At 32.7% G+C, this 144179-nt stretch overlaps 6 protein-coding genes across 6 annotated transcripts in view; 2 read left to right on the top strand and 4 right to left on the bottom strand.

The window, feature by feature from the left end:
• Rme-8 (receptor mediated endocytosis 8) overlaps positions 1-17366 on the bottom strand; it is a 40737-nt gene extending 23371 nt beyond the window's left edge. Inside the window, 18 exon segments of the mRNA XM_088233620.1 lie at positions 188-473; positions 1868-2018; positions 2021-2069; positions 3167-3451; positions 5048-5207; positions 5855-6063; positions 7033-7227; positions 8411-8590; positions 9085-9330; positions 10414-10569; positions 12678-12885; positions 13393-13568; positions 13701-13800; positions 14568-14714; positions 15166-15420; positions 15605-15948; positions 16598-16947; positions 17230-17366. Of these exon segments, the coding sequence (XP_088089746.1) occupies positions 188-473; positions 1868-2018; positions 2021-2069; positions 3167-3451; positions 5048-5207; positions 5855-6063; positions 7033-7227; positions 8411-8590; positions 9085-9330; positions 10414-10569; positions 12678-12885; positions 13393-13568; positions 13701-13800; positions 14568-14714; positions 15166-15420; positions 15605-15948; positions 16598-16936 (3486 nt within the window). The 5' untranslated portion in view covers positions 16937-16947; positions 17230-17366.
• A 1007-nt stretch (positions 17367-18373) lies between these two features.
• Positions 18374-28346, top strand: SerRS (Seryl-tRNA synthetase). The gene is made up of 7 exons (XM_088233614.1): positions 18374-18836; positions 21836-22052; positions 24051-24211; positions 25222-25406; positions 27035-27382; positions 27663-27789; positions 27871-28346. The coding sequence occupies exons 1-7, from the start codon at positions 18516-18518 to the stop codon at positions 28018-28020; spliced, it is 1509 nt and encodes a 502-aa protein (XP_088089740.1). The 5' UTR covers positions 18374-18515; the 3' UTR covers positions 28021-28346.
• Positions 28347-28618: 272 nt separating this feature from the next.
• Positions 28619-30388, bottom strand: TSG101 (tumor susceptibility gene 101). The gene has a single exon (XM_088233616.1). The coding sequence runs from the start codon at positions 30129-30131 to the stop codon at positions 28920-28922; it is 1212 nt and encodes a 403-aa protein (XP_088089742.1). The 5' UTR covers positions 30132-30388; the 3' UTR covers positions 28619-28919.
• Positions 30389-30620: 232 nt separating this feature from the next.
• Positions 30621-43354, top strand: DMAP1 (DNA methyltransferase 1 associated protein 1). Its single transcript, XM_088233617.1, has 8 exons — positions 30621-31067; positions 32790-32953; positions 34406-34624; positions 35423-35557; positions 37108-37410; positions 39243-39384; positions 42515-42669; positions 43184-43354. The coding sequence occupies exons 1-8, from the start codon at positions 30863-30865 to the stop codon at positions 43289-43291; spliced, it is 1431 nt and encodes a 476-aa protein (XP_088089743.1). The 5' UTR covers positions 30621-30862; the 3' UTR covers positions 43292-43354.
• A 12902-nt stretch (positions 43355-56256) lies between these two features.
• On the bottom strand, positions 56257-107395 carry LOC148276886 (ionotropic receptor 84a-like). The gene is made up of 9 exons (XM_088233619.1): positions 107389-107395; positions 105250-105439; positions 99167-99339; positions 86152-86381; positions 81294-81399; positions 77892-78070; positions 76638-76745; positions 69834-70000; positions 56257-56455 (listed from the first exon to the last, which is right to left on the bottom strand). The coding sequence occupies exons 1-9, from the start codon at positions 107393-107395 to the stop codon at positions 56257-56259; spliced, it is 1359 nt and encodes a 452-aa protein (XP_088089745.1).
• A 34765-nt stretch (positions 107396-142160) lies between these two features.
• LOC148276885 (uncharacterized) overlaps positions 142161-144179 on the bottom strand; it is an 18892-nt gene continuing 16873 nt past the window's right edge. Inside the window, exon 2 of the mRNA XM_088233618.1 lies at positions 142161-143640. Within this exon, the coding sequence (XP_088089744.1) occupies positions 143209-143640 (432 nt within the window). The 3' untranslated portion in view covers positions 142161-143208. The remainder of the gene's footprint in view (positions 143641-144179) is intronic.

Raw genomic sequence — 144179 nt, 5'->3', positions numbered from 1 at the left:
AGTGTGTCGAAGTAAAAGCAGACTATGTTGAGAAATAAATGGTTTTTGAAAAAAAAAATTTTTTTTTTCCTACTTAGGTAGCTTCATTTTCAATCCGCCTTCGTACATTGCTTTATTGATCTCTTGAATATTTCAAAAATGTTACGTAACAGATATGACTGGAGCAACGATATATTTAAAAACTTACATCTTCTGCTCTGAATGCTTGCTTCATGTGAGTCAGTTGGAGGAACCTTGAGATAGGCAGTAAATTACTACCAGTGTACATCAGTATAAAGAAGAACACTCCAGTCATGTAGAGCTTGGATATCTCGGGGTTGTCCTGCATCACCTCACACAGCAGGGTGGCCACCTTCTCCACCAGCACAGGATCAAAGGTGAGAAGAACTTGGACCACATGAGCGAGGCAGTAGGTATCTGTTAGCAGCCTCTTTATCTTGGGCAATGGACGCACAATGGCGTTGTCTTCATCTCTAAAAAAGGGAAAAAACATATACAGTAAAACACATTTTTACAATTTCAATTTTAAGAAAACAAAGCCTTTTTTGATACATTAAATGAATTTAGATTATTTTTTTTATGTAAAACTTGGGTGATGAAAAAAAACATTCATAATCATCATCATTCCCTTTCCGCATCTAATGGTGCATAGGGCACTGCATTGTTACACCAATCGCAGTGTATCTTGATCATTTTTGTTACGTGAAGGTAAGATGATCAGTATTGCGGCCTCCGTGGTGTAGTGGTCAAGACGCTTGACTCACGCACGGAAGGTTCCGGGTTCGATTCCCGGTGAGAACACAAAAATTAAAATGTGATTTTTCTCAAGTCCGGGTGATCTGTGATGTAATTCAACACTGTAATTAGGCCTCCTGGCCTGTTGTGGTGCAAAAAAAAATGTAATGTCTTACGTTTCAGATACCAGTCCAGAGATTATGAAATATTCTAGTGTAAAAAACACCTTTTAATTAAATATTTCATATCAACCATGTCGGGAATCGAACCCGAGACCTCTCGCATGGTAGGCAAACGCGCTGACCATTACACCGAAAAAAACATTACATACATAAAAACATTAACCTTTCCGGGCCTAAGGGGGGTATTCAGAGTCCCCAGGTAACATATTTTTTCAATAACATTTTTGCTAATCATCATATTGATTTCATTTCTGCATAATTCTACTCTATAATGTTGATGTATCAAAATGATTAAAATATTTTTCTGACAAATTCTTTGAATAATAATTGACATTCGTCTTTGCTTTCCCCGTGCAAACAGCAAACACTACCATTCATCGCTCTACAGTTTAATAATGTTTGATATGTTTGTCAGATTGCAGGTGTCCTTTTTGCTATTTGGTCACTTTTTTTAAAAACAGTTTTATACATCATTTGATGTTTAATCATCAGTGTGCCCATTATATGAAACAAAGTGTCGTCGCATTGAAAAAAAACAAATCCCTTAATTAACAACTCTCTAGGGAGTAGAGAAGATTCAATATACCACCCCAGAACTTGCAAATTTTTTTCACGTTCAGGCTCGGAAAGGTTAATTGGCGGAGAATATTTGTATGAGAATGTATGGTGAAAAATGAGATATGAAGATTTTTCAGCACGTTGGTTTTATATTTTTGTACAATTTTTATAGTGAAGTTGTAGTATAATGGGATTCGCATGTTAGTGTAATCAGTGTGCTGATAAAGAGACAGGTACATCTTGAAACTAGTAGACAAAAGAGGTCAGCAAGTGGTCATATGCAAATATTAACTAACATTTAGAGTGTATTTCTGCTTGGTGTTCATATAACTTATCACTGATTGCTTTATTAACATGTAATTTTAAGTCAAAATATATTAATTGTAACAAACCTGCTGGGGAAATATTCGCAACACTTGATCAATATATTAAGTATAAGGGTTGCCAATTCGGACTCATTGAACACGGGTGCTCCCTTTGCCAGAAGGCTCCACTTTAGTTGCGGTATTGCTTGAAGCATTCTCCACCCGTCCATTCCACTGCCCAACATTTTGTCCGCCCATTTATAGTCTGTGCCTTGTATAAATCTTTGATCTGAAAATAAAATAATTATAAAACAAAATATACAATGTATTAAACATTTTTTTAAGACATGTCTCCATATTTATTTCACTACAACTGATAAAAGACATTTGTTAGATGCATATGAAGTTTGTTATGAATCGGAGGTTTTAAAAATTATAGTTAGGATAAGTAATAAATTTTAAATCAGCTTGTACGTATTTTATAACATTCTTTGATTCTTTCTTCTTCTCATTAGCCAATTTTTTCCACTGTTGGATATAGGCCTCTTTCAAATTATTCCATGTTCTTCTGTCCTGGGGTGCTATTCTGAACCACTCTCGTGGCACGAGAAAACAGTTATTTACATACAAAATACACGAGATAATAAGTCCACGAGAGCGTTTGGAAAACCAGCCCTGGACACACTGTTTCCATCCTTGTTCCACGATGTTGTCAGTCCATCTTCTCTGTGGTTTCCCTTCTTTCCTTTTATTGATTCCACCAATCATATTTATAAGGTAGATTGAATTGATTTTATACTCTCTACTATGTACTATTTGATGTAGTTTACTGATTAAAAAAAGGATTGAAAAAACAAATAATTACAAACAATTTCAATTCACTGTTTATAAGTTGGAAGGCGTGTATTGCTTTTATAATAAATTCTTAAAATGTTACATTTGAGAGCAGTGTATTCAGTTTGCGTGTACCTTGATAACAATATTTATTTTTAAATTTATTTCAACAGAGAGGGAAAACATTTTTGAGAAGGGAATATGGAAGTCTAGGCATTTACAGGGCTTATGACCTGTCATTGGCTGGTTTAAGTGGCCACTTAACACAATGTAACATTCACCATTCTGTACATGTTTTAACATCCACATTTCCTCAACTCTTCACAAAAGTAAACAGATGGAAATATTTCCTAGCCAACAAAGGCGCCTAGGAAAATATTTTTTATATCCAATTTCCCGTAGCACTGAACTTCTTCAGTGTGAAGTGACATAATTTTCAGTTTTTTTTATTTGATGCAAAAGATAATATTTTACCATCAAATAAATCATGTGAATTTATAAATATATTTTATCTTAATACCTTCAATTTGCTAATTAATTTTGAGTACTTACATCTTGAAAAGAAACCGGGCCTATCCTCTCCACCTGACTCTGAGGCTTCTCAACATTGTAATACCACTCCTTGTCTACGCTGGAGTGGCCCGAGTTCGGGGCGGCTTCCAGCACATTGGTCTGTGTGGGGACGGTGGCACGGGAGGTGTGCAGGTGAGCCAGGGTCATCAAGTCCACGAGGATACGGATCCCGTTCCACTCCAGCACGTCGCGCACATTGCGCCGATGCTGGATCAACTTGTGGAGAAAGATGACTAGGCGGTCTCGCTCCATCCGATCCACAGACTGCAGAAAAATAATTGAAAATTATTATCCAATACTTTACATCGATGAGTATTGTTATTGTCACGCTGTCAAAAATTCCTTCTTTTGTGGCACATGATATCACATGTGTCTACATAGAATACAAGACTTGATATATACGGTTTCTGCGAATAATACGGATCTATTTTTTGTACATATCGGCAGTTTACAGCTATCTGCTTTCTATTCATTAACTTCTAACTTATATTTACAGTATGCATTACGTGATAGGTTAAATAGCCCGTAAAGTAATGCAGACTACAATTGCCAAGTAAATAAATAAATAAGTCTCTAATTTTTTTCAATAAAGAAGTGTTATTTTTCTGTAACAGGCCTTAATTATATGATTATTTTTAAAATTATGGGAAATAAATTATAAAAAAGTATGTATAAACATACGTTCAATTTTTTTCTCAAATACTAGTATTTCAAAACATGTCGTCTTTCGCTTAATGTAACACAGCATTACAGATTCGTTTCCAGAGGGATTTTTTTGCCCTGCCTTTTAAGAGTTAAAATGTTTTTTTTTTTTTTTTATTTAAATCTTAAAGTAGGGCACACATATCATACATATTGTTATGTGTGTTCTAATAATAACATTGAAAATATATTTAATTTATAAATTGATTATCACATATGTCTTGACCATTATTTTAAATTTTGATATGTTTTTTTCTTCATAAATATTTTTTTCCATTTCGTAATACTTTTTAATTGCTTTAAATAAAATACAATTATTTCTCTCTGAGTTCAGATGGACAAAAAATACAGTTCTCCGTGTGGAGTAGAACCAGAACACTGGTCAAGTGTTTTTGACTCGTTGGCTACTCTCAGGTAAAAATCACAAATAAGGAAACTGAGTGGAAGTTCTCCTCATGTAGTTATTTTTTAATATAATGCACATTATACCACAGAAGCCGTCAATTTTAAATATTGAATGTGAGTTTTTCAATTTTTTTTTTTTATAGGTAGGATTTTGGATTGTTGACGGTTGAAGCTCCTACCCCAGTTAGAGATAAACAGAAGAGACTAGGTTGTTGTTTGAATGCGTATTTATTACATGGTAAATAAGATAAAGCACTTGGTTGTGTAGCGCAAACGTAGTGGCGATGATGGGTGGAAGAGATTGCACTTGAACTACATGCGGGAACTGAGTGACTGCTTAGAGCTGAGTCTTCTGACTGACTGAGCTGACTGATGCTGAACTGAACTGGGAGTTGACTGCGCCCTGTGGTCTCTTTATAGGCCACGTTCCTTTGTTGTTCATTTTTCCATAGTAGGGATGATGTTACTGTACTGCAGGACGATGCTTTCATTTTTCTGTGCAATACTGTTAGAGTTGCATAAATTTTTATATTGGATTCTATAGAAAACGATGACTTGCTTTATCGGTCGTCGCTCTATTTCAGGTGAAATATGTTAACATGTGTGTGTGTGTGTCATCGATTATGGACTTTAAACACCACATATATATTATAGATTAAACTACAGAAGCCGTCCATGATTTGCAATTTTTAATATTTAATTCGAGTTTTTTAAACATTAACAAAATAAAAAGCAAATTTAAATAGTACTTACCCTTTCTAGCATTTGCACAATGTATTTGGTATCACTGAATGGTCCAATATCTTCATAATACCTCCCATATACAATAGACATTGCCTGCAGACACATGCATTTCATTTCAATCTTTGGTGATAGTAAAAATCTATGATAAAGGTCATTGAAAAATTCATATCTAGAAAAAAACAAATGAATGAGATAATTTAATTAATTTTTAAATCTCGTCTATTTTAGTGTCCATTAGATTATTTTATATTAGATTGTTATTATTTTATATTTTTTTAAAGGAATAACCCGCTAAAATTATATTTTAGAGACTTGTCAGCAGGTGAGAAAGAGGCGAGATGAAGGTTTTGAAAATACATCCCAACAATTTAGAAGAATTGAGAAGTAATTTTTCTTCGATTTCTTTTCTTGCAACTGGTAGGAATTGAACATGCGACGCCAGTTTCACAGTTAGCGGTCTAACCAACTGCGCCACAGCGCCTGTCAAGCTAAGTAATAAAGTTGATTAGTATGTACGTTCTTTAATATGTAATCTGTTAACTATAAATTTTTGGTAAAATGACCAATATACTTTTTTAAAAAAACATAAAATTGATCAATCTGTTCAAAATTCATTTGAAAATTAGAATAATTGACTGTAATACTACCAACCTTAAAAAAACAAAACCATTCTGACCAAGATGGAACTGATAATTTTTTTTTTTTTTAATATTCTTTAAAAGCATTTAAGATAAGAATACTTTTTCAACTTTTAAAAATTATCAAAAATTATTTTTCACGATAAGGTCAGTTGAAATATGAATTAGTTTTACTAACGATTTTCTGATAAGTGAATCAGGTGAATCTTCAGTTTCTAAAAGCAGTCTTAAGTAGTAATCTCCAATTTGAACTTCATCTTGTAAACAGCGATAATTTAGTTCCAGTTCTGTGTGATTCCACGCAACTAGAGCTGTACCACCAAGTTCCCGGTCACTGTTAAATGATCTCAGTTCACCTTCTAAAGTGGCTCTCAATTCTTCCCGAGTCTAAAAGAAAATGAAAAAATAAATATGAAAATAATCTACATTTTGTATTGTACGAATACACATTCGAATTGCATTTAGTTTCGGATGTGGAATCCTTATTTCATTAAGTACCTTGTTGGAAAGAGTGCAACGACGATGCACAAAGCTATCACAAAGCCTTAAATAACTTAAGTATGCGCAGGGACTCTAAACTCTCAGTCTCACAACGCTGGAAAGACGAGAAAAGGGTGACATTAAGAGACATATAAAATAGTCAACAGTCCCTTCAGCTGCATGTAATTGGATACCGTGTTCAAACTGAAACAGTATACTCAACTTAGAGGCCATAGTCTCAGGCTGGAGAAAACCAGCAACCTAAACCCACGGAAGCATTTCCTGAGCAACATAATTGTTAATAGAATAAGCTGCCACAAGAGCGTAGATATATTTTTTTGGGTGGGTGAAAATCCACCAACAAATAACTTTAACTTAAAATAGATTTAAGCATATCAGCCTTGAGCTGCTCCCTTAAAACCAAATAATAAAGTTCGTTATTTAAAATGAAAAACTACCAAAAATTACAGTTTTATTACGATTATAAAAGTGTTTCTTGCAGAACATGAGAAAATACTTAGTGAAAGACTCCTTAATGACATTCATTGACCAGTAAATACATGCATTTTATTTTTTCAGTATTATTAATTAAGGAGGGATTCTTCCAAATTATTTCACGTGCCAGGAAATTCCTGAAAACAATACTATTTTTATATGTTTCAGACCAGTTGACTTTCATATCCTCTTCTCAAAGGAGTTGTCCATCCGTGTGGTCAGTTAAAATTTTATGTTTTCATTACCAATGCATCCAAATTGATTTACAAGTGTTTGTATGTTTGTTTTGAGCATTTATGCAGTCCCAATGTAACACAGAAACTGGAAATTTTCAGAAGGAATAGTCGTAAGATGTATAATTTGATTAATTAATATATAAACCTTATGGTTCCATATTAAATTAGGTAAAGCGTGGTCCTTCGTGAATTGGTAGAAAAATAATGGCCAATTGGCATCAGCCTTAATCTTCTCTCTTCTCTTCCTCAGTACTATTGGTCTCTCCTGCTGTTTCTGCTTTCGCTCAATAACTATCCCCGTATGGGCCCCCCAATGCTGCAAAGCCAATTGGGTGTAGTGCTGAAAGTTTTGATAAATTATTAGAATTTTTAATTGGTTATTTTGTTTTACATTATTTAATATTTTGTATTAACACCCTAAACAAAACTCGTACATAGGCATTCATTTACAAACTAGTATTTGCATACAAAAAAAGGAAAAAATAAAAGTAAATATATCAACTAGGGATGAAACAAATAATGGTTTGGCCGGATACCAGATATTTGGCAAGCCCCTAAGCCGGATTTCGGTGCTTCAACCTCTGATCTATGAGTTCGCGACAATAGCCACGGGACCACAAACCGACCTAAATTATCTCATTATTGTTTTATTTCATCATTATCATCATTCCATGTCTACTCCCTAGCATATGGTGTCCACAAAGAGCCTCTATGTATGTCTATCGGCTGCCAGCTTCTGTGTGTCCTCCCAAGTCAGGTTTGCGTCCCGTAGTTCTGATATAATCAGCAGAGGACGGCCGGGACGGCGAGAACCTGATGCCTTGTAAATAAGGCAGACGTGGTTAAAGCTCTCAGGAGGCATCCGCAGTATATAACTTAGCCAACCGTATCGCCTCCGCTTGATGAAGGTTGTCACTGAAATTTGCTGCGTCCGTTCTCTTATTATTCAATTCCTGACAAAGTCAAACCACCCCATACCCAGAGTTCTTCTGAGATACATATTCTCAAAACTCAGTATTTTGCTGTTTTGGGCCCTAGCGAGGTGCCACGATTCGTATCCGAACAGGAGAATAAGTGTTATGCAGGCGTTATATAGGGGGCATTTGGTTTTTACTGAGTAAATATCCAATCTCCAGACAGCCTTCATACTGTTGAGCAGCCGCACTCTCAGTTCTTTTGAAAGTTGCCATTTTCTGTGACATATACTCCCAGGTAGTTGAAACTCACGACCTTTTCGATGATTTGGTTTGACAGAGTCAGGGAATTTGAGCAGCAAGGCACAAAGTGTTACACATTACATATTTAGAAACACCAAAACAAAATGAAGGGGGCAAATAATCCCACACTATAAGCATGTGCGTGCTGTACCTATTTATAATAAATAATTCAAATGAACAAATGTAAATAAAAACAATTAACCACAAAACTAATTACACACATAATAATAATTAACTCGTTGTTATGATACTTTATATTAATAAATATTTTCTATTACATTTTTCCACAGGATTTTGTATTCTTACCTCCCAATGTTTCTCCACAACTCTGATTTGCCTCTCAATGGCTTGCCATTGGGGTCCCTTTTTATTTTTGCTGGCGTCCTGCGCTAACTTTAGATTATCTCTCTCGTACATTCCTTCTTCGTCTAGGGCAGATTGAGGAACTTTATCAGGTGAGTCTAGGAAGCTAAGAAGACCGGAAGGCTGAAACAATTTATTTAAAAAAACATTGAAATTTCCACTAAAAACAAAACGCGTTATCTTGTGCACATTTTGTCTAAGAATTCTTCCTCCAGAAAAACGCTTAAAGAATTTCCCAACTAGTTGTATGTACATTGTGTAACTATGTTAAGAAAATAATTTTTGGCTGAAACCACTCTTAAAGTTAAAGTTTTTTATGGATTGAGAAAGTCCTTTTTTACTTAAAAATACGTATTTTTAAAATTTACAAATGACCTAGAAATTAAACCAAATCCAAAGCCAACTCATTTATAAGTATATTGTTGAGTGTCCTCGACACGGGTAACCCCAGTAAGGTCACATTATTTTATTATTAATCTTTGTTTGTTTTGTATTATGGAAAAAAAATCATAAAAAAATATATACAGGCCACACCACAGCAAATATCAAAATTCGAAAGGCCGCGAAAATCTAAAAAGATTGATTAGAGTTCATTTTATAAGACCTCATGTTCTTACCAGAATTCTTCTTAACAGTCCCATGGCAGGGGGGTGCCCTGTGGCCCATAGCCCAACGAGATGGCGAGACAGGTGTCTCTGTTGGGGTCTGGAAGAGCCCCCAAACAGGGCCAGTAGAAGGTGGCGTGGCAAGGCTGCTTCTGCCAGTGCTAGAGACTGCATTCGAGCCCCCAGATCAGCGCTGCCCTCCTCTATTAGGGCGCGCATCACCAAACCACCCCCTTTTACAATCGCCATTGATGGGTGCTGAAATTTTGAGTTAAAAACTGAATACTATGAAGTTTTTTGATAGATGTCCTTAAAATACATTGAGAAGAATTTCAATTACAAAATTGTTTATTTTAAAGAGGATAAAAAAAGATTTACTATATTTTACAAGTAAAGTTTTACTTTTTTATAATTTATTGTGTTTTTATTTAACACTTATGAATTTTACTAATCCTATCAAGGAACTTTGCAAAACTTAGTACCTTGTAACAAAATCAAGGGAAAGATCAGTAAGGTTGGCATTACATTATGTAGCTGAAATAAACATTGTACTGCTCAAGGACGTATAATTAAATAGACACGAAAAAAATGGCATTTCAATTCGTATGTAATTTCCTTCCGTGCAGAGGAAATTATTCTCTAACAGACTTTCATCATGATCAGATGTGACACTGCAGAGAAATATACCGTTGTGTGTAGTTAAAAAACGCTTTAATGACGCTGAAACTGTAAAAAGCAGAACAGATATATCGTTTTATTCGTAAATACAATTTAATTTATGGAATAGGTAGATAATTAGTTATATTTTAAATTACATTTTCCAAAAATTTGACAGCTGCCTACTAGTGTTTTTTCTATGGTAACAAGTCACGAAGAAAAAAATATGTGCTAAGGAAATATGTATACCTCTTTCTTACATGCATGTGTATCGTAATTAGCATTCTCTTTTTTCAAATTGTTGAGGGCAACGTAATATTTGCTATATCTTAGCTAGTATACGAATAACACGACTATTTTATTTTTTAAAAGAAATCTTTGCGTTCTTATGATTTACCCAAATATTTCATTTTGAGGGCCATTATCAACAAGTTGTCAATAACTCACTATTAGAAAATGGAATCAAGTTGGGGTAGAGTGGGATTCGAACAACGGACCTTTGGTCCGTGAGTCCGAGACACTAGCCACGGGACCACAACCCGTTATTAAAAAAATATTTATTATATCTCGTGGTATAGCTACATGTACAACACTCCTATATATGTAACAAAAGCTTTATTAAAAAATCTGTAGCCATATACCTAGGATAATATTACATTAAATTTGTTTTCAAAATATTTTTACCTCGAATAATCTAAATACTGATCGTCCTCTTGATGCCACAAGTTCTAAAAGTTGATCAAAATGTTTACTATCTGTGGTTTCACTATAAGGCACACACAGGGAGAAGGTTAGGAAATCCAACATGGCTGCTACAACAAGAGCTCCACTGCCCTGATTCTAAAAAAAAAGAAATTTCATTTTATTAAATACACTCATAGGTAAGAAAAGCACATCTGATGCAATTGCAGCAGTAAACGGATGAACTGAAAAACAAGTGGATTTAATTAATAATGCTTTTTCTGTTTTCTTGGACTTAAAAAAGCATTCGATACGATATCATGTAGTACATTATTCAAGAAACTTAAAAATATAGGAATTAAGGACCAAGAATCCGATGAATAGTAAGCTGTATGAGTGAAAGAAGGCAGTTTGTAAAAATAAATAGTACAATTGGTGATCCTCCCTCTATAACCTATGGAGTCCCTCAAGGAAGCGTCATGGGACCTATCCTATTTATCACATACATTAATGACCTATGCAATATGGAAAAAGGCTACCACTTGACATGTTTCGCAGACGATACTGTACTTGCACAAAACACATGGGCAGAAGTATTCAAAAAGACCGAAAGTTCATTAAATTGAGTTAAAAAATGGTCAGACAGAAACTCTTTGACATTTAATACTGACAAAACAAAATGTATAACTTTAAGTATTACAAAACAAGGACAACCTGTCAAAGAATTTAAGATGAAGCTGCACATAGAAGAATGCAATGATCCAGTATGTGCGTGCCCAATAATAGAAAGGACAAACTCCATCAAATATCCGGGAATTACCAATGATCCATTCTTCAGATGGAAAAAACACATCGATATGACCGCAAACCGAATAAAAAAACTTCTGCACTTATTCCACAATTTGAGAAAAGTACTAAATACACAAAACTTGAGGACAGTCTACTTTTTTACAAAGTATAATAGAGTATGGGATCATAATTTCAGACCAGCATTTAATGCCACACCTTATCCCCTAAAAGTAGCTCAAAAAAGAATCCTTAAGACAATGTTAAAGATACCAATAGTCACCAATTCGGTAGATGTGTTCCATACGGCTTTTATGGATGTTCTCCAAATGGATGGTATCAAGAATGAGAACATTTTTCTTCAGTCGGCGTGCATTACCGCCAAACTACAATTTTGAAAAAAATAATTTTCATACATGGGGATTTTCAACTCTTATCGGATGTTCCCTGATCATACAATACGCATGATAACAATAGTAGGCGAGCTTTCTGAAGAAAAACAGTATCGCAGATAGGAGTAAATAATGTGTTCAGGTTGATTTTAAAAACAGTTTTTACTGTCTCCTGGAATAAGAAAAAAGGCCCGACCGACAATATGGTAAATTTTCACGACGACATATCAAAATACTCCAAATACAAGCAGGAAGTAAAATATATATTATTAGATAAAATTACAATTTACCTGGAGACTATAGTCACTCTATAATCCAGGCTACCTACACTTAATTGAGATTTGTGACAATATATTTTTATTTAAAATCAATTACTTATTGCTTATTGTATATCTATGTAAAAAGTCTATTCTTAAAGTATTCACTGTGTAAAAAAAAACAAAATTAAACTAAAATTGTAAAATGTCGTGCTAGGCACGGGTTTTCCGAGTGAGGAATAGATTGTTAATTCAATTTTATAAAAATAATTTATTTATTTTTTAAATTAGCGTTAATATTAGCGTTCTTATGATTTACCCAAATATTTCATTTTGAGAGCCATTTTAAACGAGTTGTAAATAACTCACTATTAGAAAATGGAATTAAAGTTGGGGTAGAGTGGGATTCGAACTACAGACCTTTGAGCCGTCAGTCCGAGACACTAGCCACTGGACCACAACCTGATCCGACCCGATGTGTTCTTGTGAAGTATTAAACAATACAATATAATAAGTAATTATGTATTTATAAGTTAATCTTCGGGTCGTCTATCTATACAGGAACTCACATTTGGTTGTAGTAAATCGAAACATGTGATAAAAATGTTGTTTTATGAAAGTAAATTTTAAAATTAGTTATTTAAGTAAATTAACTGAAGTTCGCCAAATGCAATTGACTAAAACAAAGTTTTGTTTTTATTTGGCAGCAACACATAATAATTGACATAGCAAACATGAGAAGGCGGAATTTTCTATTTTTTTTGTTTTAATGTTTTAGGGATTGTTAAACAAATAAGTGATTATTTATTTGAATGAATAATAATGAACTTACAACATGTTGCGTCCACATATCCAGCAGTCCTTCCAGAAAGTTCTTGGATGAGAGAAGAGAGGATTTATTTAGCTGCTCTTGTCTGAGGTCATAATCCGCGTGCATGGGTTGAAGCAGAGCGCAGAGAGCATCGAGAGCTGCGTGAGCAACCCCCGGATCACCTTTGCGTAATGATGCCACTACAGCAGAGCCTAGTGATTCTCGAAATCTAAAAAAACATAAGTTTTGTAAAACATATTGATGAAAATTTCTTTTGAGTTAGTTATGTATTTCGTTTTTCTGTGTCTGGGCGGATGAAGAATACGGTTTAAACAGTCATAAAGTGATAGGGATGAAAAAAGGGTTAATTAAGGGGAAATACTGCCAGCAGGTAGATTAAGAGTCTAGAGCAGCGGTCGGCAATAAGTTTGGTGGCGGGCCGTATGAATATGTAAATTTTTTTTGGGGGCCACATGAACGTCGTCTTCACTCGTACTCTTCCAACCAAACATGACTGACTAAAGAATTGCTGGGGTGAAATAATACAATTTGAAATGACATTTAAATGCAAAACATGCTGACATCAACACTCATTTCCCTGAATATTCTAATTTACAAAAAAATCAAGTTAATCCTCGACTGACGGACGGGTTGCATGTACTACTGTGGTCTGTTCGGAAATTGAACAGGAGAAAGAAAAAAGAGAGCACCGCTGATCTAGAGAATAAAAGCTTACCCAATCATTGTTGTGAATGCAGCAAATCCAACTTTACTGGCTCCGAGTCTCCTCAGAGCATGGAATTGAGCTTCTAAATCTGCTGCCGAATTGGTGTCCTTTGCACTATCTGGACCCTGCACCAAACTCTGGAGAGCCTGAGCAATCAGTTTTTCTTTGTTCTCAGAAAATAACCGCTACAAATTAAAATCACATATCTAATTTTTTTTACACACAACTTGGGCATAAATATACACATTCTGCTGATGCAGTTCACTATGCATCTGAGTAACTAGAGTAAGGAAGATGAAATATTGAATTTTACTTACATCTTGATTGACAGAATAAAGCAGTCCAGAATATGCAACATTCGCGTTGAATCTTTCGATGACATCCTGACGAAAATGTCCAGTTGCACTAATCAAAAACCTAAAATTAAATTAAAACAATATATCAAATTATAGTATCAGAATACATAAAAATAATGTGAAGTTTTAAAGTAATAACACCAAACATAACATAAAATAAATATATATGTTTAAATATATATAATATATATCCCACCAACAAGCTACAAAAAGAGGCTTGGTGGGATTTTAGTTTTAGTAAAAATATAACAAGTGAAATTTTTTTTAAATTGTAAAAATGTATAATTATGCTATTAAATAAATAAAAATAAAAAAAAATAATAAATATATAAAGCAAAAATTAATCGGTATTGTAACACTTTTAAATATTATACTTACAAAGACTAACCAACTGCAACAGGGATAGAGAACATTTTAGAGAAGGGAATGAGGTAGTCTAGGCATACAAAGACAACAAAATAAATCTTTGATCAAAAAAAAAAAAAATTATGGGAAGATTGAGAAATGTTATAGATTTTTATAAAGTGTAGTGTTTTTATCTATAAAACAATAATATGCGCATTTATAAATTACTGTTCTTCTATTATTTTCAAAATAATAGAACGGTAATAAAAATTTAATATATTTTTTTAAATTCCAATCCTTTAATTTTGAGTAAAAAAGTTCTCTCTGCATCCAAAATGTGACTATATAACCCAATACTGTGGAGAAGTAGTGTTATTGAATGAGAAATTACTCTTCGTTTAACAAAAATTTTAAGAAACATCTTTTAAAAATTACTACATATTATTATAATTTATAAATAAAGTAATTGTATATTTATCTTGCCTTAAATGATTTGATTCAGTTTCTTCATCAACTGGTACATGCAAAGGACCAAGTCTTTTCCCTCTGGGAGTTGGTTGCATTTTTACATGAACATCTCTATTTCCTGAAGATCTTACACCGTCCAATAAACTAGCTAGGAGTGCATCTCTAAAACAAAATACGGAATCAGGCAAATTGCATAATTCAAACACATTTTTGCAACCAGACCCAACTGTGTTTGTTCAATAAACATGTTGTCATTAGAATTTTTATACCATATAAGTAAATAAAGTAACTTTACCAAATTGTATACATATAATGCAGAGAGAAACATAGAAAGCAAAATTTATGTCAAACATGAAAAAAATCATTTTTGAGTTTTAATAAGCATTCTACCAGCTCGAATGTAAAGAAAAATATTATATAAATTATTTCATAAGTGTGCAAATTTATTTATTTCGATGCAGGCTTGACGTGTGATTAATATTTTAATAATCTTAGAATAAAGCCCAGAGACCCTATGGGCAATATTTCAAATGTTTTATTTTTATGTGAATAAGGTTGATGGGTTTTTTTATACCTTAGTACTTGACATACTCAAATTTGTGAATCATTTTACCTTTCTGCGGCTAAGTAGCATCGCATCTGTCCATTCATATACTCGATAAAGAACAACTGTGGATTTGATGGGTCTCTAACCAGAGCCCAGATATCAACTAGAGGTCTCAAGCAGCAGACTGAATAGGTTTGAGGGTCCCTTTCCAAAATACATGTGTCGGAGAGACATAATGTCCTTCTCGGTGGTTCGATGTGGCGCAGAGAATTCACTTTGTGTACAACAAACTCACTGACAGATGTTTGATGGAGATCACCACTGAAACATACATACAAAAAACATTCAAGTATTTTTGTGAAAATTCTTGGAGGAAGTTCTTTGTCATTTTGTTTTATTTGGAAAATCATCATTAGGTAATAGCTGCTTGCCAAAAAGAAAACAAAAGTAAAGTATGTTGTGTTTAAAGAACTGACGCAATATAGTTCTAAAATTGTATAGTTACCAATATTTCCCAAATCTTTGATTCTGGAAATCTTCTAGAGTAATGGCAGCTGTTAACACTTTGATAGATATTCCGAGAGTATTTGAAGCAGCTTCGACAATCTTGTTTCTAATCTCAATGTGATTGGATGCAGCAAACAAATGCAATCGGCTAAATCCACCACACGCAATGACAAATCCACCGGGGTAGTCCTGGACTACAATAATACCCTCGATTTCGTTGTAACAATAGCTGGCGAGAGGGGTGTTGGTCACAGGATCTAATTGGTCCAGTGAACAAGGAGTTATTTCTAGTACGACGGGAAGGCGAGTGTCACTCCAGTGATGTTTGTAAGCTTCGTAGCGCTAAAATCAAAAATACACTATCAAAACAATCAATTAAGTACAATAATCTGTCGTTTTCACTAATTGGACTCTTGCTGGTTTTTAGGGTGGTGAATGGCTGCAAGAGTAATTCTGTGTTTGGTTTCAAACAGTGAATGATTAGTGGATTTTATATTGAATCCACACTCACTTTGAATACGTGTTTTCATGGCACATTATCTAATTGGAATATTGCAAATAAATTTTAAAAACTAATGTTGTTTTTCAATGAGAAAAAAGAGAAATGACACAATCTAATATTTCTATTGAAAAAATGATAAAAAAAAATATTTTCAAGGTTTAATTTTATTCTGTAAAAAGTAATGTATCACTGTCGGTACAGGAGTCTGCAAAACATGTCATTCATTTTATGACTTTCTTTGTTCTTAGGTACTGGCATTGTTTTGTGTCGGTTAAGTGATTGACAAACATAACATTTTACCATAAAAACAAGCAAAGTAAATCAATAATAAGTAGAAATATCTAGCAAAAATAGAAGATTACATAGAAGATTGAATTTAAAATGTAAACGCTAGAAAACAATTAGCATCTAACAATGACTAACAGATTGAGGAAATGAAATAAGACATTTATTAAGAGCTTTAAGGTATTTTACACATTTGTTACTCACATAAGCTTCTTTCGGTTTCTCAGCAAACATGTGGCGGTACTTAAATGCTTCAGTCAACACTATGTTCTTATGTTCCGATGAGAACTTCATTGTGTCTATCTTGCGATCCTTTCTCATCGTTAGTGAAAACTCGTTGGAGGTGGATGCATTATGCTTGCCAGAGGACGTGAGGGTAATGATATCCGAATATGTCCATCTGTTGGTCACCTCCAACTTATCCGGGTTGTAAGTTGTGATCCCCTGCGTCCCGATGGAGAATATCCTCTTGTACTTTCCCTTCCATGAGTGCTTTGTAACCAGAAAACACGCGATATCATGGTTATCTTTAATGGGAATCATTTTAACATGGCCTAAAACCAAATGTAATTGTACAATTTAGTAAAACAACCGGCACAAAGTGATGACGTGTTTCATTTGAAATTATTAATACCACACTTTAATCTAGTATCATGTTCTAATTCTGATTCTACATTTACTCTCGGGTGGAATCAAATATCACTGATATCATTGTTGCGGGGCACTATCTAATAAACAAATACAAATATTTTGTTTTCAAAGGGTAGTACGGCACAACGAGAGTATTGCATAGCAATTTAATATCGAAAACAAAAAAATTAATCAAATTGTTATACCGTTTAGTTGTGATCCGTAAGATGAAAGTTAAACAAAAAATTAAACGCACACCCGAAAATGTCATTCGCTTACCGCAAAATCCAAATCAGCAGTTTGACATTTGACAACAGCGAAAGCTGATCGGAATTTTCAATTTATTTATTGGTAGCACTGTCGTACAATGACCAACAACAAGCAGCTATAAATTTTGATTTTTATTTTGCCGGAAAGAATTTTTATCTTCCCACACACCAATACAAACACGAACTGGAGGGAAGTTTGAATAAAGTATTAGATTTTTATTAAAAAAATAAGTATTTGTCTTTACATATTTCATGTCTTTACATGTTAGATGAACATAAAATACCATAAAACGTTAAAATTAATAAAATGTTTTGACTATTGTGGTTAATGCGTGTAGACAATAAAAAAATCACTTTGAATCTTAAATTATAATTGCTGTAGTAAGTACTAATTGTGAAATTGATTATTTAGCACTGATGAATTAAAAGAACTCATCTATTATAACAATAATACCATGAAATTATTAATAAAAATATTACTAATAAGTAAAAAATCAGATCAAATATGTTGTATGAAAATTTGTTATTAAAAAAAACATATATATGCATCTATATAACTTAATAAAATATTTCAATTTTTGGGGCATTTTTTTTTAGTATATTATTTAGAATCCCCGTGTTGGAAAATTAGAAGTAAGTCGTGGTAGAACGGAGTTAGATCCTCGGACTTCCTGATTTTGAGTCCACGATACTAGTTGTGGGACCACAACCCGCCTCAAAGTAACAAGTAGTATTTTTTATTTTTTATGATCAGTTTGGAAAGAATTAGGAAAATCATATATTTGTGGTTCAGGAACAATTTTAATAAATAAACCAAAGAACCGGGTTGTGGTCCCATGGCTAGTGTTGTGTACTCACGGATTAGTGGTCCAAGGTTCAAATCTCTTTCTACCACAACTTGATTTAAATTTTCAGTTATTTACAATTCGTTGAAAATTGTTCCAAATTTTTTTGGGAAAATCATAAAAACGAAATAAAATGAAACAAAAATGTAAGTATAAAAAAAAAACACCGCCATCTAAAAACACAAATACACAGCGATATAAAAATAATTAATTTATGTCTCTAGTGTCTCTTCTCTATGGTATTAGGTTACAGTCACTTGCGTCATTTTCTGCCGAATTTGCACTGACGTTTCGCTAGCCACGTTTTGTGCAGTTTGTGTCAGTGCAATATTGTGTAGTGTGAAAGTAAAAGCACATCATTACTGAAATAAAGCCATCATGGTTTTGGACCTAGACCTTTTCCGAGAAGATAAGGGTGCTAATGCCGATAAAGTCAGGGAGAATCAAAAGAAACGTTTTAAAGATATCGCTTTAGTAAATTCCGTCATCGAACAAGACGTTTTGTGGAGACAGCTGAGACATAATGCCGATAACTGGAATAAATTCAAAAATGCATGTAGCAAGGAGATTGGAGACAAAATGAAGAAGAAGGAACCGCTAGGAGATGAAGCTGAGGCGGTTCCAGAAAAAATAGCAAAAGACTTGGAGAACGTTACATCCGAAGATTTGAAAGCTTTGACCATCAATCAAATTAAAAAGGTGACCCCATTAAGCACACATCTCAAAATATTATAGCTAATGTCAATCGGGGCTGAAGCCAAGCGTAAGTAGGATAAGAAAGATTTTGTGCCCGCCCTAGCCTCTCGCTAGAACTTTTTCCACATCAAAATACTATATCCAAATATTATTATTATGAACGTTTGTCATAATTAGAGATAGTGAATAATTTAGTGGATTTATTGATTGAATTATTAACAAAGACATAATAGATAAACTTAATAAATAACCAGTAAATTCACCATTTGTTAGCCTTAGAATAGACTATTGTCTAGTTGGGCGACAAATTGTGAATTGTAAATGTAAAAACAAATCTATATATATGTATATTATGTAAAAATGCAATGCCATTTTATTAATATTTTTTTTTTACAAACGACTGTTCTTGTTTCTCTTTTCTTCAATATTTAAATATGTATATATGTACGCTAATCTTAATAAATAAATAAAATAATAAAACAAATATTACATAAAGTCGGTTGCGCAATTTATTCAATTTTTGGCTTATAGTGAACTAGCAATTTTAGGTATTTATCACCGAATATCACAAAAATGCTTAATTTGCGATTTTTTTGGAATATAAATTGGTCACAGACAAATTGAACTTGCAGAATGCTCTAAATACATAGAAGTTAATGCTACGTATTTATCTCCAGAAATCCCATTAAAATATTGGTTGAAAATGTGGTTCTTCACTTTTTTCATGTTTCTGGACTGGCACCTGAAGCGTCAGGCTGATCGCCTCACCTGCATTTAGTGTACCCATGCAGCAGCCAATGCATCATTAGTGTGGATGGTGATAATAATGCTATTTTCCAATACATACGTATTTGTGTATAAAATGTAAAAAAAAATCAGCCTGCCTTGACATTTTTTGAGCCTGCCCTGATTATAAAGTCTGACTACGGTCCCGATGTCAATAATTATTTTTTAAATATTTCTATTAATTGCATTTAATGTTTTATTCCAAATAATATTTCTTTTATAGTGTTAGGTAAACAGTATAACCTCTATAATGCGAACAATTGCAAACCAGCCTTTTCATTTTAGCGAATTTTCGTATTATTGGAATACTTATTTAAGAAATTAAACAAACTTTGCATAGTGTATGTCAATAAGGTTTTTGAATTTAATAGTGATATACACATGTTATAAAGGATATTAGGTTTATTACATGTGTTAATAATGACCAAAATTCCTTCATGTCATTCACTATTTATAAATTACTATAAATAGATTTTCTCAATGATATATATGATGTACCAATGCAGTATCCTATGCACCATTAGGAGTAGAAACGGAATGATAATGCTAATGATGTTGATGATAATGATGATGATAAATGATGCTATCTTCTTCACTAACATTTTTCCAAGGGAGTCTCTTGCGATATGAAATTTTCACCACCTGAATAAAATTTTGATCCATGGACTGCATGAGTAGAGTATTGTTTGAAGGATGAAACATCACTCAAATTCGTCCATCATCACTTAGTAAATTGTAACAGTCAGCGATATCTGACTGTTATTATTTTAAATTATGGATACTTAATTATTCAGAGTTAATCCCTTACTAACCGAACTTTTTGCATAGTTATTTAATGCATTATATCTGTAAATGTTGTGTGGTTTTGGTAGCATTATTCTGAGTGACAGATTCTTCTTTATTACATTAGGATTGCCTCGAACAGCAAAAAATAAATTGTGAGGCCCAAAGGGGCGATATTTCAAGATGACCGAGATACTTAACCATTAAGGCCTGAAAAGCCGATCAATTGAGACCCGTAGGGCCGATAAAATGAGGCCAATTACATGATGCCCGAAGGGCTGAACTTCATATTATTATTAAATCAACCGGTATAAAAAGAAGTAAGAAAATTTGTTTACTCCTGTTGTAAAGAAGGTGAAATAATTTAGCCAAAGGAATCTTACCCACTTAAATAAAAGTTTCAGCTCTTTATACTTTACAAAAGAAAATAGATAGAAGAGTTGAAGGAATGTGGATGCTTAAACATAGGCAGAGTTAATGCAAAACAGTGTGCAAAGTTATCTCTTAAACCAGGCAACATTAAGTTATAAACCCTTTAAATGCATAGACTTTCTTATTCCCTTCAAAATATCTTCCATCTCTATTGTAATATTGTCGGCCTCATGTTGTAGTGGTCAGCGCATTCGCCTACCATGGAAGAGGTCCCGGGTTCGATTCTGACATTAAATGACATAAATATTTATTTAAAAATGTGTTTTTACACTAGAATATTTCATATCTCCTGGACTGGTACCTGAAGGGTAAGACTGATCATCTTACAGTTCCCTATGCACCGTTAGGTGTGGAAAGGGAATGATGATGATTGATATATTTGTCAGTCTATTTTCACAGAGGCAAAATGTAGAAAAGATGGAATATCCCTAACAGATGTTCACACAGATATTAAAAGTCAGCATCTTCCATCATAGTTCATGGGCTTTGCAACAATGATAAATAACAATACATTTAAGTAATTACTTAGAATCAATAATCGATTTTCCCTTTTCCAAGACTACAAATTAAGATTCTTCTGAAGTAACATAGCTTTGAACATGACATGCAAAGCTACAGGCGACCAAATTTTATTAAAGAAGAAGATTAACTTTAAACCATCAACTATGGTCCAATCGGAAGTGAAATATTCTAAAAATAAGAAAGTTATTATATTTATCCATATAAGTTTATCCTATGAGAAAAAAGTGTCTGCCAACATATTGGAATATACACTGTGTTTAAATGTACATTGTGTTTGAATGTTTAATAAGCCTATGTTGATATGTTAGTTACTGGTGGTAAAGTAAATATACAAATTTCATTTATGTTATTAGGCACTCTCGAATATTATATTTCAAATCGTTCGATCACGCACACGTAAGCAAAGGTTTATCAAAGATTTTAATGGACTATAAGTATGTACTTCAATATTTTTCAATGTATTTTTTTTTATTCTTTAGGTTCGTGGCCTAGTTGATGCTGCCATTATACAAAATGACCAGAATTTACTAGTGGCAGAAAAAACAAGAAACGAAGCACTTCGTGAAGTCGGCAACCACCTTCATGAAAGTGTTCCTGTTTCCGATAATGAAGATGAAAATAAGGTTGAGCGGACCTTTGGAGATTGTAGTATCAAGAACAAATACTCCCACGTAGATCTCATTCATATGATTGACGGTAAATTTATTTATTAACAATATGACCGAGAAAGATATTGAAAGGAGGGTGAGTGCCGGAAACGGAGTGAACGGTGCACTTAAATTAAATGTTTGTCGCAAGAGGCAGAATTAGCAGTTCACAATGGATTCCTGGTGCCGACCCTGATATTCTGGAGAAGCTGCGCTGCATGTTTTCTCACTTCATCCTCCCATCTCAGCCTGGGTCTTTCCATTAATTTCTCTCCATCTGGGTATCCGCTCATTAATCTTTTAGGGACCCGTGAAGCAGGCATTTGCTGTACATGTCCGGCCTATCTTAATCTAAGCAGCTTCATATGTGCCGAGATGCTCGGGGCCTGGTATATGCTGTACAGTTTATCATTGTACCGAATGCGCCACTGATTATCATCTCGCACTGGTCTGCAGATTTTTATTTTCTTATAAAAGTGCCCAGCATCTCAGCCATCTTCACTGTCAGTGTTAACGCCTCACACCCATATGCCAATACAGTTCGTATAATTGTTTTGTAAATGGTAATTTTGGTTTTTCTGTAGACATTACATGCTTTGAACACTGGCAGCAAAGAAAAGTATGTTTTGTTGGCTGCTGTGAATCTTTTTCTGATTTCTGCTGGATTCGCATTGTTCTCTGTTATACTGGAGCCCAAGTAGGTGAATTGCTCGACCACTTTAAAGGAGTAATTGTCTTTATATTGGACACTGCCTCTTCTTCTGTGCGGTGGGTTTTAGCTCTGTGTCATCATTTTTGTTTTCTCAACATTGATTTGCAGTCCCATATCTCGTGCAGCTGTTTCTCGTGACTGATCATCTTACCTTTATATAATGTATGATTGACATTGGCTGCATTTGTTTTTCCATACCAATGCTGCCTTTATGATTTAGCTATTGAGAACAAATAGTGACCGTGAAAAAATTCTCACTCATAATAATTTTTTGTCTATCAAACATAAAGCAATATGTAGTTTGATAAAAACATCTGAATAAATATTAAGTGAATTACATAAATAAGGTATACTGCTAAACAGTGTAAAGTAAATATTAGTTGACATTCAATTTTTAATAGATGAATAATGAACTGTGAAACTGTAACTTATTTATTATTTGAATTAATTTTTCACTCCAGTAATATTCCCTGTAATGGCAAAAGGGAATGGCCTTAAATAAAAAAAGTTGGAAATATTTTTGTCTGTATACTATGTGGCCTTTTATAAATTAAATTAAAAATCATGATGACATTGTAACAGTTGTTCTTTTAAAAAACAGTTGCATTGCCCCATGCCTAATGAATTAACACAATTTGGTAAAATATACCTGCACCTTTAAAATGAAAATCATAAAATTCACAGCTAAACTGTTATAAAATCAAAATTAGATTTAATCATTTTAGGCCCATTGGAAGACATTTTATTTATTTTTTTCATAATATTTTATAATTTTTAATTAAAATACACAGAGGGAAATTTTTTTTGAGAAAGGATGTGCAAGTCAGGGCATTTACAGACCACTTTACTCACTGTAACATTCATTTGAACATCCACATTTCCTCAACTTTTCCGTCTGTTGACTTTTGTGATGTAAAAGAGCTGAACCCTACTCAAAATATTTTAAAAAATACAATGTTTACTGCGTATTTTGTGAATAATAATAATTTGTATATTATATATGTTGTGATTTTCGGTTTTTCTGAGGACAGCAGTGCCCGTATTTTAACGACCGTAGTGAACAGTGATGCGGTGGACAGCCGTCATAACGGTGACTAAAGAGTGGTTTCCTAGGAAAACGGTGTTGATAACACCGTTTTCCTAGGAAACCACTCTCTAGTCACCGTTATGAAGGCTGTCCACCGCATCATCGTTCACTACGGCCATTAAGATACGAGCGCTGCTGGAACCCTAGCTTACTTTTTATACCAAAATAGTAAAAAATAAAATTAAACTTTTTATCAATTCTTTACCGTTTTAGTTTTTTTCTTTAAACAAAATGTTTTATTTTTTTAGGCATGGATGGAGAAAGAGGAGCTGTAGTCTCAGGTGGTCGTGGATATTACCTAAAAGGTGCTGCAGTGTTCTTGGAACATGCTCTTATACAATTATCACTTCACACCTTACTCGAGAAGGGCTACACACCATTATACACGCCATTCTTTATGCGTAAAGAGGTAAGATTGTATCAGATTTATCAATAGGTGTATGTTTTGGAAGAATTCTGGCATGAAATAGGCACACTTTTAATTTTAAATCATAAAATAAATTTGACCTACCCCTCATTCCCTTTCTGAGAAACTGTAGCCTAGATTCGAAACACTGAACACATGTTAGCAAATGTACTTTAGGTAGCTACTTGTAATTTGGTGTCACCTTTGGGAAAATTTAAAACAATGAATGGTTGTATTCTGGAGCCGGTCGGCATGTCAGATTTATTTTAGTTATTTTACACAAAGTAAATTAGTTTAAATTATATAACATGTAAAATCACAAAGTTAGTGGTTCAATGATTAATTTTACCTTAATTATTCTTGAGAATACATGTGGGCAAACCCCGGCTCTTGGGAACATTTTGATCCGGCCCGCAGAAATATGGAGTTTTTAAGTTAAGTTTTTTTTTTCAATAGAATCAATCCAAAATGCGCTAGTATGTAAAAATAATTAACAAGAGCTTAGACAACTCTAACCGGAACATGAAAATGATTTCAATCCAGAGTGCATAAGGATGAGAAGTGTTAAATCTGTTTTTAGAGGAAATTAATGAATGCACTCTGAATGTTGAAATAATTTCAATCCAGAGCTTGTGTAATTGTAAATAGGATTTTACTGGACTAAGACTATTATCAAGAAAATTATTTAAATCCATAGTGCATTGTATGTCTTTTTAATTATGGTTTAATTACTGTGAGTTCTTCTGTATACGGTGGCTACTAGAGACTATACATATTTTGTATGTGTGGATGGTTATTTTGATATTCCGGCCTGCAACTCGGAGGAAAATTAGCAATCTGGCCCAGACTAGAAAGAGATTGCCTATGCCTGCTTTAGAAAATATTTCCACTATTGAATATTTTTTCTTTCTGAATTCTTCTTGATATAATATTAACTTATCTCCTAGAATATCAACTAAATTTGAGAAGAAAACTTATTCTGATTACTAATTTAAATTGTATGTATGCTTTAGATCATGCAAGAAGTGGCGCAGCTTTCTCAATTTGACGAGGAACTTTACAAGGTTGTAGGAAAGGGGGCAGATAAAGCGGAAGATGGAGCTCCAACAGATGAGAAATATCTAATAGCCACGTCAGAACAGCCAATAGCGGCGTACCACCGTGATGAGTGGCTTCCGGAAGCATCTCTGCCCATTAAGTAACTCATTTACTTTGTTAAAAAATTGCATGATTATATATCCTATGACAAAATAAACTTTTAGTTATAGAGTAAGTTTAAACGACACAACATTTGTTAAACCTACTTTTACTGTCCATCAAAAAAATAAATCACGATAAAATTATTAAAAGGGCCAAAAAATGGATAGTGGAGGTGGGTTTTTTTTTTTTTTAGAAAAAAAGAAATATTTGCGATCTTATGATTTAATAAAATATTTAATTTTGAGGGCCATTTTCAACGAGTTGTAAATAACTCACTATTAGAAAATGGGAATCAAGTTGGGGTAGAGTAGGATTTGAACCACGGACCTTTGGTCCCTGTGTCCGAGACACTAGCCGCAGGACCACACAGGGTTGTGTCATTTGGCCAAACCAATTTTGAATTATTAGAATTATTTTAGTAAATGTAGTTTTAATTTTTTTTAAATACATTTTATGATAATATAAATTGAAAATATAATTTTTATCTTCAGGATGCATCTGTCGCCGTTCAGGTAAAAGTCACTAACCCTACAAAAGTCCATTTTGAGTTGAATATGTCATTCAAAGCGTAAAATTATGTTCTTAAGACGAAAAAGTTACCAAGGTTACTTAGAAAAAAGTTACATAAATCGAAATTATTTGTTAGTGAAAAGCAGTGATGTGACTTTCAATAAAATCTTAACAAACATAAATCACTATTGAAGTTGAAAATTATTTATTCATTTTGAATAAAGTCATAAATAACTTGTGTTGGAAAAATGGAAATCGAGTTGTGGTAGAGTAGGATTTGAATCTCAATACCACCACGGAACTACAACCTGGTTCAAAAAATAGTAAAACAAAAATATATAAAACATATTTTTATCTACAAAATTTAATAATTATTTGTAATACATATTTTTTTCCTGTCACTAACTATTTTGGGTTGTATTGTTCAGATTATAAACAAGCAAAAGCCACTAAACCAAATTTTGGGCAACTTGCCACATTAAAAACCTACTAGATATATGAAAATTTATCTGAAAGAAAAAGTTACTAATGGAATTTATAAAATGAGATAATGAGATAAATAAAACTTCCAAAACAAAAAAAATCAAATTTTTCCTAGTTCCACAAACTTTCGAATTGCGATTTCTCAAAATGGTGTTTTTTGGGTTAATGACTTTTGTATGAACCGTGATGATATTATATCAATGTTCAATATTACTGTTTAGATGTTTTGTACATATTATACACATTTTTTTGTAAAGTTTCTTTCTGTACTCGTGAGAAAAATATATTGCAAAGTATAAAACAACTCAGCGCTAGTTACACCAGTGAGGACACTTTTTTGTTTCATATTTAACATCTTCGCGATTATGCCGTCTATAGCTGTCAAAATAGTGTCTCTCATTTAGGAAATGAGTCTACAGCCGTCAGTCCAAAAGACATTGGTAGTGATTACATTATGGTAGGAGGAGATATTGTGTAGATACGTTTTGATTCCTGGTGAACACACAAAAAAAAAAATATCTCCAGGCTGGGTGTTTTCAGATGTGATTCACCACTATTTTTGGGCCTCCTGGCCTGTTGTGGTGCAAAAAACAAACATTACAATTGTAATCTTTGAAATGAACTTATTTTTAGGTACGCTGGTATATCAACTTGCTTCAGACAGGAGGTTGGATCTCACGGTCGTGACACTCGCGGAATATTCAGAGTACATCAGTTTGAAAAGGTGGAACAGTTCTGTCTAACCTCTCCCCACGACAACAAGTCTTGGGAAATGATGGATGAGATGATTAACAATGCAGAGAGCTTCTGCAAGTCTCTTGGGATCCCCTACAGGATCGTGAATATTGTCTCCGGAGCCCTGAATCATGCCGCCTCTAAGAAATTAGATCTTGAAGCTTGGTTTCCAGGATCTGGTGCATTTAGAGAACTGGTTTCTTGTAGCAATTGCTTGGACTATCAAGCTAGGAGGTTGTTAGTCAGGTATGATTATAATTATGCTTTCTTACACGATAAATAATATCTTTTTACTAGCCATCTTTTAACCGGATTTAAGTGTAGGAATAAAAGAAAGCCATAACCATAATATTTGTGTATACTCAAACACTGAGGCTATTTTAAATTAGTAAAAATAGTATATGAGTTCTGATAAAGAGGATTGTACTTTGGGCCTCCTAATCTGCAATATAAAAATAGTTACTTATAATATGTACGTTGCAATGAGATAATCAATGTGTGCATAATTTAATTGTTTTTTTTTTAGGTATGGACAAACGAAAAAAATGAATGCAACTACTGAATTTGTTCACATGCTTAATGCAACCATGTGTGCTACTACTAGAGTAATTTGCGCTATACTTGAAGTTAATCAGACTGAGGAAGGTATTAAGGTAAATCAATGAACCATTCATAATTGACAAATATTTTTTTATGTAATTTAGTGTATTAATTAAAAAAAAATTTTTTTTTAGGTACCTGAATCATTGAAACAGTGGATGCCTGAAAGGTTTAAAGAAATGATTCCTTTTGTGAAACCAGCTCCCATCGAGCAAGAAGCCACTTCCAAGAAAACTAAGAAGCAAAAAGAAGGAATGCAGAAGAAAGAATCAGGAGATGCATAACATATTTTGATGCACATACGGTTGCTCAATTATTACTGGCTTCATATTCACTCGCAGATTCTCAATCTGATTATAACTCGCTAATCACAGTCCACTTTCTGCTGCAAACTGTTATACTTCATGTATTTTTTATTCATAAAACTTTTATTTATTCATTAATTTACAAGCATTACATAAGACAGCATTTTGTACAAAGCATTTAAATATACTCAGAATATAGCACATATTGTAACATTTCCATTAATGATTTTTATATATTTTTAGTATAAAATAAAATAATATTCATGTTCTCATGCTTAATTTAAAATAAAAACAAATATTAAAAATATTTTTTAAATATTCCTCTACCCCTACGGTTTACTTTTGCTTACCTGTAAAAAATGTACCTAAATCTTTCATACTTTTCTCGCTCGAATGTTATTCATATTTTAATATAGTTATTGTTTTTTTTCAAGAATTGATCAGTTATTTTCCCCTACTTAATCATTGGCACTTTTTATATTAATCTAATTGGCAAATCACAAACATATTTATTTTAGCATCAACTTCATTACGCTCAAAAAAGATTTACAATCAATAAAATAAAAAATAGTTTATAATATTTAAATATCTTTATTGTACTAATAATTTGTAGTATGAAATTATATTACATGGTATAATATAACAAATACAATACCTTTTCGTAAAGTGTTGTAAATAGGGTTTGCAGAGGTAGAAATCACAAGCCTCAGATTTCTAGAAAACATCATTTAGCAGGCATATCACTTGAAGGTCAAAAATTGATAATAATTATGTCTCCTTACAAATAATATCCACATTCAATAACAATAAAAAAAAATAGATCTAAGGATATTTTAAAACTTAAAACATAGAGTAAATATTTGTGATACAACAGAGACTTAGTAGGCAAGGCCAGCTTTCTGCCTACATTTCTGCATCAAGGCGCGAAGGGTGAACTGCTTTCTGGATAGCGCTCGAACTTGCTTCAAGAAGGAATCCAGATCGATAACTCCAGTTCTCAAAGCCTCTCCCATGTAGTAAATGGCATCTTCAGTTGTAGCCTCTTCGGCAAATGCAGTAAGCAGTTGGTTATAGAGAGGAGCGGTGGTCATCACGGCTTCATCTGGGTCTACGCCATCTTGATCCGACAACTTCTCTATACTTCTCTCTAACTCCTGTTCCTTTTCTTCTAATATGGTCACATTTTGACTCAGTTCCTTCTCCTCTCTTTGCAATCGGTTAAGGATATCATCCAGTTTTAGTTTGCCGTCTGTGAGCTCTTGCTGCGTCCTTCGAAGAGTTTCCAACTCGGCTTGGTTTTGAGAGAAATGTTCTCGCAAGCGACGCTTCAGTTTATCTTCCACGGCCGACCGGAGTGAAGCTTGGATGTGTTCTTCAGTTATGGTGCCCCCGGACGAGTTGTCCACTGTAGGCATGGCCGGTGGGTACCCGCCGTACTGCGGGTTGCCGGGCTGAGCGGGCGGGTAAGGGTACGAGTTAAAGGAGTTGTACCCGCCGTAGGGAGGATAAGGCAAGTTGTTCACCGAAGGGTACGGAGTAGAGGATGAGCCCGGATATGGCATGGATGGGTACGGTGTATAAAGTGAAGGCATTTGTCCTGCCGGTTGCGGTATGAAGGAAGCTGTGGGATACGGCGGCTGTTTAGGACCGGCATCCCGGGGCTTTGTGTACACTGGAGGAGTTTCGCTGAATGTCGTACACATTATTTTGATAAGTTTTAGCAGGTTAGAATTCCCAGATTTCCATTCATGCAGGTATGGTAAGTAGATTTTTCCGCTGTAATCTACGCACTTGGAGACTTTGATAGACATATCCGAAGTCGGTTTTACGAAACAAAGAGGTGCGTTTTCTGGATGAGTATCCATTAGCCATATGCAAACGGGTATATTATAAGAGCTTCCTTTGTATAAAACTGGCACCGTTCCTTCCAAATTAACAAGCTCGCGACAACTTCCATCATTGAATATAAACGTTTCAAACTTGACAGCTAGACTTTTGTGTTGTTGAAGTACATTCAACATTTCTCTTTTAGTAATATCCGGACGTTTATATTTCGTCATATATTGTTTCAATTTCGTTTCGTCAGACATTTTAGTTCTTTTAACAGTTTTCGACTACAATATTTCCAATTTTATTGAACAGCCACTGATATTGTCATTTGTTTCGGGAAAAACAATACTAGATAGAATCTGTAAACTAAGTCGCTTTGCGCGTAGAGCCCGTCAAACTTTACCGAAAATACAAAACTGAAGATCAAAATTACGTCAAAATCTAATCAAAATGACCAATACCGTTTACCAATCAACTATCTATATAATCTGTGTTACCAATGACAATGTTCAACTTCATTTCTTTCTTCTTTTATTACTCATTAGAATTATTTGGGCATTTCCATTACTGGCAATAATTGTCTAAGTTGTTCGTAAGAAAAAAAAAATTAAATCACCTTTATATTTTTGAGGCATCCTGCAAATGACATTATCCTTTTTACAAATGCTAAAACCATCGACTAAGAACTATAGAGTATAATATGACTTTTGTGTTTAATGTTTGGTTCTTCAATGCTAAAATTTAAGAATGACAACACTGTCTGACGCTGTCACTCGCGGGAGGTAATGTCATCGCCGCTTTTTAATTTTGTAATTATTATTGCCTGACATAATATTGTTTTCACGAAATTATTAAACGTGTATTTAAAAAAAGCCGCTAAGGCACAATGTAAATGCATTGGACTAAAAAGTTTTTATCTTAATTTTGCATAACCTGGAGGTTAGGAGCAAGTTTTCAATTACATTTGTACTACACATTATTTTGAACCAGGATGGCCGATGTTCGAGATATTTTAGATCTCGAGAGACCGGTTACACCCGAATTGACCAGAGAATCGATATTAAACGCAGAAAAACTCAAAAAACGATATGTGTCATCCAAAGCTGCCAAAAGACCGGAAGGAATGCACAGAGAAGTCTTTGCTTTGCTATACAATGACAATTTTGATGCACCGCCTCTTCTGCCTACGGATACAGGTATGTTTTGAATTAAAAATAAATATAATTAGAACCTTGCAATGCGCCTTATCACACAGCGATTTCAGTTAACCGTTTTCGGCCATACTAAAATTAAAAGTAATATTATTTTTTGTTAGCATCCCTACTGATTTTCACCGCACACACTCGATAGTTATAATAATAATAATTATGGATAACTTATATAGCGCCGTTTTTGTAATATAATACCTCAAGGGAGCTTTACAAAGTTTGCGTTTCTACCATCATCTCCCAGGGAACAGCCAAATGTGAACCAATTGTTTTTACAGTTATTTACTAGGAAAAAGACAATAGATCCTGTTTACTGCATACCAAAATAAAATAGGGACGAGTTTGAGTTTGGGTATCGTCTATTGTCTTGTTAACCTTAATAATAAGTTAAGGAATGCTATCTTTGTTTACTTTTTTATATTTTACTTTTTGTGCTGTTACATGTTCACTTAATTGCCATACTTACTAGTTCTTTGCTCAATGTATTATTATTGCGTTTCTTAAAATTATTTTTTATTATTAACATTTTAAAATCATTCTTATGTTGTTGAAATTCCATTTGTCGATGCGTTTTGAAGCTGCAAGACTTTGTGATGTTAGCTATCATATTATTTTTATCATATTATGTAACTGTTATCAACTATCAAATATCTAAATTTAGAAAATGGGGTCTAGAATTTCAACCGTCCATGCGCTCAGTAGCTGCAAGACTTGTTGTTATCTAAATTCTAATTTTATAAATTTGCTTTTTATTTCGTTTTTTAAAATATCACTTAAACTCTAAACTTCATTGTCAAATAAAAAATTTAAAATAAAAATGTAAATAGGGGCTAGATTTCTTATTGTCCATGCGCTCTGTAGCTGCAAGACGTTCTGTTATCTAGCTCATATATATCATAATTGGAGACCAGGAACTAGAATCCCAACTGTCCATGCGCTCTGTAGCTGCAAGACGTGTTGGGATATTTATTTATTGTACAGCGCCCTTGAGGTGATTTTCATAAAAATGGCGCTATATAAATTATCCAAACATTATTATTATTACTATTATTATACAAAGATATAAATTTGATTTTAACTTTTTAATTTAAGAAAAATAATGTACTTTTTCATATTACTTTTTCACCACATGCTAAGAATTTATTCAAATGATTTAGAGAACAAGTGGGTTTTAAGTTTCTTCCGAAACATCACTTCACTCTCACAGTTTCGGACTTCTGCTGGGAGAGCATTCCATGCCGTAGGGCCTGCGACCGCAAATGCATGTTCGCCGAATTTAGTGCGCTGTTTGCATTAGAGGTTTAGTGTTAGAGGTATAATAACTTTTCCTTTCGACGTAGATGTAGCTGATCTAAGCGTAAGACGTCTGTCAGCTAGTTCATCTGGAATGCAGAGTTCCCTTAGATATTCTGGAGCAGAGTTGTGCAGTGACTTATACATAAGCCAACAGAGTTTGTATTCCACCCTCTGTGGAAAACGTAGCCAGTGCATTTCCCGAAGTTGTGGAGTGATATGACTGAACTTGGAGATTCCAAAAATAAGTCTCGCTGCGGCATTCAATACAGACTGTAGGCGAGTCATTTTACATGCAATAAACCGAAACGCCAATCTAAATCATTGAAAAGTCATCAAGATGTTGTCAACTCTAATCCCCCCCTTCAAGAAAATCCAGTCCTGAATATTTTTTGAAACTTGATTTTAATGTTTTAGGAAAGGGCTATAAACAGGCAAAAGCAAAGCTGGGGATGAGGAAGGCCCGGAGGTGGGTGTGGACCCCGTTTACTAATCCTGCTCGCACAGATGGAGCTGTTTTTCATCACTGGAAAAGAATATCCGATGAAGCGAGGGAATATCCCTTTGCTCAGTTCAACAAGGTATCTATTTAATAATTCATAAAACACACTTGGAATTGTCTAGCCTCAACAAATGAGGAGTTGGATATATTGAATCGAGACAGTCATTCAAAACAAATAACCCATTTATGTAGAACATGAGTTGATAATGCAAAAAAATATTAATTTCATTGAAGTATTGGCGATTTGAATAAGTTTTGTCGGCCTCGTGGTGTAATGGCCAGAGCGTTTGCCTACCATGCAAGAGGTTTCGGGTTCGATTCTTGACATGGTTGATATGAAATATTTATTTTAAAAGGTGTTTTCACACTAGAATATTTCATAGTCCCTGCACTGGCACCTAAAGCGTAAGACTGATCATCTTACCTTCATATAGTAAAAATGATCAAGATACTCTGCGATTGGTGTACCAATTCAGTGCCCCATATTTGGGAATGATGATGATGATGAATAAGTTCTCACTGTTTTTCATAAAAAATTAATGCTTTATTTTTAAAAAAATATCAAAGAATATGTCATTGAAAGCATTGTCCGTTGCTAGCGACAACTTTCTCACATCTTTCAGTGTAAGAATATCATCTCGAAAGAACGACTCATCTTTTAGAGTTATCCACGAATCAGGCCATTTTTTGGCATCTTCGTAAGAATGGAAGTGCTGGTCAGCCAGGCCACGAGTCATCGATCAGAACAAGTGGTAATCAGAAGGATGTAGAATGTCCGGTGAATACGGCAGGTGAAATAGGACTTCCCATTAGAGCGTTTCCAGGCATGTTTTGACTGGCCTTGCAACATGTGGCCAAGCTAGTCATGCTGCAAAATTAATTTGTCGTATTTCTCTTGTATTGTGGCCGTTTTTCCTTCAACGCTCGTTTCATATGCATTGATCGTAGTCTATCGCTATCACGGGAGACCGTTTTGTTGGGTTTGAGGAGTTCCGTTAGTCATTGACCAGAAGAAAATGTAAACTAAACAGGATTATCTTTACAAATCCTAAAATATGTACAGTCGTTTTTTGATACTATTAACTGCGATTTAAATAGTATGTTAAAGGGTGTACTGACATTGATGTTAATTTAAATTAAAATCGAGTGCAGATTCACAAATTATGTAAATACTAATAAAGTGATATGAAATGTTAATAATGTTTTTTATGTCCAAATGCTTGCAGACTGTTACACAGTGTGTAAAGTGGCCACTTAAACCAGCCAATGACAGGTCATAAGCCCTGTAAATGCCTAGACTTCCATATTCCCTTCTCAAAAATGTTTTCCCTCTCTGTTGAAATAAAAATTGAAATGTTAATATTCGCCTCACACATTGATGGCAGCGATGTAAATTATCATGTCTTAAAAGTGAGTTTTTCAGGATAACTAGTTAAAGACATTGAAAGTGTTAAATTTACGCATATTTAATCAGCTCTAAAGAGTAACGATTTCTGACATCATGTATGAAATAATATATATTTTATTTTAGCAAGTATCTATTCCGAGTTATTCGGAGGCCGAGTATTCTTCGCATCTTCGCAGCGAAGAATGGTCCAAGGCAGAGACAGATCACATGATGGAGTTGTGTCGGAGATTTGACCTTCGTTTCCTAGTCATTGCAGACCGCTGGGACAGAGCCGCCTTTAGAGATCGCTCTGTTGAAGATCTTAAAGAGAGATATTATCACATTTGTGGAGTTCTAAGCAAGGTGAGAATTTAAGCCAAAATATTTACTTTCTAATAGATTGAATTTTTCTGCTGTTTTTTTTATTATCTCAACTTTTAATTTAGAATGTTTCACAAGTGACCAATTTTTCCTTGACCTAAATCATTACACCCCTGTTTCCACTTTTTAGAATTTTTAACTTACCATTGAAAAAGTTTGTTTAGGGTCCTGGTTCTAATTCACAGACAACTTATTTCTTATATTATTTATTGTTTCAGCATTTACTTTGTGGAAAATTTAAAAAAAACTCATTTCTTCATTCGTCCCAGATACAGCTAAAAAGTATTTATAAATCATTGCAGTCATACTGATTCAACTCTCATGGAATTTCATCTTGATAAAATCTCCCAAGGATATTACTTTCTCGACTTCTGTGCGTATTCATAATTTTACATTCACTTGTTGAGGTCTATCACAGCCTCACAATGGACAAAAGTTGCTCCTATAAAATGAAGACACAAGTGGATAAAGGTGTTATGTGACCTAAACAATGAGCAGATATATCCGGGGTTAAAGTTTTGAACACCGTGTGCTGTGTATTTTTTTTCTTTGCATATTTATCTAAACATATGATGGTGAAAACATCTGTAAGGTCAAAGACTTACTTGCAAAAATTGGAAATTAAACAGCAATTGAAGGTCCCATAGCACCTTCATCCATATTTATAAGTTATAATTTGATAACATAACACCTTAATCCAGTGTCAAAGTAAAAGAGCGGTACATAAAACATGTTAACATCCACGTAAAAAAATACAATTATATTATTCTTTTAATTCAGGTGAAAGGAAATAGCTGGTATGGACATGGCTTGGGTGGAACAAGTGGGGAAAGAAGACCCTTCACATTTGATGCTGAGCATGAGAAGAGAAGAAAGGAGCAACTCCGAAGATTGTTTGACCGCACTCATGAGCAGGTAGAATCTTTTTTACTATTATCTTTTGAGGTAGTTATTATTATTAATTTTTTTGTCCTATCTTTGATTTTATTTAGTTGTATTTTATTCTAACTGTACCTGTATATAATTTAAAAAAATATATTTACTGTAGTAAATTGGACTCCATAAGTCCTTAAATAAATAGATTTAAATATTCTGACAAGACATTTCGCATTGCTGATATGTATTTATAAATTAATTAACAAATGCATTAGCAAAATTATTAAAATTTTGATTCAAATATCTACATATTACAACAGAGATGAATAATATTTAAGAGAAGGTAATATAGAAGTCTAGGCATCTACAGGGCTTATGACCTGTCAATGGCTGGTTTAAGTGGCCACTTTACACACTGTGTAACATTTACCTATCTGCCTATATTTAAACATCTATATTCCTTCAATTCTTTTATCTGTTGATGTTTGTGAAGTTAAAGAGTTGAAACCTTTATTTATGCGGGTGAGATTCATCTAATTGAATTATTTATTTAACCTACATACTAGGCAACGCCTGAAAATATTATTTTTTCAATTTCTATACTTCTTCATGGACCAGGTAATTTATCAACAATATTTTGCCAACAAGTGGCCACTTAAACCAGCCATTGACAGGTCATAAGCCCTGTAGATGCCTAGACTTCTATATTACCTTCTCTTAAATATTCTTCATCTCTGTTGTAATATGTTAATATAAACAGCTCCCCAGGGAGTTGAATCCAGTTCTTGTCTACAAAAATTTGGACAAACTCAAAATATTGTTTATTAAAATATCAATAACATTTCTTGGTTTAGTTTTATTACTTTGTTTATTGACCAACGAGCGCTTTCACCTCAGTAGGCATCTTCAAGACTGGTAATTTTAAACATTTTGAACTTAATTACTATTTATTTTTCAAAGTTTTAAGAGATTTAGGAGTGTTTTAGAGATTTTGCAGTTTGCAAAACAGTTCATTTTTATGATAGGAATGTTTGCTATTAGACTAACGTAAGGATTAAACAATATTCACTAGTTTAAAGGGGAGGGGAGAGCACATGGTGAATACAACAATGTGGGGTCTGTATTTCCTCGATTATAAGACTCATGTTTTTTTCTTCCTATTTAGGTGTGTAATGAATGTATTTGTATCTTACAATCGCTGTAAAATTCTGTCTAGTAAAATTGTAAACAAAAATTGTCCCTAATTATCGTTTAGAATGTCAGCAATAAGACTACATTATGATGCTTCAGTGAAAAGAAAAGTTATCGCTAATGGAAAGAAGCACAGAAAAACCCGATTCGGAATATGAAGACATTTCAGAATGATGGTATAATATGCGCATTTTAAAATACTTTTTATTATGACTGTTTGACATTGTCTATTTATCGTATATATTTTTTAAAAGCTGTTTTTTTAGTCTCGAAAAATAAGGGTGTGTATTACAAATGGTGGCGTCTTATAATCGAGTAAATACGGTGACACATAGAACATTAATAAAATAACAATTGTACTTTTGCTCAAAGTTTATTTGTAACCAATTTCTTTTCAGATCGAAGAAGAGCAATCGCTTGTGAATGAACTGAAAAAGATCGAAGCTCGCAAGAAGGAGAGAGAAAGGAAGACTCAAGACCTCCAGAAGCTCATCTCTCAGGCTGACCACGGGGGCAGTACTGGGGGGGCTCTAGGAACCTCGGGTGGCGCAGGAGGTGGAGCGGGCGGGGCCGAGGGGGGAGTGCCGGGGACCGGGGGCTCCAGCCAGGGAGGGAGCTCCATACCGAGAAGGCACGACAGAAAGGTGCATAAGAAAAAGGTGCCACCTCATTCGAGACCCATTAAGGCTATCGATGCAATTGTGAGTTTTTTCAAATCATTTTTAATCCTCGTGACTATGATGTTTCATGAGTACATAAAATACAAGACTTAAAAAATAATGAAGTCATATTTCTTTATAACAGGTCTAAATTATATTATTATTTTTATACATTATAGGAAATAGATTTTCAGCAGTATGTTTACATGTTAAGTTTTTGTTTTTAAATATCTGCATTTAAAAACATGTCATCTTTTGATTAATGTAACAACATTACACCACCATCTCCGAAGGGAATTTTTGGCACAGTCTTTTAAGAATTAATAATATTTTTGATAAAACTTTTCACCCTCTTGGTTTGGTCCGCCATTTAACTAAGTATACCTTTAATATATTACAACAGAGATGAAGAACATTTAAGAGAAGGTAATATAGAAGTCTAGGCATCTACAGGGCTTATGACCTGTCAATGGCTGGTTTAAGTGGCCACTTTACACACTGTGTAACATTCACCATTCTGCCTATATTTGAACATCTATATTCCTTCAATTCTTTCATCTGTTGATGTTTGTGAAGTTAAAGAGCTGAAATTTTTATTTGTGCGGGTGAGATTCATCTAATTGAATTATTTCACCTACATACTAGACAACGCCTGAAAATGTTATTTTTTCAATTTCTATACTTCTTCATGGACCAGGTAATTTATCAACAATATTTTGAGTTTTTTCCAAATTTTTGTAGACAAGGACTGGATTCAAATCCCTGGGGAGCTGTTTATATTAACATATTACAACAGAGATGAAGATCATTTAAGAGAAGGTTATTTAGAAGTCTAGGCATCTACAGGGCTTATGACCTGTCAATGGCTGGTTTAAGTGGCCACTTTACACACTTGGACAAACTCAAAATATTGTTGATAAATTACCTGGTCCATGAAGAAGTATAGAAATTGAAAAAATAATATTTTCAGGCGTCGCCTAGTATGTAGGTGAAATAATTCATTTAGATGAATCTAACCCGCATAAATAAAGGTTTCAGCTCTTTAACTTCACAAACATCAACAGATGAAAGAATCGAAGGAATATAGATGTTCAAATATAGGCAGAATGGTGAATGTTACACAGTGTGTAAAGGGGCCACTTAAACCAGCCATTGACAGGTCATAAGCCCTGTAGATGCCTGGACTTCTAAATAACCTTCTCTTAAATGTTCTTCATCTCTGTTGTAATATGTTAATATAAACAGCTCCCCGGGGAGTTGAATCCAGTCGTTGTCTACAAAAATTTGGACAAACTCAAAATATTGTTGAAGTATACCTTTGTTATTATTTTTGTATATATGATATTGTATATGATGGTTAATAAAAATTTATTACTATTTTTATTAATACAATGTAACTCACTAAATGATAACTTAGGAGACAATACAATCTTCATAAATCAGTCATTTTGTTTGAAAGTTTACTGATTTTGTTGTTACTGAAAGTTTAGTGTTTTATCCAAACAAATGTAAACTACTGTACTACTGACCATCTACTGAGTTATGCTCAAATACATGTTCATTACACATTAATGTTTTGTAACTTTTAATTAAATGGATTTGTATCAAACATGTGTAGCTTCCACACTTCTGTAAATTTTGAATTTATTCTGAACACATATAGTCATTCATATAGATATTTAAATAAGATTAGGACCAATCAAGTTTTTATAAATAAAATTGAAAAAAGGTAAAACATTAAAAGCTACAAACATTTGGAAATCGAAAAAAAAAAAATTCTAATGTAACCATTTTTTTTGTTCATATGCTTGTTAAACCTTAGATTTTTATAATGATTTTATGGGCTTAGTTCTGACAATAAGTATTTTTTTTAGAGTGTGGAAGGGGCTGGAATAAGATTCCCCGAAGCTCGAGGATCTGGAGTCTGGTTGCGTTCACAGCGTATGAAACTTCCTCCCGGAGTTGGCCAGAAGAAGGCCAAAGCCATTGATCAGGCTCTCCAAAATCTCAATATCGGTATGTGATTTATTCACTTTATTTATTTATTTGCATTTTAGCGTCCCGAGTGAAATGTGGAGCTACACATTCTGTGGACGGCTAGATGCATAAATGTCTCCACCCCTCAGAAACTATCAATAACCAAAAGACTCCACGATATGCAGGAAAAAATATTTCAACTTCTTTCATACATGTTGCAGTAAACCCCTCTATAACATTGAGATAGGTACCACGTTATCAGGGGGAACGTTATAGGGGGGACTTAACTCGCGCGGGGTGATGTAATCTCACTGGAACTTGCGGGCAGGGTAGTTCAATGTGACAGTCTAACATTTTTTTGTTTGTAAATAAGTATTATCTAGATCGAGAGATAATGCGTATGACATCTACCGTGTGAACATTGGACCTGGTCCGGAATAGCTCGCTCTTCAAATAAAGTGATGGGGTCGAAATATTTACAATGGCACACACTGTTAAAAATTATAGAGCAAATTTTTACATGTTGTGTTTTAATTTTTTTAAATGTGTGCGTCGATTTGCTTGATCATAATTTATTCCAAGTAGAACATTTTTACTCACTGTATCATGTGAATATCCCTGGGACAGAGCAGCGATGTGCCGATGAGTCATCAATGTTAGTTTCGCTGAACGTGTCTATCAAGGTCAAGGGACACGGACCTATTACGTTATACGGGGACCACCGTTATAGGAAAAAACTGTCGCAAACGTTAAAGGAAAAAACCATATACGAGTGTATGTTATAGGGGGGTTTACTGTACAATAAGAACGAGGAGACTCTATGAACCGGTAGTAGCAGACAGTTTTGGGTTAGCGAGAGCAAAAGGATGGCCCCTTTTTAAACGGACCGATTAGATAAGAGGATTCTTATTAATGCTCTTAACTTGGCCCAGAAGGCGCATCATACACCTAGTGCCAGACATTGTCGCTTCTCCTTCATGCTGCGGTGGATATCCTAATCAATCCTCTGAAGAAATCCTGTGGTCTTTTCTCTTTCCCTCTCTCTATAAATACCGAATTGAGCTTTTCGCAACAATCCAAGGCCCTTTTATAGGTCCTGTCGGATATACAGACCTGCAGTGCTATTGCGAACCACTCCCGCAGCCATAGACAACACTTTTATTTTATAAAAGCTTTTTCTATGGTCGCGAGAGCGTTTGGAATATCACCCCTGGTGGTGGCCTTCCAAAATGAATTTCAAGACTTTTAAAAAGTTTTGTAACCATTTTGGTAAATTGATTGTGTCTAATCAATTTAATCCCAGTCAGTGAAAAATTCAATTTTCCTCTTTTCCCTGATCCATTGAAGTACATATTATGTACTTCCAGATTACCTTATTTCAGCACAAAGATGCCAAGGCTACCAGACTACAGAGAGCTTCAGGCAGCTTTTCTCATTTGGCAATGAGCAATTTTGTTTTGTGTGTGGGCATCTTTAAGGAGATTTAAGTCCTCAGATGCGGTGTGCGGTATGTGGTGGGCAAGCATGACATGATATACAGCATTGAGCGAGACGATGAAGAATGTGGAAGATGTATGCACATCTCAGCGCCTAAATGAAATAAAATGTGCTCACTTTAAATTTTATTTTATTAGAAGATTGTAGAAAAATAAATTACCTTATTTTTTTATTTTATATTTTAAATTCAGGAGTTCACAAAAATCGATGTTATGAACTCCTGAATCTTACTAACTTCAAAATACCAAATCTATTCACTAGAAGTACATAGTTGTTTGCAACTACATACGTAGGTACTAACTATGCACGAAACTCTCCAATTCTGCGTTTACATTCCTAAGCCAACAGATTTACTAGTGATATAGATATTTTTAACACAATAATTATTTATTTTAAAAGGTTCTTAAATGCACTGTTTAAAACTAATTATTAAAGTCGTAATAAAACTTTCTTTTTCATGCAATTTTTTTTCTGTTTTTGATGTGTATTATAATTATTATTATCTTATCTCTTTCTGAAATGAATTTATTATATATTTTTGTGTACCATATATTATATTACTGTCTTTGTTAATGCTATTTTTTTTATACGTATAAATGTTTTTTTTTGTTTTAATTCTTTACAAGTTATTTACAATTTGCTTTTTAATTCTAACACTTTTCTTAAATCCATATTTTTTTTCTTTTTTATTATGCAAAGTTTCACTTTTTATTTTGCATTGAAGTATGATTTTTTTATTCTTCTTTATTTACATTTAAGTCAAGATTAAAATGTCACTATAAAAATATTTAAATTGTTCCTTTATCCTTCTTCTTTCCTTCCCATCCCCTCTCCTCTCTTCATTGTATAGTGTTAATTTTTAATTTTTTAATTAATCTTTGTTTTTAGTTTTTGTATAAAATTGTAAGATTTAATATGTCCATGTATTTATAATTTTCTCAAACTGAACGGTTTGGGTAGGTATGAAGAAATTGCCTTAAGGCAATATGCCCGCCCTTATATGTATATATATTGTATGTGTATATAAAGTGTCAAATAAATAAATAAATATTTATTTACTGACTGAATGCTGTTGAAATGCGATCCCTCAGGCGAATGTGCGGAAAAACAATGTATGATAGGTGCCCTAATGTCGAAATTAGAGCAGAATGCAAGGCTGAGTTAAGCATTATCGACAAAATTAAGAAAGGTCTTTTGCGATGGTTCGGTCATGTGGAACGAATGAATGATGAAAGAACGGCTAAAAAGATTTATGATGCGAATGTGTCTGGTTGTAGAAGTCGAGGAAGGCCGAGAAAGACATGGCATGATCAAGTACAACAAATTCTTGAAAGTGGTCATGTGAAAAGTCGGAATAATCGACGTGCGTGCATGAGAAGATGTATGAATGTGAAGGAAGCAAAGGAAGTGTGCCAGGACAGAGTGGTGTGGCGTTCTATCCTCTCTGCCTACCCCTCCGGAGAAATGGCGTGATGGTTAGTTAGTTAATATTTTTTTATTGTTTCTACATGTATACAAAAAAGCGTTGTTTATTTTTTGAATTATTACTTACTATGTTCGTACTTACCTGTATAATTTTTGTAAATGCCTCTTGGGCGTATTGTAAAATTAAATAAATAAATCAAAATTATGTGAGAATGGAATGCTACACACGAATGTATTTTTTTTATAGAAACAAATCCACCTCCAACTGGGGAAATTTGTCAGCACTTCAATGAGCTACGGTCAGAGTTGTCTCTGGCTCTGGAACTCCGAGCTGCTCTTGCCTCCTGTGAATTCGATTTGCAAGCACTTCGCCATCAGTATGAGGCTCTTAGCCCAGGCAAGGTTAGTAGAAAAAAATTCAATCAAATGTTTTATGTACCGCATTTTGTACAAGGTAATGAATATTATTTCAGGAGGAACAAACAAATTACATTAATGCTATAAAAAAAATATATAAAACAACTTTATTTTTACCACTTATTTTTATATTTTTTCTACCGACCGGTTTCTCAAGCTTTTTTATCAAGGTTTATTAGTTAAGTATATCTTGATAAAGAAGCTTGTGTAGCTTTGAATATACATGAATTTTTTTTATGAATAAAAAAATAAACTTTGATTGGCTCTTCTGTAAAGCTGCTACATGCATGTATGTTTGTTTTTAAATACATTAATGTATTTAAAAATATCTCATCTTTTGTTTAATGTCACCCAACAATACACCATCGTAACTAGAGGGATTTTTTTAGCAGAGTCTTTTAAAAGTTAACAAAACAAAGGAAGGAAGGAAGTTAACATATAAATTACTTTGCTTGGTATTTAAAAAAATAATTTCATAACGATTATCTTATAATTTCAGACTTTAACCATTCCTGCCTCCATTTCTTCGAGCATTGAATCTGAAACTAAACCAAATGCAGAAATAATAGATGTCGTTGGTTCTCCAGGAACACCAGCCATAAATTAATTTAAAACATTTCAAAACTAATGTATTTTACTATCATCTAAATAAATAGTATGATCTTACTTCTAATGAATAGTTTTTATTTTGAAAAAAAATGGTAGAGATTAATAAAAAATATTTTGCCATTTCAATAAGGAACTTCAGCCCTACGAGAAATTGGATACAATAATTTTTTTCTTGTGCACGGTAAAAATTGGAGCATTAAATTGTACTGAAAAGTTTCCTGAAAATGTACGAGAAAAATAGTAAAAAACATTTTAATAAAAACAAATAATTTTTAATGACGTCACTGGTTCATGTGAGTGAACCTATAATATGAGAGTTATGGAAGTGTTCCAGTTTGCTTGCCGTGGATGGGTCAGTGGGAAGAACTGATCGAGAATAACCGGAAAAGAACCTCTGACGTCACACGCGGAGTTATTTCAGAAATATAAAACTTGAAAAGCGTAGTAGCGCTGATAATACGGTATGAAAAATTGTAAAAAAAATTTTTTGGGTTATTTTAGTAGTCTATTAGCAAATAAAAAAAAAAATTGTATTACAACCTTATTTTACCTTTTGGTAAAAATTTAAAATTAATAAATGTTGTATGTAACTACTTACCGACTTTTCTATATCCACCGGTTTCGAGACGTACCCGTCTCTTTGTCAGGACACCAATTAAACCAACATGCAAAACCCATTATACGCCTTCGTCATAGTTGTACAAAAATATAAAACCAACACGACATGCATTTTTATAACCAACCCCTACATGCACTAATTAGGTTATGAAAATATTTTATGTTGTGGGAGAAATTTTGTAAAAAAAGGGAGGGGCGTGAATTTAATAGGTACAGTGTAATCAATACAGCAATAAATATGTATAAGAGAAAGCACGAAGATAGAACTCATAACAAGGAAGACAGAGACGCTTTTCTGCGGCCGGTGTTTGTGTGGAGTTTCAGTCAATTATTGACAGTGATCTCGGACGCACGCATGTAAGATTATCGGTGTATTTATGATTTAAAATTTATTTTGCTATAACAGCTAAATTGCCAGGGTAGGCACTCCAAGTGTTATCAACTTCACGCTGCTGCAACAACCAAACGGCTAATGACAGTGCGCTCATGTTTTGACGCGTGTCCGTCTGTTATATTGTTAATAATTCTACCGAAGCATATCGTTTTACGTCACAGTTAAAAAAAGTTATCGATATGGAATTCAAACTCAACAGTGTTATTGCTCTCTATTTTGCTGGAAAATCGCAACCAGCCATTATTAATGAGTTCGATTGAAGCCGTAGGGCTAAAATACAAAAAGCGCAACATTTAACGCCTGCACAAAACGCAGTTCGCCTTGCTGGGCTAGAGCAGAGGTGTTAAAACACTTGCCGTTGGTGGCGAGCTAGAAAATTTGGTCTTTTCCGATGAATTTTTTCTTACGGTTCAGTAATATGTAAACAAACAAAAAGATCGTTATGGCTACAGTGCAAATTAAAGGACAAATTAAAAGACAATTTAGACCAGCGAATTGCTCTGCGAAAGCAAGCGCCTGCAACAGTGATGGTTTGGGCCGCGGTTACGCACAGGACGCTAACCACTCGTTTTCATTGAACAGGGCGTAAAGGTAAGTCAGCAAATCTACTATGAAAATATTTAAAATTATGCGTTGTTACCTTAGGCACGTAAAATATTCGGTAGAAACCATTGGACGTTTCGACAAGACTCGGCGCCATCCCATGAAGCCCGTGAAACCCAACGTTTTTTACAAGAAAAAGTTCCCAGATTCATTTCATTACAACAGTGGCCTCCTATTCCCCGGACTTAAACCCAATGCAATTTTCCATATGGTCCATTCTAGAGGCCAAAGTATCAACTAAAAAGTATGAGACGGTCGACGCCTTAAATACTTATTGCTTTTCGCTGAGAATAGTACAAAATGCCATCAGTCTACATTCGTGCAGCGTGTGGAGCCTTCTTGGACAGACTTGATGCTTTTATCTGCGCCGAAGGTGGCTACATCGAACAATAACATTTTTAAAAAAATGTGTTACGATATACTGAAGTTTTTAAATAAAAAAAACAAAATTTATAAAACTACAGAATTTTTAATCGGTAACACTTCAAGTGCCGACCCCTGTATATGTTTATTTTTATAAATGATGGAAAATGAATTATTAAACAGTATGTCTAAATGTTTTTTTTTCATGTCTAAATTTCTGAACTTTAGAATATTCCGTCCTTTGCTTGTGGTAACACGATGTTACATCACCGCGCGCAAAGAAATTATTTTGAGAGTTTAAAAACCTCTAAACCAGTAGGGCCTACAAAGGCTCGCGCCTTCGCAACTTCGAACAGCAACAAACAACAAAATGTTCCGCAGAAATTCCGCAACACGGAAAATATAATTGGGTGTCAGCCGATGCTGATGGTCAGATTTTATCATGGTTTTCGACTATAATCACGTCTTGCGGTCTTAAAATATTGTCATGAAAAATTCCACGCATTTACATATTTTTTTTTTTCATACAAACTTTCACCATACTCTTTGAAATCTAGATATCTCGACTTGGGCTGATCGTATCAAATGCGCAGTGACGCTGGCAAAAAGGTAATCAATCGCTGTCCAGACAAGAACCCCTAACTCCACGAGTAATGAGGTGATTCTCGGCAGAGGCAGTTAGGAGTGTCCGTTTTCAGGGCCCTGAAATCTTTCAGGAGCGGTAACTTCCGTGCAATAAGAGGTATCGTCCTGCGACTTCCACTATGCGATCAGATCAAGCGAGCTCTATTTGGGAAAATTGCCTTGCTTTCTATTTTTAACATACCTGATTTTATTTTGTGTTTTTTGAAATTATTATTCTGTGAAAATGGAATGTAAACCAGTGCCCCATACCAACCCTTCAATAAAGAAAAATAGTTTTCACTTTGGGGGATTACTAGGTTTTGGTACTTGTTGGTTTTTTTAAATTTATAGATTTTTCAATAAATTTAATTATTAAAAATAAGATACCCTTTGAGTCGAAAGATACAAATAAATTTTGAAACATACTTATTTTCAAATTGCTGTGACCGATCAAACGACATTTACTGAAATAAACATATTTAACCAAGTATTTTCTTCCGCTCTGAAACTTTACTTCTTTTCGTCTCCAAGAATCGTCGACCGCTCCGCTCTGCAGCTCTGATCTTCACTTCCCTTCGTCTACATTTAAGGTTCCTCATGCTTGCAGACCGCTGTGTAAGCCAGGCTCTAGACGCAGTGTTGAGAAGGTGCTAAGTGAAAAGGTTCTGCACCGCAGACCTCTCTGCTGAAGTTAAATACGGAACGATCGGCCTTCAAAAGGGATGGCGGCGTGAGCGTGACAGTACCCGGCTACGTCTTTTTCCTGAAAACAGAGTCCCCCTTGCAGGGCCAAAGCACCAAAAGGAAAGGTCAAAGTCAGGCCCACTTCCCCTCCCCTGTATTCGTTTCACCACGGATCACTATCGTTTTAAATATGATTTTGTAATGAAAAATGTAACCATGAAGCGTATGTCAGCGTAACTGGCGTCGCGGGTTCGATTCCCGCCAGTTGCAAGAAAAAAATCCAAGAAAGATTTTTTCTCAATTGGTCTGGGTGTTGTGTATTTTTGGTTACCTCCTTCCATATCCTCTTTATTCCACCTGCTGACAAGCCTCAAAATAGAGGCTTAGCGGGTTATTCCTTAAAAAAATAAAGTGTTTTATTCTTAGAGTAATAATTCGCTGCCCGCTTAAAGAGAAGCCCTTTCGCTCTATTACATAGGAGAAAAGCTTTCCAAATTTTTGGTTTGGTGTTTGGTTTAACAACAAACGTGTAACAGATGGTTTCGGTTTGCGCTTGCAATTATCGGCCTGAGTACCTACAGCCCGTTCTATTGCTGTAAACTGTAGCTAACTTCGTCATTGATAATCGTAGAATAGTTTTTGTCCGTGTGGGTGACTTTATAAGAGGGTGGCATATTATTACTCTGAGGTTTTATTGAATCCAACCCCCTTTGAATATGTGAACATGTTAGAAGTGATTAATAAGTGAAAAATAAACGGTTTAATAAAAAGTGATGTGCTGTATAAGTAAAAAAGTCAAATCGATAAAAATATAATACAATGATTATTATTATTATTATTTTATGACTAAGGATGAAAATAACAATGTCAATCAAAAACGTGCACAATTCGATTACACTTAATTTTCTGATCATTATTATTTTTAGAGACAATGAACAATATTGCTAATAATATTGAATCGGGTTGTCCCGGGGCTAGTGTTACGGACTCTCAGATTAGGGGTCCGAAGTTCGAACACCTTTCTACCCTAACTTTATTCTCATTTTCTAATAGTGAGTTATTTACAACTCATTGAAAATGGCTCCAAAATCGAAATGTTTGGGTAAATAATAAAAACGAAAATGTTTCCATTTTAATAATAAAAAAATAAAAAATATGGGCCTGCCACACACTCGACGAGTGGCATGGGAAGTAGCGAGGAAAGGAGGCAGAGACATAGTAGTGTGGCAACATTTGTCATGTCGTGCCCACCGCTCCCTATTTTGTCGGTTTTGAGTGCGAGTCAAAGGACCGGCAATATAAGCGCGAGTGGTTGGCCACATAAACGCGCGGTCGCAGTACGCATGTGGTACGCATCGAGTGCTCACACAAGACACACGCGTCATTTTTGAATGATGTATATTTCTTTGTATGACATTGATATAATTAGCTATACTAAAAATGCATAGCGCGCACGCTGTCACAGTTTCATCGTCCATGTATAGAAAGACAAATGACAAGTGCGGAGCGTCGCCATTAATTGCGCGAGTAGAGCAGTGTGCGGGAGAGAGGGCAACTTCGGGCGAGAGGGAGGCAGCGCTAGGAGCAAAGTGAGGAGCAACGCAAGGAGCATAGTGTGGGGGGCTATTATAAAATAGCGGAGATCCTATGCACATAGAACTAAGAATAGTCCAGAAACAGCATACGCACATCAAACAGAAGGCGACTAAACTACTCATAAATGAGTAGGTTTACGTTTTGACCCATTCGTTTCTTTGTAGACGTCACTCAGTACGCAACTCCTGATTTGAATTCATTAGAAATCAGAAATACTGCTAGGATCTTAAAGAAACAGGATGGTATCACATTTCATGTGTAATTAGCAAACGAATGTTTAAGTAGCAAATGCATTACTTAAAAATTGAATTATTTTTCCATCTCTCAGATTGTCGAAGAAACAAAATGGAAATTTTGTTTGTTGCCAGGGTAGTATTTTTTTTACCCTACTTTGCTCATCTAATGCAAGAACTATTGAAAATTAGACCTTGGATTAAACAATGCCGTGGGGGACATTTGAACGACATTATTTTTAAAACATCAAATATTATTTAACATGATACAAAAATATTCGTTTTATGTAAAATAAAATTTGTTTTATATTTTAAGTTCAAAGTTCATAAATTCAATTACTCTTATAAAATGACCCTTTACTTATTTACTCTGTTGTGTCAATCAATGTTTCCGCGTGCACAATAAAATTTTAGAGAAATTAACAGATTGCTTTTTTTTACCTTACATTTGTGTTATGATTATTTTTTTCCTATCAAGCAACATTACGCGGCGACATTAAAGTAGGCGAAAGTAGGCCATAGTAGGGGGATTATTGGACACAGTCCGATGTATTCAAATATGATTCTACGCCCCTTCTGGACTATTCTTAATTTTATGCCCATGCATAATTATTCGTGAATTTACGAACCAATGTTATCGAACCTAACTTGGCCGCGTGACAAGACTTCCACATTTCTCCCGTGCGCCTTGAACGTAGACTCCAACAGTACTTTTTCATTTTTCCAAGCCTAGTCACTTTTCATGAGTCATGACATATTATTCAATTTCCACAGGGTTTGAATAAATAATATGTCGGTATATACGCAAACTAATACCTACGATATGCAAAAAAATATTTTATTTCATTAAAAAATAATATTTGACTCGTGTTGTTCGATTATGCTATTGCATATATATATTTACCACCTAGAAAACATTGGACATACAAATTAGTTTAAATGTCCTCATACGAATGCAAATAATATAGGGATTGATTACTTGTGGGAATTAACCGTGTGCCATAGATCTCTGAATGATTTTAACAGGTCAATAAATTTACGGAGGAACGTGTAAAATGGTTATACTTAAGTTAAATAAAACTTTAATATTTTTTTAAATAAAACCATTTTGTTTTAAACCAGTAAGTTATTTTTAATTTTTTACCGACTGTAAAAAAAATAATGCGTAAAATAGACGACCAAAAAAACTGATCTGTAATAAATAGATGCATTTTAGATTTAGCAAATATTGCATAGTCCTCAACAACTCGAAAAAAATAATAATAGCAAATCACAATACACGTTTATTTATTTATTATATTTAGGGCCAGAGCAAATAACTATCGTTATATGAAGAAACATATGTGCAAGAAACTAAAAAAAAATAACATAAAACTATGTAAAAAAGGCATACAAGGGCAATAAAGTATAATATTTAAAAACACGGTCAACATATGTGACTTCGAACTATTTCATGCCAATCCATCTTCATCGCACTCTGTGTTAATTGCGAAGAGATCTACAAAAAGCTGGGATATCTATCCCAAAGAATTCCAAATTGCGTAACGAATTGAAGAATCTACACATTCTGGACATTGGGGCATAAAAAAAAGTTGCTCTTAGAAGATTTGATAAATAGCAGACATAATAACACGAGCTAAAATATTAAAACGACCAACTAAGATTTGTGATTATAATAATAAAATTTCGTTTCGACTTATAATACGATAATCTTAGTAACTTATTTCAGTTAATTACATTTTATTATTTAAATTGTCGATAATCTTAGTGACATATTTACGCTTATGTAATTTCTTGAATAAATAAAAACATGTGTTTGGTGATCTGATCTGACCTAATAAAAATTATGTCATAATCTTATTAATCAAAGTGCTTTTGTTTGTTTTTTTTTAAATCTAATAATGACTCATTTAATAAATGTCTTGTTTAAACTTATAATAATTTTTAAAAAATATTAGCGTTTTTATAATAAACACAAATATTTCAATTTTGGTGGCCATTTTCAACGAGTTTTAAATAACTCACTATTAGAAAATGAAAATCAAGTTGGGGTAGAGTGGGGTTTGAACCTCAGGCCTCTGGCCCGTGAGTCTTCAACACTCCACGGGACCACAACCAGATATAATTGATTTTTATTACGTTTTTTTTCTTCATAGATTTATAGCTGAAAGCATCGGTACAATTTTTAACTAAAAATTTGGCGCTTACTACGAAAAATACGGAACAATCGACGAAAGAATTCGAAAGTGTCACAATTTACATTATTCTTTTGCAATTTTCCAAAAAGTTGATTTTTTTAGTTGAGTCGTTTTCGTGCTAAAGGTACGATGTATTCACTAAATTATGCTAAAATTTCTGACGGTTTTAACTATTTAAAGAATAAATATACTATACTCGCATATTAAAATATTAAGAAATATGGACAAAACAAGGAGAGAGTGGGAAGGAAAATAAAGAAATTGATGAGTAGTTGTGAAGGATGAATGAAGGAAAGTAGGAGTACGAAAATAGTATACGGTAGGTAGTGTTTTTGTACACATAAGTAAGTCCCAGTCACAGAACAAAATTAGTTTGCCGTAAGAAGTGCCAACCCTTAAGGGTTGTCAAACTTTGAAATGTCAATCGGCGTTCTAGAACGGGTTGACCAGTTCACTCCGGTTGGTTATAATGCACCGGAAATTACCGTTACAACCGTTTCCGTTGGCTACACGGCGCCCTTTATTGGTTAACGGATTTTACAGGGGCGGGTCGGCGCGGCGGCGCCACATTTCCCCATTTCACGAAAGTTGCCATTTCCACGCAATCAACGTCAATTACAAACAAGATGTCATTTCAAACGAGCAATATGTATATTTTGTTTGATTTTAAATGGCGTACACCTGTTTCAATTATTTGCGTTTCAAAACTTTACTCCTTGTCACGAAGTGATCAAATAGAAGGAATAACACAAAATACCTTTTAAAAATATTATCTTTATATACATAATTCCTCCGTACGTGTGATGTCACAGAGCTCCTCCTTAACGGCTTAACCGATTTACGTGCGGTTTTCAGAGTAATATAGATCTTCGCGCTGTGCGTGTTCGCAGATATTAAAATCTTCAATCCAATATGTAAAAAAGAAGTAAGGAGCATAAATGTTTTATTCATCGATATACCAAGGTTGCATTCGAGGATAATGCATTTACAAAAAAAATGGAATGATGTTGTTTTTTTTGTATAAAAAGTTTGTTTTTAAATGTTTACAAACAGCATTTGTTTTTTGTGGATCTCAATCAGATTCTTTCCTTAAATTTCTTATAATTTTTACCCATTTAACAATTTCGACTGGATTTTTGGTAAAACTAGAATAATATTAAATTCAATACATTCTTAAAAATCGTATTCCAACACAGTAATAGTTCTACATTATCTCTGTTCCAACATAATGAGACGACCGGAGTTTGACGTTTGCAAAAAGAATGCCATATTTGAAAAAATACTTATTTTATGTTTTGGAATTCAGGTACCTGCTTAAATTCATTTTGGAATTTAATCACAAACAAGTACCTAGGTACCTACTTATCAATGAAAAGTATTTTTCCAACGTAATAAATAGCAGGCAAGCCAACGTTCGGGCAGGACAACGTCTGTCGCGTCCACTAGAAATAAAATATGATTCACGCATACTTAATTACAAACATAAATGTTTACGTTTATGTCATATGTATTATTTTATTAATTTACAAGCCTTCAAAATGGAAAGTAGATGAAAGTGTGCATTTTCTACACCTTCTGTTTGAGTCCAATCGAGGGAATAAAGCTGCCAAAGCTGCTCGCGATATTTGCGCAGTGCGCGGTGAAGATGATATAAATTATTGACTAATTTATTGTAAAATAATAAAGGAGAATACATTATCAACTAATCTATTGGATTTTTTTTCATTGTATTCTCTTGTGCTCTTTATTTGGAAAAAAGAAACACAGCTTATGTTAACAGGCAGTATAATTAAAAAGACACATTTCAAGCGCGTAATATCACGGATGAAATTTTAATTCGTAGGTATGTTTGCGTGTATATCGTGATTTGAAATATCTTTTTTTCAAGTTATTGAAAGAAACGCAATATTAGCCATGTTTTAGATGAAGCTTGTATAGAAATAACGTTTCCATTTATTACACGTCAGTGACTTACGATAATGTGATTGAAACATATATTTCTGTAAGCGATTAATTAGCACATATAGTTATTAAGGTTTAACTTCAAGAAAATGTAATGTTACAGAAGATACTTAGTTCATTCATGTATCAGTTTGATTATATTATATGGATAATATTAAATTTATTCAAGACCAGTATTACAATGAGATGGTATGTCATTTACAAATATTTTTCGTTAAATATAAGTATTCACTGTAAACCAAAATTTTATCTAAGTAGGATTTTGAAAAACATCTATAATTTTTCGAAAAGAGGAAAATCTAAAAAAACCTTAACGACGAAGTTCAGTGCGGCCACGGAAAATTGTTGATTCTGAAATGCACAAAAAAAAACTACTTTAAATGATGTCACCAGTTCTTCTAAATCAAATGATTGATTTATCAAGTGTTGTGATAGATTTCCGGTTTCCAGAAAATCACTTTATATATCAGGACAACTTACCGAAGATAACCAATGACATCACGCGCGGAGAAGTGAAAAATTGCCAAACTTAAAAATAAAGCCATGACAAAAATATATATATTTTCTCGACTTAGTTTGATCGTCTATTAATAATTAAAAAAAAAAAAAGCAATGATCTTTCTCATTGTCTAGGAAATTTATTATATTTTTAAAATTGGAATAATTATCGCCAAATAAAACATAATTGACAGGGAAAAATAAAAAATATAGTCATAAAAAAACAAAAATGTATTGTGTTTAAAAAACTATAAAGTTAATTGTTTAAATAATTACTTACAGATTGACAGAAAGTGTTGGGAAAAACTGGGCCTTCGGAACATATTTAATCAGCCCTGTGGGTCATATTTTTCGACCCTACGGGCCTCTATAAATCGGCCTTTCGGGCCTCACAACATATTTTTGCTGTTTTAAAAGTATTTATTTAATTTGTTTTTTACTGCAATTGAAATTTATAATGAAATTTTACTTGCATAGAAACTGAAGCGTAAAAGCGACCAATTATCAAAAAATATTCTAATTGGCGTAATACTGATGTTTTCTAGGTCTGTTTGTTATGGATAAGCGAACCGTTATTTATTTATATGTGATGATGAATAATCACTCGTAGTAAGTACTGATGAACAATTTTTAGTATTGTTTTTTATTTGCTAAATTAATAAGATATATGTTCCCTTAACAATTTACATCGATCGACAAGGTAATTGATAGGTTTCCACATTAAGGTTAAAAAAAGACAGATGATTTTTGATAGTCATTGTTCAATAAGTCCACTTACGTTTACTACACATTGTCACTTCATACAATACTCACACAATAAATATATACTTAATAAATATCATACAATACTCACACAATAAATATATAAATACAATAATAACACTGATACACTTAAACAAGTACTTACCTACCATAAATATTATTATGTTATAGATAGTGAAAGTTATCCTCGTAATGTTATTGAGACACATTTTAAATATAAATTTCTAACGGCATATTGAAACTATTGTAGAAATTCTGTAATATTTTTTGTTTTTATGAGAAAAAAGACGAATAAAGAGCGGTTTGATAAATTGGTATTGGAAACTGTGGAACTGGCGTCGGCGTTGCGGGTTTGATTCCCGCCAGTTGCAAGAAAAAATACATAAAATATTCTTATAGTCTGGGTGTTGTGGTGTATTATTTATAACTCCCTTTCATTTCCTCTTAAAAAAAGAAAAAAAAAACACCGTTTTTCTGTCACTCTTGCAGATACCACCCCTAATACTTTTCGAATAAAACAACTGCATATCGGACTTATTTTGCCTAGCTAGAATTGACAAAATCGAGGTATGGTATTTCGCACCCCAAGAAAGTGTCAAAAAGAAATTTTCTGTGTAGGCACTTTTTCCGATTTCCAAAAATAGTTACCATATTTGCATTCCATACATCCGAAGACGGCAGATAAAACTTGGCGCTTTTAAGGGTTTTGGCAGGTTCTAGCTCCTATAAAAGACAATTTATTAAAAAAATTAAACAATAGACACTTTAATTAAAATTATCTTTAGTGTATAAAAAAAATGTCGCTCTAGTGCTGTAAATCCAGTACATTGCATATTTGTAAAAAGAAAAGTAAGACCGCGTATCCATTTAAATTTAAATGTAAAATTCTATGCATTGAAAGACTCTGCGCCGTAGTTTTGTTTAAATTAAATAAAATCTTACCGCTAAAAAAAAATTTTAATTTTCCGAGTGAAAAGATGCAAAAGCTTGAATTTACTTTATTGACCTCGTGGTATAGTGTTCAGCATGTTTGCCTACCATGCAAGAGCTCTCGGGTTCGATTCCCGACATGGTTGAAATGAAATATTAATTTGAAAAGGTGTTTTTACACTAGAATCCCTGTAGAAGTTCCTGGACTCACTGGACTGGTACCTGAAGCGTAAGAATGATCTTCTCACTTTCGTGCAATAAATAAAAAACGATCAAGATACACTGCGATCGGTGAACCAATGCAGTGCCCTATGCTCCGTTAGGTGCGGAAAAAGAATGGTGATGATGATTATTGACGAACGTCGGTAAATCTTTCACCATCGTTCTGTAATCGTGGGCCAGATTTGCATTTATGATTTCAGTGTAATAACGTCTTTAAAACCTCGTTTGTCTGCCAGTTTAGTCTCAAAACAACAGAATGACTAACATATTTACGTAGAGCCTTCGTGTACAATTACAAAATAATATTATTATGCACAGTTAGATAAAGTGAACTGATTTGGAAACAGTTAGACGTGTTTGTGACTAGCATTTAAACATAATATTTTTGTTTACATGAGATTAGGGCTGAGATAGCCTATTTTGACATTGCCACTTAATTTAAATTAACATGAAACGCACATTTAAATATTTTGCCAATAAAAGTATAACGTTGTTCACTGAGTTTAACTAGTTTTTCTAAATCATTCTTCCATTGCAGGCTTTTTCTGTTCGATTTTCCTGAAAAATAAAATAATACACATTTTACATATTTGTTTAAACCACCGTGTACAAACTAATACACGTATTGGTTTCGATTGGCGGCCACCGTGGTATATTGGTTAAGACACTTGACTCACGCACCGAAGGTTTCGGGTTCAATTCCCGGTGAGAACTAAAAAAAAAAAGTTATTTTTCTCAAGTCTGGGCGTTCTGTGTCGAAATTCAACACTGTACGTGGTCTTTCTGGCCTATTGTGATGAAAAACAAAGCGATTGTTAATATTCTTATTATGATTGATATATTTTATTTTTATTGATAATACGTATAATAATTTACAGCCTTCAATAATTATTAGCGGCAAAAATATCATTCACATTTTATTCACAGTTTTGTTTTTTTGATTTATTGTACATTTATTATAATAATTCACTTTATATATATATATTTTATATTAATTTGCACTTAAGTTTTTTTTAAATATAAGAAATAGGCGGGCATGTAATATGTACATTATTTTTGAATATTTGATTAACTGGTGGTCTCTGTTGTATAGTGGTTACTTGATCCACACACAGAAGGTTTCAGGTTCGATTCCCGGTGAAAACACAAAAAATAAATATAATTTTTCTTAAGCCGGGGTAGGTGTTCTGTGCTGTAATTCACCATTGTAATTGTGCCTCCTGGCCTGTTGTGGTGCAAATAAAAAATAAAAAAAAGTGTTAGAGATTAAGTAAGGTTACCTGTTGTATAGAAGTTCCAATATTAAAATGGTAAATGCAACACAGAAGCAACAGAGGAGAGATTCCAAAGCTGGCCATGTCTCCCTTAGTCCAACGCTGACGAAGTTAGCCTCCTTACCAGAACAGGGAGGCTTTTTGGTATACAGCCTTTGGATCTCGCGAGACTGCAACCCAAACTCTTGTATCCGACGCATTCTGAAAATGAAAAGATCCAGTAAAAAAGTATTTCATATTTGTGAGGTTCTTCTGCATGTTAAAAATTACGATCTTATGTACGTTAAAAAATATTTTTAAATGAGGCATTTGTAAAAGACCTTAACTGATATGAAACAGGTAAAGACATTATTTTGTATGTCTGTAAGAAATACCGATAGTAATAAATAAAGACTGCCTGTAAATAAATCGACATGCCGATGATGCGGCTATAATTAATAAAAATAATGCGGATTTATTACCAAATGGCAGCTTCTTCCAATCAACTGATGATTATTCCACCAAAAAATAGTTTGGTATTATTGAATTAATTAAAGTTTTTTTTATTGCTCTAAAAAACCTATAATTTATTTATTTATTTGACACTTTTTATACATATACAATATATATACATATAAGGGCGGGCATATTGCCTTAAGGCAATTTCTTCCTACCTACCCGAACCGTTCAGTTTGAGAAAATTATAAATACATTGACATATTGAATCTTACAATTTTATACAAAAATTAAAAACAAGGATTAACAAAATAAAAATAAAAAAATATAAAAAAACACTATATTATGAAGAGAGGAGAGAGGATGGGAAGGAAAGAAGAAGGATAAAGGAACAATTGAAATATTTAGATAGTGATATTTCAATATTGACTTAAATGTAAATAAAGAAAGGGCGTCTCTAAAATTAGTGGGTAGATTATTCCACAATCGAGCGGCTACTACTGTGAAAGAGAAGGCAAGAAAATAAGAGCGATGACAGGGTATTAAAAGGGTTCTCTCGTTACTAGAACGAATAGATAGTCCGTGTTGTGAAAGAGGTTGGATGAGCTCTCTCAGATAAACAGGCGAAGTGGGATTATTTAAAATATTGTGAAGAAGTGATACAATGTGAATGTTTCTTCTATGCCTGATACTGAGCCAGTGTAGTTGCGTGCGATACTCGGTTATGTGACCAAATTTGCGAAGATCAAAGATATAACGAATATAAATATTCTGCAATCGTTCTAACTTTTCAAGTAATTCAGAGTTAGCATCTGGATAGTATACATTCGCATAGTCAAGGAGTAGAAGAAGTAAGCTCTGGACTAATGTTTTAATTTATACAGTACTTATGTTGTATTATTTTTTTTAATTACTATAATCTAGTTATTCTCAACTTTACTGTGTTATATTTATATTTAGAACATAAGATTTTCTTATGGTTATTGTTATCTTTTTTTAGAGATGTTATGTTTCTTTTTTCACTTTTTTGTTTTTTGTATTATATGTTCATTAAATTGTTTAGTTTTAATAATATTATTGTTTTATACTATGTACTACATAATTATTGTGCACTGCTGTGATTTTTTTCTGTATTTTTTTTTGTAAAAGGTTCTTTGAACCGTTGATGTGTAAATAAATAAATAATTGTCCAATTGTCGGTCCAGTCGGGGTTCTTCAGGTCACTGTAGATAAGCTAAATTGAATAGGGTTGTGGTTCCGTGGCTAGTGTCTCGGACTCACGGCTCAAAGGTCCGGGGTTCAAATCCCACTCTACTCTAATTTGATTCCCATTTCCTAATAGTGAGTTATTTACAACTCTTTGAAAATGGTCCCTGAAAATTATATATTTGTTTTTTATTATTACATAATTACATCATAAGAACGAAAATATTTCTTTAAAAAAATAAATTGAAAAATTGGTACTTCGCATGTATGGGTTTAAAAATCAATACCGCAAAAACCCATGTACTGTGTCACACTTCGTGCCTCGATGCTCAAAATCCCCTGAGTGTCAAACCAAATAATCAAAAGGGTCGTGAGTTTTAAATACCTAGGAGTATATGTGACAGAAAAAAGCAGCTTTCAAAAAGAACTGGGAGTGCGGCTAGGAGTAGCAGGTGCCAGATTCAACCGTTATTTACGGATGCGAATCGTAGCACCTCACTAGGGCCCAAAACAGCAATATACTGAGTTTTGAGAATAGGTGTCTCGGAAGAATCTTGGGTGTGCGGTTGGGTTTGGCTTTGTAAGGAAAGTAATAAGAGAACGGAAGCAGCAAACTCCGGTGAGAACTGTCATCAAGCGAAGGCGATACGGTTGGCTGGACCGTATACTGCGGATGCCTCCTGAGAGCGTTAACCACGCTTGCCTACTTTACAAGGCATCAGGTTCTCGACGTCCCGGACGTCCGCTGCTGACTGTTTGTTGGTAGTTTATGTCGGAACTCCGGGACACGAACCTGACTTTGGAGGACACACACAAGATGGCAGCCAATAGAGATGCATGGAGGCTCTTTGTGGACAACATATGCTGCAACTGGGAAGCGGACATAATGATGATGTAAATAAATAACAGTTAGTAAAAATATGCAATTGTCCATAAAAAATACTGAATTATCCACAGTAAATACTGAAAATCCGTAAAAAATAAAGATTGTCCGAAAAAAAAAATATCCACAAAAAATAATGTGACACGGAGATATAAAATCAGACTCCATAATAAAAACTTAATATCGGTAAAAAGCACCGGCTGTCCCTTGAAAATACTCAATACTGACTGTATAAAAAGAAAATTAGTGTGTCCTTAAAGCCCCTCGAGGGAACTGAAAAATAACAACCTTAATATTATTGTTCGGTCGTGCGGTGAGCAAACAATAAATTTAATACAGTTTGTATAATCGATATTTTGTCTTGAGAAAAAATGACAATATCCGACATATTCCTACATCCACGTTGAGGAATATAACTTTATTTCTTACAACAGAGAAGGAAAATATTTTTAAAAAGATAATACAGAAGTTTTTTTTTTCTTATTTAATATAATATGAAGTTACAACATGTTAACAAAAAGAAATACATAATAAAGCAAAAGCACAAAAACTAAAATCGAAACGGAATACCACACCAAAAAAGAAGCAACTTAGACTTAAAGAAGCCTAGTGGTATCCGATGGAGAATAGCCTATTTCACACATATCGTCTTAATCTAAATGGTAGGGTAAAATTATAGTGGATTAATTTATTAGATTCGTTTGTACCTCAACAATGTTTGATTATGTCCAAATGCTTGCAGACTGGCTGGATTTCCTCCCTAGGGAGTTGTAAATATTAAAATTTATTTCAACAGAGAGGTAAAAAACTTTTGAGAAGGGAATATGGAAGTCTAGGCATTCACAGGGCTTATGACCTGTCATTGGCTGGTTTAAGTGGCCACTTTACACACTGTGTAACATTCACCATTCTGCCCATGTTTGAACATCCAAATTTTCTCAACTCTTCCATCTGTTGACTTTAGTGAAGTAAAAAAGTTTTTTCCCTCTCTGTTGAAATAAATTTAAATCGTTTGTACCTATTTAAATTTGAAAATATTTATATTTTTTGTTTTTTTAAAAATAAAACACCATAGCTCATGATTTCAATAAAAAATATTAATGAAAACGCCTCGCTTTCTGAATGAAATAAAAAATATATTAGCGTTATTATAATTCACTCAAATATTTAAATTTTGGTTACCATTTTTAACGAGTTGTAAATTACTCAATATTAGAACATGAAAATCAAGTTGGGGTAGAGTGGGGTTCAAACCTCGGACCTCTGATCCGTGAATCGGCAACACTAGCCACGGGGCCACAACTCGATTGAAATAATATAGTTAAACTTAACAAAAGAGCTTTTAATAATAATTTTATCAAGATCATTATTTAAATTTAGCGAGCACTCTCAGGTAAAAATCCTGCTAAGAAAACCAACTGGAGATTAGTCGGTCTCATTTTGTACTAGTTATGGCGTTTACAAGGAATTAAATAAATAAATAATTGCTCAACAATAAATATCCATCCACTGTATTGTATTTTATCGTGCCGTGTAGATTTTTGCCGTGGTGTGAAATGGGCCAATCATGCGATATCACGCAGTGGGCATGTGGTTTGCACGTGCACAGCGGTCCAGTCTCCGTGAATGTACGGCAAATAACTCCCCCGGGAGGAAATCCAGCCTGTCTGCATACTCAAAGTATTTGCTTTGTGTAAAATCACTGAAATGTATCTAATATGCCGACCGGTTTCAGAACATGACTGTTTCAATGTCAAGGCTTATAATAACTAAAGTAATAGTTTTTCGTTAATTAATTGAGTGATTTTACACATAGTGAACGCGTAGTTATATTATTTTTAACTAGTTTTTCCCCGTGGCTTCGCTCGCGTGGTATCAGGGAGAAATAAGTTAGGCGATTTATTAGTTTTTTCGTTTTTTAATTAAAAAAATTCTGATGGTGTGACATATTTTTTTAGGATATAAAGTAGCTTGATCGATTGCCGCTCCTCCAACTATCGCTATAAAAAATACAACGATCCGTGTCTATAGTGACGAAGCATCATGATTCTGTTCTCAAATCAAAAATCCTATTACAAAACTGAAACGAAAAACAAACCATACTAACCATAGATAAAGCAAGTCAATTAAAGAAATTTCAAATTGATTATTTCTGAAATTCTACCTTACCGCCTAATCATTTAAAAATAATGTTGCTCATTGTTGACATTTTTTTTTTCCATTGTACTTTTTTTAATTCGCGATGAAAAATAAGTACCCGTTTTACTTCTCGCCTCTCCGGCTCCATGCAAAAAAAATGTCAATCGATCGCTCCGTTGAGACGTGAAGGAAACACAAACAAAGAAACACACTTTCGCATTTATAATATTAGTATGGAGTGTGGATAGATATTTGAAGCCAAAAACTAATTTTAGAGATACTGTCATGTAAGCAGTTTGTAAAGTGCACTATAATATTTCACAAAACGTATTTTCTTAAGGATAATCATTAGATAACAAATACTTAAGTCTTGGTATTTACAACACTTGCCAGTAATTGTTCTTAATTGTCACTTTAATCTTAATAATTGAGCTAATATGTATCTTAAAATTTTCAAGATATTTTATGGACATGTATAAAATATCTTTTTTTTTTCAATTTATAAACGTTAAACTTAGTTTTTGTAAATACAATCATTCGTTTGATAAGCTTTTTCGAGTCTTTTTTTCAATCTGTCAATACTAACCGTTATTTTAAAAAAAAAATTTAAATATGAGGGTACTACTTGCAAACCCGGCCAAATCCAAAATCTAAAAAAAAGTGAGATATGAATTGTTTTACAATAATTATAACATTGTCAGTTAAAAATACGTTATTTTTAAATATTTTTTTTATATATGAGGGTACTACTTGCAAACCCGGCCAAATCCAAAATCTAAAAAAAGTGAGATATGAATTGTTTTACAATAATTATAACATTGTCAGTTAAAAATACGGCTTTATTTATAAGAACTTGACTTTTAAATTGTCGGGTTTGTTGCAAACATGGTAAACTCTACTTGAGTATTGTAAAGTTGGAAAGTGTAATTTAAATAAATTATTTCACTACTATTTCTTGACATAATCATGCTTATGTCATCACTGCTTACATGTAAAATATCTACTGATTATAATAAAAAATGAAGTATAAAAAAAAAGTTGAAGTTAAGGATTTTATCATTTTATTGCGATTTGCTCAAAATAAATAAAGATGGATTTTGCCGGGTTTGCAAATAGTACCCTCATATATGCCTCCACTCGTTTGCGAGTGATTTTGGCTCTTAGATAATATCCGGTTTGTCTATTCATAAAAATTAGTTTTGCAAAATGTTTCATTTTAACACGTGAGTGTTTGTTTATAAACGAAAGCTTATTTTGGTTTGCAAAAAAAATTCAACGAATTGTCTTTATTTCTCATTTTCATATAAAAAATCTAATCTAATCTCGCCACACAGTAAGCCCTCAATTTCCGTACAAAGCACGCATTATCAAGAGTTCAATCCTGCCCCAGAGTTTTTCGTACAATAGATGATTGAAATATTCTAGAATACGTATGTACCTATTTAGCTAAGTACCTGTGTACATTTTTCCGGTATGATATCAAAAGAGAAAAGAAAAAAAAAAGATCCATAGTAATTTTTTTAATTTTATTTATATACAATTTTAAAAAACCCGTTAGGGTTACATTAGAAATTTTATATTGTCTAGTCATTGTATGTCTCGTCTAGTCTAGTTAGTTCAGTCATCATGTGCTTTTTCAGATTGATTTTAAATTTGTCTCCAGTAAAAGTTTTCAAGTAGTAAGGTAAGTCGTTGTAGTGTTTAAGTCCATTTTGTAGTATTTTTGACTGTCCTGTGTTTGTCTTTGCTTTTTCAATATGATAGTGTTGTTGTTGTCTGGTGCTATATTTGTGTATGTCAGCATTTTCGGCTAGTATTATGTCGTCGTCTTGTATGTTTCCCAGTGTTATTTTGTGCACAATTTTTAAGGTCTCAATTTTAGTCAAGTAGTTTATGTCAAACTGGTGTGTATAAATATATTACTTATTTATTTGTAGTTAATTCGTATATTAAATTTCCGTATTCAATTAATTGGATTAAATCCACCTTTTATTTTAAAAAGAACAGTAGAACTCCAATTATCCAAACTGCAACTATCCAAATCAAAAAAGGAAAGCTATCCAGCTTTGTTTAATTTTTCTTATACTTTTTACACGGTACTGTGTGGAACGTACCCCCGAACTTCCAGTGTATTAATATCTGGATGGTGTCATGCATAAATGCGTTAAGCCACACCAACCTCAAACTGAGAATATTAATGTTTAACTTCGGGCGCATTAAAAAAAAAGATTCATTATTTAGCTTACTTGTTAAGTTTAATATCTAAAAAGTACTTAACAGAACAAAAAAGGATATAAATTTTTTTAAATTATTATTTTTTAATACAAAAAATTGGCAGAAAAAGTGAGATAACACATTTTTACAGAACGCCTTAAAAAATAAACATGTAAAAATATTTCACTGTATAAAAGCTTCATGTTTTAAACCAGATGATAAAAATACATCGAGAATTATGTAATTAGTACATGAATTTCAAAATTACAAAAAGTTAACTGTCGCTTGTAATAAACAAAACTTGTCGGCAATTGCCGAATTGCAGAATTCTGGCAGAGAAGCGTCATCGCGGGGTTAACACATTTTTGCAATATTGATATCATGTTAGTCACATGTCACATATTGACCTTAATTCGCAACAATACGTTAAGCATCTTAAAGCACTGTTACATTGTTTTAAGTCCAGTTGTATGGTTTATGGTTGACACATCGAGGTATAACAGAAAATATGTAAGTTTGAACACATCAAAATATTTTTTCAAAGTAAGACTATGTCTAACTTAAAATTACTGTGATTTTAAAAATGTATTATTATTTAGTTTTAATATTTAAATATACCATGAAGTAAACTTTTTTACTTTAAAAGTATTATTTTTCTTCTCATCCTATTTTTTTAAATTTGCTGTTTTCTTCAATCAAAGGTTTATTTGTATTTGTTACAGATGTAATATTTCTTTTTTAATATAAATACTGTTTACTATTGAATACTTTTTTCGGTGTTTTTGTTATATTTAATATTATGCTATTTTTTGTTGTATTTGTTTTCACTGATTTTATTGTAATTATGTAAAAAGTTCATGGAACCGTAAAATAATTTATTTATTTTTTCATTCATTTAAAATTACACTTTAAATTTTAATGAACTTATTAAGGCTTTAAAGGCTCTGTGCGCGTGTCAAGCCATAATATTTAACAATAAAAATTACATATTAAAATGATAGATATAAAATTCTGATCCTAATGAATTTTTTTCGATATTGTGCACACTATCCCATCTAACATAATGAACTGTTAATGCGTAAACAGGAGAAAGTTGTTACAATTTGTTTAAAGTGGCGGGAGGTTCTAAGGCTTATACCCTTAAGAATAATATTCCGAATATTTAAAGCAATCTTAATTATGCAAAATTTTAGGTTAAGTGTACTTTAGTCAAGCGGTTAATATAATCTTTTAATGGTTATTAGTGTAAAAAAGGCTTTTACTTACCAAAAATTAAAAGTACTATTTTTTTCGTTTTATGGAAAAACGTGGGTAGTTTTTTTTATAATAAAAAAGAAAACTTTTTAAGTATCCGTTTAGTTGCCACAAGCAAAATATCTCGCGCACGATGCTATGGAATATGAATATTTAAATGTTAATATCCCACATACGATAAATTATTGTCTTCAAACCATGTTTTATTTATTTTGATTTTATTTAACCCTTTAAAGCACGGATTCCCAACCAGTGGGGCGCGCCCTACTTTAAGGGCGTAGGGTGACCGTCAGGAGGGCGCGACGGCTCCAAAAATCAACTCTACATTAGTTAAATCTTGTTATTAGATTTTAAAAAACATCTTTATTCTAACAACCCCGGATAAAATAAAATAAAGACAAAACAAAGAAATAGTCTACATTAACATATTGCAACAGAGATGAAGAACATTTAAGAGAAGGTAATATAGAAGTCTAGGCATCTACAGGGCTTATGATCTGTCATTGGCTGGTTTAAGTGGCCACTTTACAAACTGTGTAAAATTCACCATTCTGCCTATATTTGAACATCTATATTATTATTATTATATTTTTTTTTTTAAAGGAATATTTGCGTCCTTATGATTTACCCATATATTCAATTTTAAGGGCCATTTTCAACGAGTTGTAAATAACTCACTATTAGAAAATGGAAATCGAGTTAGGGTAGAGTGGGATTCGAACCACAGATCTATGGTCCGTGAGTCCGAGACACTAGCCACAGGACCACAACCCGATTAATATCATATTCCTTCGATTCTTTCATCAGTTGATGTTTGTGAAGTTAAAGAGCTGAAACCTTTTTTTATGCGGGTGAGATTCATCTAATTGAATTATTTGACCTCATACTAGGCAACGCCTGAAAATGTTATTTTTTCAATTACTATACTTCTTTATGGACCAGGTGGATTTATCAACAATATTTTGAGTTCGTCCAAATTTTTGTAGACAAGGACTGGATTCAACTCCCTGGGGAGCTGTTAACATTAACATATTACAACAGATATGAAGAACATTTAAGAGAAGGTAATATAGAAGTCTAGGCATCTAGAGAGCTTATGACCTGTCATTGGCTGGTTTAAGTGGCCACATTACACACTGTGTAACATTCATCATTCTGCCCGAATTTGAACATCTATATTCCTTCAATTCTTTCATCTGTTGATATTTGTGAAGTTAAAGAGCTGAAACCATTATTTTTACGGGTGAGGTTCATCTAGTTGAATTATTTCACCTACATACTAGGCAACGCCTGAAAATATTATTTTTTCAATTTCTATACTTCTTCATGGAGTTTCCATACTTTTCTTAAATGTTCTTCATCTCTGTTGTAGTATGTTAATGTTAACAGCTTCCAAAGGAGTTGAATCCAGTCCTTATCTACAAAAATTTGGACAAAGTCAAAATATTGTCAAATAGACTACATGTTGAAAAACATCTCTGCAGTGCATTGACTACTATGAAGCCAAGGATTCACCAATTGGTTAATAAAGTACAACCCAAGTGCTTTCACTAATTATAAAGATACACTTTTGTACATTGATTATTTATCTGTTACTTGATTAAAAATGAACACCCCCATTATTATTTTTATCGTTTATGGAGGTAGTGATTTAAGGAGAAATTTCGGGGAGGCGTATAGTAAAAGGTTGGGTACTGCTGATTTAAAGCAACGCCGATGTGTCATATATTATATTTAGATATGTTTTAAAAATCTAATAATATTCGTCGTAATAATGGTCGACAAGAAAATAGTGAAAATATAAAACTATTTGAGAATGGCCGCGTTCAAATAAATGTGTCATAAAGCCATTAAAAGGTCAAACTGTAAAACTAGAATTACATCCTTTTTGGTATATTATATAAGAGTTTTATTCATAATTTATTCCGTATCAAATTCAAAATTTTATCGGATGTGCGATATATAAAGTTTATTTTATTTCCGATTTGACCCACTACCTGAAATGAATAGATCTTAGAGAAATAACATGACATGGGCTAGTGTCGCCCATAGGGAGACAAATCATTCTATGATTATTAACTGCGAAGTTAGCGACAGATTACAGCAATACAATGGGCCGTTGGTACTTGTGTCGAGAATTCCAAGCACAAACCGAAACCGTCCGTTACATGTTTGTTGTTAAACTAAAAACCAAACTAAAATTTGTAACATTTTTGTTTTATACAATAGAGCTAAAGGGCTTCTCTAGTGAATTATTACTTCGAGGAATAGAGAGATCAATCCACTTTTACGGGAAGATTTATAAAAAAAAAAGACTTTTTTTTTATCGGGCAGTATTTGAAATTGTTATTTTAGTCAAATAAAATAAAAGAAACAACTTTGTTTTTAACCACTATTTTTTTATTATTTTTTTCCACCGACCACTTTCAAAGCAAATAAGCTTCTTCGTCAAGGTTTACGTAACAAATTAATTCGGTCCTATTTTATTTTTATCATGTTAACTAAATACTACACGTGGAGCAATTTTATAGAGTTATTTTAGGTTTATTTTATCAAATGGCGAAGAATCACCCTGAACACAGATTCAAGAATAGAATTTCTGCGCAGTGTAGAACCGTATTTTCAAAGGTGGAGTTAATTGAAAATTCTAGCGATGGACGTGTGAGTATCCGGACTGGAAATTAACTTTGCGCCGTTACGAGCAACAGGCATTGCACTTTCTTGTCAGACGAACCGTTACTAATGTCGCACGGGCGACACGTGCGACATGCGACATGCGACATGGGGAAGTTTCGCATGTCGTGCGGAGTGGCGTGTATTGTTTAAAACTTACATTCACTACTCACCCCGAAAAAAAAACGGAAAGTAATTATTAAACGTTTCAATGCTTAGAATTATAAATCTCTTACTAGATTGAAATCGATTTACGTATTTTTTCATTTAAACCAATCGACTGGTAAATTTATTTAACCCTTACGCATTGGCGTGTAAAAAGTAATTTATTTATTTTATTTATTTATTCATATTTTTTGCTTACAAACTAAAATTAATAATAAAAAGAATGTGACGTCACTGGGGTTTCTCGTGCCGAGGACACTTAACAATATACTTTTTTAAAATTACATTTGAGAATAAACAGAGAAGACTAACTTAAAAAAACGAAGATAATTAACAAATATTCAGACAGTTTTAAAAACAAGGTATTTATGTACATCTATATTATTTATATTAAAAAACACACAATGAAAATAACAAAAAATAAATTTTACAAACAAACCATCAAGCCGTTTCCCCGTAAGGGTAGGCAGAGAGGATAGAACGCCACATCATTCTATCTTTGCATACGGATGTCGCTTCCTCTACATTCATACGTCTTCTTATGTGCGCGCGCCGATTATTACGACTTTTAATATCTCCATCTTCAAGTGTTTGTTAGATTTGGTCATACCATGTCTTTCTCGGTTTTCCTCTATTTCTGCATCGATCAACATTCGCATCGTAAATATATAATAACCGTTTTTTCGCTGTCCATTCGCTCTACATGTTCAAACCAACGCAGAGGTCTTTTTTGATTATGTGAATAATTTATTTATTTATTAACGGACATTGTCCATGTAAACAATTAATAAGGTTTAAATATTACAATAAAATAATAGTTTAAAACATTTTAAAAAAAGAAAAGAAGCATTGACAAACATAAGGATAATGCTTATATTAGCCTTACATAATGTACGGATCTCAACAAGTCCATACTTCGCTCCCATACATCAGGGTTGGGACCAGGACTTCATTGTGAACTGCTAATTTTGCCTCTTGTGATAAACATTTATTTGCCAATGCCAAATTAATTTTTAAATGTACAAAATATGTTTAAAGTAATGTTGAAATAAAAATAACAAAAATATACAAAAGTGTAATTAAGACACTGCATTGTCAGTAAGGTTCATCTAACAAAAAGTGAGCAATTAAGAAATATCACTTTTGTTTTTTTATACATTTTTTAAGTAATGAAGGTCTATGAAATACTGTCCAGTAAAATATTTTTAAATACTGTCATTACTAAAACATACACATAAAAGAGATGGCTATTTACATTTCTTGAAAAGCTCTACAAATATCTATACCGGTAATGTAAGGATTCTGACAAGAAGCTTTGAGGCACTTTTAAATAATGTTTTGACGGTCCTGAAAATATTTTTCTCGATTTCAAGATACTTATTTATTTCCTGTCACTTTACAAGAACGAAATTAATGGAGCGTTAATCAAATGTAAAAGTCAAAACATTAATAAAAAAAAAGTGATAAATATATCTCTGGCGGTTGGTGGTCTATTATATCTTTACTTAAATTTTATTTTAAATATATTTCTTCTAAAATACCTCACTGGGCGAACTTCAATGATAACGAAACTTTTTAAAAGCCGTGATTTTTTTTTCGGAAGTCACAATATCTGTTTATCCGACAGGATTTATTTAAAAAAATACTGCAGTGTAAAATCACCTTACAAACAAATATTTCATGTGAACTTTACCACGAATAGAACCCGGGATCTTAAGTTTGAAAGGCGAACGCAACAACCACTACAATACGAGACAGGCTTTTTAAATTTATTTTTTTCCTTTTCTCTTTTCAAGATTTTTACATTAGAGTTGCCGTCGAGTCGAAAACCTTTGACTAGGATTCTGGATTTATTTTACAGAACTGTTTTCTTCATTCGCACGAATACTGACAGATAATAAAAATAAGTTTCATTGGGAGTTCTAAAAGAAATAAAAAAATATTAGAATGCATGTTAATTTATCGTATGACTTCAATGTTTCTTCATTCATCTTTTTTTATTTTATTTTTATTTTTATTTTTATTTTATTTTTATTTTATTTTTATTTTATTTTATTTTTATTTTATTTTTATTTTATTTTTATTTTATTTTTATTTTATTTTAATTAAATTTAATAAAAGTTTATTGTTATGCACACAGTGCTATATCAGTATAATTACAGTGTTTTTACAAAAAACATAAACCTAAAACAGCACCAATTACGTACACAACACAATTTCTGACAGGACAAAAAATTGTGACAAGAATATGTTTCACGCATGACTACTTGTGTGAAATATGGTGTTTGTTTTATATATTTTTTTCGAAAATAGGCTAGATGTTTTTCCATATTCGCTCCTAAGTGGAAAAAGTGGACATTACCGGACGCCTCCAGGAGACCCTATCGTCAGCAAGTACTCTCGCCTCCTCCCACGTCAATACCGCGTCCCTTAGTTCCGTCGAATGAAGCCGAAAAATCGTCAACGTTGGCTTTCCAAGACGGCGGGAGTCCGCACGTGGAAGAAGAGGCAACTTGTGTCACGGCTGTCTCGAGGCACGCAAATGGTGCTGCGAAGCAATTTGGTATTTGGACAATATGATCTATTTAACTAAAAAATGTTTATATTTACCCAATCTTGAATATTTCCTTAAAGGAAGTGTTTTTCTGAACAGAGTACCAGGGGTCAATAAGTTGAAGGTACGCTATCTCCGTAAGGCCACACTTCTCGTCTTCTCTGAAGGTGTCGCTTACCACCTTGTAACCAGTACCTACTTCGACGTGAAAGGCAAAAAGACCCTGAAAATAATAAATTAATAAGCTTTAGGTACTAATTACTCAAGTTCGAATGCCCTAGTTTCAAAGTTGCTGTGACTTAAGCTCGTATTACACGGATTAGAAAATGGTACAAGATCCCGTGGAAGACTTAATCCAGTGAATATTGTGTCGTGTAATACATAAATAAGGTAAAATCTGTGTTCGAATTCAGAAAAAATAGAACACGTCTTATTTTTCAACAAATATTTTAATCAAGAACGGCAGTCGCATTAAAAAATATGCGCGTATATCTTACGCCAGTTCTGTAACTAATTCGTTTCGTAAATTCATTCGAATCGTATGAGAGGGACCGAGAGAGTGATGCGATTATGATTGCGTTAGAGTAAGATGAATATATGACGAACGAACTTACGAAACGAAATTGTGACAAAATAAGCCTGTTACGAATGAATGATTCATGGTAAAAGATATATACAAGTGTATTTAGAAAATAACGGGAATTTTTAAATTTCACGGGTTTGGAGAGTCTGATTGTCATTTTTTTTGTTATGTTGGTATACATGCCCCTGAAGTATGCTAACATTTTCAGCTGTATTCATTGTTTACTTTGTCTGTGGCAGCCGCTAGGGTTAGACGTGTTCAGGGTCCTCGGGGATTTTCGTCTTGGCGATCTAGAATGCCTCCATTGGGACGATTGAGCCTTAGTTTCGACTTCATATCCATAAATCTATGTTTCGTCACCTGTTTTCACACGTTTTAGTAATTTTGCATCGTCGTTGACTTCATTTAGGGACACCTGAGGAACTTCCATTGCCGTTGTTTTTGTTCGAAATTCTACAATTTTGGAACACATATTGTTGCTACGCGTCCCATACCCAAAACATTCGAATAAATTTCATGGCATGAGCCAATCGATATGCCGATATCATCAACAACTTCTTTAATTGTAATTAAGCGATCGTTCATAACCATTTCAGTCACTTTTTCCACGTTTTCATCGGTTGTTGCTTGCGGGCCGTTCGTCATCTTCAACGTATTCACGGCCATCTTGGAAACACTTATACTACTCGTTAACTTTTGTTTTACTCATAACAGACTCACTATAGGCCTTTGTTAACATTTCACACACTTACATTTTTACATTTTTTAAACAAAATTTGATAAAAATTCTTTAAACCATTTTTTTTAACAAACAAAAATCGCCGAGCACATAAAAACATGTCCAACCTTAGAGGCTGCCACAGACAAGGTAAACAATGAATACAGCTGAAAATTTGAGCATACTTCAAAAGCATATATACCGATATATATTTTTTTTAAATTAACACCGAACTTTCCAAACTCTCAAAATTTTAAAATTTCTGTTATTTTCTGAACACACCTCGCATATATAGGTCAGATTAGAGGCGGAACTGTCAACGAGTACAGGCGGTTCTCAAATTTTCTATTTTCAAACAATTCGCTATTTCGAACATTAAAAAAAATTAAGTTTTCTGCAGACTTTAATCTGCCTTTGTTTAAACATCCACATTTCGTCAACTCTTCCATCTGTTGACTTTTGTGAAGTAAAAGAGCTAAAACCTTTATCACGTGGGTGAGATTTATCCGGCTGAACTAATCCACCTACTAGGAAACGCCTACGCCTGAAAACCGTTTTCCAATTTTTATACTTATTTTACCAGTTAGTTAATTCAACAGAGTTTTGAGTCTGTGCAAATGTTTGCAGACTGGCTGAATTTTCTCGCTAGGACTCTCTAGACTTCCATATTCCCTTCTCAAAAATGTTTTCCCTCTCTGTTTCAACAAATTTAGATTTAAATAACTCCCTAGGGAATAAATCCAGCCAGTCCGCACAAAATTTGGACATACTCAAAACTTTGAACAATTTGTGCCGTTTATGTAAAAAAAATAATTTCATCTGTTTATGAAGGAACTGGATATTTAAACAAGCAGAATGGTGTATTTTACACATTTTACAGACGACAACGACAAGTTATTAAATCTTTTGATGCCAAGACTCTTCTCTTCAATATTCTAACCAACAATTTCGACCATAAACACTCCTAAACGTTTGTCGATAGCTACAAATTTAGCAAAATAAATTGGATAACATCTGTATACCGGTTTACTCCATCGTTAAATTTTACCGTGACGTTTATGGAAACTTGATGCGTAAGTTGGTATGTCTTTTATTTTCAGTAATAAAGACGAATTTTCTTGCTCGTAGTATATCGACTGATATTCTGATGGAGTGACGTTGCACGATTGCGGCTAGGGTTATCACAAAAATTTTGGAACTGGATTAAATCAACCGAATTAAATTTTTTAATGCTTGCTTTCATTCAAATTATTCTCTTTATTTTTGATGCACCCCCTTCGTGCAGTCTGTCGTTAGCAGGCCCGATATTAAGAAAAAATGGGAAGCTAAGAACGTCATGCCGTCACTATGACGGTATAGTGGAAGATAAATTCTCTAAAGCGATTATAAAGATACACTACCTTTTCTTAAAAGCCTATTTAAAATACGAGGGAGAAATAAGTACGTTTTGAAGTCGAATTACATTCTGACAGTTTTGAATCCGAACGGCTAAAAAATCTATTTAGTTATTCTATTTTTTCCATTTGTTTTACTATCTTCCTGAATGCACGTATCGAGATGTCAAAAGAGCCGGCTTTGTAATACCTCAGTAGATAAACCGACGGAAGTTAATGATATCGTCTTGGTAATTGTCAAAACTCATACCTATAAAAATCATGTTGAGGCTAACATTTTTTGCTTGAATTGGGATTTATTTTAATTTATAATCGATTTAAAAAGACCACTTTTTATCACAGAAACCGATTTAAAATGTGAATCAGAAATATTTTGAATTTTAATTAAGAAAGGAACGCGGGGTAAATTTTCGGGGTTATTTATTGGTTGGATGATGTCACGTCGAGATAACAAGTCGATAGAACGTGCTGAGGTAGATAAAGATGGTACAGAAGTTATATATATCGTCTCGGTAGGTACCGATGAAGATAGCTTTAGTGATTGCCCCGCTGGTCTATGGACCATGCTATTAAATAATAAAGTATTTACTATAAACAATGATTTACAAATTTATTTATTGAAATAATCGCTTTTAACTAAGAACAGTATAAACGAAATATTTTTTAGATAAACCACAATAATTACTTCAACTATGCAGATTATCGAATTCTTCGAAACTTCGAAAATTAATATTTGCATTTTTATAATTTGTCAAATATTTCAATTTTGGGCCCATTTTCAACGAGCTGTAATTCCTCAAATAAATTCAGCATCGTCTACAAACATTTGGACATACTCAAAATATTGTTGATTAAACTATCTAGTAAACATTTTTAGGCGTTGCCTAGTCGGTGAAATAATTCAGACAGATAAATCTCACCCATATCAAACTTAACAGATTGAAGGTTGAGGAAATGTGATAGGTTGAATGGTGAATTTTATAGTATGTAAAGTGAACACTTAAATAAGCCAAGGATAGGTCGTAAACTCTGTAAATTCCTAGACTTCCATATTTTCTTCTTAAAAAGTTTTCTCACTCTGTTGCAAATTCAGAGTTGTAAATAATTTACTATTAGAAAAAGGGAATCAAGTTGGATAGGGTGCGGTTTGAACCTCGAACCTCGTACCTCTGATCCGTGAGTGCGCAGCCCCATGGGACCACGGCCCGGTTAACTAACTCTTTTCATTTTTCATTTGACTGTTTATATATTGTGGTATGTATTTTATAATAAAATATACCACAATACTATAGACATTATTTTTCGGCTAATTTAGGCTGAGCTTTATTAGGTCGAAAGCAAATTTTTGAGAGTACCCTTTTATCAGTTCCTTCGCATGGTAATTGATACTAAAATTGTTGATAATTTCCATAGGAAACTCTGATGGTTTGGATAAAACTATCTTCTAAGGATATGTCGAAAGGGCAAGGTCGCGTGGACGTCAACCGACAAGATGGAGCGGCATGGTCGCTGAATTATCAGAACTATAAATGACAAATGCCTACAACAGATAAGCACAAGATTGTTCCAGATGGAGGAAGACTGTCCACAAACGAGTCATGCCTGGACTCGGGCATGATCACTACCCTCAGACATGAAACTCGGATTATGGATATACGAGCGGATATAAAATCGCTGAGAAAGACGGAATAAGTACACGATGTCAAGATACCACCAGGAAGTAAAATGAACACTAAAAAATAACTATATATAAGTGGTAACATCTTTAGTTGGTCAGTTTGGACATTCACACAATCGGTTCATACTCGCAGTTCCAGTATGTAGTTAGTTTGGTTAATCAGTTACTAACGTGGAACGTTGACATAGTTACGCTTTCTGTTACTCTGTTTATACGACATGTAATAAACATGCATCAAAACATCAATATAGTTTTCTTCTGTCATCTCCAACTGGGTATAAGCTCCTATACACGCATCAAATCCTACGAATACTTCAATTTTGGGGGCCGTTGTCAACGAACCGTAAATAACTCACTATTAGAACATAGGAATCAAGTTGTCGTAGAGTGGTATTCGAACCTCGGACCTATGATCCGTGGGTCTATGACACTACCCACGGGACCACAATCCGATTCAAATATTTTTTGCACATGATTTACACGTAAATGCCTTATATATGAGTGTTAAAATATTTTTTAAAACCATATAACGTAGACAATCTTTTCTTATCTTTAACCTCTCACTGGGCCTTACTCATAAAATTGGAATAAAGCTACGCCTAGGCATAGCGGTAGCATACGGACGGGAATACCATCCCTGTTCTACTACTATAATAAGGATGGTATTTCCATCCTTATTCTACCACAATACCTAGGCTTAACTTTATACCAGGTTTATAAGTAAGACCCACTGTGTTTAATCTTAGTTCAGTCTAGTTTTTACAGACGGCATCATTTGACAAAGGTGGCAGAACACGTACCACATTAAAATGAATTCGTTGGCTAGATCCAAGTTTAATTTATTAATCTAATAAAATAAAACAGTTGCGAATCTGTATTTTGGTGTCTCTGAATCGCAGTGTTTCTCAATTATTGGCTGACTATTTTTTGTCAGTTGTACAACAAAAAAATGTGCCTCGATTTTCAAAAAGACGATATTCTCAACAGAAGATTAACCGGTATTATAGCTACCTCCGTAAAAAAATACTTCATTTTTTTACATACTTAATTTTGGTAGGCAAACGCGCTGAGCATTACACCGCGAGGCTGATTCCCGACATGGTTGATATAAAGTATTTATTTAAAAGGGTGTCTTTTACATTAGAATTTTTTATAAACCCTGGACTGCTCTCTAAGCGTATGACTGATCATCTTACCTTTATGTGACAAAAAATGATCAAGTTACGCTTCAATTGGTGCCTTAATGCAGTGATATTTGTGCATTTGTGCATCATTAGGTGCGGAAATGGAACGATAATGATGATGATGATGTTATTTTTCCACTGAAACTACGTGGAACATTTATGAATGTTCTATCAAGTGGTTTGTATTTAAAATTAAGCTCATTATCCTAGTTAGTCTGGTGCAGTTTATTGTCCAATAATTCTTGTATCAAATCTTGGGCCATTTTATTTGCTGTTTTACACAGGGAAGTTTCTGGGATTGAAAATTGCGCTGAAGCATGCGCAGTACGTAGATGTTTTCGGCGCCATGACCGATAACGGGCAATTTCATAGTTGACAAAACATGCTACAAAACATGCGTGTGACGACGCGACTACTGACAACCAACAATACTCCGATCAGCAATGAACATCAGTCTAAGTCATAAGTCTTTAAAGAGTTGCTATAGTAAAAATATAATCTATAATGAGGAATTCCACTGTTTTCTAATTTTTTTTTTCTATTAGCGTACTATTTGACTAAGATTAAAAAAAATAATTTGTGCGTTATTTACAAAGATATGATTTTTTAAAGTTACATTTATCAAATACCGCGCCAAATGACTGTAATCAGTGTCACTTTTCAGTAGTGACGTCATGAAACGGTTGGCGTTCTTATTTCCACTGACCGCGGTAAGTTGTATTTCTCCAGCCAATCTCCAACAAAACTGACAAGAATCTATGGAATATTGCTTTGATTACTTCATTTAGTTGATCGCAATTTGCTCATTTCTATGTTATGGTGGTTTTTACGAACGTTTCGATTTAGAAAAACCTAGAAAGTTGATATAATCTCTGGTTAAAAAAGAGTAAAATGAAAATTATACTCTTTTTTCTATGGTCAAAACGTTCCTTACAAGGTGCGGGGGCTTTGAAGCGGAAACCGGAAATACTACACGTAGATATAAGGAGTGACGCCATTATTTACGATTTTAAAATAGATACTATTTTTAACATTTTTTATTTATTTTTGCGTGCGTTTTTGAGATATTTCATCCTACTTCAATTTTTTCAAATATTCACGTGTAAACGAAAATATTTAAAAAATTTAATTCCGGATTGGGCTGGAATTCCTCATTAACATATGTACATACATATAACAATAATAATTTTTCTCTTAAACTCTCTTTCTCACATTGTTTATGTTGGGAATCTCGGTTCTAGTATGACTTTAAATTGCGAGGCAGTTTAACCTTTGCTATCGGTATGAGATAAACAGTCTTTACCTTTCTCATTCTCCTTATCCCCTCAGTAATTGGTAGAAACTTGGGGTTAGAACCCTTGTTGGACACCCTTTGTTCCCATATAGCCTTTCGAATGGGTTCAGTTTGACGCTGAAATCAAGAAAACGTTTGATTTTAGACACTAAAAAAAATGAGTGAAAAAGAGATGAGTTTTTATAAACTTTGATATGTAAGGTCGATGGTTCAGATTTGAGATATTTCACGACAGGTTAAAATACATTTGAACGATAAAATTAATAAAATAAATTAATCCAATCTGACATTTTTTTTTCTGAGACAGTAACAATCATCAACATTAATCATTAATTATTCCAATTTTTAAACTTCTGGAAAATTGTTTTCAGGCGTTGCCTAGTATGTAAAATAATTCCGTCATATGAATCTCTTCACAACAATAAAGGTTTCAGCTCTTTAACTGGCAGCCTCCGTGGTGTCACCACTGTCAAGACGCTCGACTCACACGAAGAAGGTTCCGGGTTCGAATCCCGGTGAAAACACAAAAATTAATTGTGATTTTCTCAAGCCTAGGTATTCCTCGATGTAATAATCGGGCCTTCTGGCCTGTTGTGGTGCAAAAAATATGAACGAATGAATTTACTTAAATCAACAAATTGAATAATTGAAGAAATATAAATGTTTAAACATAGGCAAAATGGTAAATGTTACACAGTGTGTAAAGTGGCCACTTACACCAGCCAATGACAGGTCATAAGCCTTGTAAACGTCTAGACTTCCATATTTCCTTATTTTAGGTATTCTCCATCCCTGTTTTAATTTATAAACATCATTTTTGATATGTTTAGTTTATGGTTTAGATTTTAAATATTTAAACAAATTTTAAAATATGTTTGAACAGTATAATTATTAAATAGATTAGCGCAATCCAATTTTTTTTTTATTTTGACATAATCACTATCATATCCCCACCCGCACTGCATTAGTACACCAGATGCAGGGTATCTTGATAGTATGTTATACGAAAGTGGTGTCCAAATAATACGAATGAATATCAAAGTGGTGTCTAAATTTTAAAAATCAATATCAAATTGGTGTCTAAATAATACAAATAGATATCAAAATGGTCTCTAAATAATTCAAATAAATATAAAAAAGGTGTCTAAATAATACGAATTAATAAGTGCTTTGCTCTTCTTCGTAGAGTAGAAGGTGTACAGGAATATAAGAGCCACAAAAATCAGGACTTGCTTTCCTTTCTTGGACAATGCGATAATTTACCGGAAAGTAATGCCTTAAGTAGACCGTATCGTCCACAGCCAGCTGTATCCTGGAGTTCAAGAGGTCCTCCAGAGACTTGATGCTGTTAGACTTCGACTGGAGGAGGGCCACTATATTAGCGGAGTAGGAAGTGTACAGGAACATGAGAGTCACAAACATCAGGACTGTCGCTATCCTTCCTAGGTAAAAAAAAGAATTTAACAGAAATTGAACTTAAATATTTATTTTGCCTTCAGTTTTATATTTAATATTTAACATTGACTATATCAGTATATGAATAGTTACCCCTCTCCAGTCCAAGCATCCACGCATCCATTCAAAATATGTTACTTATTCTATCCTTACCCCACAAATATGATATATCTCACCCCCATTTCTTTGCCAGGGTGCACTGGGACGGAAAAAAGCGATTATCTTCTAAAGAATATCCAGATTTTCGCCTTTGTGCGAAAAAAATATATGCTCTTAGTAAATATGTCTAAAAACGAACAAAGTTCTATGATATTTATTTATTTTAATGCAGAAAATAAAATAAAATAATAAAACTGTCTTACGTAATAATAATTTTGAATATATAATTATAATCATTCTCTTTCCGCACCTACGGTGCATAGGGCGCTGCATTGGCACACCAATTGAAACTGTCTTACGTTCCCTTTAAAAAGAACAACACACCCTCTCACGTACACACATAATTAATTTTGCGACACTGGATTTAAAAATGTATCATTTCATTATATGCTTTATTTTATGTTAACATGTGATGTTTTATACCGACATGTTTTCATCATAATCACTCCCATTTTCATACCCGTGGTACATAAGGCACCAAATTCGTAAACCAAATGCATCGTATTTTGATAATCTGTTAAATATAGCCTTGTGCTTCAGGTCCGCATTTACGTTACGTGAAACATGAAACTGCATTGTAGAATCACCTTTTTTTATTTACAGGAACTAAATCATGTCAGGCGTACGCTAACCACTGCGCGGCGAGGTGACTTATCTCTACTCGATTCACTTATTTAGGATTTTTACCCGAGAGTAGTCATCAAGTCGAAAGCACTCGTCTAAAATTTCGGTTGTATTTCGCACAAATAACTGCATTCTTAACCCACTAGGACGCAGATAACCGGATTTAAAATAGGACGTTATATTACGTTTAAATATTAGACATTATATAAGGCATATAGGTCAGGAGCTTGCATAGCACTGACCCCCACCACCAAGAATAAGAATAGGCACATTAGGTCATTTTATTGGCCTAACTCTTTTATTTCTAATGGGGAGAAAATCTATTTTTCTAGTTTGCTTGTATTTAGGAGAATTCCCCGATTGTACATAAATGTCATTTTTTGTACTTCCTAATCGAACAACGTGCAGATGAACGCAATAGATAAACTTTTTAAGTCATTTGCATGATTGGAATGTTGTCTTGTACGAACATCGCGTTATGGGAGGGTAGTTCGCAATTTTAGCTTCGTATTATGCAGATAACACATATCTGAGTAACCTTAGATTTTCTGATGACATAATAGTTATCAGTGAAAGCATTGATGAGTTGAGTCTAATGATTAACGAATTGCATGAGGGTTCTAGTAAAATCAGTCTGAATATGAAAATTACAAAAACATAGGTTATAAGTCCAGAAAAGAAGATCATCACTGTTAACAATAAAAACTTCAAAAAGTAGATAAATATATATATCTTGGACATAAGATAAAACTGGGCAAAGAAAATCAAACGGCGGAACTGCCAAGAAGAAAAATAATGAGTTGGCTTTTGGAAAACTTGGAAACATACTAGAAAATAAAGAAATTCCGTTTTGTCTGATAAGAAGAACATATAAATCAAGTATACTGCTAGTGACTACATATGTATTAGATACCATGGCCCTCACAAAAAAAGGAGAAAAGTTCAAATGCACACAGCGATCTATAGCAAGATCTGTGCTTGGCCTAAGAGACAGAAAAGAATCAGAATAGCGGATATCGTGGATCGCGTAGCAAAACTGAATTGTCAATGAGCAGGACATGTTGCGAAACAAGACTCCACAAGATGGACCCCTAATATTTTAAGAGGTAACCTTTGGGAGAATAAGCGAGGCGTCGGAAGACCTAAAAAAAGATGGTCCGACGATATAGCCGCTGTGGGTGGTAAAAATTGGCTGCAAGCAGCAACCGACTGACAAAAATGAAGAGGAAGAAGAAGATAATTATTTGGAAACCGCGTTATAAGAATACCGCATTAAATGAGGGATGGCTGTACTAGTTTGCGATTTAAAAAAAAAATCGTACTGATAATTAAACTTATTTTAACCTGATTTACGATATTCAGCTTTGCTTTTAACTATTGGCCATCACAGATTAAACGAACCGTTTAAATTTAATGTTTAACAAGCTACAAGCCTCAATACTATTCTCGTCTTCTCGTAGAATATGTATTAGGGCACCCCAAGAGGTGTCTAGTACTTTCTCGGCCACTTTGCAGATTCTAATTAACAATTGATACCATCGAGCCCGCCATTTATTGATCGAGCAAAGCGTAAGCGACTCGCTTAAAAGGTATCCAAGATAAAAATAATTTATTTATATAAACGGTTTGCACAAATGCTGTAATTTTTTCTTTATTTTGGTAACTTAAAAAACTTCGTGATTATGTTTATTCCATCTTTTTATTATTTATTCGATTTATGCACGCTTTAAGTAAGTACATAAAAAATGTTTTTAGTTAGTCCAAATTTTTGTAGACATGCTGGATTTCTTCCCTAGGGAGTAATTTAAATTGAAATTTGTTGCAACATAGACTAAAAACAGAAGGGAGCATGGAAGTTTAGGCTTTATGACCTGTAATTGGCAGGTTTCAGTGTCCATTTTACACACTGTAACATTCACCATTCTGCCTATGTTTAAACATCCACATTTCCTTAACTCTTCCATCTGTTGACTTTTGTAAAGTCAAAGAGCTGAAAACTTTTATCATGTGGCTGAGATTCATCCGGCTGAACCAATTCACTACTAGGCAACGCCTGAAAATAATTTTCTAATTTTTATAATTCTTTTTACACCGGTTAGTTTGATCAACAATGTTTTGAGTATGTTTAAATATTTTCTCTCTCTGTTGCAACGAATTGAGATCTTAATAACTCCCTAGGAATGAAACCCAGCCTGTCTACAAACATTTTGTAAACTCTTATATATTATGTTTTATTATATTCACAGTGGATTTTTTTTATTAGCTCTAATTTTATTGATATATTTCTACTTATTTTTTTTGTAATACAATAATCCATCTTCACAGGTCGCAGTGACGTCAGGAGCTTGCATAGCACTGACCCTCACTTTTAAGAATTAGAATAATGAGAATTAGTCATATGTTTGTATTTGAAGTCTTGGTTCCTACCTGCTATGGATTTTGGTTCAGTGATGCTTCCTTGTTGTGCCACTGCCCCAATGGCCATCAGACAAACATCACCCCATCTTCCTTCCAACCTCGTGAATGAATTTTTCTTTAAAAAAAACAAATTTTAAAACATTCCTATCAACGAATTTTATGCGTATAAATTAACTTACTTATTAGTGTCTGCATGTCAACTATTAAAAATTATCTACACAATAATATTTTTAGTTGCTACACAATTTCGTTCTTTCGTCAATTCGTTTTTTCAATGATGTTAATATTTGTTGGGGAAGGAAGGTTGCGCAACTCCACTAGCCTGCTGATGATGAGAGTTGACGTGTGATGGAACTTTGTTCGTGAAGTTGGCGGTCTAGATGGACGCTGGCACAGCTCGCTTGTTGAATGGTTTGTTGGAAGCACTTTGCGTGTTAGATGTTAGACTAGTACTAACATTTAATGTTGTTTCCGGCACTCCCGCGTAGAATTATTGTTACGTGAAGTGCGCTAGGAAAGGGCAACGACGGGTAGGTAGATGTAGATTTGGTTGAAGGTTGGCACGAACATTAACACTTAACACACTATTCGTATTTTCATACTACTGTACATCCTAGTAATCATCATTTTGCCCCTTCTCATACCAGATAGTGCATAGGGCAGAGTATTAAAAGTCCACTGGATCTCCCAGCCGAAGGATCAGTACTAAGTCCACCATTGTTCAATATCTACACGCAAGATCTTCAATAGCATATTCCACCTCAGCTCTCTTCTCATTTTTTTTTTATTTACACGTCTGATAAATCAATAAATTGAAATTCTGACGTATCAAAAGGATCAGTGATATCCATTTTTATATGGTTTAAGGGTAGTTATTTGAAACTGGTTCCATCTAAAAGCCTTTTCCATTAAGTGCTCAGCATCTTCATTCCCTGAACTGTCCTATGGTCAATAGTGTCATAGGCAAACTTTTGAAAATATGCATTAATTACGAAATTGAAGTTATGTGTGTATTAAAATTAAATATATTATTATTTTGTTGCTAAGCCTTATTCTAAAAGTTGTTTACTTGTGATCCGCTTGTTAAATTAAGTTATTGTCAATTCTTTCGTTAGTAACTATTACAACAATAACTTTGGTAAATTAAGGCACGTATGACTTAAATTTTGGTGCTTTGCCAAGGAAAAAAAATAAAATAAAGTTAGTGGTGCAAACATGAATTTTATTTTATGAAATACAGTATCATTACGGCCAAAGAAACGATTCATTTGACTGAATTATTTCCCTCGCATACTTGCTTAGCAATGCAACGCCTAAAAATTATTCACTTTTTTTTTGGACAAGTAGGTTTAGTCATCAGTATTTTGAATTTGTCCAAATGTTTGTAAACAAGGAAAGGATTTACGTAAGTCTTCTTAACTCCGCAGAGAGTGATCCAGTCCTTTTTATACGTTAACGTTGCTTTGATTCAAGATAATTTTTGTTATGTAAATACAAACACGAACCATTATTTTTAATCGAAGACCTCATTTAAAAAATAAACCTAATCATAAACTAACTGAAGCGTTATTTTAAGTCTCCTCTTGTGTATTATCTTGATTAAGTTTCGATTAAAACTCCTCTCCGGTTCGGAAAATTGCCATTCGCTTTTAAAATTTACGAGTCGTTTAACTCTAAAAGATCCTTAATTCATTCTTAATTATTTCGAAACAACAAAAAATCTGCGGCTGAAGAGACATCGGGCAGAAGGAAAATAATTACGGAAAATCTTCGTTTTTATGGATCTACGTTCTACGTATATAATTCCATGCAAAAAATAGGCTTTAAAACCTTTTATTTGATGTTTAATTGGGAAGGTTGATTTTTAAAAGTAAATTATGGCACAGCCGCAGCCGCTTGACAGCGTTTTTAAATAAAAATGAAATAAATTAGCTTTACCCTTGTAAATACCGTTGATGAATTTTCAATCATAGTTGACAGGGTGACTGTTTATTTTTTCACGGTTTTGAAATGTTTTTGAAGCTAAAAAGCAACGAGCAAAAAGTGCGCACTAACGCACTGTCAAATAGAACGCATCGTGATTTATTCGCAATACGTTTTCAAAGTTAACACATCAATTTTAATCGGTTATCAATAGCCAAAACTATTAATGCCGTTCAGATCGCGTGTTGGATTTATTTATTTAATACATACATTTCATATTAAACAAAATGGCATAAAAAACAATCTGACAAATTTTGATTGTAAGCCAGAAATATTAGTAAGCCTTATGTTGCAATTGGTACCTGTATGGGCAAATGCCAGTTCTAAAAAACCTATGCATTACGGCAAATATACTCGTAGTTACAGAATATATTATGTTTCCTATAATAAAAATAATATTAAATAAATAGATTAACTGTTATAGCAGTGGTTATGGCCCAAAACGGAAAACAATACAGTTTACGTTAATATAAAAATAAAATAAATTTATAAAATGATTCAATGGAATTGCTAAATATTTAGATGACTATCCTTTTGCATATACAATCGCATTTCTTATCATGGTTTTTATCTAAAACTCGATAAAAAAAAATCTGGGACAAGTCTAGGACTAAAATAGAAAATGTGAGTATTAATTAATTTGGTTCCATGATTATTGAACTTTTTTGATTGTAAATTTGTTTTCGTCACTGGATGTCATTTTATAAATAATTTTGGTTAGTATGCATGCGTACCAAAATTAAAAACTACAAAAAACAAATAAAAAGACGCCTCTTCCTGTTTTGTATCTTTTTATATCATTATCATTCCCTTTAGGGGCTCAGGGGCTCAGGGGCTCAGGGGCTCAGGGGCTCAAATTTGGTAGGGCCACAGTGGTCCATATTTTGCTGGAAAATATGTACATATAAAATGCCGTGTAATGCCGCAGTTACATTCCATTAGCAACACTACCAATAGTCCTACTCCCTAGCGTCCATGAGTGGCATCAGTGCCATAGCAGATAGGGAGAGGATGAATGGCGAGTGTCCGGTGCCATAAAACGGGACCCCCCCAGCTAAGGGTAGGTAACCCCGACGGAAAATTCCACCGAAGAAGGCAACGGTAAACCACTTCGGTCAATAATTCCCAGGAAATCACTATGAAGAGAAACCAAACAATGGCCCCGAGTCCCGGGCGGTCCTTAAATGGACCAGGGGTGCGAAGAATCTCCCGGCTCGACATAAAACTGTGGAGGAGCTGTTTCGCACTGCTCAGGATAGGGAAGCTTTCTCCCAAGTGATCGTCAACGTCGGGGGGACCCGACATGACACGTGAAGAAGAAGGAGAAGATCATTCCCTTTCCGCACCTAATGGTGCATAGGGCACTGCATTGGTACACCAATCACAGCGCATCTTGATCATTTTTTTGTTACATGAAGGTAAGATGATCAGTCTTAAGCTTCATGTACCAGTCCAGGGCTATGAAATATTGTTGTGAAAACACCATTTTAAATAAATATTTCATATCAACCATACCGGGAATCGAACCTGAGACCTGAGCCTGAGCATGGTAGGCAGACGTGCTGACCATTGCACCACGAGGTTGAATTTTTTTATATACAGAGTACGCATGCGTAGATACTAACCAAAATTATTAAAAAATGGCATCCAGTGATGAAAACAAATTCACATACAAAAAAGTTCGATAATCATTAAACCAAATAAATTAATACTCACTATTTCCATAGTAGTTCTAGACTTGTAACAGATTTCTTGTTTTTGTCGAGTTTGACATCGAAACCACGATAAGAAATGCAATCCTGAATGCAAAAGTATAGTAATCTAAATATTTTGCAATTCTATTGAATCATTTATAAATCTATTGTATTTTTCTATTTTATTTTTATACTAGCGGACCCGACAGACGTTGTTTGCCTGCCATTAGCTGGTTCAGCAAACGTTTTTTCGGTATTCATTTTTTCGAGTTTGACATTTCAATCTTTTCGTTTCGTCATTGTCATTGCCCAAAGCAAAACCAAAAAAAGTGTGCAATACCTCGTTACCCTGCGACGATTGGCTAAGGCCCGGTTGTATGATCGATAGTAATAGTTAAAAATATGTAGTAATAGTCCAAAATAAACAAAATTAGTTGTTTCATTTATAGTAACTAAAGGTGGATAGTGAAACTCTTTCAACGTTAGTTAAAAATTCAACCCGCCAATGTTGGCGAGTAAAACATTAATAGTAGAATAATGAAGATGGTGTCATTTTAAAAAATATCATAGACAACCTTCTAAAACGAGAAAGGACAATCGAGACTAATGAACTATGGACTGAAATTATACGATAAACTACCAGACAAAACTAAACAAAAGACTCAGACAACCTTTACAAAATATGTTAAAAATATTATTAACATTAGAATGTGAATTTTAAAAGTAAAAATATTTTGTTGAATGTATGTGTAACCCGTATGGGTTTATCAATGAAAAATTTAAATAAAAAAAAATAATAAAAAAATTTTTTGGGTTGGATTCAAGAATAAGTCTTGATAAAAAAACACAAGCCGGAGCCTGCGCCAAAACTTTACCATGTTTTCGGAACAAAAACGGGATGTGCGCGGCAAATCAGGCGATATTGCCGACCTAGCGAAAAACCATTTCGCCATCTACCGGTGCGACATTCAACTACACATTAATTAACGAAATACAATAATTAATGTGTATAGGTCGATTTAATTTACCATTTCCATTTCCACAATAGGGACCAACTATCGTATAAATTGAACCACTGGGCACAACACCCAGTGAACCTTATATTACGTTTCTTGAAAATATTGTTCCTAAATGAAACCCGTAATTATGTATTGTTTATAAAATAATAAAAATAAAAAAAATCTTCTTACCTCGCCATGCTGTTTGTCTTCCCACTTGGCGATGAAGTAGAGCGTGATTATGACCGTGAGGACCAGGATACAGCCGGCCACCCAGACCGTCCAACGGAAGGGCAAAGTGAAGATGTTGGAGACGAAGGAAAGCGGAGGCTGGCGGAACACGAATTTAGATGTCGTGGGTGTAGTCATAGAAATGTACTCCAGCATCTTCATCCGGTCGGGAGTGAAGAATAGAGGAGTTCCTGGAAACAAACGACGTTTGTAATCGGGGATTTCTCTGTAAATAGTAACTAAACTTTCGTCAATGAAAGCTCCTACCCTTTTCCAAAACTGTTCATATAGACTACTGTCTTCTCTTGCACATTCGATATATTTTTTTATACTTATTAACTCTTGTGCAGCTGTAATGTCATATGAGTCGACAATGGACACAATACTTGATATATCTCTCTTTTTTTTTTAAATGATGAATTCATATTTTTTGTAATCTTCAAATGAACATTTTCAGACCTGATTTGAAAAATAAAATTTGTATAACTATGCTGGATGTTAATACAAAAAATATTTATCATTGCTACGCGAAGAATGAATGTCCGCTAATTCAGCAACACATCTATACAACACCTTATACAAGAGAGAGCACGAAGATAGAAATCATAACAAGGAAGACAGAAAGGCAGTTCTGCGGCGGGTGTTGTCTAAAACAGATTCAGTCTTCAGGCGGTTGATGACATTGATGGGAGACGCACGCGCGTAACATTAGCGGCGTATTTGTGGTTTTTAATTTATTTTGCCATAACAGGGTTAATTTTTTTTTTATTTGCATAAGTTATGGAAAATAAACAATTAAACAATGTGTCTGCATGTTTTTTATTTTTGCAAATGTCTGAACTTTAGACAATTTCGTCTTTTATTAGTGGTAACACGATGTTACATCACCGCGCGCAAAGGGATTATTTACCACAGTCTTTTAAGAGCTAAACGAAAATTTTATAATATATTACTATACGGCTTAGTATCAGGCATACAAAAATATTCATGTTCGATACTTTTTTTTTTCTTTACAATATTTTTAATAACTCCACCTCTGAAAGTTTTTCCAACCTCTATCACAGCATGGGTCATCTTTTTGTTCTATAAACAAGAGAACCCTTTCAGTACCCATTCACCGCTCAGTTTTTTTTAACCTCGTCTTTCACTGTAGTAGCTGCTCAATTATGGAATAGTCTACCCACTAATGTCAGAGACGCCCTCTTTATTTACATTCAAATTACGTATAAAATTTAACTTTCTGAATATTACAGTATTTTCTTTCTCTTCCCTCTTTTCTTCCATATTTACCACCTCCTCTCTTTCTAGTATAGTGTAGATATTTAGTCAATTTTTATTTCTTAAAAATATCATCATCATCATTCCCTTTCCCCACCTAATGGTGCATAGGGCACTGCATTGGTACACCAATCGCAGCGTATCTTAATCAGTTTTGTTACATGAATGTAAGATGATCAGTCTTACGCTTCAGGTACCAGTCCAGGAACTATGAAATATTGTGGTGTGAAAACACTCTTCTAAATAAATATTTCATATTAACCATGCCGAGCTCGAGACCTCTCGGATGGTAGGCAAACGCGCTGATCATTACATCACGAGGCCGACAAACAGACAAGTTTATATTTTTTTCTTTTGTAATGAAAATATTATAATATGCCTACAATATGTACATTGACAAATGATTTTCACAAATTGAATGGTTTGGGTAGATAGGAAAAAATTGCCTTAAGGCAATATAATTTTTACCCTTATGCATATGTATGTAAACTGTATATGCGTTTAAAGCATTTAAATAAATAAATACGACATAGATGAAGAACTTTCAAGTGAAGGAAATACGAAAAGATGTAAAAAATGGTGTGGGAAAAAATTCTTCTGCAGTTGGCTTCAAGAGGGATAGACGGAAAAATGTTTATCAAATGCTGTTGCTATTAGCTGTTTATATTAACATATTACAAAAGAGATGAAGAACATTTAATAGAAAGGAATGTTGAAGTATAGGCATCTAAGGACTTATGACCTGTCATCGGCTGATTTTAGTGGACACAATACACACTACGCAACATTCACCATTCTGCCTATATTTGAAAATCTTTACTGTTTCGATTCTTCCATCTGTTGATGTTTGTGAAGTTAAATAGGTGAAAACTTTTTAAAAGAGTTGGACAAAGAAAACTTCTTGGCCTCAGTAAAATCTTTTAGTCAAAAAGCTAAATTGAATTCAGATAAGTGAAACACCACTCAGCCAAGAACCTTGTAGGAAAAAAAACAATATACGTCAATAAATACTTTAGCTCAACGAAAAAAAAATCCTTTCCAGAATAGTCGCTAAAGAAAAAAAAAACAAATCGTATGGTCTAGAGTTCTAGAGTCTAGAAGAGGTAATATTTTTATGCACAAAAACATAACCTCTCCTATTTATTTATGCAATTAACTCCGAAGAAAAACTCTAGCAAATAAAGGACATAAAAAAATGTTTTTAAATGCTTTTCTTGATATTTGGCAATCGCGATAATAATCTTTACCCTCAGAAGGGTTACCTATTTTTTTTCCTTTAATCCGTCAGCATTTAAAACATTCTTGGGTTATCAGTGATCACTGGACTAAGCAGTTTTTATAAGGTTAAATTTAATGAACAATTATTTGTTTTCAATATTGTCGATTCCCCTTCGTGCTGCTGCGGATATCCTAATCAATCTTCTGACACATTCTGAGGTCTTGTCCCTTTCCCCCTCTCTATGATTACCGAATGGAGATTCTTGCTACTATCCGTGGCCCCGTTGTCCGTGGTCTTGTCAGATATACAGATCTGGTGGCTTCAAAAAAAAATTTCAAGAAATCAAAGAATTCTGTTCCCTCTTTTTTTCAATTTAATGAAGTGCATATTATGTGATTCTGGATTACCTTCTTTCAACACAAAGATGCTTAAGCTACCAGCTAGCAGAGAGTTCATTCGGGCAGCTTTTCTCGTTCGGCAAAAAGAAATTTTTCCGTGTATGTGGGCACCACCAAGGAGACTTATGTCCTCAGATGCGGTGTGCGGCATGTGGTGGGTAAGCTGTAGTATAGTATATGAAGAAGACTATAAATAATAAAACCTTTTTTTAAAAAAAACTTTATGTACCATTGATTTTCATTTTTACTTAAAATCTTTTATTGCCATTATTTTGTGTTTGTTGTCAGCTCTATTGTAAAATGTTTTGTGTCTTTAGTACTTGTGGGCTATAAACCTGTTTTTCTGATCATGTAAGAATGAAAAATAAAAATACGAGAATTATTTATTATTAAAAATTTGTATCACATCATTACGTAATAAAAACATACAATAATACTGTCGTGTATCTAAAATATCATAATGTGATCAAAGATCAAAGATTTCTCAGTAAAGACGATCAAAAATTTTTCGAGGTAAACAGTTATAATATACATTGAGAAAATCAATCAAGGATTATGAACATCTGCTGATAAAGAGATTTTTATTCCGTAATATGCGAATTACGCTCAGAAATATATTTTTTTTCTTTGATTTGAATCAAATAACACTCCCATATTTCTGAGCAAAACAAGTTTAGATCACGGGTGGTTTAGGTTTCGTGCGGCATAATATTGTTCTTTTAGCCGTAGAATATAAGAAAAAGTTTCCTTATTGATGAAGCCACGTAAAAAAACATTTATTGTTTAATATAAAAGACTAATATATATTGAACCGATCTCGTTAAGAATCACAATCTAAATATTTATCTTAAGCTCTATTGTATAGTTAGGGCCGGTTGTTTGTAATAGCTTCCGGTCGTTTTTTTCGTTTTTTTTTGTAATAGTTAGGGCCGTTTGTTTATAATAGTTAAGCTCGGTTATTTGTTATTGCTACCAGTTATTTGTAATAGTAAAGATTGTTTGTTTATAATAGTTAGGACCGTTTGTTTGTAATAGTTATCTTGGTTATTTGTAACTGTTACCGGTTATTTGTAATAGTTAGGGCCAGTTATTTGCTATAGTTAGGACCGTTTGTTTGTAATGGTTTAGCTTGGTTATTTGGAATTGTTACCAGTTATTGGTTATAGTTAGGGCCAGATGTTAGTTACAGTTAGAACCGTTTGTTTGTAATAATTGGGCCCGGTTGTTTGTAATAATTAAGGCCAATTGTTTGTAATAAATAGTAAGACTCAGTTGTTTGAACATTAGTAATAGTTAAATTAGTATTAGTTTGTCGGCTTCGCGGTTTGCAAGTCTCCACGTTTGCCTATCATGCAAGAAGTCTCAGGTTCAATTCCTGACACGGTTGATATGAAATATACTATATTTAGAAGGGTGTTTTCACACTAGACTATTTAGTAGTCCCTCGACTGGTGTCCGAAGCGTAAGACTGATCATGTTACCTTAATGTAACAAAAATAATCAAGATTCGCTGCGATTGGTGTACCAATGCAGTGCTCAATGCACCATTAGGTGCGGAATGGGAAATGATGATGACGATGAATAATTAAAAATCAAAAGTAATAATAACATTGACAAATTACAATTGGGATGAAGAAAATTTTAGGGAAGGAAATATGGAAGTCTAGGCATTTACAGGGCTTATGATCTATCATTGACTGATTCAAGTGGCCACTTTATACACTGTATAACATTCACCATTCTTTCCTATGTTTGAACATTTTTTTTTTAATATTGTAATAATAACAATTTATTAGATATAATATTATTGTATAAATAAAGGAACATCAACAATGTTTCGAGTTCGTTTGAATTTGTGTAAGCAAAGACTGTATTTAACTCACGAGGGAGCTGGTTATATTATAAATATAAACAACAGAGAAGAACATTTTAGAGAAGGGAATGTAAAAATATAGCAATATTTATTTTATTTATTAATAAAAAAAAGCTCGGAGGTGAGGTTCAGCCGGATGAATCTCACCCACGTGATAAAGGTTTCAGCTCTTTAACTTCACAAAAGTCAACAGATGGAAGAGTTGAGGAAATGTGGATGTTCAATCATGGGCAGAATCTTAAATGTTACACAGTGTGTAAAGTGGCCACTTAAACCAGCCAATGACATGTCATAAGCCCTGTAAATGCCTAGACGTCCATATTCCTTTCGTATCGTATCCTTAATCTTAAATCAGGAAATATACTATGTCACTAGCTTAGTTAGAATGTAAGTTTACGTATACAATTGTAGAGCGCCCTTGAGGTGATTTTTCACAAAAATGGCGCTATATAAATTAGCCAGTTTGTTATTATTTATTATTATTATTGACCTAAACTGGTTCATAATTTTTGATAATTAAGGGTCTATGAAATACTTTCGGATAAGAAATATTTTTTGAACAATTAAACATATTTTTAAATCCCTACGAAAACGATTCGTTGCATTGGCCACGCCCCTAATACGATATGATAAATGATAAGGTTAAAATTTGAACTTTGCATGTGACCGATTAAATTGAAATATAACATCTGTCACGAATCTTGACGTCACAATTGTCAAGATTTATACAAAATTGATTTGACTGTCTAACTAGGGTTATTAACCCCGTTTACAGTGAAAAAAAATGTAAAAACAGTAATCAATACGTAGAAAAATAAATAAAAGTAGTCGACATAGCGAAAATACAATGATAAACACAGTAAAATACACAGCAACTAAGCATAGTAAAAAATGTAGTAAAAGACATAGTAAATAATATATTTAAAAACCTAGTGAAATGCGTAGTGAAAACAAAAACTTTTTTAGAGACACAGTTTTGAACAATTTTTTTAAAAATTACGTATTGTAACGTGCGCCCGTAAAAAGTAGTTTTCTAACATCGCAGCTGACCGGCTACCCCTGAGCGCTTCATACCCCGCGGAGGTCAGAAGAAAATCATCCCTTCTACAATATTCACTAAAGTGCACATAAAAAAGGTCGTGCACCCGCCTTAGAAGACAAAGTTATTTATCTCAGCTACCATACTGCTTTCTTATTTGGATCAGTCATGGTACAAGATGTTTGCTTTCAACCGGGAGTTCATCTCCTCAGCTATCAGACCGCTTTCTTATCTGAAATACTCCTGGTACGGGAGATGGCTCTCAGCACTCCAAAAAGGTTATCCCATGGAGGTTTGACTAAGCTACAAGCATGCGCTTTGGAAAAACACATGTACTTAGCCAGCTTCCTAAGATTATCCTCGACGGGAATTCAAGCTATGAGTTGCATAGTACTCACTATGTAGTTTGATTAACTGCCTAACAAGTTTATAACTTCGTCAGTTCCAATCTGCACCTGAATACGCATAAGGCACCGCGTTTGCAGCGTGTTTGGATTATTTTTACAATTAAGGTGTCAATCCAGGAACAATAAAATATACACTTGCACTGCAATAATTGATTGTCTTGGACTTGAAGCGTAAGGCTGATCACCTTACATTCATATGACAAACCATCTAGTTACGCTACATTAAATGCACGGATGCAGTGCCCTTTGCACTATTAGGTGCAGACATGGGTATGATGATGATTATTGAATTATTTTTTAAAAAATAAATCTTGATATTGATGTGCCAAAACGAAGCCTTACGCAGAACTAACTGCGGATAAAAATATAAAGAAAATAGTATAAAAAACAAATTTATTTTACGATAGACTTAATGACAAAAATTATGATATCGGAAAAAATTATTTAGGATATTTAAAAAGAATCTGATTGAGATCCACAAAAATCAAATGCTGTTTGTAAACATTCAAAATCAAACTTTTTTATACACAAAAAACCAACATCTTTCCATTTTTTTGTAAATGCATTCTCCTCGAATGCAATCCTGGTAGATCGATGAATTATGCTCATTTATGCTCCTTACATCTCTTTTATATAATAGATTGAAGATTTAAATATCTATAAACACGCTCAGCGCAAAGATCTATGTTTCTCTGAAAACCGCACGTAAATCGGTTAAGCCGTTTAGAAGGAGTTCAGTGACATCACACGTACATAGGAATTATATATAAAGATTAGTAACTGACCGAATACCGTTTTCGGTTTCTATTACATATTACAACAAAGATTGAGAACATTTAAAAAAAAAGTTTTATTGAAATCTAGGCATCTACGTTGCTTATGACCTGTCATGGGTTGGTTTCATTGGCCACTTTACACACTGTGCAACATTCACCATTCTGCCCAAATTTGAACATTTATATTCCTTCAATTCTTTTATCTGTTGATGTTTGTGAATTTAAAGAGCTGAAACCTTTATTTATGCGGGTGAGATTCATCTCATTGAATTAATTCACTAGACGTTAACTTCTCTGAAATGTTCTTCATCTTTGTTGTACTATGTTTATATTAACAGCTCACCAGGGAGTTAAATCCAGTTCTTGCTGACAAAAATTTGGACAAACTCAAAATATTGTTTTCGGTTTCGCCCAGTTTTAGCCAATAAAACGCTTTTCGGCTAAAAAGCCGGAACTTCGGTTCAGCCGAAACGAGCGGTCGGGATGTGTCGGATTACGTTCGGCTGTTCTAGAAATGCATCTTTCGCTCGTGACTCTTCTCGTGAATTCTAAGATCTTTCATAGTGTTATATTTTTTAATTCCTTACTTCCGGTTCCGTTTTCAAACTATTAAATTTTTTAAAGTCAAATGTTTTTCGAAATATAACTATTTTAAAACAAAATTCTACCAAAAAAATGGCTGGCTGCACGAATGTGGTCAATCTTCCCTCCCCGGTGATGTGTAGCTAGTACACATTGCGTCTAATAACTATAATATCTTTATAAATATAATAAATTTTAGGGTTTAGATTTTCAGTAATCCTCCATTACACATTTACGTATCGACTGAAATAATTTGTTATCAAATAATAAGTACTCGTTGGGCACAAAAAAAGCATTTTATCGGGAGTCGGGGATAAATTACAAATATCATCAAAAGTATACTCACAGTATACCAATAACACCTGGGCTGGTATTCCAAACGCTCTCGTGGCCGTATTATCTCGTGTGTTTACATACAAAATACACGAGAAAAACTGTTTTCTTTTGCCACGAGAGTGGTTTAGAATAGCACCCCTGGCGTATCACGTCCATTACGCGTCCAGTACTAGCTACTCAGTACTTAGTAGCTCTCGGGAAGTTGGCGCGGGTGCCCGTTTCGCTCGAGACGTTAGCGATACCCAATGTTTTTTTCATGTTTTCAGCAGTTAGATTTGAAATATTATCATCTTTGAATTAAACTGTGTTTAATTAAAGCCATTCCCTATAAATATTACATTTTTCCCATTTTAAATCTCTTATTTTTTAAATGTGTAGTGACTACACAGCATCGTAACGCGCGGGTGTTTTTAGGACAATAAGGGAAAGGTTAAAACATAACACAAATAGTAAATAATAGCATCACCGTAACAAGTAATTAAACAATAATGCCACTGTAAATTTCAGACTACCCACAACCAACAAGTTTTAAGGTAAATAAAAGTATTTATTTTAATTCTACCTGCCAGTGTTTAATTCTATGGTCAGTGTGCTGGATAATTCTGTGCTGATAATTATAATTCTATTACAAACAAATCAACTCCATAATCACCCACATTTTCAAAAATGCAATAGAAAAAAATTCAAACTGATAAATTTGACAGATTCTGTGTTAAGTACTTTAAATACGACCATAGACTAACTCTGTTACTTGATAGGTCGGACATAACATAGACAAAACACACTTCGATACATAGTCACGGCAGATACATGTAGTAAATGCACCTACCCGGTACAAAAAGAAGATTTACTTGTGCTAATGGCAACGAAGTCATTTACCACTGTTGCGGTGGGTTGACATTAAATAAATATAAGAAAATGACATCTAAAACAATTTAAAATTGGCCCTGCGAGAGCTGTAAAAATTCCTGTGCTTATAAAAAACAAAAAGTTTTTTTATGCAATGACCTATTTTTTATTAAATTATCAATAAACATTTAAAAAAAAATTATTCACTAACTGATAAAACAAAACTCCAAAATTTTACCTTTTAACAAAAAAATATGACACAGTATTAAAAAATCTTTCAAATTTGGAAAAGAAAAATTGAGCGTACTAAAATTAAAAATAAGAACCTTACTGCTAGATAAAAATACCTGGGATCATAAATCGATCAAATGGATTATGAAAAAAAAAAAATTGCAGTAATAAGTGATGTTCCAGAAATGGAAAATTATCACCAGAGGATTACGTAACTAAAGGGATTTTCAATAAGGGCGGGTAGATGTTGAAATGAAATAAAACAAGTTGTGTGTGAGGTAAACAAAAATCTTTTTTTATTTGAAAAGCCCATATGTTCCATTAATTGTGAAATATGACATTGTTTAAATGCTCGCCTTGACTTCTTGCGGTGGCACGGATCCGAGAAGTCCAATTTTCAATGACTTTTCCGCGAAGATCCGGCTGAATTTAAGCGATGGCCTGTGTTATGTTCACCTTTAGGGCATCGGTCGGTTGTGGTTTATTTGCATAGACCTGTGACTTCAAGAAACTCAACAAGAAAAAGTCTAGCGGGGTCAAATCGCATGATCTTGGTGGCCAATTCAGATCACCCCTGCGAGAGATAACCTTACCCTCAAATCGTTCAAGAAGAATGTCAATCGTGGCGTCTGCTGTGTGGCACATAGCACCGTCCTGCTGGAACCACACGTCGTCTGGATTTATATAGTTCAATTTGGGCCATAAAAAAATGGTTGTCATCGTTCTGTAGAGCTCGCCGTTGACGGTGACTGCCTCACCAACGTCATTTTTGAAAAAGTACGGACCAATGATGCCACCGGCCCACAATCCACACCAAACGGTAACTTTTTGAGGATACATTACCACCTGGTGAACCTCGCGTGGGTTGGTGTTGTCCAATATATGGATATTTTGCTTGTAAACACAGCCATTCATCCAAAAATGAGCCCCATCGCTAAAAATGTTTTTTTGCCAAAAATTGGGGTCGACTTCTAAACGATTCGAAGCCCAGTCAGCGAACAAACGGCGTTGTCTATAGTCATGAACTTTGAGCTGAGCTCCTGGGTCAGTTGGATTTTGTACGGGTGTAGGCCTAAGTCCCGACGCAATAGTTGAAGTCTGCAAAAGGCTGAGTTCTTGTGCACGGCGAGGGATCGACTGCCTCGGGTTCTGCTGTATACTTTCACGGACAGCGGCGATGTTCTCTGCCGATCTTGCGGCCCTTGAACGTACGGGTGTTGACTAATTAATTATCGAACCGGTCGTCTCAAATTTGGCCACCAAACGTTAAAGAATTGACTGTGAGGGGCCTCCACGTCTACCGTAAAATGGGCGCAATGCGCGCAAAGTTTGCACTAACGAACACTCATTTTGATAATAAAACTTTATCATTTGAACGTGCTGTTTAATTGGGTTACTTGCCATGGTGATTTGGCATAAATAATTCGATAATAAAAAAATTTTTTTGACAGATGTCATCAGAACAAAATGGCCGCCACAGGCCATCAAAATCTACCCACGCCAATTGAAAAATCTTTAACTATGGCGCAAACTATTAATTTTGATGTAAAGGAAGTTAACCATGTATGCAGAAATGGAACGAATAAGGAAAGCGCGTTTCCATAGTCATTATGAAAGACAAAACTACAAGAGATCATTTTCGAAAAAATTCAAAATCATATACTCGTATATCGGAGTGCAGGAAATAAAATATACCATACGGGATGTCTAAGTACTTAAGATCAACCGTCAAGGGAAAACCAATCTTCACCTCCGAACAAGTTACAAAACTCGGAAAACTTTTACTATTTGAAGCAAAAAATAAAAGCAACGGAAAATAACTACAAATTTGTGTGGATAAAGAGAGGGAAAATACTGATGAGAACGAACGAGACATCAAAAACAGGTTTTACTATGGGCAAACTGAGTGAATCTAAATTTTTTATATACAGATTTATTATTTTTAATTGATTTATAATCCCTTAAGGATTACATTCATTTAACCAATTAATTTTCCTTTTTTAAATTCACCTTTTCTAAAACATCTTTTCTAAAGGAGGTATAAGTCTTTTGTTTAGTTTTGTCTAGTAATTTATTGTTTAATTTAACCCCTGGTTTATGAGGCTCGCCTGCCCTTGTCTCGTTTAAGAATGTTGTATATTATATTGTTCTGATATTCTCTATACATAAAATGATATCTATGCATTATTATGATCACGTTAGACAGTCAAGCTTATTTTATTATTTCAAACACAAAAATTTACATCTGTATGAAACTCATTAAATTCATATTTTTCTCACTGTGTCAAGTACTATCTTGCAAAACGTTATTTTTATATTAGCGTTCTGAATCACTACGCTGTGATTTTTATGAATTTCCTATATTCAAAAGCTTTTATATCCTTCTTGGGTAATGTCTTAATATCGAATATCCATTTAAACTTTATTATTGTTCTGTCACTATTGAGTCAAACTTGTATATTACCGAAAACATAAATTCGTTCTAATCTAAAGGCTTATGAAGAGTTTCATTGATTTTCTATTACTTGTTATGACGTGTTAGAAATAACATTCCAACATTTCATAATATAGATGTTACTTTAGAGATGTCTTTCATGTTTATTTTTTCATATGATCTTTTTCTTTTATTATATTTTAAAACTAAAACCTGGTTTTAAGAACTCCTCATTATATATATAAACTTTATTTGATACTTTGCACAACTGATTTTATGTAACGCGTTAATGTTTGAATGTTTTTTAATTTTTGTATTATTTTATTAAGTATTTACTGTTATTTGGCATATTATTTATTACTTAAATTTCTTACTCTATAAACCATATCTCAATTATCATTTCAATCACACTTCTGGTCAAACAATAAGAAGAGATCTCGGCAAAATGTTCATACAAGGTTTTCCCAGAGCACAAATTATGTCTTACCTAAAACCCGTACGACTTTTGCTCAGAGACATATCTTCTTTATCGCACAGAGAGTGTTCAATATTTTGGAAGGGCGTATTAAGTTCTCAAGGACAAAAACTAATTTCAAGAGAGGAGTTAAGGACTGGATTTTCCTTAGTGGGAGGGATTTGAGTGGGAAACTCCTTGATGTTTTTCCGAATGTTTGAGTTTACTGTTTATCATAATTATGTGCCATATATTTTGTTTTTAAAAAATATTGTTATGTTTCGGATCCTATATAATATTTGTGATGATATACTCATGTGTTTGTGTCAACAAATCGCTTGTCCCAACTCAACCTAGGACTTTTAGTCCCATGGAATTAAGACTATGAGTGTGATCTTAAATACAGTGTAATAAACAAGCTCTAAGTAAATAAGTAAATAAATTATGTTTTATTATTTTCCATCAATTTTATTGATTTGGTTGTTTTGTATATTTGATTATGCATGTAACTGAATTTATATAATTTATATTTTTATATTTATACCATATTATTTTTTATGTTATCTTCTTTAGAATGTTATTTTTTATTGTTTTATTTATGTTACGTTATTACAGTCATATCAATGGTAATACAATAACTAATAATTTGAATGGACACCAATCCAATATTTATAAATGTATTTAATTTATTTACGAATAGAAATGTGGAAGTTGAAACAATCTAAAGGTCACAAGTCACACGTCACGCGGCCGAATCACAAGTCATAAGATGCACCTTAGTACAGCCGAACATAATCTGACATATCAAGTTTCGGTTGAGCCGAAGTTTCGGCCAAATTTTAGCTGTAATCGAAACTGCGGCTGAAACACGTTTTATTGTCCGAAACCGGAACCAAAATTCGGTTGGTCGGTAATAACTTACCCAAGTATTAAAGGATAAACTTTTGCACTTATCGAGTTATGACATAAAGCGTCGAATTTTTTTTTAACCTCTTTCATGCAGAGATGAAAAAATCACATGCGTCGTTGTTCCACTAAAATTTCTCTGTCACCACATTCTCTTAAGCTCAATTTTCGTATATGTAAGTGAACAAATTTACCTCCTATGTCTGCTTCCTTTCTCTGCAGGTATCCCACCATGCCATTCCACCCACCTGGCTCCGCGTAACCCCAGGAGTTGGTCCATATAAACTTCCTACTTCCATTGATATAATCCAACAAGTGGTTAGTGAGTGGATAGTTTACTTTGGTGATTGCATCTATGTGTTGATTCCTAAAAGCAACAGAACAGGAAAATATAGTAATTTTTTAAAACAATTTGAAATTAATAAGAATCTATAAAATACTTTCGAACAAAAAAAAAATATTTTAAAAATTTATAATTTTGAATTCTGGCGAAAATGGTTAATTGCATTATTCACGTAAATTTCAAACTTTGCTAATTACCGATTCAATTTAAGTAAAACATCATCACAAATCGTGACGTCATAATAGGGAAATAAAACTTTTAAAAACATTTTTAAAGTAATAAGGGTGTATGAAATACCGTCCAATATTTTTTTGCTGCTTATTAGCAGCACGAATTTTTTTTTAAATTTTGAATGTTGAATTTCCGCAAAAAACGGTCATTGCATTGGCTACGACCCAAATACGTCACAATTTATGCTAATTTTCGATTTTGTTCCTAACCGCTTAAAGTTTTATAGAACATCATCACGAATGTTGACGTCACAACTATCAATGTCAAACATGTCGCGTTTGTTTATTGACATGTTTTTTCACGATTTACTCTTTAAAGATATATATGAAAACATTTCTCTACAATATCCATATTGATTTTGAAAATAAAATTACTTATTCTAAATCCATTGCAAATATTTTCATCGGTATTTGTAGAATATGGTATTTCTCTAGGTCAAACAAAGGTCAAACATCTCGTGTTTTTATGGAGAGATATTTTTTATCAATTTTATTATAAAAAATATACATGAAAACATTTCTCCACAGTATCTATGTTGTACAATAAGTTTTTCCGGGTTAGTATGACGTATGTCATTCGTACTATTTACCCACGTTTCGGATCGCATTACAGCGTCTATCATCAAGGTTGATGTATACATCAACCCTAATGACACATGGCATAATAACCCAGAAAAACTTTTTGTGCTGCTGAACGGCCGTGAAAATCTAAGAAGTTTAATATCCATATTGATTTAGAAAATACAATAAAATTTTCTTAATCCACTTCCCATGTTTTTATTGATATTTGCAGTTTGGGGTATTTCCCTATAATCGACAACCGACTACCGCCATAAACTTTTTTTAAAGGAATAACCCGCTAAGCCTCTATTTTGAGGCTTGTCAGCAGGATAGACGGGATATGGAAGGAGGTAATGAAAAATACATTTTGGACTTTGGCCTTCGAATTGTTTGGGATTTCCTTATTTCTAAAAAAGGGTTTCAGATTTTCAAAAATATCAATATATGCTACGATTGGTTTACCAATGAAGTGCCCTATGCACCATTAGGTGCGGAAAAGGAATAATAATAATGTGTGATTTTTCGAATATTTTTAAACGGTATAAGAACATGAAGTACCAATATGATTGTTTTAATATTTATGTCCCGACTTGCTAGACATAAAATTCACGTTGAGTCGTGACATGAGATAACTAAAAAAATTAATAATAGCATAAAAAATATTATTTAAACTCTGGGTATTTTGTGCTGAATTCACTACTCCGTCTGATGTTTAAATAGTCAGCCAGATGGTCACCCATCTGGTGCGGACTGGAATGATTTTGATGATATATTTTTTAAAGGAATAACCCGCTAAGTTTTTATTTAAGAGGCTTGTCAGCCGGTGGGAAAGAAAGAATGTGAAAGGAAATTATGAAAAATACGCCACAACACCCAGACCAATCGAGAAAAAAATCTTTCTTGGATTTTTTTCTTGCAACTGGCGGGAATCGAACCCACGACGCCAGTTTCACAGTTAGTCATCTAATCAACTGCGCCACGGCGCCTGCCTAAGATAAAAATATAAAATAAAGAAAACATTTGTAAATATAGCCACTTGAGTTTATCAGTAATTTTGTTCTAGTAGGTATAATTTTTTTTCAACAAACAGGAAAAACATATTTGAGAAGGGAATATTGAGATGGTATTGATTGATTTGGTGTTTATTTTGTAGACATATATAGGGACATTCAATCCATCTAATCTTTACATTCGTTTGAAAATGCCTTAACAAGGCGAAACAATTGTCATGAAATTTTTGTTTTTATATTTTTAAAATTTGTAAAAATAAAATAAAGTGTTCAGTAGATTTAAATCGGTGTTTGATTTCTAATATTATAAGTTTTAATATTGAGATCATTTACGTGTCATATGATCTATACAGGGTTCGAACTGTCAGTAGGGTCGCAGCGAGTCACATCTTGCTGGAGGGTGCGATTCTATAAAATGCTGCAAACGCCCAGTTGCATTCTATTATGGAGGTCAAAGATTATGAATAATATTATGAACAATAATATTATTATTATTATTATTACCTCCTATTTGGTATCCATTCTACAGGACTCATATTGACCATATCGAGTCTATCCAACACCGTTTTTTAAGAAAAGTGGTATGGTTGCTCGGATTACAAAGGGGTAATTATTCTTATTTTGAAATAGAGCAATTTCTTAATCTGTCTTCATTGGAGAGACGTAGAACTGAGATGGACCTTATATGCATTTTCAAAATACTTAATGTTTTAAGTGATGTCCCATCTCTGTTGCAATCAATTTCTTTTCTTGTTCCCAACCGTGTCACCAGAAGTCAAAATCTGCTATTTATAAAATCTTCTAAGAGCAACTTTGGTTTTTATGCCCCAATGTCCAGAATGTGTAGATTAGTCAATTCATCACATGACTTGGAATTTTTTGGGATATATCTTCCGGCTTTTCGTAGATCTCTTCGCGACTAAACAGTGTGGGATGAAGTTGGATCGGCATGGTTTAGCTCAAAGTTTTTAGTCTTTCGTTTTTTTAAATATATTGTAGACTATTATTGTTTTGCCCCTGTTTGTCTTTGCTAAATAGTTTTATGTTCTTTTTGTTCAGTTTCTTGCATTTATGTTTCTTCATGTAACTGTTGTAATTGGCTTAGGCCGTATGTATATAATAAATAAATAAATAAATAATGTTTTATTATTTTAACTTTCTACTGAATATGCTGTATAATTTTAAGGTTAATTTTTTTTTATAAATCTTGGGTATAAGGAAATTCATGTTTAAAAAAAATATATTAAGCCAAATATGTTAATATTATAAACGTTTGTAAAAGGCAGATTTGCCGTTTATGTTTATAAAATAAAATAAATAAATAAATAAAATAAATACTAACAATCCATTCATTGCGACTAGATTAAATTGAAGTAGTTAATACCTTTAAAACAAGCGCTGTTAATTGCATAATCATGAAATTAATCCTTGGGCGACTTGTATAAAGGGCGTCGGAAGAGTTAATTAATATTTCAAAATAATAATAATACCGTAGATATTTCTCGTTTAATTTACATTTTATCGCCAACTTAATACAACTCGGTTACATGGTCACCATATTATAAAGTGCATATAAATAATATCGAAAGAATTCAACATAAATTTTTACGTTTCGTTAATTTTAAATCAGGTATTCCAGTTGAACATATTAATTTGACATACTTACACACATTAGAAACTAGAAGAAAATTAAATGATTTGTTATTTTTATTTAAAATATTAAATTGAATATTCGACTGTTCCGAACAGTTAAAACTAATTAACTTGCGAGTGCCTGGCCGGATTACTCGATTTAATAAACTCTTCTATATAAATGTATCTACAACTAACTACAGTGCACACTCGCCTATAAGGAGAATTCATGTGTTTGCAAACGATTACGCAAATGATATAGATATACTTAATACAACACTTTTGAATTTTAAAAGGCAGTGTATCAATTTATTATCTCCAAATTTAAATACTTAAATAATGCTATGTTGTTTTATATTGTATACCTTTTATTAACTTATATCTGTATTCTTATTTATTATTTTTCTACATTATTCTAATTTTAAGATTCTTTTAATATAACCGATGGGAAAAAAATACCATGTGTTCTCTCTACTGGAATATATGTATGTATGTACTATATGTAAGATTAGTTTTATATATTTTTATTTTCTTTTTCTTATTACTTCATTTTCAATTTTTTGCTACTTTTGTGTTAAATATGTCTGTTCTTTAAATATAAATATATGTAAAACACGTAAAAGCCTACAAGGCGTTTAAATAAATATTTAAAAAAATAAATTAATTAAATACCATCCTGATAATGACTTTCTTTTTACAGCTTTTGCTACGGTTCGTGTAGTTGCAATTTTGGCCACGAGGAAGTTTCGCTGTTTTGGATTCGTGTGTATTTTGATTCAAGCGTCAAACCATCCTATTCTTGAAAACCCTTGCCGTTGTTTTGATTTCTGCAGTCTCTGGCGTCACTTCCTTCCCCGGCGGCAAGTCAAGAAACATCGGTACTTCTTGTTACATCGTAACAACAACACGCGGATAAACGCATACTTAAAGCCGATCTAAGATAATGTGCCCGGGTTTATTTAAATAACGTGAAGTGCTTATAAAATCAACAACGAGTTATCCTGGAACAAGTGCCAAAGGAAAAAACGTAAGTCTCTATCCCTCTCATTTAATTCCTAGATTGACACATTTACTATAACATATATCGAAAACTAAACGAGCATTCACAATTTTCTTCGAACACATTTCGGAAATTTCGATGGAATAACGAACAATGACAATATCCGATACAAAATGTTTCAGTGGTGCTCCACCAATAAATTACAATTAAATATAAAAAAATGCCACATAATGTGATTTTTTAGAACAAAAAACGCAATTTCATTTGATTATTTGATGGGTAATATGCAATTAGGCTCAACTTCTGAGATGCGCGACCTGGATATCGTTTTTGATAAAAAAATATCCTTTATTAGGCACATAAATAATATTACTAGTAAACCTCTAAAAATGTTAGGCTTCATGTTACGTGTGACTAAGGAACTAAAAAACATAGGCACTTTGAAGTTGATGTATACTTCATTAGTGAGAAGCTTGTTAGAGTATACGTAACTCTACAATATGGACACCTTACCACAACTGCCATCAAAATTCTCTTGAAAGAGTCCAAAAAAATTCTTACGGTATATTAATTTTTAATTGAGAATCAGCCATGAATGTTAATCGTAAACGATTTTTTTACTAAAAACATTAAATTTGTTAAAAATTAACGACAGAAGAACAATTATAGACCTTTTATTTTATTCAAAATTGTAAACTTAATATGGGATTGCCCGAACTATTATCTCTCATCAACTTCAGGGTGCCTGGAAGAATGACTAGACAGGTGCCACCGTTTTGTAGTAACAATTCACGGACAGTGTATACTTGTAATTTAGTGTTAAATAGACTTCATGAACTCGGCAATAGTTATTCCCACGTATCTGATATATTTAGTGTAGGGTATTGTTCCTATAAAACAAACCTTTCGAACTTTTTCAAAGATGGTGAATGGTAATTATATTTATTTATTCATGCATTTCGTAATATATACAGTCTTTTGTTCACTTTGCCCAGCTGTATGAAACAGTACTAATGATTTTCTTGTTGTACTACTGTAGAATGTTTTATTATTTAAACTTCCTACTGAATATGCTGTATAATTTTTATGTTCATTTTTTAATATAAATCTTATAAAATTTTAGGTTTAATTTTTTTTATGTAAATCTTGGGTATAAGGAAATTTATGTTTTAAAAAAAATATATATATGTTAAGCCAAATACGTAGTATTATAAATGTTTGTAAAAGGCAGATTTGCCGTTTATGTTAATAAAATAAACCCTCTATGTAATTTGCCATACTCACAGTAAAACACACCATAAAACCAGAGGAGTTAAATTCGATTAAAATCGTTGTTTGCGAAAATGAAATAAAAAAATAATAACACTCAATGGTGAGTGGTGAGCCTTGTAAACGCCGAGACATCAATTTTCCCTTCTTAAGAATATTGTAAGTTACTTTTGTAGTAGCTATCCATAAAACAATCTCTTATGTATGAAAAAAGCACCAAATTATCAGTTACCTGTAGTCGGTCAAGTGAAATAAAGTATTATTATCTGTAATAACGAATGCCGCCGTTAGTTCAACTCCCATCAAGTTTTTTCTTCTTAAGGCGACTACTTTCTCCAGTTTATTAAGAGATATTCTTCCGTCAATCGTCCAATTACCGATTTCTTCAACAATAAAAGGACATCCGGGTCGCCGGCGATAGACTGAAAAATCATTTATATAACTGTCATGTTAATGTTTTTATACGACAAAGTGATAGGACACTTACACACTCGATATTGATGTCAAATGAATAATATATTTATTTGGTGGCTATGTGTCAGCAATGAATGACGATCGTCAAAAATCGAAGATTTGACTATCGATAATTTTTGTAGGCATATCTTTATATTGGTATTAATGTATCTTGTCAAACTAAATTAGTCCGTAGAAAAACATTATTTGTGCTCTGTAACAATACTAAAATTAACAGTGGAACGCCTCGCATTCAAATAACGTGCGGTATTTGCCCCACATGGCATTTTTATTTTTATTATATTCCAGTATTGAGACGCATCGATACCTGAAAAAAACTCACTTAAACACGTTAAAAACTGGCTTAAAAAAATGTATCAAAGTTTACACGATAAAATAACTTGTTTTGTAAAACCGATATTTTATCGTGTATATCAATCCCTGATTTCAATAATTTATATTAGATGCTAATATAAAAGAAAATTATAAACCCACAATTAGATAAACTTCAGGTTGAGTTCCAGTGGATTGTTTCTCGGCTCAATATCTGCACGGTACTTATGTGTGTGGTGTACTAATGATATTATTATATTTTGTTTTATTTTTTATTATAATGTATGTAAATTGTTGACATATTTCTACTTATTTTTTACGTAATAGCTGTAAAAATCCCGTATAAAATAAAATAAAAATAAATAAGTATGCGTGTTTATGTATTTATTTATTTGACACTTTATATAAGGCAATTTCTTCCTACCTACCAATATATATTATTTTTAATATATTTTTTTGACATCATAAGCATAATTTGAATAATATAAATGAATGCCTCGACACAGGTTGTGCCCAGTTAGGTATTTATGTAGAATTTTTTTTTTATAAAAAAACGTAAAAATAAAATTTCAAATCATTTGTAAGGTGTAAAACAATGATTTGATTACGCAATTTGACAAGAATAAAAAAATCCCTCTCCCGAAGAATAAAGTTTCAAGCAAATATCGTATTTTGAAAAAAAAACGTTCCTTAACAGAGAAAAATCTTGTTTTTTTACAATTTTTAATTAATAAGGAATACTGTCTGTTTAAAAAAGTATATTATACTTATTAGTGGCATAAAAAATATTTTATCATTTATAATTTTAAATTTCCGCGAAAACCGTTTCATTGCATTGGCCGTGCCCCTAATACGTCACGATTCAGTTTATTTTTTAACTTTGTTTGTGACCGTTTAAATTTAAATAGAATATTGTTACGAATTTTGACGTCACAATCATCAAAGCGAAACACGTCGCGTTTTTGTTGGGACATCTTTTATAATAATTTATTTTTTAAAGTTACCTATGAAAACATTTTTCCACAATATTCGTATTGATTTTGAAAATACAATTAATTTTTCTAACTCCAATTCACATATTTTTATCGGTATACGTGGTATGCTGTATTTTCCTATAAAAAACAGTGTTTAGTTTGCCAAACACATGGGACTCTTCGTGAAACTATGAATTTTATACGTGACAAGTCCAGAAAGGGTCTTTTTGCTTTGTAATTAGCCTCCATGATCCTGTAATTTGACGTTATTGGGTTATTTTCTATGAGACCACGTAAGGCTCATGGTCTATGGAAACAAACTAACAACTCTTGGTATTGAAAGCAAAAAATCACGGACTATTTGGGAAATAGCGCAAGATTTTATGGAAAACTTTCCCCAAAATTGTACCGAAAGAATGCGTTGCGTAACTGCTAGTAACGTGGGACATTTTTTCAGTGTGATATAATTTTTAAAACATTTCATACGAGAAAAATAAATTCATTCCAACAAATTTTAAAACACCAAAGAAAGCTCAATTACATCTGTGAATTTATTACAGAACAGAACATCCAGGCTTGAAAATGACCACATTCAATATTTCTGTTCTCACCGGGCATTTTTTCCATATTTTATTATTGTTATCATAGATAACTTTTATTGAACAATTTCCGTAATATAATATGTCAAAGGCGCTTTTTAAAGTGATTCTATGAAAATAAATTTAATTTTAAATAAAAAATACATAATTTGAGTAATACAATTTACTTTGTTATCACATGCTGCTTATTTATTTAAATGATTTAGAGAATAAGCGGATTTTTTTCCCGAAATAACATCACTCTCACAGTTTTGCTCTTCTGATGGGAAAGCATTCCACGCCAAAGGACCTGCGACCGCAAATCCGCATTTGCCGAATTAAGTGCGCTGATATTTAAATTTAGAAGTAGATGATTTAAGCGTAAGACGAGTGTCATTTATTTCATTTGAATTCCATAGTTCCCTTAGATCTGAAGCATTCTGAAGCAGAATTATGCAGTGACCAATACATAAGCCAACAGAGTTTGTATTCCACTCTCTGTGGAAAATGTAGCCAAACGTCCCAAAGAAGTGGAGTGATATGACTGAACTTAGAGATTCCTAAAATAAATCTCGCTGCGGCATTTGAAAAAAAACTGTAGGCGAGTCATTGTATTTATTAGTAAACCTGCCTAGATACCATTGCAATAATCGACTCCAGACACTACAAACAAATTTAATAATTGAAGGGCGGCATCAACCGGCAAATTTTTGCATACACATTTAATTAAATTTAAAGTTGTAACTTGCAAACACCTATACCTCCTTGAATCAACGCCGCGTCTTTACAGAACATTTTTTGGACATAAATCTTTATGTTTACCTTTATTAAGTTGGTATGCTTTGTCGTTCCAACTGGCCAATAGTACGTCACTGTCAACAAATATCGACATCTCTTTCAGGCCCTCCATCAAGCGATCTGTATGTCTCCCTCGCTTTTCTGCATTAGAATTTGACCCGCAGTTTGAACTCCTAACCCCTTCATCTGATAGTGTATGGGAGTTTGATATATTTTGTCCCTCTGAACCTCCTATAATCACCCATCTGAACGGAGGTCCGAACAATTGATCGGATTCAAACTGGAAAAAATAGAACATAAGAAACGAGTGATTAATGATCGATCCAATAAAGCAAGACTTGCCGATATAAATTTCACGTAAGTTGCGCAAAATAGGGTTTAAAAATTTACTAGCGGAATAAACTTGATTATTTTCAAATTGATTTTTTTATTTTTCCGTGTCCAGGAACAACTCAAAATACAGTTCTTCATATCGCACAAACGATAAAATAGTCATAACTAAAAAAAAACAGAATTTTCAGGAGATTCTAGAAATTAAATTAACACGTTATTTTAAAAACAACGTATTTTTTCACGCGTTCTTCAAATTAACAAACTTTCACACCGTTTCCCCGTTAAATAGGCAGAGAAGTAGAACGCCACATCACTCTTCTTTGGATACATATTTCGCTTTCTCTACATTCATACATATTGTCATGCATTCCCGCCGATTATTTCGACTTTCAACACGCCCATCTTCAAGTATTTGATGGATTTGATTATATTATGTCTTTCTTGGTCTAAGTCAATTTCTGCATTCGTTAATATTAGCATCGTAAATATTTTTAATGTCTGATCAATTTATTCGGCCAAAATGCAATACGGCTTATCGTCGATTGACTCTTTTGCAATATGACGCCAGTATATAATTTGGAAAGTGAATATGTATTCATAAATTGGTTTTAACAGAGAAAGAAGAATGATCAAGATTTCAGCTCTTTTATTTCACAAAAGTCAACATATGGAAAAGTTGAGGAAATGTTAAAATGATAACACCGAATATATTACTTAAAATATACAAAACCAAATCAGACCTACTCTCAAATGCGGGTTTCAGGTATGGAATTCCTATTTTGTTAAGGATATCAACTTGTTGGAAAGAGTCCAAAGATGAGCGACAAAGTTGTCGCCAAGCCTAAAACGGCTTCCATATGCGGAGAAACTGGAAGCTCTCGGTCTCACAACGCTGCAGAAACGGCGAGAAAGGGGTGACTCGATAGAGGTATAATGTACAAGATACTTAACAGTCAGCCGCCCAAATTTGGATCCCATGTTCAAGCTTAAACAAGATGCTCGTCTTCGAGGCCACAGCCTCAAGCTGGACAAAACGAGATTCAATCTAAATCCACGGAACCATTTCTTGAGTAATAAAGTTGTTGATGGTTGGAATAAGCTGCCACAAAAGCTGATCTCAATGTGTAGTCTCAGTGAGTTCAAAAATGGACTAGATTCGTTTCGGAAAAGTAAAAGTCCACCCGTTAAAAGCCACTCTGTATTATTTTACTTGTAAAAAAGTGAAATATAACAATGAATATAATAATAAAAAAAAAACATAAAATATGTAATATACAGTCAATGACAGGTCATACTCCCGGTAAATGCCTAGACTTCCATATTCCCTTCTCGAAAGTTTGCCCTCTTTTTGTGACAAATATGGTATTATTGTTTATTGCATGTATTTACTGAAGCTCAATGTGATTTATCATCTAATCAATCAATCGAATATGATTCGGTATGAGAAATTTGTATTTGGTAATGTTGCCTTGAATTTGGAAACCTCCCGCTGCGCTGTCTAAACGTATTATTAATAACTACTATTGATGTACAGAATCTCTTTAAGACAGGGTTAACATATTTATTTTGATAAGATAAATACTCTTAAAATTGATGGTCAATTATTAAAGTAACTATCCATACTAACTACATATATTAAAGTAACTGAAAGTAAAGTAACGATAGTTTTAATTGTTTTAATTTGTTTATTAATTAAACTTTCCGTACACAAATATCTGTATATTGGTGGGTTTCCTTCCCAAGGGGAATTTCCGCTAATCAACCAATTAAATTAACCGTGTAGTTGAAACATTTTGGGTTTCAAAACATATGCGGGAAAAATATAAAAAATAGAACTCGATACTAGTGCTATTGCAAAAATAGAAAAAATAAAAAAAATAGAAAAAAAGGAATGGGAAAAAGAAGAGATTAATTCATTTCTTCAGGCGTGATTTAAACAAAGCTATTGCAGATACATATTTTTTGATAGAGGATATGACAGGATTCCAAAGTCGAGCCGCATGCACACTATATAAGTTAGGGTGAGATTGAAAACGCCTATCACTACACCGCAAGACGGACTTTTTTCCATTTGATTTTTCTTTTCAAGATTTTTATCGCAGAGTAGACATTTAGTCAAAAAAACTCATCCGGGATTCTGGTTCTACGACACAAAAAAAACCTCATGATATTCTCTGAGTACGTGGCAAAAGCATTGGACAACGGTCACCAAGTTGATTCCTTCTATAATAATTTCTCGAAGGCTTTTGACACTGTTAATACTCAAGTGAAATTAACGGAATTCGGTTTCTCTCCTCAGCTGGTGATGTTTTTCATAAGCTACCTAGAGAATGCAAAACAGTTCACTTTATACGGAACATTTCTTTTTTATTCTTAATTTATTCCGTCGTATCACAAGGGTCAAACCTCGGTCCACTCCCTTTTATCATATTTATAAATGATATCGCGATTTCTTTTATTTGCTGATGATTTAAAATCATTTCTTGAGATAGAAAATTCAGTCGACTGCTTGCGCCTACAATTCTAAATAAACAATATTCCAGACTGGAGTACTATCAACACAGAACTGTATTCTTTATCCGCCTGTACATAGAATAATAATAAATTAATACAGATAGATAAATGAAAAGTATTTTCACAAAAAAATAACTGTCAGTTTGTAGAATGTGCTGCATTTTTATACTTTTTAATAATTCATATGGATTGGAAATATTTTTTGATAAATGCGTTTTTAATCCAACCTTTTGTATTAAAATCTAAAATTAATTACTTCTGGTGGATTATGATTTCTTTTATCCTTCACATTTTGTGGATTGTTTTTGTTACATGAATTTGCGGGGTAGTGCTTAAGCTAGGCAGCTTTAAAATCAGCATTTTTGAGTACCCACTAAAAACACATATTCGTATATTGGTTAAAATAATGTAATAATGATTTGAATGCATGACTTCATTATTCGAAGCATTCATGGTGGATGATAAAAAATGTGTTTTTAGTGGATAACCAAAAATGGTGATTTTAAAGTAACCTAAGTGTAGTAATTACCCCGCGAATCAATGTTTGTAGTACATTCAGCCCAATAAAATGCGAAAAGAATTTTGATATCAAAAACAAAAAAATCATTTTAATTCATGTTTTTAAATTTTGCATTTAAAGTTATATCATTCAAACTATGAAAAAACTGTCATAATTATCTTTGATACTTAAAATAATTTTCACTCAATTTTATTCAACAAAGACCCAAATAAAGTAACAAAAACCGTACGAACCTCTTACTACGTAGATCGCTATCCAAATAAACATTGAGAAAAACCCGAAATTTACGATTTTGAGATACACATGCTGGGATGTTAATTACTTAAATAAATAAATGTTTTCAAATAAAAAAAATATTGAAGTTAGATATTTAACCTATGTGAAAATAAGTGTTCATAATCAACCTTAAATAATTTTATTCTGTCAGACCCTTCGCACATCTTAAAGTCCGATTATCTGAAAATAGGTTCTACAGGGATATCTCACTGCTGTTTTAGGCTAGCGATATTTGTGTAAACGTCTGTTCAAACAATTAAATTTCTAAACGAATTTGAGCTGTTTTTAACTTACATAAAAGAACAGCAAATTACATTTTTACTATATATAAATTTAATCTTAATTGATTTCAATATTACATCTTAAAAATCTTTTTCAAGTCATGATTTTATTATATTTAAATCTTTAATTACATGAGTAGACACAACCAACTTTTATTGCCATCACAATGGCGTGATGATAGTAAAAGTAGAAGTAGTAATGGTTTTGTGATAAAACATATCAATAAATTACAATACAATCACGACAGAGATGAAGAACATTTTAGAAAATATAAATATAAGGATGAAATAAATAAATATGGATGTTCAAACAAAGACAGAATTGCGAATGTTATAAATTGACCACTTAAACCAGCCAACCAGCCAGGTCAAAAGCCTTGTAAATGCCCAGTCTTCCATGTCCTTTCTTAAAAATCATTTTCCTCTCTTTGACGATAGATTACATTCTTAATGACTCTCTAGGGACTGAAATCCAGCCTTGTCTACAACCATTTGGACATACTGAAAGTGTTGTTTCATATAAAAAATAATTAGATTTTTTTATTATTTTTGGAATCTACAGTAAATTAAACATATTCTAGTTTCACTAATAAACGGCATAAAAAACTGTAGTAAATACGTAAAGCAATATTTTTTATACATTTTCTAATTGAAGGCAATAAAAGAGGTAATATAGTATATCATCAACGAGTCCTTGGTACTTTCACGGGTGCGTTTTTTTTTATGGTCTCCAAAATGAGTTTTTCGGCTAAATTATTTTATGTTTCGAGACGTACCTGTCTGTTAGTAAGGACACTAATAACAAAATAATAACATTAAATAAATATAAACAATCATCATATAACCTTTCGATGTTTATATTTTTACAATATTTGAGTTTGTCCAAATGTTTGTAGACAAAAGACTGGTTTTCACCCCCTGGAAAGTCATTAAGATTGATCACGAGTGATACTTCAATCCACAAATTTGGAATATCCAGTGACCGGTTTCATCGCTTTCGCGACATCTTCGAGACTGGTATCTTTATTAAAAAGTCAAATGAATTTATACAGAACAGAGGTAAGGATACATAATTCAAAGTTATATGTAAGTAAATTAAAACCACACTCACGAAGGATGGGACACCAAAAATAAAATAAAATACTTAAACTCATTAAAATAGCATTATATCAATTCATTAGTTAACCCAAAGAAAATTTGTTGATAACGATCCTTAAGATAAAAATAACTTTATTTAATTTACTTACATATAACTTTGAATTATGTATCCTTACCTCTGTTCTGTATAAATACATTCAACTTTTTAATAAAGATACCAGTCTCGAAGATGTCGCGAAAGCGATGAAACCGGTCACTGGATATTCCAATTTTGTGGATTAAAGTATCACTCGTGTTTTATTTATATAATAAATTACAATGAACTTCCATCAAGAATTTTCACTTACAAACTTAAATGTTTCATTAAGATTGACAAATTACCAGTTGGTTGCGTGAAATCCAGTCTTTTGTCCACAAAAATTTAGACAAACTCAAATATTGTAATAAAACCAACTGCTCCAAGGAAAAGTTTAAAAAAATAAAAATTGATTTCAGACGTTGCCTAGTATGTGAAATAATTCAGTCAGAAGAATTTCTTCACAACAATAAATGTTTGTACTTAAACCTACTGCTACTTAAACCAGCCAATGAAAGGTCATAAGCTCTGTAAATGCCTAGACTTTCATATTCCATTATTTAAGGTATTCTCCATCCCTGTTGGAATTTGTTTGTACATATTTTTTTTTATTGATAACAAATAAAAATACAATATTACAACTAAATACAATTTTTTACATTAATCAAATACATATATTTACATTAACGCATCCCATTACGTAAAATAAATAACTAATTATTGATTGATTTGGTGTTTATTTTGTAGAACTCCATATTTAAACTTATAATTAGAAATCAAACACTGATTTGAGTTTACTGAGCACTTTATTTTATTTTTACAAATATAAACATATAAAATTAAAAATAAAATATATTTGAATTTCGGGGAAAATATAACAAAGTGAGTATTTATTGACATACAAGTATGTATTGTGAGATAATTAATGAAACTTTATAGTTTTGTAAATTTAGATAATTGTTGTCGAAAAAAAAACAATTGTCACGAAGTTTTTATTTTTATATTTGTAAAAATAAAATTAAGTGTTCAGTAGAATCAAATCAGTGTTTGATTTTTAATTATAAGTTTTGACAATTATTTTGTACATAATGGGGAGTGACGTCTTACAATAGATTATTTTATTTTAATGAATAATATTTTAATTTATTTATACTTTATTAAGCTAGTTCATAACATCTTAAGAACTAATTGAGTATTTATTACAATCAAGACACTTCATAAAAGTTACTATATATCCTTAGAATCTTGACCTCCTGTATTTTATTGTTTTTTTTTTATAATTCCTCTTATTTCCTTGGTTTCTCTTTCTCTCTCTTTCCAAACTCATTATCTGATTCCGCATACCTCAACCCTTAATACAAACATATAACATATTATACTTTTATTAAGGTTAAATGTGCAAACCTTATCTCCACATTAAAGAAACGGCTGTTATTTTTAATTTATTAGGTTTTTTATCATGTATCTTTTGATATATACTTTTATTGTTTTGTACAAATTTTTGACCAACTCTTTTTTTTAGTTTCAGTGCTGCAAAGCAGCGTTTAGCTAATAATTTAAAATACATATAACAATTTGTTACCCACTAAGTCTAAAGACTTTTCAGTGGGACACATTTTATTTTTTATGAGAGGGTTATTTTACATTTTTTTTTTATATTTTATAAATTTATTAATAAACATCCACCATAAAGTATTAAAAAGATATTTATTCAGTTCTTTTTTTTCCATTTGAAGATCTTTCATGTTGATGATGGTTTGTGGGAAATCATTGAACAACCTTGGAATAACGCAATTTAATGTTAGCTCTCCGAAGTAATTTGTAATTCGGGAAACGATCAGGGAGCCCTTAGTTTTTAATGTAGTGTTGTGAGTGTGGGAAACTCTTTTTTTATATTCCGGATCAGCAAAGTGACCTACAATCAATTTGTAGTCACAAAGTTGTTTTACCGACTGGACATTACAGAATGACTAGTCTGTTTTTTGGTTGGCTGGAATATATTGCTTTTAGGAATAAATTCGCCAAAGTACTTATTCTTTGTAATCGGAGATTGAAATAAATAAATAAAACACATTTTGTTAAAATAATTTTCAAGCATGTATTTTAAAAAATAATTATTTTATATTTTAAGGCCTTCTATTTCCTCAAGTAACTCATCGTACAGCTTCAATCCCTAGTATTATAAGTTTTGATACTCGGTTTTTATAATCATTGGCAATCTTATATTTTTATTACTAATTTCACATGTGTGACATTGTTGATTAAATTTTTAAATTTTTAAAAAAATTTTTACTTTAGGGGCCACAGGCTTTTTTTTTTAAATAGAAAAAAGCAATATGTGCGTTCTTTTAATTTACGCAGACATTTAATTTTGAGGGCCATTTTAAACGAGTTGTAAATAGCTCACTGTTAGAAAATGGGAATCAATGTAATTTTGTAAAAAGTTAATTGAACGATGAATAAATATATAAATCAGAATATTAAAACGGAGATCGAAAACATTTTAGAGAAGGAAATACGGAAGTCTAAGCATTTACAGGAGTTGTGACCAATCATTGGATGGTTTTAGTGACCACTTTACAAACTGTGTAACATTCACTATTATACTTATGTTTAAATATCCATATTTATTTATTTTATCCTTATATTTTCTTTCTTTTAAATGTTCTTCATTTCTGTCGCGATCGTAGTGTAATTTATTGATATGTTTGATCACAAAACCATTACTACTCCTACTTTTGCTACCATCACGCCATTGTGGTTGTAGTAAAAGTTGGTTGTGTCTGCTCATGTAATTAAAGATTTAAATATAATTAAATCGTAGTTTTAAAGATGTACTATTGAAGTCAATTAAGGTTACATTTATTTCGAGTACAAATGTAATTCGCTGTTCTTTTATGTAAGTAAAAAAACAGCTCAAATTCGTTTGGAAATTTAAGTGTTTCAAATGAAAAGGCAATAAAACGCTATCATTTGGATCGTTTTCATTACTCCGACAATCTATTCTTAGACGATACTTGATTTATATTACTTACTTTAGTGAGGCATTCTCTCGCGAAGTGACAGTCTAAATCCAGAAGGAAAAGTGTATTGCTCTGGTCTTCGTATATATTCATTCCATTCCCCTCGCAATGTTGAAGAACATTCAAACGAATTTCCAGTGCACGACTCAGTTTAAGTAATGAACCTAAAATGATAAAAATCATCTCTATAAAACTAGAGAATCAATCGACAGAAATGCGCTTTGCGAATTCAAAGTGGAAAAATTCTCTTTGACGGTTTTCGACTGTCACAAAGATAGGTTTGGTCGTCTTTCAATCCACACCAGAGAGAGAAAAAAAGAAACAGTTGTTCTTCAAAAACAGTTGAAACAGTTTTACAAATTTGAACTGTTGCTGTAAAGAAAAACTAGTCCAAATGTTATAATTTCTCAAATTAAACTGTTTCGTGGATTTTTTCTGCATGGACAATCATGGCATGGCATGGCGTTGGCATTTTTATGTAATATTTTTTATTTGTAGAATTCTTTAATAAAATGGATGCTTTCACTTTCTATTTTGTTGTATCTTAATTCAACACAGAGCTCTTGGCCTCATAGAATAAGGTATACGTTATTATTTTTTGTAATAAGTGTATTTATATGAATAAATAAAAATTAAGCTAAATTAAAAAATCTCTAACCACCTTTTCCCTCCTTGGAAAATGCAGTTCTATCCCTAAGCTTAGAGGAGTGTGGCAGTGCAAAGGAGTCGCGGTCTTAAGCAAATAGCTAGTGTCGACAAGTTTTGCCCACACCGTTCTGGACTGTTATTTTGTTCTTTTAGGAAGTTTCACTAGTCGTTCTTTATATGCAAGATTTCGATTTATTTTTATGAAACTGTTTCAGCGAGTAGTAATAGTTTTTTGCGCTGTTCCTAACTGTTATTTAGAAACCGTTTTACAAAACGTACAATTTATGAAACGGTATGTATAAAATGTATCTGTCTTTTAAATAACCGAATCTCTAATTCATACTAATTTTATTAAAATTTTTGTAAAAGTGCGTTTGTTTGGTTGTGTTTCCTTCATGTAATGAAGGGACCAATCAACGTGATTTTTTGTATGGAGATAGCTAGCCCATAGTTAAATGATTTTTTCTTTCAAGTCACAATTAAGTGTCCGATTGACGTATTTGCATACCGATAGCGGAAAGATGAGAGGTATCATCAATTACTTTTCACCCAGAAAAAAATATCGCTCCTTCGCGAATTTTTTTAGTGGATAATTGAATTAATATTAAAACTGAAAAATAATGCTACGTTGCCATGGACTAACGGATCGCCGTATTTTTTTACATGGCTATAGTTGGAGGGCCGGCAATCGATGCAGACTACTTTTATACCAAAAAATATAATATTCTTTGGAAAAAAATCTTATTGCTAAGCAACAAAAGTAATTATTTTACTAATTTATTCATAATACCATACAAGCAAAAGCTAGTTTGTCTATAAATGCGTTTTCACTATTGGGAATGTTTTTTTGGTAAATGTTACTACATAAGTGGTTATTTGTAATAAAATGACTAACTAAATATATAACTTACTTAGTTATAAATAATAACAATCATCTGTATTCCAGCTTGACCAATAAACAAGGGACTGAAATTAAACAATAAACTGCCAGACAAAACTAAACAAAAGACTCAAACTACCTTTACCAAAGATGTTAAAAAAGTTATCGTTAACAATAGAATATGAATTTAAAAAAATAAATATTTTATTTAGAGAATGGGTTTATAAATAAGTAAATTTCAAATAAAAAAATACTTTTTAAAAATATATGAAAATTCTAAAACATAAAAAAAATAACTTCCAAGAGAAAAACGTAGGGGATATGAAAATAACTACCGATTAAAAGTTATAAAAAGATTTTTTAAAATTTTTTATTCTTTTTTTTTTATTTCTTTATTTTTCCATACGTATATAAATTAGCATAAATATATAATTACCATAATACGTTTTAGAAAAATACATCTTAAAATTAAGCTATATCATGTATTGGAAAAAATGCCTACAAAGACTACAGCGTCTGAGGGTAGGCCATTCCTTTTTTAATTATTTAAAAGTTTATGGCACATGTATATGGTATGACATGACCATGAAAAGAAAGGAAAAGAAAAATAAACGAAAAGAAAAACCAAATTAACAAATGCTGATTTTAATAAAACATTGAGTACAAATGGGAATCTAAATTAAAATGTGGACAAATTGTGCTCCTACTTTTCACCCGCGTAACATAAATACTTAATGGTGTATAAATTATTGCAAAGTAGCTATTAAAAATGTACTAACTTGTTTTCCAGCAGAAAAAGGCAGTAACCCGGGAAGGGTTGTTTTCAAATATTAAGATGTCTTTCAGGAAGGAAGTTGTTTCCTTAATATCCGCCGCTGTAAATGCAAAAGAGGATGTTAAAAACAAAAATTGAAGAATAACAAACATAGTGCTTCTGTATTTCATCCTTAGGGGTGTTTTATATTTTGATTTAACGGTTAAACTGATTTTGCCCAGATTGTACAGAAACACGAATTCTTATGATTGAGTAGGGTGATCCTAAAATGACTTATTAAGAATAAATAATATTAAAATGCTTACTTTTTCACTATTAGTTAGCAAGTAAGTCGTGGGGTACTTTTCTAAATCTTCTAATTCTTCTACAGTAGAAGATATCTACTGTACGTAAAGTGGGATTTTTTAATTTTTTAAATGCGATTACACATTGCTTCCTTTATGGCCAAACTATTTTCATTTTCAAGTTATTATTATTATTGGCGCAGTTGGTTAGACGGCCAACTGTGAAACTGGCGTTGCGGGTACGATTCCCGCCAGTTGCAAGAAAAAAAATCCAAGAAAGATTTTTTCTCAATTGGTCTGGGTGTTGCGGTGTATTATTCATTACCTCCTTCCATATCCCCTCTATCCCATTCACCGACAAGCCTCAAAATAGAGGCTTAGCGGGTTATTCCTTTAAAAAAAAAACACAAATTAAGTAAAAAGTATTATATTATACCTTATGCGCATTAGGAACTAAATAAATAAAGCAAAAATAAATAATTCAATGTTTACACAATGTAATAAACATTTTTTGTATTTTTAGGCTTTCTTACGATTAAACTATTTTTAAATGATGATTAATTTATTATACTGAAAAGAACTAAAATATTCTAACTTTTCTTTCTAACTTTTCAACGGCTGATTACGCCTTTTAAACTTAAGATAATTTTTTCTTCTTTGATTCTCATATAAAAACTAGTACCTATTAATATATCTTTTTTCAAAATAATTTATAGGCAATAAATTGAATAAAAGAACAGTGGGGGCAAAATATAAAATTTTTGTTTTCGGAAAGGAATACAAGCATTTTAATTTACATACATTTTGTGGTATTTTTCTTTAATTCTACGTCAAATTATGGCATCAATAATCATTAAAAAAAACAACACTCGTGTTTTTTTTTTATTTCATACCATTTTGATGGAATAACATGTAGCTTTTTTAAGAATAATGTTTTGGTTGTAAGTTTTAATTTCTTCGGATGTTTTAAGCAAAATATTAATGGGTATATCTGCCGTCGAATGGCGTTTAAGTTTTGTAGAAATGAAATGTTATATTACAACATATAAAAAAAATTAATTGAGCTTGTCCAAATTATTTCAGGCTTATTTATGCTTATATTTAATCTTCGTAAGATTTAGACCAGCATAAAGATTTATTTAAAAACGAAACAATCATAGTTTTTAGTCAGACTGTTCACTTTCTAAAAGGCGTGTGTTTGGAAAATAACATGATAATTTTCCTCAAGTATTATACTATGCAAATAACATGTTTCAACGAGCATTGGATACAAGTCTGTAATTTTAAAGTTTAGTGGGAAATAGGTAATATACTTCATATTATGTGATTTATTATGTGTTTCGTGACTGAGTCTATATCTAGATTGTTCTATTATTTAATAATCATAAAAATTCTATAAACCCTTTTTCTGATTAGGGGTTACATTAATCAAATGTTTTTACGGTGAATTGATAAAAATCGGCGATTGTTTTTTTCATTAAATCGTCATTATTTGACGGTGTTGTGATGGCTGAAATGTTTGCCTCTCGCACAGAGGGTTTCGGGATTGATTCCCGATGTGATCACAATATAAATGTGATCATTCTCGAACTTCGATGTTGTGTTGTATTTTAAAGTTTTAAATATTTAAATACAAAGTTTCGCTCATAAGTTGTTATTATTTTAATAATGAAAATAGTTCTTCTTATGTCCTAAAATTATTTTAAGGACATAAAAATAACTAAAGTCTAAATAAACCTAAAGTCGTATTTCATGTAAAAAATTAGAGCATTAAATTATATGGCAAAGTTTCTTGTAAATGTACGAAAAAATATTATTTAAAAAATTATAAAAAAACAACTACTTTGAATGACGTCACTTGTTCATAAGAATCAACCAATGATAAGAGAGCTTGCGAGATATCCGGTTTACTTACCGTCAACGAAACGATCGGTAGAACTGACAGAATAAGCGGAAGAGATCTTTTGTCGTCATATGCGGAGTAATTTCAGTAATACAAAATGCAATAAGTGCACGTTAGTGTTAGCTACTAAAAGTATGTGTCCTATTATCATGTTGGTTTTATATTTTTATGCAACTACCAGTATCGAGGTGTATAGTAGGATTTTTTAGTGTAATTATTGTCCTGACGAAGCGACGGGTACGTCTAGAAATCGATAGACATAAACAAGTATATTTATTTTTATTCATTTATTTTATTTATTTACTTAAGTTAGTCAATATTACATTCTATATTAACTAATATATTTACAATTATAACAAATACTTATTAAATATTTCTTACATAACTACATTATTACAATAAACATAACATTTTTTTTAAAATCCGTAAGTTTTCTTTCATTCTTCATACTTTCAGGCATCTCATCATACAGTTTTAACCCTTTATACATTAAGCTATTTTGTGATTTTGTTTTTTTCTTAAGTGGTAGTCTTATCCTATTTCTATTTCTTGTCCTATATTTATGTACATTTCTATTTAATATAATTTCACTTATAAAATACTTTGGCATGAGATTATTAAACACTTTATATATAAATACAAATACATTATACAATAGTCTTTTCTTTATTCCTATCCAGTTCAATTGTTTTCTCATTTTTTCAACACTATTATATTTGCTTTTTTTCAGTATAATTCTCATTGCTCTATTTTGTAGTATTTCAAACTTGTTTATGTCTCCCTCGTTAGCTAAATATAATATAGTAGAGCAATAGTTCCAATGAGGGGCAATTATTGTTTTGTATATAAGTTCTGCACTCTTTTTATTTATTTTTTTTCGAATTCTTCCTAGGAAGAAAATCTTTTTTGAAATTTTCTTATGTATATATTCAAAGTGTGATGTTAAATTTAATCTGGAGTCAAGAATAATTCCTAAGTATTTCATTTCATCAACCCTTTCAATAATTTTACCATCAATATTTACATTCATTGTTATGCCATGTGCTTTATTACCTATTTCCATATATTTGGTTTTACTAACATTTAATTTAGGGTCTACGATTGAGTTTCGAATCAAATTACAGCCTTGATATTTATGAATGCAATAAATTCGTAAATATTGACTGGCGAATTTTGATCTAAACTCAACCAGGCAGCGTGAAAACACATTACTGCATTTCTTCCGTCCGCCGTGAACGTAGGTTAGTGGTTATAATTTATTTATTTATTATGGTTCACAGACAATAAACAATACATACGACATTGGTATAGTAGTCACAATTTGTCATAACAATATTTTGAGTTTGTCCAAATGTTTGTAGACAAAAGACTGGATTTCACCTCAAAGGGAGTCATTAAGATAATATTTCCATATTTTCTTCTCTGAAATGTCCCCGTTTTAATTTGTTAACGATTTGTTAACAATTTATTATATTGAAATATTGTTCATTAATTATTTGTGAACACAAAGGTATTCTTTAAAAGGGTAAAAATTAGTTATTGAATTATTGAAAAGTTTGCTGTTTACTTAATTTTAAGATGATTTAGTATGATGTTTTGGTGTTTTTTAAATTGCGTTTAATTCTTAGAAATATATCAGTATAATATAGCTAAGTATAATTAAAATACATTATTGTATATATCTAACGTATTTTTCTACGTAATCGCCTTCCCGTTTTATGCAGATGTAAGTCGTGAGTCAAGCTTTTTGATGCCCTCTTCATAGGACTTTCCCGCCATTTCCTTCCTCCATATCAAAACCTCTTGTTTAACCTCCTCATCAGTTAGAATTTTTTTCTCACCCATGCAAGTCTTCAGAAAGGTGAAAAGATGAAAATCTGAAGGTGCTACGGCAGGGGAGTATGCAATGTGGTTCAAAAAGTTCAAACCAAACCAGTTCAAATGCGCCTCGGTGGCGTTAGTAGTGTGCGGGCGGGCGTTGTCGTGCAACAAGCATACTTCCTTTGCCAAGATTCCCTGCGTTTGTTTTGAATTGCTCTTTTGAGTTTTTGAGTCCGGGGTCTCACAGTATTGCGCTGTAGTAATCGTCATCCCTTGAAGTAAAAAAATGATCAAAATTATCCCTTTTTGGTCCCAATCGCTCAAAGAACTCGCAAGCGCTGGCGACCCGATTCGATTTGTGCTGCTCTGTCAGTTGTTTTGGGACCCATCTTGAGCACAATTTTCATTAGGTTTAGAGAATATTACCAGTGTCATTTTATAACGTCTATTTTTCTATTTTCAAAGATGGTAAATTGAAATGTGTCGCTTACCAACAAAAAGGTTACGAAAACAGACGTGACATACCATCATTAGAAATGAAGTAATGGTTGATTATTTATGATGTGTCAAACACATCTTATTTTGTCGTATGTGTTTTAGATGGCAAAATGTGACATGTCAGAAGGTTTGAATTTTTTAAAATCATTTTGTTCAAACATGCTATGATAAAAAGAAATCCTAGAGAAACAAACATGCTACAGGAGGATATTAAACCTCTCTTGGGTGGACAGAGTTCGAAACGATGGCGTTGTCTGACGGATGAAAATAGATAAAGAGGTACTGAAGATCATAAAGAAAAGATAACTTGAGTAATTTGAGTATGTGATGAAACACAAAAATTATAACATTTTAAAAGTCATTCTGCAAGGAAGGATTGAAGTAAGACGCAGAGTAGGTAAAAGGCGCATCTCTTGACTAAAGAACTTGCGTGACTGATTTCAATGAAGCACTCAGTCGTTGTTCAGGGCAGATGCCAAGAAAGTAAGACTTGCTGCGGTAATTTCCAAACTCCATCAAGAAGATAAAAAATAAGAAAAAGAAGAAGAGAAACAAATGTTAAATGCATCTACTGATACTATCATTAATTGTAAACTAAAATTTCGATTTTTCAGAGCCCATCAAACTTTATAACTATTTATTTTCAAAATTACTTAACATATTTTCACTGATATTTATTTATTTATTTGACGGACTTATGCAATTCATTCTAACGATGGTAAATACAATTTCTTGTAATAAATAAAATTTAAATTCTTGTGACAAAAGAAAAAACACTACCTCAAGACAAGATCCGGTCTATCTTAGTGATTTTTTCAATCTATAAAGGCTTACACCAAAAAAGTCCAAATCTTGTCTCGAGTTTACAATACGACACAATCGGGACATTGATGCATGCTAACTATATAACAGCATTTATCGATACTATTCCTGGCCGATTACCTTTCGTTCCCATCCTTCCTTTGACCCATCCTTATGGTACCTACCTAACATCAAGATAGAAGAAATTCAAATTAAAAATTAGAAGATTCGGATTTAGAACAAAAACCAAACAACATTTTTAGCTTCACATAAAATCGGATAAAAAGTGGTTGGATTCGTCGCACGCCGTGGAAAACATTGTTAGATTTTAAAGTTCATTTTGTCATCCAGTTCCCGAAATTGAAGAAAATTCCCATCATATTGAAGGTAGGTATCCATTCCATGTTCCTATCCTTTCTTCAAATATTTCCTAATCACAAAACTGAATGAAATTCGTTTTTCATTTACAGTCCGCCTTTTCGTTAACAGTGCATGCAAGCCATAGTTTGTGCTGTGTTGATCGAGAAACAGCACATTATTATTTCGCAACCGGTGGATTGCAACATTGAACGCCACTTGTTCCAGTAACGATGGTACACCAATTAAGCCATTCAGTAAATAAAACATTAATATGGAGTCCATGTTATTTCTACGTTTTTATAGACTTGAGATTTTTAACATTGACCCATATCACGTTTTTTAAATTTTAATAATAAAGTATTCAAATGCCAGTTTTTTCTCAAATGCAGAAGTAGATTTAGGTAGTTTAAAGAATATCGAGTTAGTTTCTCCTTCAATGTCAAAACGGCAATAGAATTATTTTAATATTTTATTCATTTCAATTCTTAAAAGGTCTGTTTTTTTCCTCCAGTCTAGAGAAACTGAATAAAGAATAATATAAGTAAATTTCATATGAAGAGATGCTCCAATCTGACCCGGAAAATGTACATATATTTTGTACCACCCGCTGTGAAAAATCTACATATTGTAAAATATACCGAGTACAACCGTGGCCCTCGATTACATTGAAAGTATAAAAAATGTTCCAATATCTGTCGATAAAGTTAACGAAAAACAATTTTTGGAATCTCCGGGCCTTACTTACTTATACCAGGTTTATAAGTAAGGCCCTGTATCATAATCATCATCATTCCCTTTTTGCACCTAATGGTGCATAGGGCATTAGACTGACACACTAATTTCAGCGTATCTTGATCATTTTTGTTACATGAAGGTAAGATGATCAGTCTCACGCTTCAGGTACCAGTCCATGGACTATGAAATATTTTTAGTGTAAAAACACCATTTTTAAATAAATATTTCATATCAACCATGTCAGGAATCGAACCCGAGACCTCTTGCATGGTAGGCAAACGCGCTGACCATTACACCACGAGGCTGACTGATTACATTCCAAATAAAATAGAAGTAAAAGGTTTTACTAACAAAAAAATACGAATATACATAATAAACCCTTTAAGTTCAGTTATATCACTCCACTACAATGGTAATAGGGAAATGGATTCAAACTAAAGATATGAACTCTTTTTTTCTATGATTTATTTTTTTGCCCTTAAATAATAAGTCATATTTTTGTGTCATATTACTTGAAAAAAAACACATTATCTTTTACAGAATATTTTATTTTTTATTTCTTATGTTACACAGAAATATTATACATAACTCTCCATTATTTATTATAGGAGCAAAAAATCATTAACATTTTCTTGTATACCCACGAACAGGCCATGTATTTGTGGAATTTTTTGTTTACTATTTTTACTATTATTATGTATTTCATTGCTTTGTAATTATGCTTTATTTTTTTAATACTCTGTTTTATCACTTATGTTTATTGTAAAAAACAAAAAAATTCAAAATAAAAAAATGTCAGGTTTTTTCATTTAAAATTTTAATGTAATAAAGGTCTTTAAAATACTGTCATGTAAAAACAGATTTTTTGCTAATTATTATAAGCATAAATGATATTTTTAAAATTGTAATTTTGGATTCCCGCAAAAACGGTCATTCCATTAGCCACGCCCCTAATACGTTACGATTCATGTATTTTTGTTCCTGCCATTCAAATTCGTTAAGAACATTGTCACAAATCTTGACGTCACAACTGTCAAGGCCAAACATGTTGCGTTTTTCTAGCGCAGTTTTTTTTTTTCTGTCTTTTTAATGTATGTATGAAAACATTTCTCCACAATATCCATATTGAATTAAGAAATACAATGAATTATTCTACATCTATTTCATATATTTTTATCGGTGATCGTAGTACGTGATAATTCCCAATTATACTGGCTACACTTTCCAAAGAGGGTGGAATACAAACTTTGATAGTTTATGTAAAGTCACTGCAAATTTAGACAGGTGCCGTGGCACAGTTGGTAAAATGACCTGCTGTAAAACTGTCGCCGCAGTGTCAATTCCGCAAGTTTAAAAAAAAAATGCAACAAAGTTTTATTTCTCACTCGGTCTGGTGTGGTGTTGTGCTGTGTGTATTAAAAATTTATTTCCATATCCTTTATTTCCCACCTGCTGACAAGCCTTTGAAATAGGGATTAAGCTTAATTTATATTTAAAACAAAATTGTTTATCTAAAAGGATTACCCTTTCAGGATAAACTAGCTGACATAGGTCTTACGCGTAGATCAGTAACATCTACGGCAATAGAAAAATGTATTATACCTGTATTCAAACAGCGCAATAATATCGGCAAATGCGCATTTGCGGTCGCGGGTCTAATTCCGTGGAATGGTCTCCCAGCAGAAGCTCGAAACTGTGAGAGTAAAAGGATGTTTCGGAAAAAACTTAAAAACCCATTTGTTCATATTTTTATTTATTAGGGAACTATAACAGATAACTGGATAAACATAAAAAGCTAACATACAAGATATATCTATTACTAGACCGGTCACCTTTTTTAATTGTTCACAGCATGGAATGTGTTCCAAATTATAAATGAACAAAAGTACAAAAAAGTTTGAAACCTAACAAAACTGGTTTATACTGGGGAAACTATGAACAAAAAAAGCTAATATATTAATAAATTCTTTTTGAATTGACTTGAGGAATTCACAAAAAAATATTATATCTTTCGCGTTGCACTTGCGAATCTTATTGTACTCCTTGCATATGCGAGAGAGAGGAAAATAATATGCAGTATTCGAGGAATACCACTCATCTTTGAAGATGTCAGGATTACGCAGTCGTATATTAGTTTGTAAGTTAATATTGCTAATGACGTACCAACGTGATAATGAGGAAATCTGTATTGCCAGGGCCTCGATTATGATGGGATATAAAGACATCTGAGACGGTATAGTTGAAGATAAATTCCCTCTAGCAATTATAAATATATACTACCGACCCCCCACCATCAAGTTTTGGGTAGGTACATCGATATGAAACAAGGGGAAGCGTATGTCACGGTACACATTTTTAAGCTCTAAAATGACATAGCTTCGGTATGACGTCATAGTTGGAGATAAAAGTCTACCGACTGACTATAAAGGTACACTACCGAAACCGTCACCATCAAGTTTTGATGTAAGTACATCGGTTTATACGGGTCTTGAACCCCTCGATACGTTTATTTACGCATTAAAAGTGTCAAAAATTTGTTCCACCTAGCAATTTTTCCTTTAATTATGATTCATTAAAAATTTTAATCGTTTTGAGGTTGGCACTTGTTTTCTTAAAAGCCTATTAAAAATATAAGAGAGAAATAAGTAAATTTTGAAGTCAAATTAAATTCCGGCATAACTGTCATTTTAATAAAACGAACGCCTAAATGTGAAAATAATGTCAATAGATTCTGTCCTATTAACAAATCAGAGTATCTAGGCGTTAGAAAGATACAACTCTAAAATAATAATTTAGTTATTATATTTTTTCCATCTGTTTTACTATCTTTCCGAGTGTATGTATCGAAACGTTAAAGGAGCTTTGTAGTCGATCAGTAGATACATACAGACGATCGTTAAGCGTACTTCTACGTAATTTCCTGTTCAAATGAGCATTTTTTGCTAAAATTGGGTTTTATTGGATTTTATAATCGCATTTAAGTGAGCACTTTTTATTACAGAAGCCTATTTAAACTATAAGTGAGAACTATTTTAAATGTAAATGACGTAAGGAATGCGGACTAATAGTTTGCGGTTATTCTATTGGCTTGTTTCGATCATATGATGTAGATATGACAAGTAGGTAGAACATACCGAGGTAAAATACAAATGGTACAGAAATTAAGTATACCGTCTTGATATATACAGAACAAAATAGCGTTCATGATCGAGGCACAAGTGAGATATGTTATGTTTTGTCTCATTTCAAGGCTGTCCATTTAAAAAAAAATAGGCCATCATTTTATATATATTTTTTAAAACTTCAAGTACAAAGAATCGGTACTTTGGCGGACTTATTGCTAAAAACAATATCTTTCAGCCAATAAAAAAAAAGATGGTCAAAAAAAGAGATTGGTCAAAATTTTGTACTAAAAAACTATAGAGATATATCAAAAGATACATACATATATTTAAATAATAAAAAAAACCTAATTAAGTGTTCTCTCCTAAAAAGAGCAAAAGACGCAAAAGACTAGGATCAGAAAGGTAAATGAAATTCTCAGCAATGGATTATGGAGGTCAAAGATTATGAATAATATTATAAACAATATTATTATTATTATTATTACCTCCTATTTGGTCTCCATTCTACAGGACTCATATTGACCATATCGAGTTTGTCCAACACCGTTTTTTAAGAAAAGTGGCATGGTTGCTCGGATTACAAAGGGGTAATTATTCCTATTTTGAAATAGAGCAATCTCTTAATCTGTCTTCACTGGAGAGACGTAGAACTGAGATCGACCTTATATGCATTTTCAAAATACTTAATGTTTTAAGTGATGTCCCATCTCTGTTGCAATCAATTTCTTTTCATGTTCCCAACTGTGTCACCAGAAGTCAAAATCTGCTATTTATAAAATCTTCTAAGAGCAACTTTAGTTTTTATGCCCCAATGTCCAGAATGTGTAGATTAGTCAATTCATCACACGACTTGGAATTTTTTGGGATAGATCTTCCGGCTTTTCGTAGATCTCTTCGCGACTAAACACTGTGGGATGAAGTTGGATTGGCATGGTTTAGCTCAAAGTTTTTGGTCTTTCGTTTTTTTTAATATATTTTTAAATATAATAAATAAATAAATAAAGAAATGAGAGAGATTTAAAGTTTATGCGCTGATAAAAATAAAGCTACTTGAGTTCGGAGTGAAAAGGTGATACATGGTTATACTTTTTGAGATTAAAAAAAAAGCGGATGCATTGATTCTGCAAACGCTCCGGACGATCTATGAGTTCCGTATTGGAGTCAAGATAGCAAATATTAGCATAGCACAGAGAAGACAATATAATAGATTGGGACAGACAGACAGGTGAATGTTACACGGTGTGTAAAGTGGCCACTTAAACCAGCCATTGACAGGTCATAAGCCCCGTAGATGCCTAGACTTCTATATTACCTTCTCTTAAATGTTATTCATCTCTGTTGTTTTATGTTTACATATAGGTATGTTTATAATATAAAGCAGGTTATCAGAAATTGAGTTACAATTAACATATTACAACAGAGACAAAGGACATTTTAAAGAAGGTAAAGTGAGGAAGTCAAATGTGAAAAGGTGTATCTTATGACAAATCTCTAACATATACTGAGTCGGCATATTTCGTACAAAGTGAAGTTAGTTTTGTATAAACAGGCTATATTTTACAGTTCATCGTCATCTATACGATACCGGTATCCATACTACAGCAATAGTGAAGTGCTCCATAATAAAAAACAATCAGAAGAACATTAAAATGAGTTACAATTTCCATACAGTCCACTTAAATCTGATTCTTCCTGTTATTAGAGCTGACCACCCATTTGTTTATTATTTAATTAGATGAATCTTACTCGCACAAATAAAGGTTTCAGCTCTCTAACTTCACAAACATCAATAGATGAAAGAGTTGAAGGAATGAAGATGTTTGAAATATAAGCAGAATAGTGAATGTTACACAGTGTGTAAAAAAGCCACTTAAACCAGCCAATGACAGGTCAAAAGCCTTGTAGATGCTTAGACTTATAAATTTCCTTCTCTAAAATGTTGATCATGTCCGTTGTAATATGTTAATATTAACAGCTCCTCAGGGAGTTGAATCCAGTTCTTGTCTGCAAAAATTTGGACAAACACAAAATATTGTTAATTTATAATTGTTAACAAGTTTTTTGACTCCGTGCTTCTCATGCCAATCAATCATTCGCCAATTTTTTTCCCCAACACATGTTCTACTTTTTGTAACTTTATCGACAAACGTCGATAAACATCTTACAATCTGATTGCAATACGCGTCCTGGAACGATTTTTGATTAATGGTAACCACATGGTGATAGAAAATGACGAGGGTTGATGATCAAAACGTCGTATTTTATTAGTCGTGTCTCAGAAAACCGAAGTGAATCTTAAATCTGTGCACAAAGAACAGTTTTATTTCAATTTAATATTTCAAAAGGAAATTTAGATATCAAAGGTTACATATTATATATTCGTTGCTGGATTAAAATATTTGTCGAATATTTCCAATTCGATTGTAGATTCTTTATTCAAAAACCTTTGGGGACTTTGATACCTTTCATTTTACCCTTAATTCTTTTGAAAAGAAAAATCTATGTACAGGTAACCCTCTTATAATATGGTCTCTTACAACTCAAAGAAAAAGCCTTAAAGATGTAAGGATTCATATAATAATATGTAAACCTTGTAAATATGTATCATCAATAATTTGTTTATACAACTCGTTAGTTCGTAGTAATTTGGAATTCGGATGTGTAGTCTGGTCACCACGTCACATAACTTTCATTAATTTAATTGAATTTGTGCAAAAATAAAATACGGCCCGAATAGAACCCTTCAGTCTTTTGATCAGCGCCTAGAACATTTTGGTCTAGATAAATTAGAATTTAGGAGACAGATTTTAGACTTGATGTATCTTTATAATAAAATGAATTATAGAATTGATTTTTTATTTGGTTCAGAGAATGTACCCCTGAATGTCCCCGTTTGGCGATTGAGATCGTACACAACATTTTATCTTCGAACCTTCAATAATAATATGGAGCAATTTAATGAATTATCACATATTTTATGATCATATCATCAAATTATCTTAAAAGTCCCAATCAGAACTAGCTCTCTCGGTATATTCAAAAATTTTAATGTAAAATCTATAAAACAACTTTATGTAAAAGCTCTGTTACTATACGCAAATAAAAATTATTCTCTACCTTCCGTTACAAATCCATTACTAGATACTCCACCCTGATGCTGCAAAAAAGATATAAATTATTCAACCCTCGGTCAAAGAGTATTGGCCTACAACTCGGTTAAAGTGTACAATCTACTTCCATTATCCATAAGGACAATAAGTAAGTACTCACAGTATAAAATTGCTATTAAAACTGTAAATGACTATACTCCCATATTCCCTTCTCTAAAATGTTTTCCCTCTCTGTTGCAACAAATTTAAATATGAACAACTCCTTAGGGAGAAAATCTAGCCAGCCTGCAAGTATTTTGACATACTCAAAACATTGTTGAAATAACAAATTGTGGTTATTATACCAATGTCGTGTGTGTTGTTTATTGTTTGTGAACCATAACAAATAAATTTAAAAAAAAAAAAAAAAAAAAATAACACGGTTTTGCTCTAAGACTATTAAAATCTTGCGGAAAACCTACCACAGCACGGCTTCTCACAACACGGTTAAAACAGAATAGACAAAAAGTTTCAAACACTTAAAGTTTAAACGAAGTGACGATTCAAACAAACAAGATAAACCTTCTTCTTCCTCGTCTCTTCCCAGTTCATCTAGGGTTGGCCCTTCTGGAACGCAGTCTTCTAATCGTTCTGACTTGTGTCATCTCACTGGTCAGCCGGTCCCTTCTCAGATCCCTCTCAATATTGGTCCACCACGTGGTTTGTGGACGACCTCGAGTTGTCGTTTGTGTTGGGCGCATCCAACGAAAATCTGACTATGCGATCGTCATTCCGTCTATTAACATGTCCGTACCATCGGAGTCCAGTTTTTTTGGTTTCTCCAGAATAAAAACGACCCCAAAACTACCGCGAACATATAGTTATTTTTTTATCTTGTCAATCCAAGTAACACCTACCTATGAGCATCTTCATGTCTGCAGTATGAATTTTCTGTTCATGCTTTTTCTTTGTGGTCCATCATTCTAATCCGTAAAGCATAGCTGGACAAACGATCGTTTTGCAAATTTCGTTTTTGGTTTTTATCGGCATTTTTGCAACAATGAAAACAATCAAGATACATGAAAAGAAAATTAGAAGTACTGTGAGCTTGTGATCTTCTATTTTTACAAAATATGCATCTTGTCACCGTGTGCCGATAATTGAGACAATTTAAAAGACACTCAGTATTTGGATTGATGATTGTTGTCAATAAAGATGTCGAAAGACGGGAATAATACAGAAAGCTTTGAAAAATTAAGGACACCTTAAAGAAAAAGGAGAATCTTCTGTCAGGCCTGATTTTAAGCCAAGCAGGTGGTTTGAAAAATTCAAAAAACGTTTTGCGATCCACAGCATAATAATACAAGGCAAATCTGCGTCAGCTGACCACAAAGCTGCCAAGTATCGTAATTAAATAAATATTGAAGAACATAGCCACACGCCAAATTAAATTTTAATAGGGATGATACTGATTTATGTGAAAAAATGCTAAATTGAATATTTATGTTACAAAAAAGTCATATAAAATGATTAAAGCGTTTGTTTATAATATTTTAAATAGCAAACAAAAAAAAAAAATTTCGGAGCCTGAACCCCCTTTTTTGCTCTGAGTCTCAAATAACATGGTTTCACATAACACGGGATTTTATAGGCATATATACCGTGTTGTGGGTGGGTTATTCTGTACGACCTGTACATAACATATTTTTTATACTCTATTGGAATGTTTTTAGATCTTCATTGCCATTCAGTTACTTGCGATATTTTATTTATTTATTGAGAAAATCGAGTCTTTAACAAAAAAAACATGTTAACATAGCAATTATTTAAAAAAGAAATAACACCAATTTCAGATTCTACAGTTGTATTTATGATGTATCTACGTCATTTTTTGTTAATAAAACCTTTTGATTAGATTTTATTTTTACCTTTTTATTATTATAAATGTAATCAAATGTACACGTAATAATGCTTAAACATAAAAAAAAGAAAGTACGTTACAAGGCCCGCCTTCCAATTATATTTATTCACTTATATTTAACCAAATATGAATGCTACGAAAATTGGAAAACAAAACATGTTATTAAAACAATATCCAAAAGAAATACCTACAAAACAAGGAGGTAGTGGAAAGGGAAAAAAAGAAAAGTGACGAAAAGTGGTAGAGGATGAATGAAGGAAAGTGAGAGTAAAATTTTAATAAAATTTAATTTTACTAACGAAAATAGTGAAAATAATGATGACTACCAAATAAAAAGAAAAAATCTATTATCTGTTATTCTGAATCATGTTTTCTTTTTTTGTTCTGTACCTGCCATGTGTGTAGGGAGAGTGTTGAATATCTCAAGAATATTGACGATTTAACATGTAATATAAAAAAAAGTTGAAGCTAATTTATTTTTCAGATCAAACTATTTTTAGGGACAGAATTCTTCGAAGTGTTTTATTTTTCAAAAAATCGGTTATCGGAAAAATAACAGTCCAATTATACGGTCATTCGTTCAGGCCGTCACATCCGGATACAAAGAGTAACAGGATATAAGGGTAAAATGCAATAAATAGATTGACATTTATCGAAAAGATTTATCGCCAATTGTATACTGAAGTTCTAATAAATATATTTATTTTTAACAGTATACAAAATCCTTGTATTTTTTTTTACCTGTAACATCGCTAGTACACTCTAGTTGTTCTACGACACGGATGCCATCGTTATGTTAACTTCTATAGTTACTGGCTTCTAGGTTGAGAAAACAATGTCATCTATTCTGCTTTTTTAGAAACATTCTGGATATTAGCACTGTTAGAAGTCTGTTCTTTGCTCTTTTTCGATTCACGAAACCAATGAAATAGTTGGCTGGCTTTATCTTATAACTTCACTGAAATGATTTCAGTGAAGTTATAATAAGTAAAAAAAAAATGTGAACACAAAAGTTTCACAACACAAGCATCAAAAAGTTTCGTCTTTAAGTAATGTAAATACTTCGGAGATTTTAGGATATATGAGAGCTTATCAAAGGCGGCCCATGCCAAACCTCGTATTCTTTCTATTTTTACCTCTTAATTATCTTTTCCGAGCTTTATTTCATGTCCTAGGTATATATAACCATCAATTTTTTCAATTATTTCTCCATTTACTAAGAGTTACATGATTGGTTTGCATCTCTCATTACTTTAGTTTTTGAAGCATTCATTTTCAAGCCTATTTTCAGGGATGTTGTATTAACTTCGTTTATCATGTTTTCGACTTTTTTCTCATCTTTATCAAATAGGACTACATCATTTGCAAATCTGAGATTGCTAATGAGTTTGCCGTTAATGTTAATACCCTTGTCGTTCCAGTCAAAAGTTTTGAAGACATCTTCCAGAGCTAGTGTAAATAATTTTGGGGATATTGTATCACCTCGTCGTATTCCTCTTCTTATGCGGAACTTTTCGCTTGGTTCATGGAGCTGTACAATATAGGTGACATTATTGAATATGTTTTTTAGGAGTTCTGAGTACCTGTGATCCACTCTACAATTATCGTAACCTTTCATTACTGCCCATATCCCTACAGAATCAAAAGTTTTCTCAAAATCAATGAATGCTAGTTGTAGTGACATATTATATTCATATTATATTCATTTATGTTCATCTTCCTCGGTAGGTTATAATAATAAAAATACGTATTTAGATGAATTACATTTTTATTTGTTATTTTCACAAGAAACATCGACAGAATGGTCTATTTATAATAAACATATAGTTCCACCATAAAATGTCAGTAGAAAAACTCAATTCATTATTAGAGTTTGTGTCCGACAATTGATATGTGCCGCATGTCGCATCGCGATTAATTTATTCTAATTTATGGAAAAAATACAATCCACTTATTTTAATACAATAAAAGTCATTAAGCTTTGCCTCCTCACCAACTGTAAAATTAGTTTTTCTAGTTTTCCCACCATCAATACTGTTATATATTTTTTTATTCTTCATCCTGATTTAAAATATATGCATGTTTATACTCGTAGATATTTAATTTTATAATAAAAATGCCCGTTTTGAAAATATAACGAAAGTGATTTCAAAGTTGTGGATTCGAATCATTAATTTATTTATGTAATACAAGTATTGTATTAACAGGCGTCATGGCGCAGTTGGTAAAACAGCCAACTGTGAAACTAGCGTCACGGGTTCGAATCCCGCCAGTTGCAAGAAAAAAAATAAGAAGGATTTTTTTCTCAATTGGTCGTGTCGTGGTGTATTTTTTATTACCTCCTTCCATATCTCCTCTATCCCACCTTCTGACAAGCCTCTAAATAGAAGCTTAGCGGGTTATTCCTATAAAAAAAAACTAATTAATAAATTTTATATTTGAAGCACTAACTTTGTGGTTTTTCATTATAATGAAATAAATAAAACCACTTAGGTTTTAAAGACTATTTTTTTATTATTTTTCCACCCACTGGTTTCAAAGCAAACAAGCTTCTTCGTCAAGGTTTACCTAACTAATTTACGTTAACTTCAAGTTACGTAAATCTTGACAAAGAAGCTTGTTTGCTTTGAAACCGGTCGGTGGAAAAATAATAAAAAAATAGTGGCTTAATCCAAAGTTGTTTTATTTATTTTATTTTACATATTTATTTATTTTATATTTTTAAATACTGTAATGACAAGCAAATTTGTATCAATAACACGATACAAATCTTCGTTTATACCATTTTGGATGTAAATAGAGAAAACACTCGAGAAACATAAATTTTACTTGAACTAAGAAACAAATAATTTGTTGGTCTCCAAAGGATCATTTATTTTCGTACCTAAATTGGCCTAAAAACTCAATTATACGTTGTTTTGCAAAAAGATCACACTTAAAAATACGATAAATTGAGTGCTACAAAATGATACAAACTCTATTATTTCAAATAAAAAGTTCATTGTTCATAATATTTTTTGGTACAAAAACATTTTTTCTTAGTGCTAAAACATTATAAAAAACTGTGGAATCATTGCCAGTTTTTTGTAAAAATGTAATATTCATGAACTGTAGCCAAAATGAAAAAATTGCGTCTTTAAAATTTTTCTCGGTGATCGTTCCTATTCACCCAAAATTACTGTGGATATTACAGGAAGAATAAAGTTTTTTGAAATTTCAATAAACATCGATTTTTTCGGCACCGTAACTGAATAACAAAATATTTCTTACACAAACAGCGTAATGTCAATGGTACTAATATTCAATACAGGAAATCCGTAAAAAATCTAGGAGTACTAATGGATGAACATCTATGCTGGCGAGCTCATACTAACGAATTAAGTCGCAAAATATTTTTCAGTCTACACTCACTTAAAAGGTCGTAAAAATTCTTACCCATTAATACTAAATGCACTATGATACAAGCATTACTACTACTCATTCTAGATTACGCTGATGTTTCCATGACTGATTTAAGCTGTGAGCAACTCGATAAACTTGAACGACTTCAGAATACATGCATAAGATATATTTTTGGTCTTACGAAATATGACCACATTTCTGACAATCGTAAGCAACTGAAATGGCTCAAAATTAGACAGCGGAGAGACTATCACTCCCTTTCACTTCTGTTCAATGTACTTCATAGTCCTAACGCTCCTATATACCTGCGTGAAAATTTTAAAAACTTATAAGTTCATGGTTTACCTCTTCGTTCTAATTCTCAAAGCACTCTCTTAATACCCATCCACAATTTCCCTTTCTTTTCTAACTCATATAGTGTCCATGCCACTCGACTGTGGAATCATCTCCCATCCACCATCAAAGATTTTACTACATTATCTCTGTTTGAATAAAGTCTGAAAAAACATCTCCTTTCTCTTCTTTAATCTCTCCTCCTTTCCCTTTTCCCTTTTCCTCTTTTTTCCTTTTCCCCATTGAGTAATGGTATTTATTTAAGGTGATTTATACACAAATACATTTATTTATATTTTTAAATATCTTAAGCTTTTTTTATCTTTATTGTCTAATGAATCTGTCAACATCTTTAAAAAATAATAAATTGATGCATTTTCGGATATCGTTTTTGTTTGTTAACTTGTAACAACTTGATAGAAAACGGAAAAAAAGTCTGTGATCAGTTTAAAAAAAGTTAATCATATCGTGGTTGGGTAACTTTTACACATTTCATTTGTTTGAAATGTAAATACTCTACTCTTGACCAGAAGCAAACTTACGTCTATCCTATTATTTGCTGTCTGTATTATTTATATTGTCAAAAGTCTCATTATGATTTTAAATACAATTGAGGCAATATGTGTGACTCTTCAGATGCTGGCGCCCACACAGGAGTTAATAAAAATGACATCGAAAATACTGATTCTATCCTAGCATACAATGTAAATTTTCAAGTTGGGAAACCAGAAGAAATGGCTCTAGATCCGTCTAAAAATGAAGATGACGGTGAAAATACTGATTCTACAATAACATACAATGAAGATTTTCAAGATGTAAAACTAGAAGAAAATGCCCCAGACCCTCTCAAAAATGAAATTAATATGAACTTAAACAACTCGCTTGATTTCCGAAGCTTTTCGCCACTTCCCAGTACGTCAAGCGATAATATCACCATAGATTTAAATGATACGAGATTTAACAAAGCTACTAGTACCGTTCCAATACTTTCTGAGGATGTGTCTGTTGTCACTGAAATGCAATGTGATTCCAACAGTACAGGTGAATCAAATCCAACAAAGGATTCAGATACTATTATAGAATGCTTGTCTGTCTCTGAGATTGAATATACCCAACCCAACAATATGTTTTAACTTAAATAATAAAAATAAAGCTTTTATTTTATAGGTTGGTTGGAAGAAATTGCCATTAAGCAACAAGTACGCCAATGTACAATTGAAATTATGTACAAAAATAAAAATAAAATAAAAAAAAACAGCTTCAACTGGAATTTCAAAAGCACGGTGAAAAATTTTAAGTTTTAATTATTTTTTGTTACATGGAATTACCTTAATAAAAACATAAACAATGAATTTTAAACGAAAAACGATCTTTTTTATGTTTGCAGCTAAAAATTATTATAAATCTAGTTTAACTTTTCCCAACTTAGATTGACTCCTGTCTGTTTCCAGTGCTTTTCTCCTCACATTTTTGCCAAAGGAAACGTTTTCAATCAAAATAATTTAATTTGTTTTTTCTTAAACAAATTAAAAACAAGGTAGATACTTGAAACATATTATTTAATTCAGTGACAAAACACTGACACTAAAAGGCAAAATAATGTGGAAAACAATTTACGAAAACCTATCTTTCGAGATGTTTATCACAAAGACCTGATTATGCATAATTGAGATATTAAATGATTTCTTCGTCGGACAACATTTTGGACAAGTTCTAATATTCATTGAATGATTTTCACACTTCATTTATATCAAGATTTTGGCATTGAATATTGATTATTATTCCATTTTCTTTTTTCTACTGACGCATCTGTCTTTCCATCAGGAGAGAAGAATACATTTTTTTTTTTTTTTTTTAAATTATCGACATTGAATAATTATTGTGTTTGATTACTGAGCAACATTTTATTTTCTTATTGTGTTTGATTTATTTAAATTACGCAATGTATTCCTTATTCTCATTATACCCCTGTAGTGAAACTGTTTTGGTGGAAAAAAATAATAATATGGAATTTAGACTTACTTAAATAAAAATATTTCGCTTACAGGGGTTTTTCAAGGTCTAGGGTTTTATTATTAACTAAATTTTCTGTACAAAGGAAAATACAATAAAATAAATACCTACAACACTAGCTAAACCTAACCGTGGTACTGAATTAAATTAATGTTCAATTTTGAAAGTTGAAACACGTCGTGTCAAAACAACCGAAATCAGTTCCGGGCGAAGAGAGTCTAAATTTAGTTTCTCATTTGTTGGTGACGTGTTGCGTTGCTGCGTTGGTAGACGTTGGCAGACCTTGTTTCTAGTGTTGAAAGTGTCAAGTGTTGCTAGTGCCCATACTTATCCACACCTAATGGTTGATAGGGCACTCCATTGGAACTGCAAGTGTAGCGTATCTCCATAGTCTATTACATAAATATAAAGTAATCAGTGTAGGGGCATCGAAAAATACTGTAAATTTATTCCACTTCCATTTTTAATTTTCACAAGTTACCGGGTTTTATCGTAACTGTCATGTTGACATCGTGGTGTAGTTGTCAGCGCATTCGCCTACCATGCGAGAGGCCTCGGGTTCGATTTCCGACATGGTTGACATGAAATATTGATTTAAATAGGTGTTTTTACACTAGAATATTTCATAGTCCCTAGACTGGCACCTGTAACGTAAGACATCAGTCTTGATCACATCTTAATTTCATGTAACAAAAATGATCAAGATACACTGCAGTTAGTGTACCAATGAGTGCCCCATGCACCGTTAGGAGCAAAATGGGAATGATGATGACATCGTCAGACTGGTCTGTTTATAATATAAATGCAGTTCAAAAAATGTTTCACGTTAATCCTACCAGAAATCGAGCTCGGGACCTCAAATATGTTAAGTAAACGCATCAGCTAATGGACTATGTGGCGAATTTATTCTCCTTAAAGTAGCCATTGAGTTAAAAACACTCGTCTAGAGTTCTGGTCCTATTCCGCTTACAGAACTGTTCTTCTCATTTGCCTGAACATGGACAGTATACATATTTTATTATCAACATTTATCTAGAAAATTTTATTATGTATTCTCATTTTACAAAATTCATTAAAAAAATTTTTTTTCTTGAATCTTTTACACGTCTTTTTAAATCTTTCTCCCACATAATTTTTTTCTTCTATTTTAGTAGTAAATATTTAAACACAAGTTCCTCATTAATAATACGAGTACATACCTGTATTGGCTTCATGTCTCTCCAACTAAAATATTACCTGTTCAATAAGTGTGAGAACATCAAACATTAACTTTGCAAAAAGGTTACTTCTTAAGCGTCGGGTGATCGTTCCTGCTTCCCATTATTAAAGAAGGTCAGAAGAGAGATAAACAGATCTCAGATAAAATACTTATATCTACAATATATGTGCTTTTGAAAAAATGATTTATTTACTGCCATATCTCAGCCAATGCGATGAAGATATAATTCAGGAAATTTTATTCTGAGGTTGCCTACAAAAATACTTGACATTTCTCGTCAACACGTAATGATCGTTAAATGCCGAGGATATTTATATCGAGGATGTCGGTAATAAATGGTATGATGATTGTCTTATGTCGACGACAAATAACAATGAATTCTCGATTATCAATGACTTTTAAAAAAATAAAGGTCAATAATATATGTACCTTAGACCCTTAGAGGATAAAATACAGGAGTCCACTTTTTGCCGTTTTAAGGTTAAAAATGCAGATATTATCAAAATAGGCAATTTTATACACGAATAAAACTCCGGGGTCCACTTTTGTCATAAAAATGATTTTTAAAGTTAAAACAAAAATCTGAAGTCTATTTTGTTTTAGTGCAAAAAACATCTATAGTCCCAGATACGCTGTTTTAATATGTACTCTTATTACCTAAAAAAACATAATTTTAAATTGATAGTTCTTTGCAAATTTAGATTGTCTCATTTGATTCATAAGTTATGATATTTGAAAAATCGCACTATCACTAAAATCTTACTAAACATTTCGTTCAATATGTCTCCTGTAGATCGTTTGAAGTACGGTTAAAGATATATATATATATATATATATATATATATATAGCACATTCGTATGAATATTGGAAAATGTTAAAAAATGAAGAGAATCCTGTATCGAAAAACTTCCTCAGATATGAAATATATCACTACCCAAGTAATTTTTTAACATATAGGTTCTTAGCCCTAACAGGCATAGCCATTGTTAGGTTTGTTTTGTATATTACTGAATACTACGTAATATTCAGCCGAATATAAAATCATTAAAAGATGCACGTATTAGTTTAAAAAATAAAAATATTCACAAATTATGAGTTTAATACTTATTATTATTTTATTTATTTTTGCACTACAACAGGCCAGGAGGCCCAATTACAGTGGTGAATTAAATCACAGAACACCCAGGCTTGAGAAAAATAAAGTTCTCACCGGGAATCGAACCTGGAACCTTCCGTGTGTGAGTCGAGCGTCTTGACCACTGCACCACGGAGGCCACCAAATACTAGCAATCTATCAGTGGTAAGTTGTGATGAATGAAAACATTTTTTTCAGCATTTGTTGGTAGTAAGCGATTGCGTTTTTCCTCATTGATAATTATACTATATATCTCATATATTATTATTAAATCTCTTCTGTTTCCTAGTTCGCCCACACCTAGAGTATTGCTCTGTTATTTGGTCTCCATATTATGATGTTCACATCAAGAATATTGAATCAGTCCAACATCGATTTTTGAGAAAGATAGGCTGGAGGTTGGGCTTAGCCAGAGACCCATATACGTATAATGAGTTAGAAACTACCTTTAATATATCTTTTCTTCAAGATCGTCGAAATAAGTCCAACCTTTTAGTCCTATTTAATTTTCTCAACTCACTCTTTGATGCACTTGAACTACTGAGATCAATAAAATTAAATATTTCCTTGGACCTATTTTTGATAATTCACGCAACTGGAAATGACTTCTAACTTTTTATTTATATGAAAAAGGCGACCCATTTGACTTTAGATGAAATGATTCATAATTACCCAATTACAGTTTTTGGAATGTCAAGTAGACGAAAATGAGCAGTTTTGACACCCTTTTTGTTCGCGTTCAATTGAGGGAATAAAGCTACCAAAGCTGCTCGTGATGTTTGGTGGTGGTAATGTAAGTTGTGTCAATGTTTTACTAAATTATGAGAACTAGAATACGTTACAAAAAAATACAGTAGGTCAGGTTTATTTTAATTATTTAATTATCTTTATTTATTTATTCATAGAAATATACATTAAAAAAAAATGTGTCTGTAACTCTATGAGGCCAGAGCCTCGTGTTAAGTTAGGATACAACATAATGGAAAGTGGAAGCATGCATATTATTAAACAATACCAAAAATAAAAATATTTTTTTTATTCCTTTTCTTTCGTAGGTTCCTCATTATCTCTTATTCTAAACTCATTCCACATTCCTTATCCCTGATTTCATATTCCTCATTCTTTAAAGCGTATGTACAACATAATGTCCTTTTATAAAGTTTTATACATGCAATCCTCGTCACCCCATTAAAAAACAGCTGTTATTTTTAATTAATTAGGTTTATTCATATACGCATCTTTTAATATATTTTTGTGGTACAAACTTTTGACCAGTCTGTTTTTTGTTTGCTAAAGTACTTATTCTTTGTAATTGAAGATTTAAATAAATAAACAAAGTGACAGTTTTTTAAAAGGTCATTATCTAATCATTTATAATATAAATATATTTATTTTTTAATAACATTATACATACGTTTATTGAGTACAGAGACACATATTAAAGTGATACAATCAAGAACGATCGATGCCTGTGAATTTTCTCTAACTCGCTAGAAAATCCACGTTGAGTCGGGTCACTTTTCGTTTTATTATACACAGTTGAAGTTTTACCCAGAAAATTTTCTTTAAAATGTTAACTGGGCCACGATTACAAACGCTATCTTCATCGGTACGTATCGAGACAGTATAAAGTAAAATCGATATTTATGTACGAAAATGTGTATATTTGTTTCAAATTTAAAATATCTTTGACCGTTATCTGTAATTGAACATGTTCAAAAAAATGTAAACGTATTTTTTTTAATAAAGAAAACTGAAATTGAAGATTAATGTTAACTTTTCATTGTAACACGGGTCCTGGTGTCAATAAAATTAAATTTTAATAATATTTTTGAATAATGAATAAACACTTCTATTAACATTTACAAAACACAATATGCAGTACAAATAAATATTTTTGCAGAGTAAATAAATTTGTTTCGTTATTTTTTGCCTGATTAGTTAAATACATACAAACATGAATATTGTATTTAAAATCGTTTGTTAAACACTTAATAGCCGTTTTTCTTCACATCTTTTTCTTCACGTTCCTTATTTTTTTCTGTTTCCTTTTGTTCGTGTTTACTTTCTTTCTTTTCGTCATTGTTTGTGAATGTCGTTGTAGTTGAAACTGTGTAGCTGTGAGATTTCGCATCCGGTGCAGTTGAATTTGATGGAGAAGCATGGGCTATTGGAGCATGCGGAATATAAGTAATTGACGGGGGGATGTATGTTATCGTTCTCCATACGTACGGAAGGTTGGGAGGGTAGTAAAGAGGTATTTGTATGGAGTTGTAGTGGATAGGAATCGACGAGAAACGGATAACAGGAGAAGGTGGTAAAGAAAAGTTGAAACGATAGTTGAATGGGAAGATGAAAGGCTTCGATTCTGTGATTTTGAAGTTGAAGAACGCGAACATCGCCACCGCAAAGAATATGCTGATCTGAAAGATAAAAAATCACATTATTAGATTAACGTTTTTTATTGACAATAATTCTTGATAGAATAGGGAAAAATCACATACTAAAACAACTGATTAACAAGTCAGATGGATTTAGAAAAAATAATTGTTTATTCAAAATCAATATATTTTATTGTGGAGAAATGTTTTAATACATAAATTTAATTTTTATTTTTTTTTATTAATGAATTTTATAAATCGTACATATTTTTTTGAAATTTTATACATATCTACTTTTACACACCTAGTAAATGTTATCACTGTAACTCTCCAAAAAAAAAAATAACTCTTGTGCTTGGAGAGTGACTTACACTATTGTAGTTGTTTATTTATAAGAGTTTATACAATTTTAAATATACGAGAACACTAGAAAAAAATAAAAACATAGGATATTTAAAGAAAAAAACATAAAACAATAATACATTCATACTAAAGTTGTTTAAAATATGTCTCCACAAAAACGCGACATTTTTGGCCCTGGCAATTGTGACGCTAAGATTCTTAACGATGTTATAAATTTA

Source organism: Micrasema longulum, unplaced genomic scaffold, assembly GCF_059751315.1.
Source record: "Micrasema longulum isolate JH-2025_06_02 unplaced genomic scaffold, ASM5975131v1 h1tg001133l, whole genome shotgun sequence".
NCBI classification, from domain to species: Eukaryota; Metazoa; Arthropoda; class Insecta; order Trichoptera; family Brachycentridae; genus Micrasema; species Micrasema longulum.
The sequence above is the reverse complement of the archived record's forward strand: the minus strand, read 5'-3'. Positions and strand labels throughout refer to the sequence as shown.

Excerpts from the sequence above, each read along its gene's own strand:
- SerRS (XM_088233614.1), top strand. The coding sequence starts at position 18,516 with ATGGTTTTGGACCTAGACCTTTTCCGAGAAGATAAGGGTGCTAATGCC. Across the intron at positions 24,212-25,221 it reads CATTCTTTATGCGTAAAGAG|ATCATGCAAGAAGTGGCGCA; the intron begins GTAAGATTGTAT and ends TGTATGCTTTAG. Across the intron at positions 27,790-27,870 it reads AGACTGAGGAAGGTATTAAG|GTACCTGAATCATTGAAACA; the intron begins GTAAATCAATGA and ends ATTTTTTTTTAG.
- LOC148276886 (XM_088233619.1), bottom strand. Across the intron at positions 86,382-99,166 it reads AAAGGAAGCAGACATAGGAG|GAACTCCTCTATTCTTCACT; the intron begins GTAAATTTGTTC and ends GTTTGTTTCCAG. Across the intron at positions 81,400-86,151 it reads AAGACAAACAGCATGGCGAG|AAAAATTCATTCACGAGGTT; the intron begins GTAAGAAGATTT and ends TTTTTTTTAAAG.
- TSG101 (XM_088233616.1), bottom strand. The coding sequence starts at position 30,131 with ATGTCTGACGAAACGAAATTGAAACAATATATGACGAAATATAAACGT.
- DMAP1 (XM_088233617.1), top strand. The coding sequence starts at position 30,863 with ATGGCCGATGTTCGAGATATTTTAGATCTCGAGAGACCGGTTACACCC. Across the intron at positions 32,954-34,405 it reads CCTTTGCTCAGTTCAACAAG|CAAGTATCTATTCCGAGTTA; the intron begins GTATCTATTTAA and ends ATTTTATTTTAG. Across the intron at positions 42,670-43,183 it reads AGGCTCTTAGCCCAGGCAAG|ACTTTAACCATTCCTGCCTC; the intron begins GTTAGTAGAAAA and ends TTATAATTTCAG.